The sequence below is a fragment of the Thalassophryne amazonica genome, chromosome 10 (assembly GCF_902500255.1).
Source record: "Thalassophryne amazonica chromosome 10, fThaAma1.1, whole genome shotgun sequence".
Classification (NCBI taxonomy): Eukaryota; Metazoa; Chordata; class Actinopteri; order Batrachoidiformes; family Batrachoididae; genus Thalassophryne; species Thalassophryne amazonica.
The window spans coordinates 2,537,400-2,681,578 of NC_047112.1; the positions used below are offsets into that span (position 1 = coordinate 2,537,400).

The 144,179-nt window shown below is 44.3% G+C and overlaps 2 protein-coding genes across 3 annotated transcripts in view; both read right to left on the minus strand.

The window, feature by feature from the left end:
- Positions 1-12,751: 12,751 nt before the first annotated feature.
- wdr18 (WD repeat domain 18) lies at positions 12,752-83,713 on the minus strand. Of its 2 annotated transcripts, XM_034179300.1 has the most exons (11): positions 83,449-83,713; positions 81,091-81,201; positions 80,588-80,721; positions 66,888-67,029; positions 56,252-56,395; positions 51,699-51,763; positions 51,502-51,626; positions 26,682-26,845; positions 17,430-17,498; positions 14,708-14,838; positions 12,752-13,017 (listed from the first exon to the last, which is right to left on the minus strand). In XM_034179300.1, exons 1-10 carry the CDS (start codon positions 83,656-83,658, stop codon positions 14,710-14,712), a joined length of 1,293 nt encoding a protein of 430 aa, XP_034035191.1. In that variant the 5' UTR covers positions 83,659-83,713; the 3' UTR covers positions 12,752-13,017; positions 14,708-14,709. The 2 variants fall into 2 exon arrangements, with proteins under 2 accessions (XP_034035191.1, XP_034035190.1); XM_034179299.1 differs by lacking the exon at positions 12,752-13,017 and having other exon boundaries at positions 13,590-14,838; positions 83,449-83,711.
- Positions 83,714-108,371: 24,658 nt separating this feature from the next.
- stx6 (syntaxin 6) overlaps positions 108,372-144,179 on the minus strand; it is a 60,169-nt gene continuing 24,361 nt past the window's right edge. Inside the window, exons 4-8 of the mRNA XM_034179301.1 lie at positions 134,881-134,940; positions 133,867-133,995; positions 129,847-129,953; positions 122,376-122,470; positions 108,372-109,399 (exon numbers count right to left, since the gene is read on the minus strand). Coding sequence (XP_034035192.1) covers positions 109,323-109,399; positions 122,376-122,470; positions 129,847-129,953; positions 133,867-133,995; positions 134,881-134,940 — 468 coding nt within the window. The 3' untranslated portion in view covers positions 108,372-109,322. The remainder of the gene's footprint in view (positions 109,400-122,375; positions 122,471-129,846; positions 129,954-133,866; positions 133,996-134,880; positions 134,941-144,179) is intronic.

A 144,179-nucleotide genomic window follows, 5' to 3' on the forward strand; every position in this document is an offset into this window, starting at 1 on the left:
ACATCTGGTACCAATCATGAAAACAGATCCGGTCCAGACAGTTTTTGCACCCTGGCCCAAATCCGGCACGGCTCCGCTTTACAGTTCTGGAACAGATCCGGACCAGATCTGAACTGGATCCGCAAAACACCAACCGTTTACAGACCATATCTGGCACGGATCTGGGACAGATGTGGTCCGCTTCACAATCACTGTGGCAGGAACATGGGGCATAACGATAAGCAATTTTATCTGCACTCGGCAGAAACTATCCATTAGCGGATATAAACTCTGTACTCTGTAATCGTGATCGTCACTGAGGCTGTTTTAAATGCTTATTGCAAAGCAGTTTGTTTCTTTACGACAATTAAGTTTTATAAGTCCAGGGACACTGATCTGTGTGTTATAGATACAAATCAGTTTCCTCGGATCCACGGAACTTACCCCTGTAAAACTTGTTCCTGCCACGGTGCTGTGATGCGGTCCACATCTGCCCCAGATCTGTGCCAGATATGGTCTGTACACAATTGGTCTTTTGCGGATCCAGTTCACAACTGTATATACTGTATATAGTGTGTGTGTGTGTATTTGCAGTACATTACCAGAAATTGAATATTAAGGAAACCTTGGAGTATGGAATTATGACGGGGATTTATTTGGTTGGAATCTCAGAGAAATGTTCTTGGAATATTAAGTTTCACTGCAGTGGTTTTGGGTGAAAACCCAGCTCACTTTTTTCGACGTCATCCATCCTCCGCCTCATCACAGCAGAAAGCTGGGTCGAGTTACATAACACACTCACAGCACAGAAAGATGGAAATATTCCCAAAGAAGACACAAATCCTCGAGAAGAGGTGGAAGAGCTTCAATTAAAAAACTCTGAAATGATCCAAAAGGGGGGCAAGGGAACACTGATCACATCAAACAGCAGAGACGGTTTTTGGAAATGCGCAGTTTGATGGACATTGTCACGATATCACAAACTGAAACCGCTTCCTCACCTTTCTGTACAGAACAATGTTTCCTCCAGGTCTGGACCAGGTCTGGACCAGGTCTACCTGCTGCTCAGGTCGACAGGATAAATGCAGATTGTCTTTTTCTGTCTAAATCTGTGCAGGATCAGCCTGATGTTTTCACCAGAGACATAAAAGACACAACTTAACCCTGCCTCCTTGTGCATCACATTGATTTATTCATTATTAAAATGACATTATATGACAAACTATCATCAGTCCATGTAAAGCCACTTACCCCACACCACAATAAAAGTCTGCTGGATTTACATGATTTGTTCATCATGAAATATAAGAAAAATATTTGGACATATTCTGATAATGTACAACCAATGTACACAATGAAGTCATTGTCTCTTTTTCCGTACAGTTGCAGGTCACAGGAGGTTGGGCACTGGGGTGGGGGGGGGGTGGGGGGGGGGGGTGATGATACCGGAGCTTGCTTATCCCAGCAGTTGAATTGAATAAGATTGCATTACAAAAATTGGGCTACTGTTGAGCAAAGAAGAAGAAGAAGAAGAGGAGAACATGTCCAGAGACAGTGGGAGAAGAAGAAACTCAGAAGGATGGAAGTGAGAGTCGGAACTTTGAATGTTGGCAGTCTGACTGGTAAAGGGAGAGAGCTGGCTGATATGATGGAGAGGAGAAAGGTAGATATATTGTGTGTTCAAGAGACCAAGTGGAAGGGAAGTAAGGTGGACTACATTCTGTGTAGGAGATGCAAGCTAAAAGAAATCAGAGACTGTAAGGTGGTGGCAGGAGAGAGTGTAGCTAGACAGCATAGGACGGTCATTTGTGGGATGTCTTTAGAGGTAAAGAAGAGGAAAAGAGAGTGAGAGCTCAACAAAGGATCAGATGGTGGAAGCTGAAGGAGGAAGACTGTTGTGTGAGATTCAGTGAGCAGGTGAGAGAAGCACTGGATGGAGGGGAAGAGATTTTGGACAACTGGAAAAGTACTGCAGATGTGGTGAGGGAGACAGACAGGAAGGTACTGGGTATGACATCTGGACAGTGGAAGGAAGACAAGGAGACTTGGTGGTGCAACGAAGATGTCCAGGAAAGCATAAGGAGAAGGAGGGTGGTGAAAAAGAATTGGGATAGTCGGAGAGATGAAGAAAGTAGACAGGAGTACAAGGAGATGTGGCGTAAGGCGAGAAGAGAAGAAGTGGCAAAAGGGAAGGAAAAGGCATAAAGTGAACTGTACATGACATTATAGAGGAAAGGATATGTACCAAATGGTTAGACAAAGGGACAGAGCTGGAAAGGATGTGGGTTAAAGAGGTCAGAACTTACCCATGTGAAGCACTTTGGGGCAACTTATGTTGTGATTTGAGAGTATATAAATAAACTGAACTGATGTGTAGCAGTTTCGGGTGATAAATGATGTAAACAAATGTGCCAACAAGTGAAGAGTGTGTTGAGAAGGTGGAGGGAATATATTTGGAGGAGCTGATGAATGAGGAAAATGTGTGTGTGAGAAAGAGAGAGAGAGAGAGGCTGCATGATGTGGAGAAAGTAAATCAGGAAGTACAAGAGATTAGGAAGGATGAAGTGAGGGCAGCTATGAAATGTGGAAAGGCAGTTGGTCCAGATGACATTCCAGTGGAGGCATGGACATGTCTAGGAGAGATGGCAGTGGAGTTTGTAACCAGATTGTTTAATAAAATCTTGGAAAGTGAGAGGATGCCTGAGGAGTGGAGACAAAGTGTGCTGGTTCCTATTTTTTTTTTCCCTGTCTGCATATATAGTAATGGTAAGTGCCACACTGGCAGAACCATTTATGAACGTTAATATGCATATATGCAATTTATTCTTGCAAGACAGAAGGTACAGTAGTGTTCAGAATAATAGTAGTGCTATGTGACTAAAAAGATTAATCCTGGTTTTGAGTATATTTCTTATTGTTACATGGGAAACAAGGTACCAGTAGATTCAGTAGATTCTCACAAATCCAACAAGACCAAGCATTCATGATATGCACACTCTTAAGGCTATGAAATTGGGCTATTAGTAAAAAAAAAGTAGAAAAGGGGGTGTTCACAATAATAGTAGTGTGGCATTCAGTCAGTGAGGTCGTCAATTTTGTGGAACAAACAGGTGTGAATCAGGTGTCCCCTATTTAAGGATGAAGCCAGCACCTGTTGAACATGCTTTTCTCTTTGAAAGCCTGAGGAAAATGGGACATTCAACACATTGTTCAGAAGAACAGCGTAGTTTGATTAAAAAGTTGATTAAAGAGGGGAGAACTTATACGCAGGTGCAAAAAATTATAGGCTGTTCATCTACAATGATCTCCAATGCTTTAAAATGGACAAAAAAAAAAAAAAAAAAAAAAAACACGCGTGGAAGAAAACGGAAAACAACCATCAAAATGGATAGAAGAATAACCAGAATGGCAAAGGCTCACCCATTGATCAGCTCCAGGATGATCAAAGACAGTCTGGAGTTACCTGTAAGTGCTGTGACAGTTAGAAGACGCCTGTGTGAAGCTAATTTATTTGCAAGAATCCCCTGCAAAGTCCCTCTGTTAAATAAAAGACGTGCAGAAGAGGTTACAATTTGCCAAAGAACACATCAACTGGCCTAAAGAGAAATGGAGGAATATTTTGTGGACTGATGAGAGTAAAATTGTTCTTTTTGGGTCCAAGGGCTGCAGACAGTTTGTGAGACGACCCCCAAACTCTGAATTCAAGCCACAGTTCACAGTGAAGACAGTGAAGCATGGTGGTGCAAGCATCATGATATGGGCATGTTTCTCCTACTATGGTGTTGAGCCTATATATCACATACCAGGTATCATGGATCAGTTTGGATATGTCAAAATACTTGAAGAGGTCACGTTGCCTTATGCTGAAGAGGACATGCCCTTGAAATGGGTGTTTCAACAAGACAATGACCCCAAGCACACTAGTAAACCAGCAAAATCTTGGTTCCAAACCAACAAAATCAATGCCTCACAGATGTGAAGAAATCATGAAAAACTGTGGTTATACAACTAAATACTAGTTTAGTGATTCAAAGGATTGCTAAAAAAGGAGTTTGAACATAATCGTTTTGAGTTTGTAGCATCAACAGCAGATGCTACTATTATTGTGAACACCCCCTTTTCTACTTTTTTTTACTAATAGCCAAATTTCATAGCCTTAAGAGTGTGCATATCATGAATGCTTGGTCTTGATGGATTTGTGAGAATCTACTGAATCTACTGGTACCTTGTTTCCCATGTAACAATAAGAAATATACTCAAAACCTGGATTAATCTTTTTAGTCACATAGCACTACTATTATTCTGAACACTACTGTATGTAGTGCAAGAGTGAATGTGGTGTGTGTGTGACCCCCGTCCGCCCTTCCCGATCAGCCTTCAACATCCTACTCAAAGCCAACCGACAGCTTCTATCAGGAAGGGCCAACCACCAAAACAACACAAAGACAGACAAGAACGAGAGACAAGTGGTGAAGACATTAGCTGTGGCATGAGACACCGAGGAGACGGGGCCCCAACCATACGACATACCATGACAAACAACCACACATGAACAAACAGTGACAGCAACAGTCTGTTGTCTAACTAGTGAGCATCCATACCCTAATCCAGAACACCGTAGTGTTAATCCTCTTAAGAGCACCCAAAAACCGAATTGTGGTGACGGCTACAAACACGCGACCACCCACACACAGAGACCCAGATCACAGCTAAACATCCGATCACTACTGTGGCTGGTGTGTTGGGCCAAGACAAGAGTACAGAACCTTGACATGGACCACTCCGGCACGTTAGAAGCCACGTGGCCAGCCATAAGGAAGAAGTGAGGGCTGCTATGAAGAGGATGGAGAGTGGAAAGGCAGTTGGTCCAGATGACATTCCAATGGAGGCATGGAAATGTCTAGGAGAGAAGGCAGTAGAGTTTCTAACCAGATTGTTTAATAAAATCTTGGAAAGTGAAAGGATGCCTGAGGAGTGGAGACAAAGTGTGCTGGTTCCTATTTTTAAGAACAAGGCTGATGTGCAGAGCTGCAGTAACTACAGAGAAATAACGCTGATCAGCCACAGCATGAAGTTACGGGAAAGAGTAGGAGAACCCAGGCCTACAAAACAGGTGAAGATCTGTGAGCAGCAATATGGTTTCATGCTGAGAAAGAGCACTACAGATGCAATGTTTGCTCTAAGAATACTGATGGAAAAGTATAGAGAAGGTCAGAAGGAGTTAGATTATGTTTGTGGATTTAGAGAAATCTTACGACAGGGTGCCAAGAGAAGAGTTACGGTATTGCAAGAGGAAGTCTGGAGTGGCAGAGAAGTATGTGAGGATGGTGCAGAACTTGTACAAGGACAGTGTGACAGTGGTGAGATGCACAGTAGGAATGACAGACTCATTCAAGGTGGAGGTGGGATTACACCGAGGATCAGCTCTGAGTCCTTTTTTGTTCATAATGGTGATGGCCAGGTTGAAGGATGAGATCAGACAGGAGTCTCCATGGACTATGATGTTTGCAGATGACATTGTGATCTGTGAGAGTAGAGAGCAGGTTGAGTCTAGCCTGGAGAGGTGGAGATATGCTCTGGGGCCTCCTCCTGATGGGACGTGCTCGGAACACCTCTCCAGCGAGGCATCCAGGGGGCATCTGAAAAAGATGCCCAAGCCACCTCAGCTGGCTCCTTTCGACGTGGAGGAGCAGCGGGTCTACTCCGAGCTCCTCCCGAGTGACCAAGCTCCTCACCCTATCTCTAAGGGAGCGCCCAGCCACCCTGCGGAGGAAACTCATCTTGGCCGCTTGTACTCGCAATCTTGTTCTTTCGGCCATCAGCCAAATCTCATGACCATAGGTGAGGGTCGGAACGTAGATCGATCGGTAAATCGACAGCTTTGTCCCCCTGCTCAGCTCTCTCTTCACCATGACGGTCCAATACAGCGACCGCATCACTGCAGATGCTGCACTGATCCGTCTGTCCATCTCACGCTCTATCCATCCCTCTCTTGTGAGCAAGACCCCGAGATACTTAAACTCCTCCACTTGAGGCAAGGACACTCCACCGACCTGAAGAGGGCAACGCACCTTTTTCCATTGGAGAACCATGGCCTTGGATTTGGAGGTGCTGATCTTCATCCCGGATGCTTCATGCTCAGCTGCAAACCACTCCAGTGCACACTGAAGGCCCTGATTTGATGAAGCCAACAGAACCACATCGTCCACAAACAGCAGAGACAAGATTCTGTGGTTCCCAAACCGGACCCCCTCTACATCCTGACTGCACCTGTCCATAAAGGTAATAAACAAAACTGGTGACAAAGGGCAGCCTTGGTGGAGGCCAACGTGCACTGGAAACAGGCTTGACTTACTACCGGCAATGCGGACAAAGCTCCTGCTGCGGTCGTACAGGGACCGGATAGCCCTTAGCAAAGGACCCCGGGCCCCATACTCCCAGAGCCCCCCCCACACGGCGCCTTGAGGGACATGGTCGAACGCCTTCCTCAGATCCATAAAACAGATGTGGACTGGTTGGGCGAACTCCCATGAACCCTCGAGCACCCGATGAACGGTGTACAGCTGGTTCAGTGTGCCGTGGCCAGGACAAAAACCACACTGCTCCTCCTGAATCCAAGGTTCGACTATCAGTCAAATTCTCCTCTCCAGTACTCTGGAATAGAGCTTACCGGGGAGGCTGAGGAGTGTGATCCCCCTGTAGTTGGAACACACCCTCCAGTTCCCCTTCTTAAACAGAGGGACCACCACCCCGGTCTGCCAATCTAGAGACACTGTCCCAGACCGCCACGCGATGTTGCATATACATGTCAACCAAGACAGTCCCACGACATCCAGAGACTTAAGATACTCCAAACGGATTTCATCCACTCCAGGAGCCTTGCCACCGAGGAGCTTTCTGACCACCTCGGTGACTTTGGCCTGAGTAATGAATAAGTCCGCCTCTGAGCCCCCCTCTCTGCTTCCTCTTCGGAAGACCTAATGATGGGATTGAGGAGATCCTCGAAGTATTTCTTCCACCACCTGACAACATCCCCAGTCAGGGTCAACAGCTCCCCACCCGCACCGTAGACAGTTAGTGAGGAGCTGCTTCAGCCTCCGGAGGCGTCGGACGGTTTGCCAGAATTTCTTTTGAGGCCAATCGATAGTCCTCCTCCATGGCCTCCCAGAATTCCTCCCAGACCCAGGTTTTTGCCTCTGGGACCGCACAGGCTGTAGCACGCTTGGCCTGCCAGTACCTGTCAGCTGCCTCTGGAGTCCCACCTGCCAACAAGGACAAGTAGGACTCCTTCTTCAGCTTGACGACATCCTTTACTTCCTTGCGTCCACCACGAGGTTCGGGGATTGCCTCTGCGACAGGCACAAAAGACCCTGTGAAGACAGCTACAAGCGGCCACATCGACAGTGGAGGTGGAGAACATGGTCCACTCGGACTCCATGTCTCCAACCTCCCCCGGGATCTGGGAGCTCTTCCGGAGGTGGGAGTAGAAGACCTCACTGACAGAGGGTTCCGCCAGTCGTTCCCAGCAGACCCTCACGATACGTTTGGGCCTGGTTAAAGTCAATGAGTTTAAATACTTGGGATCAACTGTCCAAAGTAATGGAGAGTGTGGTAGAGAGGTGAAGAAGAGAGTGCAGGCAGGGTGGAGTGGGTGGAGAAAGGTGGCAGGAGTGATTTATGACTGAAGAATATCAGCAAGAGTGAAAGAGAAAGTCTACAAGACAGTAGTGAGACCAGCTATGTTGGACGGCTTAGAGACGGTGGCACTAACAAAAACACAGGAGGCGGAGCTGAAGAGATGTTGAGATTCACTTTGGGAGTTACAAGAAAGGACTGGATTAGGAATGAACATAACAGAGGGACAATTCAGGTGGGTCGGTTTGGAGACAAAGTCAGAGAGGAGAGACTGAGATGGTTTGGTGCAGAGGAGGGACCCAGGGTATATAGAGAGAAGGATGCTGAGGATGGAGCCACCAGGCAGGAGAAGAGGGAGACCAAAGAGGAGGTTTATGGATGTGCTGAGGGAGGACATGCAGGTGGTTGAAGAGACAGAGGAAGACACAGAGGAAAGAGTGAGATGGAAATGACTGATCTGCTGTGGCGCCCCCTAATGGGAGCAGCTGAAATGGTAAAGACTTAATTCCATTGTGGTTCAAAAACATTTTTTGTTGTGGGTCGTCGGTCTGTTGGCGTAGTGTGTAAACATCTCTGAAACTGTTGGATCAGTGAAGCTGAAACTTGGTGTGCATATTCCTGCCCATGAGGACGCTAATTTGTTCAAAGCGTACCAATCAGATTTCAAATATGGCTGTCATGGCGGCCATATTTGAAATGCCACCGAGAGCCATTGGTCAGCAGTTTTTAAAAGATATTGAGCTGAAAGTTGGTATGAGGGCAGCTAGTCGGCAGCTCCAAAACACATCCGACGGGGTTTTTAAGTTTTTTACATTTTGACCTTTGGCCATGCCCTTTTCTAACTTAAAGTGTGAAGTCTACGGTGTTTGTGGCACCATTTCTTCATTATTGAAACACATGCAGAGATCAGAAATGGAGTGATTTTCTAGTGTTTTCCTCAGACTTCACATTTCACACACACGAGGAATGTCAGTGTTAAATCAGTCGCCAAAAGCATTCTGATTCTGGTTGAGAGACTTTGGACTTCATTCCGTCTCTCTGCAGTTAACCAGGTGGAACGAAGCTTTTCTCCCCAACCAGCTGCTGAAATTAAAAAAACTAATTAACACAAGAGGAGGTCGTCTGAGGAGCTCATGGAGACGAGGAGGGAGGGAAGAGGAGGTGAGAGAGGACACAGATCATCTCTGATGAGCTGGTTTTTAAATGTATTTCTGATTGTCATTAATAAACACCGGCAAGATAGAATAGAATGCTTTTTATTGTCATTATACACAAGGTACAATGAAATTAAGACAACTCCTGTAGTGCAAAGGTGTAAAAGTAAATATATAAAAAAAATATGAGGTCAATAAAGTATAGGTCCTTTTTATTTTTTTCAAAAACTATATGGATTCATGTTTTTACGTCAGACATGCTTGAACCCTCGTGCGCATGCGTTAGCTTTTCCACGCCTGTCGGTGACGTCATTCGCCTGTGAGCACTCCTTGTGGGAGGAGTCGTCCAGCCCCTCGTCTGAGAAGTTGCTGAGAGACTGGCGCTTTGTTTGATCAAAATTTTTTCTAAACCTGTGAGACACATCAAAGTGGACACGGTTCAAAAAATTAAGCTGGTTTTCGGTGAAAATTTTAACGGCTGATGAGAGATTCTGAGGTGATACTGTCGCTTTAAGGACTTCCCACGGTGCGAGACGTCGCGCAGCGCTCTCAGGCGCCGTCGTCAGCCTGTTTCAAGCTGAAAACCTCCACATTTCAGGCTCTATTGATCCAGGACGTCGTGAGAGAACAGAGAAGTTTCAGAAGAAGTCGGTTTCAGCATTTTATCCGGATATTCCACTGTTAAAGGAGATTTTTTTTAATGAAAGACATGCGGGCGGATTGCAGCGTCGGCTCGCAGCCACTGCAATGCTCCGCCACAGGAAAAACACCTCTGTTGAAAGCCTTAAGGACAAGTTGGAACATGTCCAGCTGTTAAACAATTTCTCATATACTCACTCCACTGAAAGCCATCAAAAGCCGCCTGGATTTTACAAATGGTTATCAACACGGAGGTGTTTTTCCTGTGCCGCCGCACCGCGTCGGCTGCGTCCCGACACGCGGACCCGTCCGCACGTCTTTCATTAAAAAAATCTCCTTTAACAGTGGAATATCCGGATAAAATGCTGAAACCGACTTCTTCCAACTACAAATCACACTGGTCAACACGGTTTTTCTTGCATGGAGTTTTTCAGTGGATGTTGGGTAATTTGGGGGTGAATCTGAAGTTTGTTTTTGCCAATCACATCACATTTTTGAGAAATAAAAACATATTTCTCATATCACTGAAGTAAAAGCTGCTGTGTCAGACACCTCTTTAGCTCCATAAACGTATGACAGCCCTTTGTTCACAATTCATGAACTATTTTTTTGAAGCTGCTTGTGCGATTAGTGGCGTCAAACACGTGAGTGAATGAACAACTTTTGCGTAATCCATCAATACAGAACATGAAGACTGCAAAAAACTGATGTGATCAAGTAAATCTGAGCTCAGATTCAGAACCACAAAATGACCCAAAATCAGCTCTCAAAGTCCATGCAAGAAACTTTTTTTTTTTTTTTTAACCAGTGTAACAGGACCAAGAGGTGTGAAACAAAGAGAACAAGCGGAATTAGAACATAACCGAGGTACCCCATACTTCACTTCAGAGGCTGAGTTGATAGAAAGATGTCAGGGGTGGGTAAGAATAGAACCCAAGCACAGGCACTGCAGAATAACAAAAGTTTTTATTCACTCGAGTGCAGAGTAAAAGTTAGAGTCCCAGCTGATGGTTCTACAGTCTGACAGGAGTCTGGACTCAAACACGAAAAGGGATGAACTCATGCACAGTGCACTGAATCTCAATTCTGAGACTGTTGTGTAAATATTCAACTCAGAACATGAATATTCTGAGTTCATAAAAACTTGTTCTGTAAATAGTTCTGTTACTTTTGTGATCAAAATCAGATTTGAATCTCAATTTTGAGGTTCTGTAAATAGTTTTCAAATAGACAATAAATATAGCAACTTCTGATCAATCCATATCAATTTCAGGCTTTAAATAATGTACCAATTTAAGCCCCACCTGTTTAAGGCCAAACCACACCCACTTCCGGTTTAGGCCCTGCCCACTCCGAGTACGATACAAATAATTTAGATGGTTGAACAGATACAGATAGTGGTATACTCGCTCATCCCTATCCACATGGTCCGTCTGTGAGTTCGCATATCATCTTTAAGCCAGCTCATCTGTGACGGCACCTTCAGAGCCCAACGGACCTGAGAGCACCGAAACGGCAGAGTCCTCGTGGTCACCCGAACCTGAACCTGTCCACTGGTACTCTGTTCAGGCTGCAGTTTAGTTATTAGGTTTAAGTAACCGGGTTCTTGTGTCCGTCTGTTTGACCGACAGAACACAAACATCCTGCATTTCAGTTTCTCTTTATTTTCCAGACGTGTGGACAGACAGGCTGGAAAACCAGATTCTTTCCTCTGGATCAAAATCTAGCTTTCTGCTCCCATCCATCTTTGGTTTGTGTTGTCCAAAATATTTAAATCCCACTCTGACCTTTGATCTCTACAATGAATGAAAATACACTATAAAGTCTGAAAAAACAAACCTCTTAAACCCGATGAACTAAAAATGATCTTTACGTGAACCTTAAACGGATCCTAAAGGTAAAATCATGTTGCTCTTTAAAAAGACAAAAGTTTTTGGATGTTTAAGTACAACTTTATTCTCAAAATACTGCAAAGTCTTCAAGAATTTTTCTTTTAATTTTACGAAATGAACCAGAAATGTTCAAAATGTGTAACAGCAAAAGCAGAGCCTGTTTATGACATCACATTCGCCACAAGCACCTTCAACCAATCAGAGCGCAGCTCGAACCTCGGTGACTTTATTCATGTGACTTAAAAGACCAAAGTCCAGGTTCAGGACTCATTAGTCTGAACTTTGAACTACTGATTAGGACTTTGAACTACTGAAGTAGGACCATAGAATTCGTGGTCCGACCCACGGGTACCAGCGGGCGTTACTACCTTTGAGTACCAATGGGCATCTCGTGGTACTGCCTACCAGTACCAGCGGGCATCATGCAGTACTACCTGTGAGGACTAATGGCCGTTATGCAGTATATCCTTGTGTTTGTTGTAAAACCAGAGTCACAGGTTCAGTGAGTCCTGCTGAAGTAGTCATGAGCCGGTGAAGACTGAATGATCCTGGATCAGATGGTCTGCAGTCACTCGTGATGGGTAGACCTGGTCCTGGAATTCAATCAGTCAACAAATGAAAACATTTGTCCAAACAAAACTGTGTCCATGTTCCGGGTTTGCGCATCCGTGTTCTGGGATTGTGTGTCTGTGTTTGTGCGTCTGTATTCTGGGTTTGTGTGTCTGTGTTCTGAGTTTATGTTGTGTGTGTTTGCACGTCCGTGTTCTGGGTTTGTGTGTCTGTATTCTGAGTTTGCGCGTCCGTGTTCTGGGTTTGTGTGTTGTGTTTGCGCGTCCGTGTTCTGGGCTTGTGTGTGTTTGCGCGTCCGTGTTCTGGGCTTGTGTGTGTTTGCGCGTCCGTGTTCTGGGCTTGTGTGTTGTGTGTGTTTGCGTGTCCGTGTTCTGTGTTGTGTGTGTCTGTGTTCTGTGTTTGCGTGTCTGTATTCTGAGTTTGTGTATCTGTTCTGTGTTGTGTGTGTTTGCGCGTCCGTGTTCTGGGCTTGTGTGTTGTGTGTGTTTGCGCGTCCCTGTTCTGTGTTGTGTGTTTGTGTGTCTGTATTCTGAGTTTGTGTATCTGTTCTGTGTTGTGTGTGTTTGCGCGTCCGTGTTCTGGGCTTGTGTGTTGTGTGTGTTTGCGTGTCCGTGTTCTGTGTTTGTGTGTCTGTATTCTGAGTTTGTGTATCTGTTCTGTGTTGTGTGTGTTTGCGCGTCCGTGTTCTGGGCTTGTGTGTCTGTATTCTGAGTTTGTGTATCTGTTCTGTGTTGTGTGTGTTTGCGTGTCCGTGTTCTGGGTTTATGTATCTGTTCTGTGTTGTGTGTGTTTGCGTGTCCGTGTTCTGGGTTTGTGTGTTGTGTGTATTTGCGCGTCCGTGTTCTGGGTTTGTGTTGTGTGTGTTTGCGTGTCTGTGTTCTGGGTTTATGTGTTGTGTGTGTTTGCGTGTCTGTGTTCTGGGTTTGTGTGTCTGTGTTGTGTGTTTGTGCGCCTGTATTCTGAGTTTGTGTATCTGTTCTGGGTTTGCGTGTCCGTGTTCAGGGTTTGCGTGTCCGTGTTCAGGGTTTGTGTTTTGTGTGTTTGTGCGTCTGTGTTCTGGGTTTGCGTGGCCATGTGCAGGGTTTGTGTTTTGTGTGTTTGTGCGTCCGTGATCTGGGTTTGTACGTCCATGATCTGTGTTTGTACGTCTGTGTTCTGGGTGTGACTGGGTTTGTGTTTTCAGGGTTTGCGCGTACTGGGTGTGACTGGGTTTGCGCGTCCGTGTTCTGGGTTTGCACGTCCGTGTTCTGGGTGTGACTGGGTTTGCGCGTCCGCGTTCAGGGTGTGACTGGGTTTGCGTGTCCGTGTTAAGGATTTGCCCGTCTGTGTGTGTGTGTGTGTTTGCGCGTCCATGTTCTGGGTTTGTGTGTTTGTGCATCTGTGTTCCGGGTTTGTGTGTTTGTGCATCTGTGTTCCGGGTTTGCGTGTCCGTGTTCAGGCTTTGTGTGTCTGTATTCTGGGTTTGTACGTCTGTGTTCTGGGTTTGTGTCTTCTGGGTTTGTGCATCCCTGTTGTGGGTTTGCGCGTCTGTTCAGGGTGTGACTGGGTTTGTGCATCCGTGTTCTAGGTTTGCGTGTCCATGTTCTTGGTTTGTATTCCTGTGTTCAGGGTGTGACTGGGTTTGCGCGTCCGTGTTCTGGGTTTGTATGTCTGTGTTCAGGGTGTAGCTGGGTTTGCGCATCTGTGTTCTAGGTTTGCGCGTCCATGTTCTGGGTGTGACTGGGTTTGCGCGTATGTGTTCTGGGTTTGTGCGTTTGTGTTCTGGGTGTGACTGGGTTTGCGTGTCTGTGTTCAGGGTTTGTGCATCTGTGTTCTGGGTTTGTGTTTTCTGCGTTTGCGCGTCCGTGTTCTGGGTGTGACTGGGTTTGCGCATCTGTGTTCTGGGTTTGCGCATCCGTGTTTTTGAGTGTGACTGGGTTTGCGCGTCCGTGTTCAGGGTTTACTTGTCTGTGTGCTGGGTGTGACTGGGTTTGCACGTCCGTGTTCTGGGTTTGCGCATCCGTGTTCTGGGTGTGACTGTGTTTGCACGCCAGTGTTCAGGGTTTACTTGTCTGTGTGCTGGGTGTGACTGGGTTTGCACGTCCGTGTTCAGGGTTTGCGCATCTGTGTTCTGGGTTTGTGCGTTTGTGTTCTGGGTGTGACTGGGTTTGCGCGTCCGTGTTCAGGGTTTGTGCGTCTGTGTTCTGGGTTTGTGTTTTCTGCGTTTGCGCGTCCGTGTTCTGGGTGTGACTGGGTTTGCGCATCCATGTTCTGGATTTGCATGTCCGTGATCTAGGTGTGACTGGGTTTGCGCATCTGTGCTCTAGGTTTGCGTGTCCGTGTTCTGGGTTTGCGCGTCTGACCGGGTTTGCACGTCCGTGTTCTGGGTGTGACTGGGTTTGCGTGCCAGTGTTCAGGGTTTGCTTGTCTGTGTGCTGGGTTTGGGCGTCCGTGTTCTGAGTGTGACTAGGTTTGCGCATCTGTGTTCTGGCTTTGCGCGTCCGTGTTCTGGGTGTGACTGAGTCTGCGCGTCCGTGTTCTGGCTTTGCGCGTCCGTGTTCTGGGTGTGACCGAGTCTGCGCGTCCGTGTTCTGGCTTTGCTCGTCCGTGTTCTGGGTGTGACTGGGTCTGCGCGTCCGTGTTCTGGGTTTGCGCGTCCGTGTTCTGGGTGTGACCGGGTTTGCGTGTCCGTGTTCTGGGTTTGTATGTCTGTGTTCAGGGTGTGACCGGGTTTGCGCGTCCGTGTTCTGGGTATGACTGGGTTTGCGCGTTTGTGTTCGTGTTCTGGGTTTGCGCGTCCGTGTTGTGGGTTTGCGCGCCCATGTTCTGGGTTTGTATGTCCGTGTTGTGGGTTTGCGCGTCTATGTGGGTTTGAGGAGCAGCTGGCTTGAGAAGTCGTATAGGTCTTTGTTGATCTTCTTCAAGGTTTGAACCTCTTCTTCAAGTTCCGCGACTCGAACCTTGGTGTTTTCTCCATCACCGAACACAGACTGAGGATGACAGACACACAGAATTAATTTAAATCAGTAAAACTCTGTCTGTTGTTCAACTGACTTCAGGAGCCAGCAGACAATTTGGATCTATTCAATACCACTCAACGGGCCAAAACAGACTTACAATCCAGACTCGGTGGACCATAACCTACACAAAATATATGGTGGCCATCCAGGATGGCAGCTGTAGTCAGGTGGGGGTCAAGATTAAAAAATGGTCCAATCATATGAAAACTCCACCACATTACGTGTCTAATTCCAAGAAAGTATAGTTTGGATCATCTGTGACTAAAACCTCTGGAGTTATGGGTTAATATGATTGGAGCATTTTTTTAATGTTGACCCCCACCTGACTGTAGGTGCCACCCTGGATGGCCACCATACTTTTTTATGTAGGTCACGGTCCACTGAGTCTGGATTGTAAGTCTGGTTTAGTCCCGTTAAGTGGAACTAAAACCCTGCTCGGCCTGTGGATGAGAAGTTTTCAGTTGAGGTTAAAAATAAAGAAAAGCAGCACAAAGACAAAAAGAAGAAAAAGTTTATTAGGCTTCAAATACAGTCAGTGAAATTAAGAATAATTATTATTTATTATTTAAGAATTATTCTTATTACATTGTTTATTAATTTGGTGTCAAAACAAGAAAACAGATACAAAACAACAAACAAGATGATCAAAACAAATTCTAATTTAAAAAACTAGACAGCATCATAAAGATCTGTGAGCAGACATACAGGATGACAGACAGACAGACAGAGAGACAGACAGACAGACGGGGTGATAGAGAGACAGGATGACAGACAAACAGAGAGACAGACAGACGGGGTGACAGAGAGACAGGATGACAGACACAGGATGACAGACAGACAGACAGACAAACAGACAGATGGGGTGACAGAGAGACAGGATGACAGACAGACAAACAGAGAGACAGACAGGGTGACAGAAAGACAGGATGACAGACAAACAAGAGAGACAGACATGGTGACAGACAAACAGACAGAGACAGGGTGACAGAGAGACAGGGTGGCAGAGAGACAGGATGACAGACAAACAAACAGACACAGACAGAGAGACAGACAGGGTGACAGAAAGACAGGATGACAGACAAACAGAGAGACAGACGGGGTGACAGAGAGACAGGGTGGCAGACAAACAGAGAGACAGACGGGGTGACAGAGAGACAGGGTGGCAGAGAGACAGGATGACAGACAAACAAATAGAGAGACAGACAGGATGACAGACAGACAGAGAGACAGACAGGGTGACAGACAGACAAACAAATAGAGAGACAGGATGACAACCAAACAACCAAACAGAGAGACAGACAGGATGACAGACAAACAGACAAACGGGGTGACAGACTGTCTGTCACCCTGTCTGTCTCGCTTTCTGTCTGTCTGTCTGTCTCACTGTTTGTGTCTGTCTCTGTCTGTTTGCCTGTCTGTCTCTCTGTCTGTCACCCTGTCTGTCTCTTTCTGTTTGTTTGTCTGTCATCCTGTCTGTCTGTCACCCTGCCTGTCTCTCTGTCTGTCTCACTGTGTCTGTCACCCTGCCTGTCACCCTGCCTGTCTGTCACCCTGTCTGTCACCCTGCCTGTTTGCCTGTCTGTCTCACTGTCTGTCACCCTGCCTGTTTGCCTGTCTGTCTGTCACAAACCCTCTGATTCCAGAATCAGAGGGTTTGTGGAGTGAAGCTGCATCCTGCAGGACGAAGGTTTCACTCGTTCTGCAGATAATCAGACAAACAGACGTTTAATATTTAAAATGTCATCAATAAGACCTTCAGAGCTTCTCCAGCAGTCACAGGAAGCTGACAGAGGTCATGTGATCCAATCTAACATCATGCACACGTTCATCCATCATTTAATAAAATCTATTTGCTCTTGATGCAGGTCGTCTTTGTCTGAAGACGGCTGTGCTCACATGTTCACATACAGCCTCCGTGGACGGCACGCTGACTTTGGGCTGTGTCCAGGTCACAAAACAAATCATTTGACTGTTTTGTTTTTTGTTTTTTCATTTTGCTTTTCATCAGTGACAAACTTTAATTGTCACGCTAACGATGTGGCTGCAGGCAGACGTCTGTAACGCAAAGCGACACCGAGTGGCACCAGACGGCGGTAATATTTTTCAGGTGATAAATTAATTGCACGTCTGATTTTAAAAATGCTTTTATAAAAACAGTGAATGTTGATCATAATTTGTGGAAAAAAGCAACACTGATGATGAAACTGAAGGACCATCTGCAGGTTTTACAGGCAACACAAAGGAGCTCTGTCCAGGGGAAAGGTCATAAAACTGTCCTTTCCTGAAGAGAGCAGATAAACGGTGTTTTATCGTAGCATCATTACACATGATCAGCACGAAGGACGCGCCATCAACACCCAACATTTAGTTAACAGAGGGACGTTTGTGAACATGACGGGATTTGACTGATGACCTCCTCATAACGTGAGCGCTGTCAACACGTCTGAGTTGGGAATCTGCCAATTCTCCAAACATCACAGCTGGCAAACATCACAGGAAACTCATTTGGGAAAACATTTGTAAAAGCAGGCGTCAAACAGTTCCAAAGCTGCTGTCGTTACCTTATCAGTCACCGCGTTCATCAGGGAGTTCAGCCTGTCAACTTTCTGCAAGTACGTCTCCTCCTTCTCCTGCAAACAAACAGCAGGACAATGTCCAAAGAGACAGAAGACACAAGAACAAAGACAGCAATGAAGACAGAAGAAATTTAGAAGACAGAAGGAAAAGGACACGTGAGAGGAGACTAAAGTCAGGCAGCACACGGCTGTCACCCCATGTCCATCACACTATAAAACCACCCTGGTGCTGGATGGCAACCACCCAGGCAGACAACCAGTCCAAAGCCACCTCTCCAAAGTAACTACCTGTTGCAGCCAGGTGACACATGGGTGTGTCCGCAACCTTCTACAGTCCTCAACACTGAGACACACCCTCACAGTGTCAGTGATCTTCCTCATCTGAGTCTCACTAAGTAATCATTCACTGGACACAAAGTCATTCCAGCGGGACTCAAGGATCTTCCACAGAGACCTGGGACCAAAGACACCAAGGACCTGATTTACTAAAGGTTTGCGTGTGTAAAAACATGCACACACTCGAACACACACAAATTAATCTCTTCCCGCCCATTAACTAATGGCGCACACTGAGTAATGCATCGTTCAAATAGTGAGAATCGATTCAAACAACTTTATTGATCCCTAAAAGGGCAATTTATCTTCACACCCAATTACCTCAAACAAAAATACAGCAATTAATCCACAATTATTACTAGTTGAACGTAATAATGGCCCACATTAGAATTAAAACAACCGCACATATACATTTGATTTGTTTATGTACGCCAAGCTTTGAAACAGTACGTTATCTAGATTGAGGCCATAAATGTGTTGGAGCTGCAGCAGCATTTCTGGGAAGAGTGCCAGAGCAGAGGCTGGGGTGGGCGAGCATTCGTCATGTATGCAGATGAGTTCTTATTAGTCTCTGTCCGTGTCTGCATAGAGTCTGGAGTGGCCTTGATGACCGCAGACTGTAGGGGAGGGCAAATGAAAAGGAGCCAGATGCTTCACCAAGCCCATTGAAATTCTTCTGGAGGAAAACAAACAGGGCATTTTAACCTTCGGTAGCTGATAAGGTTGCCATGTTTGGGTTAGGCAGAGAAGCACAGAGTTCCAATACAGCCTCTCTTCAACTGTCCAGATGAAATTGTGAATATTCACTGGTCTCCAGCATCAATTCCTTTGCAAGGCAGACATTTGCTACGTGATGACTTCCAATTTGTGTTTAAGTTCAAGAGTTAATGCAGTCTGAGATTGTACCGCCTTGACCACCTCATTAATCATGACAGATAAGTGTGGGGTTGTGGTTTTGGTAGCAGCCATCTTGCCAATTCTTCAGTAGGTCAGGGCAGCACCTAAGCAGCAAAAGCCCTCCGACCATAAAAGCAAATAATAAATCCTCAACATCTTCCACGGAGTGATGCCAAGCACGCGACCCGCCACTTCTCCCAGGCATAGAGAACATAGCCCACAGGATAGGTTCCATCTGGCACGCAAGGTCCCCCAGCTCTGATTTCCTTGTTGAAAGGAGAGACCAGCTGATCAATTCCATGGTTATTCCAAATATATACTCAACAAAAATATAAACGCAACACTTTTGGTTTTGCTCCCATTTTGTATGAGATGAACTCAAAGATCTAAAACTTTTCCACATACACAATATCACCATTTCCCTCAAATATTGTTCACAAACCAGTCGAAATCTGTGATAGTGAGCACTTCTCCTTTGCTGAGATAATCCATCCCACCTCACAGGTGTGCCATATCAAGATGCTGATTAGACACCATGATTAGTGCACAGGTGTGCCTTAGACTGCCCACAATAAAAGGCCACTCTGAAAGGTGCAGTTTTGTTTTATTGGGGGGGGATACCAGTCAGTATCTGGTGTGACCACCATTTGCCTCATGCAGTGCAACACATCTCCTTCGCATCATCCGTGAAGAGAACACCTCTCCAACGTGCCAAACGCCAGCGAATGTGAGCATTTGCCCACTCAAGTCAGTTACGACGACGAACTGGAGTCAGGTCGAGACCCCGATGAGGACGACGAGCATGCAGATGAGCTTCCCTGAGACGGTTTCTGACAGTTTGTGCAGAAATTCTTTGGTTATGCAAACCGATTGTTCCAGCAGCTGTCCGAGTGGCTGGTCTCAGACGATCTTGGAGGTGAACATGCTGGATGTGGAGGTCCTGGGCTGGTGTGGTTACACGTGGTCTGCGGTTGTGAGGCTGGTTGGATGTACTGCCAAATTCTCTGAAACGCCTTTGGAGACGGCTTATGGTAGAGAAATGAACATTCAATACACGAGCAACAGCTCTGGTTGACATTCCTGCTGTCAGCATGCCAATTGCACGTTCCCTCAAATCTTGCGACATCTGTGGCATTGTGCTGTGTGATAAAACTGCACCTTTCAGAGTGGCCTTTTATTGTGGGCAGTCTAAGGCACACCTGTGCACTAATCATGGTGTCTAATCAGCATCTTGATATGGCACACCTGTGAGGTGGGATGGATTATCTCAGCAAAGGAGAAGTGCTCACTATCACAGATTTAGACTGGTTTGTGAACAATATTTGAGGGAAATGGTGATATTGTGTATGTGGAAAAAGTTTTAGATCTTTGAGTTCATCTCATATAAAATGGGAGAAAAAACCAAAAGTGTTGCGTTTATATTTTTGTTGAGTGTAGTTTGAAGAATTCAGTCTGGTGTAGTTGGGACTTTTGAAGGTTGGGGCAGAGATAGGAAAACACAGAGGAGAGGAGAGAGGAGTAAATGCGACCACTCTCACTGGAGTCCAGACCGAGAGAATTGTCCATTTAACACACTTGCCTTCATCAATCAATCAATCAATCAATCAATTTTTTTATTATATAGTGCCAAATCACAACAAACAGTTGCCCCAAGGCGCTTTATATTGTAAGGCAAGGCCATACAATAATTATGTAAAACCCCAACGGTCAAAACGACCCCCTGTGAGCAAGCACTTGGCTACAGTGGGAAGGAAAAACTCCCTTTAACAGGACGAAACCTCCAGCAGAACCAGGCTCAGGGAGGGGCAGTCTTCTGCTGGGACTGGTTGGGGCTGAGGGAGAGAACCAGGAAGACATGCTGTGGAGGGGAGCAGAGATCGATCACTAATGATTAAATGCAGAGTGGTGCATACAGAGCAAAAAGAGAAAGAAACAGTGCATCATGGGAACCCCCCAGCAGTCTACGTCTATAGCAGCATAACTAAGGGATGGTTCAGGGTCACCTGATCCAGCCCTAACTATAAGCTTTAGCAAAAAGGAAAGTTTTAAGCCTAATCTTAAAAGTAGAGAGGGTGTCTGTCTCCCTGATCTGAATTGGGAGCTGGTTCCACAGGAGAGGAGCCTGAAAGCTGAAGGCTCTGCCTCCCATTCTACTCTTACAAACCCTAGGAACTACAAGTAAGCCTGCAGTCTGAGAGCGAAACGCTCTATTGGGGTGATATGGTACTATGAGGTCCCTAAGATAAGAAGGGACCTGACTATTCAAAACCTTATAAGTAAGAAGAAGAATTTGAAATTCTATTCTAGAATTAACAGGAAGCCAATGAAGAGAGGCCAATATGGGTGAGATATGCTCTCTCCTTCTAGTCCCCGTCAGTACTCTAGCTGCAGCATTTTGAATTAACTGAAGGCTTTTTAGGGAACTTTTAGGACAACCTGATAATAATGAATTACAATAGTCCAGCCTAGAGGAAATAAATGCATGAATTAGTTTTTCAGCATCACTCTGAGACAAGACCTGTCTGATTTTAGAGATATTGCGTAAATGCAAAAAAGCAGTCCTACATATTTGTTTAATATGCGCTTTGAATGACATATCCTGATCAAAAATGACTCCAAGATTTCTCACAGTATTACTAGAGGTCAGGGTAATGCCATCCAGAGTAAGGATCTGGTTAGACACCATGTTTCTAAGATTTGTGGGGCCAAGTACAATAACTTCAGTTTTATCTGAGTTTAAAAGCAGGAAATTAGAGGTCATCCATGCCTTTATGTCTGTAAGACAATCCTGCAGTTTAGCTAATTGGTGTGTGTCCTCTGGCTTCATGGACAGATAAAGCTGGGTATCATCTGCGTAACAATGAAAATTTAAGCAATACCGTCTAATAATACTACCTAAGGGAAGCATGTATAAAGTGAATAAAATTGGTCCTAGCACAGAACCTTGTGGAACTCCATAATTAACTTTAGTCTGTGAAGAAGATTCCCCATTTACATGAACAAATTGTAATCTATTAGACAAATATGATTCAAACCACCGCAGCGCAGTGCCTTTAATACCTATGGCATGCTCTAATCTCTGTAATAAAATTTTATGGTCAACAGTATCAAAAGCAGCACTGAGGTCTAACAGAACAAGCACAGAGATGAGTCCACTGTCTGAGGCCATAAGAAGATCATTTGTAACCTTCACTAATGCTGTTTCTGTACTATGATGAATTCTAAAACCTGACTGAAACTCTTCAAATAGACCATTCCTCTGCAGATGATCAGTTAGCTGTTTTACAACTACCCTTTCAAGAATTTTTGAGAGAAAAGGAAGGTTGGAGATTGGCCTATAATTAGCTAAGATAGCTGGGTCAAGTGATGGCTTTTTAAGTAATGGTTTAATTACTGCCACCTTAAAAGCCTGTGGTACATAGCCAACTAATAAAGATAGATTGATCATATGTAAGATCGAAGCATTAAATAATGGTAGGGCTTCCTTGAGCAGCCTGGTAGGAATGGGGTCTAATAAACATGTTGATGGTTTGGATGAAGTAACTAATGAAAATAACTCAGACAGAACAATCGGAGAGAAAGAGTCTAACCAAATACCGGCATCACTGAAAGCAGCCAAAGATAACGATACGTCTTTGGGATGGTTATGAGTAATTTTTTCTCTAATAGTTAAAATTTTGTTAGCAAAGAAAGTCATGAAGTCATTACTAGTTAAAGTTAATGGAATACTCAGCTCAATAGAGCTCTGACTCTGTCAGCCTGGCTACAGTGCTGAAAAGAAACCTGGGGTTGTTCTTATTTTCTTCAATTAGTGATGAGTAGAAAGATGTCCTAGCTTTACGGAGGGCTTTTTTATAGAGCAACAGACTCTTTTTCCAGGCTAAGTGAAGATCTTCTAAATTAGTGAGACGCCATTTCCTCTCCAACTTACGGGTTATCTGCTTTAAGCTACGAGTTTGTGAGTTATACCACGGAGTCAGGCACTTCTGATTTAAAGCTCTCTTTTTTAGAGGAGCTACAGCATCCAAAGTTGTCTTCAATGAGGATGTAAAACTATTGACGAGATACTCTATCTCACTTACAGAGTTTAGGTAGCTACTCTGCACTGTGTTGTTATATGGCATTAGAGAACATAAAGAAGGAATCATATCCTTAAACCTAGTTACAGCGCTTTCTGAAAGACTTCTAGTGTAATGAAACTTATTCCCCACTGCTGGGTAGTCCATCAGAGTAAATGTAAATGTTATTAAGAAATGATCAGACAGAAGGGAGTTTTCAGGGAATACTGTTAAGTCTTCTATTTCCATACCATAAGTCAGAACAAGATCTAAGATATGATTAAAGTGGTGGGTGGACTCATTTACTTTTTGAGCAAAGCCAATAGAGTCTAATAATAGATTAAATGCAGTGTTGAGGCTGTCATTCTCAGCATCTGTGTGGATGTTAAAATCGCCCACTATAATTATCTTATCTGAGCTAAGCACTAAGTCAGACAAAAGGTCTGAAAATTCACAGAGAAACTCACAGTAACGACCAGGTGGACGATAGATAATAACAAATAAAACTGGTTTTTGGGACTTCCAATTTGGATGGACAAGACTAAGAGTCAAGCTTTCAAATGAATTAAAGCTCTGTCTGGGTTTTTGATTAATTAATAAGCTGGAATGGAAGATTGCTGCTAATCCTCCGCCCCGGCCCGTGCTACGAGCATTCTGACAGTTAGTGTGACTCGGGGGTGTTGACTCATTTAAACTAACATATTCATCCTGCTGTAACCAGGTTTCTGTAAGGCAGAATAAATCAATATGTTGATCAATTATTATATCATTTACTAACAGGGACTTAGAAGAGAGAGACCTAATGTTTAATAGACCACATTTAACTGTTTTAGTCTGTGGTGCAGTTGAAGGTGCTATATTATTTTTTCTTTTTGAATTTTTATGCTTAAATAGATTTTTGCTGGTTATTGGTGGTCTGGGAGCAGGCACCGTCTCTACGGGGATGGGGTAATGAGGGGATGGCAGGGGGAGAGAAGCTGCAGAGAGGTGTGTAAGACTACAACTCTGCTTCCTGGTCCCAACCCTGGATAGTCACGGTTTGGAGGATTTAAGAAAATTGGCCAGATTTCTAGAAATGAGAGCTGCTCCATCCAAAGTGGGATGGATGCCGTCTCTCCTAACAAGACCAGGTTTTCCCCAGAAGCTTTGCCAATTATCTATGAAGCCCACCGCATTTTTTGGACACCACTCAGACAGCCAGCAATTCAGGGAGAACATGCGGCTAAACATGTCACTCCCGGTCTTCATGAATATGAAATTTAGAATGTGTCCACCAGAGTGTGCAAAACATGCTAATGGGTGAGGGTTGCACACAACAACATTTATTGTGGATAAAAACAATTCCTGTTGTGCTGCCTTTGTCTGTTTGTATGTGGATTTTCCTGCCTCCCGTTTGCTCCAGTGGTCTCTCCCTCCTCCAGTGCCTGGCTTCATGGCTTGTATCATTTACTCTAATCTAGCTGTCACAATAAAGTGTTCTATTTTTGTACTTCAGTCTGCTGACTGCTATTTGGGTGCTAATTCTCTGTCTCTTGGGTTTAACCGTAACACTTCCAGAGCTGAGAACACATCTACAACCCCTGGCAAAAATTATGGAATCACTGGCCTCGGATGATGTTCATTCAGTTGTTTAATTTTGTAGAAAAAAAGCCGATCACAGACATGACACAAAACTAAAGTCATTTCAAATGGCAACTTTCTGGCTTTAAGAAACACTATAAGAAATCAAGAAAAAAAGATTGTGACAGTCAGTAACGGTTACTTTTTTAGACCAAGCAGAGGAAAAAAATATGGAATCACTCAATTCTGAGGAAAAAATTATAGAATCACCCTGTAAATTTTCATCCCCCAAATTAACACCTGCATCAAATCAGATCTGCTCGTTGACATTGACCATATGCCATGACATTGACCCTATGTGTCTTTTTGCAAGGAATGTTTTCACAGTTTTTGCTCTATGGCAAGATGCATTATCATCTTGAAAAATTATTTAATCATCCCCAAACATCCTTTCAATTGTCCAAAATATCAAAGTAAACTTGTGCATTTATTGATGATGTAATGACAGCCATCTCCCCAGTGCCTTTACCTGACATGCAGCCCCATATCATCAATGACTGTGGAAATTTACATGTTCTCGTCAGGCAGTCATCTTTATAAATCTCATTGGAACGGCACCAAACAAAAGTTCCAGCATCATCACCTTGCCCAATGCAGATTCGAGATTCATCACTGAATATGACTTTCATCCAGTCATCCACAGTCCACGATGGCTTTTCCTTAGCCCATTGTAACCTTGTTTTTTTTCTGTTTAGGTGTTAATGATGGCTTTTGTTTAGCTTTTCTGTATGTAAATCCCATTTCCTTTAGGCGGTTTCTTACAGTTCGTTCCTCATTTGTTGTGCATTTTTCAATTTTTGAGACATATTGCTTTAAGTTTTCTGTCTTGACGCTTTGATGTCTTCCTTGGTCTACCAGTATGTTTGCCTTTAACAACCTTCCCATGTTGTTTGTATTTGGTCCAGAGTTTAGACACAGCTGACTGAACAACCAACATCTTTTGCAACATTGCGTGATGATTTACCCTCTTAAGAGTTTGATAATCCTCTCCTTTGTTTCAATTGACATCTCTCATGTTGGAGCCATGATTCATGTCAGTCCACTTGGTGCAACAGCTCTCCAAGGTGTGATCACTCCTTTTTAGATGCAGACTAACGAGCAGATCTGATATGATGCAGGTGTTAGTTTTGGGGATGAAAATTTACAGGGTGATTCCATAATTTATTCCTCAGAATTGAGTGATTCCATATTTTTTTCCTCTGCTTGGTCTAAAAAAGTAACCGTTACTGACTGCCACAATCTTTTTTTCTTGATTTCTTATAGTGTTTCTTAAAGCCAGAAAGTTGCCATTTGAAATGACTTTAGTCTTGTGTCATGTCTGTGATCTTCTTTTTTTTCTACAAAATTAAACAACTGAATGAACATCCTCCGAGGCCGGTGATTCCATAATTTTTGCCAGGGGTTGTATAACTGAACATGTTTGAAACTGAACCAGTGATGCACAATCAAAGCAGACACAAAAAAATTTGAATCAAAGTCATGGTCTCTGAGCTGTTTGGGTTTGCATTTCTCTATTTTCACTCAGTAATCATCTTTAGCACAGAAAACACCATGATTAAACATTAAGTTATAATGGCCACACACGGAAGCTGTCAGCAGGTGTCAGCACCATGGACAGCACCAGCTACAAATACAGAAAAATGCTCATTTTTCATCACGTTCTCTCCAGTTACGTGATCATGAGGAGAATACGGCACATTAAGTGACCCGAGTCACATAATGCTGATGTGGCACGCTGAAGAACTGGTCACAGATTTACATAGCCCCACCCGATGACCGCTGTAAGACTCAAGATAAAAAGAACTGACGCCTTGGACTCAGTTCTGAGATGGACTTTTGCAATCTGCTAACCAACTTTGTCTTTAATTTTTTTGTAAATCTTGTTAAAAACTTTGTAAAAACCTTGTAACTGTTAGAATGGCCTAAGCAGTGGGTCACCCCTCTAAGTCTGGTCTGCTTGAAGTTTCTTCCTTAAAAACACCAGAGGGAGTTTTTTGTACCACTGTCACCGTGTGCTTGCTCAGGGGGGTTGGTGAGGCCAGATCTTACCTGTGTGAAGCTCCTTGAGGCAGCTTTATTGTGATTTGGTGCTATATAACTCAACTGAATTGAACTAAAGGGCCAAAATGAAAGTAGGGTCATGGGACTGGGCCTAAAAGTGAACCAAAGTTGATGGGTCTCAGTGGATGAATCCCAGTTAGTTTAATCAGCCTGATTGTTCATTTAGCGGCACAAGTAGGCCATAACGATTATCATGGCAGTTCATCTGAAACAGATTAATCTGCACCAGGACTTTACAGATGTTGAGAGAAACCGGGCGACTGACCTGCGTGAAGAGTCCAATGCGGACGCTCACATCTCCAGACTCACCACCTTCGCCCTCGGAACTGTGGAGGTGGCGGCTGAAGCGCGGCATGAGGAGGGCTGGTCGGCTGTCAGGCAGGAACATGTTGGCCGGAGCTGACATAATGACCGCGTTGGTTACTGGACCTAAGACCAGAAAGAGGAGGTGGTCACACATGATCTGCCACCCAGCTACAGTCTGAGGATGGTCCACGTCCACGTGGTTTGGAACAAGCTTCTGCGTGACGGTTGAGCAGTGGACCGTCAGCTGACCTGTGACATCAGCACTGTACCAGTCAGTGGATCAGTTTTTTTCCAAACATGCTGAGAATCCTTCCAGGACTCGTATCCTGCCTGTGCAGGATTATGACTGAATCAGGATTCACATCATCCATCTTCTGCTAATGACTCTTCTCCGTGACCGCTCCGTTACACACACAGACCACGTTATTAACAACCTACCTGTGAGCCGCCGTACCCAGACACAACACAAAGGCGCGTTTATTCTGCAGTCTGACAGGTCACATGACCGTCTTCCTTCACATGTGCAACGTGCCATGGATGACGATGAGTCACCGTAACGACTGTGTCCTCTGTGATGGTCACTGAGTCTCCTCACAACATTATTACAAACAGGCAAACCAGGAGGCTGCAAAACGTCTCATACACACACACACACACACACGCACGCACGCAGTTGGCTGTGATGTCATCACGCATGCACTCTCACATACACACACACACACACACATACACACACTGAAGTATTTTCCTGCTCTTTCTGCTCCGTGCTGATGGGTTTTTGTTGTTGAACACAACCACGTGTAGAAATTCTGCTCGAAGCAAAATTTAACCATGAAGCTTGTTTTGGACACTGAAGTTCACAGGTGGACGTCTGGTTTCTGCCGGAGCTCCAAGAGTTCCTCCGTGCAGAGAGAAGGTACTGAGAGCTCCAGGAACTAAAGGCAGGCCGCTGCTTCAGCAGCTGAGCAGAGTTTTATTTTTAGGAGGATTCTGCGTCTGTGGGCCATTTTCTTCCTCACACAAACATTAATATCTGTTTGAAGCAGCAGTTAGCCTCCCAGCAAGAAGGTGAAGGGTTCAAAGCCCAGCCACACACCAATCTCCTCCTGCACCTGGAGTCAAATCAGGAACAACATCCAGCGTAAATGTGCTGCAGGAACCCCGAGCAAAAACAGCAGCAGCCACAATAATAAAGATAAAAATGAACCCTCAGTCAGAAAAACAGCAGCGTGTTTCCATCCTGATGAAGTGACTGAATGAATCAAAGTCCTGCATTAAAATTAATGTGCATTTTTCAGTCATTCACATCGGCGCTGGTGGACCGCTTTCTTGGCCTGCTTCAGTTTGTGTTTCTGGACTTCAGAAGCTTTAATTCCTGGTGTTTCTATGTCCAGAAGACTTGAATAATCCAGTTTCTGTGAAGGCGTCATTCAGTCGCCACAAACAAATCTCTCGTCAGCTTATCGCCGTCAACCCACAAAGACCGGAGCAGCGGGTCGCCGGGGCCTCGGCAACAACAGACAGGAAACGCAATTTATCCAGTGCCGCCCGGCCCGGCGGGCAGAACAGACCTATCTGCTCTGATAAGACACCTGAGCACTCAGAGTGCTTTTCTTTGTTGGCTTTAGGTTCCATCAGCTTTTCCTGCCTGAAGAACTAAACCTGTCTGCTGATTTTCAAATCTATTTCCTCGACATCACCTCGCGGATCAAATTAACGGCTGAGTCGGGGTCCTGGAGGAACACATTCACATCCATCAGACTTTTCTCCCACAGTAACTACAAGGAACGTGCATGTTTGCATCTTAGTGCACGTGCACACCGTGCACCCTTTCAATATGAAATTCGTCATTTGCACATTCATTCATTGTCTGTGTCTGTGTGTGTGTGTGTGGGGGGGGGGGGGGGGTGCAGAAGGTGTGCCGTTAATATTTCGCGGTACAGATGAAAAGTTCTGGTGTCGTTCACATTTCCGTGTTTGGATCTGGTCTCACTCTCTGGCTCTGTGGTCCATTTTGTGCTGTAGCTGGTCACACGGTGAACATCGTGTTTCTTGCCGACGCTCACATGAAGTCGCTCCGTCTACCAGATATAAAACTGACTAAACAGGGGTTTTTATTTTTTTACATTTTTTAATTAAGGTGGTGTAAGAAAGTGAACCACCGTCAAACTCAGTCATCCTCATTCTGTTTTTTGTTTTGAGCTTGGTGAGTTAAAGGATGTGTGTTTGCGAGTGGTTGTTGCTGGCGGGATTGAACCCTCTCACCTGCGTGTTTGCTGTTGGAGCTCTACACTGACCCTGCTCCAGGAAATGGACAGAAACCTTTGGTCTCCTGCTTGACATGACAATAGACACGTCAGAACAAACGGAATACAGAGCTGCTTGGATCAGACTCCACGGGTCTGGCAGCCATGCTAATGCCTTGCTCGCAGGCTGTGGAAGAAAAGTAATAAGTCAGGCCCTGAGGTTCGGTGGTGTCAGATTCTGAAAATGTGAAGCAGGTGTGAGACTACAACTCCCCTCAGGGGGTGCCTGTCTATCACGGGTCTATAGGTTGGTAATCCAACTCCTGGAACAGAGCTGCCTGCTGTGCTCAGGGGCGCCAGAGTTAATCCTTCATATCAGAGTTCCAGCAGCAAACTGATCAGTGATGAAACCTCTTTGTCAGGAGCTGCAGCAGCAGTGTTGGTGGCAGCAATATTAGTGCCTTGCTCAGAGGCTCTGGTTGTTGTGTTGCCGTCTGGCAGCAGTTTAAAGCCTCTTTAAAAACACACTGCAGCCTTGAACGCGTCTCGACGTCTGCCAGAGCTGCGAGTAAAAGGCAAATGTTCAACCTTCAGTCAGCCTGCGAGTGAGAAAGCGGCCCCAGGGGGATCCTCGGAGAGTCCTGAGACGGGAAATCCTGTATTTCCGATAATCTGTACTTCCTTCCCCGGGGACCGGCTGTCTAAGAGTGTCAGTATCAGTTTACAGTAATCTCATTTCCACGTGTGGAGGATCTTTATTCTCATTCACAGACCAAGTCCAGCTTCTAACGCCAACTGAATTAAACATCAAGCTGCAAAGACTCCTGGGAAAATAAACCAGCACGAAGAACACTGACCTCAAACTGACCTTTCAGGTGGATCATATTTAAACGCACACTTCAACACTGTTCATACATTTGATGTGATTCTGGTTCATAAATTCACCACGAAGGAGATATTTCAGCACGCATGCACACACGCACGCACACACACTTTCAGAGACCAGAAATAAATGGTCAAAGAAAACATAACGGTTTCAGTCATTAATACAAAATGTGTGATATTGTACAATAAATCTGTCTGGGTGAGGCAGGGAGCCACCAAGACACCTCTGAAGAAGTCCTAGGCTTCTGTGGCTGTGACTGGAAAAACAGTGTTACAGCTTCATGACAGAACAGAGAAGAATTTTCTTAAAAAGAAGTCATATTTCATCTACATTTTGCCAAAAGGCACATGGGAAACTCCTCAAGCCTAGATTTGCTCAGTGTTTTTGTTTTAGTCTGTTTCTGTTCCAGTCAACCATGAAGCTGTGACACAACAGACAAACCTTTTCTCCAATCACAGCCACAGAAGGCTCTAGCTCCTTCAGAGTTGTATAGATTTAAGACAGATGCACAATATGTAGTTATATCAGTCCATGAATAAAGATTTTGATTAAAAGGTCTCCAGGGTTGTTTTCACTTAAATGCTCAATATTGAAGTGAATATTCCTGAGTGGTTCTGTGAGGGGACACTCAAGAAGTACACGTTCCTCTGTCTGGATCGCTCAGTCACACTGGCACAGTCGGTTTTCACGTGGGATACGTGACCATCGTCCCGTCTCTATTCAGAGATAGTGAGCTCCGACTCGGAGCCAAGTGGTGGTGATACGGTTGTGCTCCCGAACCTCAGGATAGGTCTTGGGTTTGACGTTACGGTCGGGTTCACTGTTTGGTATGTAATCCGTCTACTGCTGCTTGAAGTGGACACAGTTTGACAAAGGTTCTCAGTAAAAGCGGTAATAAAATTGTGAATATATATTTGGATATATTGGGAATATATCATCTGGATAATCTGGCGCAGCATATTTTTTTCCCGTATGGTTTTTGGTACATGGGGCTAGTTCAAGGACTCCGGTAACATGCGGTTGCTTTTGTTTTGAAAAGTTCTCTGTTGATCAATGATCATACGTTTGTTGTCCCTCACTCCTGCCTCAAGCTAAACAATATCATTACATGCAGTTCTGCAGACTCCAAATATCTGCTTTAGGGTACTGTCACATGAAGTGTTCACAGCACGCAGATCACTAGCAAGCCATGTCTCACATCCACACAGTAATGCACCATTCAGCGCACTCTGCTACACTTTCTTCTTAGTGCTGTGAGGACATTCATTGTTTTTATCTAAAAAGGAGCTGAATTTCCGCTGGTGGGCGGCTTTGGCTTCTAAGTGTTCTTGAATCTGCTGTATGATATGTCCACTGGTTATTGTTGCGCCCAGGTTCACGTAACTCTGGGTGGACTTTATGACGACTGTATCATCCATGAAGAGGAAGCAGTGGACATCTGGGAGCCATGCACCCTGATCGGTGTTACTCATGGCCTGGACAGTTTGATCGATGTAGGCCGTAAATAAAGTGCAACATGTACTCCCTCCTTGTTTGACTCCTGATGTTGTAGAGAATTCTGACGATCCAATAACTCCAATTGTTGTCTTGGAGGATGCCAAAGCCCTCAAGAAAACATGAGCACAAACTAAAGTAACTGAATGTAAAAAAGGTTCAGAATCTGGATCCATCAGGGTTTTAACATTTCCACTGTTTTTATTTTATATAACTTGTGAATAAATAAAATGAGAAAACTTAAGATGTGAATTCGCTGTCAACCACATTATATTTAGATTCCATCTGAAGACTTTGGAACAGCAGGCAGCCAGAGTCCTGGTCCAAGAGACTGAAGGTTTTACAGATGCAGCCTTGTTCAAGGTCCAGAGGAAGAACCCAATGTTCATGTTTCTTTCCCCTTCAGGATCAGAAGAACCGATTCTATTGGGGATGCAGAGGAACCAGAGCTGGGGTTGTACCAGATGAGGTCCAGGCTGCAGATGGAGGTCTGTTTGTCCAACCCGAACCTCAGTGCGCCCCCCCTCCCCCATGAAGTAGGATCCAAAGATCCATGCTGTACATTCACAAATCTCTAATCATGCCCAAGATGCTGTAAATTAGTAAGACTGATGAAGTGTAATGAGGAGACTGAGGAAGCATGAAATGTAGTAAAGTCAGGAGTCCAACAGGGTACAGAATCGGGTACAGTGACAAATTAAAATGAGAGAAATGATGCCCAAAATACTGAAAATTAAACTCCTGTGAAAGTGTAAAAAGACTAAATTGACCGTGTCTGGGATAAGAAGATGACTGAAACCAAAGAGGCTAATGTGCCTTAAGTGCTCCATGGTGCTGCTAATGAGCTGATTAGGAAGCTACAATAAAAAGTCCTCAGAGTCCAAAATAAATGTTAAAGTGACGAGCAAGTTAATAAGTGCAATGTGATCCAAGATCCAATCAGTTCACAGGACTAACGAGGCCAGAGTCTGGATGCTAACAAGGACTATGACAGCCCAGGATGCCGTAGATCAGGAGACTTCCGAGGTTTGTGGTACAACACACACACACTTGAGGAGGAGGTCGACTGTGGTCCGTATGATTCCTGGATGACAAGGTCAGGCTCCTGGGTAACTTAGCGGTTTGAAAGTACAGGGAATTCTGGGGTCACTTAGCCAGGATACAATCTAAGATGTTTTTGATAAGACCCAAGAAGATCTCTGAAGAAGCAACAGACATGTTTGCTGTGAAACTAATACCATAAGACCAGCAGTGTGTTGCTGGTCGATATGTCGAGGCCGGAACCTCCTCAATGACGCTTCCAGGCGTGCTGGGTTTTCCGATAAGCTGCTGTTCACACTGTCTGTATCACAAAGTAGGATGCAAATGGTATTTCTCTGCTTTGAAGAGAATCCAAAGCCATCTGTGAAGGACAATGACACAAGAACATCTGGAGGTGTTCATGATGATGTCTGTGGAAACAGGGATCCTGGCCAAACCTGAGACTAAAGATCTGGTGCAGATGCCAGAAGCAGCACAGACTCTCTGAGAAATGACATGTGCTTCTGATTCTGAAAATACATCTCGTTTTTACTGGATACTTTTTTTTTTAAGCATTTTGTCACCAAGCAAACCATGAATGAATCATCAGCCATGATGCTGGGGCTGGTTTTTAGACCCAGTTCAGGACTGTGACTTATGATTTGGTTCTGCAAACACACACCTCACTGACTGAACTGTCACCATGAAGCTGTAAGAACAACTGTAAAAACAACAGTCGCTGAGCGTAATGAGAGTCAACAGGAAGAAGAACTAAGTCCTCCATAGGCCCTGAGGCCTGGTGCACATCTCTGGAATCTGTAGCGTCAAGCAGATGAGTCTCCGACTCCCCCTGAACGGGACGTCAGAAGGACGCAGGTTACAAATCAAATCAAATTTATTAATTTATATAGCGGCAATTCACGATGAGATCATCTCAAGGCACTTCACACAACAAAAACAGAAAAAACTGAATAAAAAATTTAAAAAGACAACCATAAAAGAATACAAAAATAAAAACATCTTAACACTAATGATAAAACAAGGAAGACAAATGAGTCTTTAAACGTGATTTAAAAGTGTCCACAGTATCCGACTGCTGTACGTGTGCCAGGAGATCGTTCCACAGAGCTGGGGCACGGTAGGAGAAAGCTGTGACCGCCAGACTTTTTATTCACCCTGGGAACACATAGACATCGGTTGGGGTTACATCCCCAACCGAAGTCGGTACCCAGCTGGGTGGACTGAGACCATGCAGATTAAGTGTCACAGACAGCTCGAACCCAGGGCAAAGAGGAACACTAGACAGAAACTTGAACAAGATCCTGCTGGTTAATAAGGTGGACATCGGAGACAGTTCAAGTTAACGGGACTCAGCAGGTCTCACTGAGGCCTGAGATGGTCAGGAACCTAACGAGGGTCAGCGTCCTGTAAGCTGATGAGATGAACAAAGACCAAGATATGTAGCAGAGATTCTTCTGTAGGCTGAGTTGGTCCCGATGGCTCCAGGAGAGCACCTCTCCCCCGGCGAGAGCGTCTCTTATTCATTGTGGTGAGTTTCTGCAGACAGCAGGAAACACAAATTCCACCTTCAGCTCTGCAGCTCTCGGCGTCACACCGGTCCACGGAACAGATCCCTGAACTCTGACTGAACTCTGGATTTAAGTTTGAGATTTCTGCATCATACTGTGGAGAGAACTCAACAGTTCAGTTGCCGTGCCAAACAAGTTTTACTCAAACAACTTATTGACAGCAGCTGCTGATCAATCATCCTCAATGTCAATCACACAGATTGTTTTCTGATCAGACAGTTTACCCGTTGATCAGCCAAACGTGATTCCTCTGCCCGACAAACAGTCCGAGAGCTAAAAGAAGATTATTTTGGGGAGGTGACGGACTAACGTTTAGAGAGACAGACCTGTGCCAAGAGGATCGACGGTCTGATTCCTCACCAGTCAGGAAGGTCCTTCATCCCTTTTTGCTGTTTTATCTTTGATAATTGGTTATTGCTGACATATGGATCCAAGATGGCAGCAAAAGTCAACCTGTGTGTTGTTTGTTCATGAGTGGTGAGTTGTTTTTTTTTGTTGTTGTCCTTTTTGTGTGAGTTCTTATGGCAGAATGATTTACTCTCAACACAAACAACTCACCTGCTGGATGGAATCAGTGGGCATATATTTTTGACAAACGTTTTTGGTTTATTAGAACTTTAACTTACCTACAACCTATCTGTTGGGAGTGGCATTAGCAGCTAGCTAACTTGACAGCTTTGGCTATTAGACTGGTAGGCCTACTAGCTATTAAGCTGCCTGCTAACATTTAATCACTGGGTGGCCTGCTGGCCATCAACTCGTCTGCAAGTCTTAAATCGGCACATAGCCTGCTAGCCATCAACCTGTTTGCTAGCCCTTAACTATCAGTCGGCCTGCTAGCCGCTAACCTGTCTGCTAGCCTTCACTCATCAGGTGATTTGCTAGCCCCCAACTTGCCTGCTAGCACTCTCTGGGTAGCCGGCTAGCCACCAATCAGGCTGCTGGCTTGTGACAATCAGTTAACTTGCTGGCCGTCGGCTTGTCTGCGAGTTCTCAAACAGCACAAGGCCTGCTAGCCATCAACAGGTTTGCCAGCTCTTAACCATTGGTCAACCTGGTAGCCGCTAACCTGCCTGCAAGCCCTCATTCATCAGCTACTCTACATGGTCTGAGGCCTACCATCTTGCTGAGGCTAATCTGAAGCCCAGGAACTTGCTGCGGTGTGGTTCGTCATCAGCCTGGATCGACCTGGATTGGCTGGCCTACTAGCCCTCAGCCAATGGTGTGTCTGCTAGTTTTTGACTGGTCTGCTAGCCCTGGATCATCTGTGTACCTGCTAGCTTTCAACTGGACTGCATTTCAATCTCCCTGCTAGCCTGTAACTATTTGCCTGCCTGTTAGCTTCTCACTATCTGACAATATTGAACAGTCTGCTAACCTAGCCTTAATTTACTGGCTAGCAATCTGCCTGCTAGCTCTCTCAAACTGTCCACTAGCCTTCACCCTGTTGCATAGCCTTAATTTGTTATTTTCAGAATTGGTAAAACAATATTTCAACATTATGTCACAAATTCTAATATTATGTTTCACGCTTTTGTGTGTTTTCAATGGTACTCCAGATGGGCCTGGTAATCTCTCCTCAAAAGATATGCTATCTCAAGTTGATCAGTTTGACAACTATGCTAATTTAACACTTATCCATGATAGCTTTAAAATAACTGTAACCTCATCTGAACCAAGGACTTGTGTGACTTTGGATCAGACTAAATGGCTGCATAAATCTGTAGAGTCTATCCATTCTTACTGTCTCCTTGTTCTGAGAGATCATTTTACTATTACTACAGCCTCCACGTTTGCAAGCATCCCTTATTTTAAACAGAAAATGAATTTAAAAGACTGTAAAATGAAACATAAATTTGTAGTAGTATTATTATTATTGCTATCAGGAAATGTTGAGACTAATCCGGGCCCTGAAACACCTACACAATGTTTTACTCCCACAGATTTCAAAGCTAGATTGGGTCTTGGTATTATTCATGTCAACGTTCGTAGTTTACTTCCTAAGATGGACATGATTAAGATCTGGATCAATTCAACAAATGCTGATATTGTAGTATTATCTGAAACTTGGCTTAAGCAAGCTGTGCTTGACAAAGATATTTTATGATGTCTACCGTACTGCCCGATTAAGAAAAGGTGGTGGAGTAGCAAGCAATATAAAAACAAGATATTGAAAAAATGCATTAAGAGTAAGAACAGACCAAATAAATAAATATAAAAACGGTGCCACTGTGCAGCAATGCAGAAACCAGTTCAATACTATTAATTGATGGCTATAATCCACGGAAGGAGGGACATAGGGGGAAGAGGGCAATTTCCAAATAAATAAATAATAACAATATGCAGCAATGCAAAACCAGTTCAGTGCTACTACTGGCCTCTACTGGTGGTTGGCTCTCACTGCGGTATTGTATCACTTCCTGTTCCTGAGCACAGCTGTGTTTTTCTGTATCTGTTAGCTGTTTAATCTGCGCAGTTAGATTGATCTAGTTATCTAGATTACGATTTGTTTCCCAGTGTAATCTTTACATGCCTTAACTAAAGCACTCCTTCTGCTGAATCACCTCTAAATTATTTACACATTATTCACTTTGCGTGTTTTTAGGAATCCGCTAGCTTAGCGTAGCTACTAGCTCTTAGCCGATTTAGCATGGCGGCTTCTCCTGTCTCTCCCGCACTTTTCTGCTCTGGGTGTGAAATGTTTAGTTATTCCTCGGCCTCCTTTAGCAGTAATGGTACTTGTAATAAGTGTAGCTTATTCGTAGCTTTGGAGGCCAGGCTGGGCGAATTGGAGACTCGGCTCCGCACCATGGAAAATTCTACAGCTAGCCAGGCCCCTGTAGTCGGTGCGGACCAAGGTAGCTTAGCCGCCGTTAGTTACCCCCTGGCAGATCCCGAGCAGCCGGGAAAGCAGGCTGACTGGGTGACTGTGAGGAGGAAGCGTAGCCCTAAACAGAAGCCCCGTGTACACCGCCAACCCGTTCACATCTCTAACCGTTTTTCCCCACTCGACGACACACCCGCCGAGGATCAAACTCTGGTTATTGGCGACTCTGTTTTGAGAAATGTGAAGTTAGCGACACCAGCAACCATAGTCAATTGTCTTCCGGGAGCCAGAGCAGGCGACATTGAAGGAAATTTGAAACTGCTGGTTAAGGCTAAGCGTAAATTTGGTAAGATTGTAATTCACGTCGGCAGTAATGACACCCGGTTACGCCAATTGGAGGTCACTAAAATTAACATTAAATCGGTGTGTAACTTTGCAAAAACAATGTCGGACTCTGTAGTTTTCTCTGGGCCCCTCCCCAATCAGACCGGGAGTGACATGTTTAGCCGCATGTTCTCCTTCAATTGCTGGCTGTCTGAGTGGTGTCCAAAAAATGAGGTGGGCTTCATAGATAATTGGCAAAGCTTCTGGGGAAAACCTGGTCTTGTTAGGAGAGACGGCATCCATCCCACTTTGGATGGAGCAGCTCTCATTTCTAGAAATCTGGCTAATTTTCTTAAATCCTCCAAACCGTGACTATCCAGGGTTGGGACCAGGAAGCAGAGTTGTAGTCTTACACACCTCTCTGCAGCTTCTCTCCCCCTGCCATCCCCTCATTACCCCATCCCCGTAGAGACGGTGCCTGCTCCCAGACTACCAATAACCAGCAAAAATCTATTTAAGCATAAAAATTCAAAAAGAAAAAATAATATTGCACCTTCAACTGCACCACAGACTAAAACAGTTAAATGTGGTCTATTAAACATTAGGTCTCTCTCTTCTAAGTCCCTGTTGGTAAATGATATAATAATTGATCAACATATTGATTTATTCTGCCTAACAGAAACCTGGTTACAGCAGGATGAATATGTTAGTTTAAATGAGTCAACACCCCCGAGTCACACTAACTGTCAGAATGCTCGTAGCACGGGCCGGGGCGGTGGATTAGCAGCAATCTTCCATTCCAGCTTATTAATTAATCAAAAACCCAGACAGAGCTTTAATTCATTTGAAAGCTTGTCTCTTAGTCTTGTCCATCCAAATTGGAAGTCCCAAAAACCAGTTTTATTTGTTATTATCTATCGTCCACCTGGTCGTTACTGTGAGTTTCTCTGTGAATTTTCAGACCTTTTGTCTGACTTAGTGCTTAGCTCAGATAAGATAATTATAGTGGGCGATTTTAACATCCACACAGATGCTGAGAATGACAGCCTCAACACTGCATTTAATCTATTATTAGACTCCATTGGCTTTGCTCAAAAAGTAAATGAGTCCACCCACCACTTTAATCATATCTTAGATCTTGTTCTGACTTATGGTATGGAAATAGAAGACTTAACAGTATTCCCTGAAAACTCCCTTCTGTCTGATCATTTTTTAATAACATTTACATTTACTCTGATGGACTACCCAGCAGTAGGGAATAAGTTTCATTACACTAGAAGTCTTTCAGAAAGCGCTGTAACTACGTTTAAGGATATGATTCCTTCTTTATGTTCTCTAATGCCATATAACAACACAGTGCAGAGTAGCTACCTAAACTCTGTAAGGGAGATAGAGTATCTCGTCAATAGTTTTACATCCTCATTGAAGACAGCTTTGGATGCTGTAGCTCCTCTGAAAAAGAGAGCTTTAAATCAGAAGTGTCTGACTCCATGGTATAACTCTCAAACTCGTAGCTTAAAGCAGATAACCCGTAAGTTGGAGAGGAAATGGCGTCTCACTAATTTAGAAGATCTTCACTTAGCCTGGAAAAAGAGTCTGTTGCTCTATAAAAAAGCCCTCCGTAAAGCTAGGACATCTTTCTACTCATCACTAATTGAAGAAAATAAGAACAACCCCAGGTTTCTTTTCAGCACTGTAGCCAGGCTGACAAAGAGTCAGAGCTCTATTGAGCTGAGTATTCCATTAACTTTAACTAGTAATGAGTTCATGACTTTCTTTGCTAACAAAATTTTAACTATTAGAGGAAAAAATTACTCATAACCATCCCAAAGACGTATCGTTATCTTTGGCTGCTTTCAGTGATGCCGGTATTTGGTTAGACTCTTTCTCTCCGATTGTTCTGTCTGAGTTATTTTCATTAGTTACTTCATCCAAACCATCAACATGTTTATTAGACCCCATTCCTACCAGGCTGCTCAAGGAAGCCCTACCATTATTTAATGCTTCGATCTTAAATATGATCAATCTATCTTTGTTAGTTGGCTATGTACCACAGGCTTTTAAGGTGGCAGTAATTAAACCATTACTTAAAAAGCCATCACTTGACCCAGCTATCTTAGCTAATTATAGGCCAATCTCCAACCTTCCTTTTCTCTCAAAAATTCTTGAAAGGGTAGTTGTAAAACAGCTAACTGATCATCTGCAGAGGAATGGTCTATTTGAAGAGTTTCAGTCAGGTTTTAGAATTCATCATAGTACAGAAACAGCATTAGTGAAGGTTACAAATGATCTTCTTATGGCCTCGGACAGTGGACTCATCTCTGTGCTTGTTCTGTTAGACCTCAGTGCTGCTTTTGATACTGTTGACCATAAAATTTTATTACAGAGATTAGAGCATGCCATAGGTATTAAAGGCACTGCGCTGCGGTGGTTTGAATCATATTTGTCTAATAGATTACAATTTGTTCATGTAAATGGGGAATCTTCTTCACAGACTAAAGTTAATTATGGAGTTCCACAAGGTTCTGTGCTAGGACCAATTTTATTCACTTTATATATGCTTCCCTTAGGCAGTATTATTAGACGGTATTGCTTAAATTTTCATTGTTACGCAGATGATACCCAGCTTTATCTATCCATGAAGCCAGACGACACACACCAATTAGCTAAACTGCAGGATTGTCTTACAGACATAAAGACATGGATGACCTCTAATTTCCTGCTTTTAAACTCAGATAAAACTGAAGTTATTGTACTTGGCCCCACAAATCTTAGAAACATGGTGTCTAACCAGATCCTTACTCTGGATGGCATTACCCTGACCTCTAGTAATACTGTGAGAAATCTTGGAGTCATTTTTGATCAGGATATGTCATTCAAAGCGCATATTAAACAAATATGTAGGACTGCTTTTTTGCATTTACGCAATATCTCTAAAATCAGAAAGGTCTTGTCTCAGAGTGATGCTGAAAAACTAATTCATGCATTTATTTCCTCTAGGCTGGACTATTGTAATTCATTATTATCAGGTTGTCCTAAAAGTTCCCTAAAAAGCCTTCAGTTAATTCAAAATGCTGCAGCTAGAGTACTGACGGGGACTAGAAGGAGAGAGCATATCTCACCCATATTGGCCTCTCTTCATTGGCTTCCTGTTAATTCTAGAATAGAATTTAAAATTATTCTTCTTACTTATAAGGTTTTGAATAATCAGGTCCCATCTTATCTTAGGGACCTCGTAGTACCATATCACCCCAATAGAGCGCTTCGCTCTCAGACTGCAGGCTTACTTGTAGTTCCTAGGGTTTGTAAGAGTAGAATGGGAGGCAGAGCCTTCAGCTTTCAGGCTCCTCTCCTGTGGAACCAGCTCCCAATTCAGATCAGGGAGACAGACACCCTCTCTACTTTTAAGATTAGGCTTAAACTTTCCTTTTTGCTAAAGCTTATAGTTAGGGCTGGATCAGGTGACCCTGAACCATCCCTTAGTTATGCTGCTATAGACGTAGACTGCTGGGGGGTTCCCATGATGCACTGTTTCTTTCTCTTTTTGCTCTGTATGCACCACTCTGCATTTAATCATTAGTGATCGATCTCTGCTCCCCTCCACAGCATGTCTTTTTCCTGGTTCTCTCCCTCAGCCCCAACCAGTCCCAGCAGAAGACTGCCCCTCCCTGAGCCTGGTTCTGCTGGAGGTTTCTTCCTGTTAAAAGGGAGTTTTTTCCCTTCCCACTGTACATAATTATTGTATGGCCTTGCCTTACAATATAAAGCGCCTTGGGGCAACTGTTTGTTGTGATTTGGCGCTATATAAAAAATTGATTGATTGATTGATTGATAATCTGTTTTGCTTTCTGTCTTGATGGTTCCTCATGGTTTGCGTAGTTCCCTACTGTCAGTGTTCCGTTTGATTATCATCCAACTTTGTCCAACCTCCCAAGTCCGACGTCTTGCACGAACATTGATGATATCTGAATGGATCAATAACTAAAGATCCCACGAGCTGAAGGTGACTCGTCCACGTGTGGGACGAAAAGCAATGTTTTCATACAGAAACAATAGCGGCAAGAACGTTTGATCAACTATTCGCATGTCGTCTGTGGCTGGAGAGGCTGTGTGCACGTGCGAACATGCGTGTGCGCACATGTTGTTTTTGTGAAGGCTGTTGTCAAGACAAGCTCCCGCCCGCAGGTGTTGTGGCACGCACACGTTGGCTGCAGAAATGATCACAGGCTGGCACTCGGTCTGATACCCGCTGTCAGGTCACATCATGAATGTTTTGTTTTGATTTTGTTTAAAGCGTCAATTTCACCATTCGCTTTATTTTTCTTTGGTTAGTTTTAGTTTTGTTTCCTTCTTTTATGTGCTGTGGACTCACAGGCTTTTTGGTGATGGGAGAAGTGCCGGATCATTCGTCCACTTTTTCTCGACGATTTGTGAGTTTGTGACTTTTTTCTTCGTTCAGCAATCGCCGTGTGACCAGGCCCTAAAGTGAAACGAACAATGCGAGGTGATGGATGGGTCCTGGGCCTGCACCCCAGGATGCCGAACTGGTCTCATGACCCCCTGCCATTGACTGCATGCTCACCTCAATAATGGACTCTGATTTTGATGCTATTCTGGTTTTTCTGTTTCTTCAGCTTGGTCAAAACTTTGTAAAAACCTTGTGAGTGTTAGAATGGCCTAAGCAGAGGATCACCCCTCTGAGTCTGGTCTGCTTGAAGTTTCTTCCTCAGCAACATCAGAGGGAGGTTTTTTTTGTTGTTTTTTGTTTTGCCTGTGCGCTTGTTCAGGGGGGTTGGTGAGGTTAGACCTTAATTGTGTTTTTCCTTCTTTCTAATGATCCTGGTATCAGCTGTTGGTATTTTTATGAAACAATATTTTCAGGACTTTGCAGATTGCTGTCGTGGTTGTGCCCAGTGTTTGTGTAGTGCCTCTGATTGGTTTTTCTCTCTTTTCGCACCTGAAACTGGTTTCTTTTTCTCCCTGAGACAAATTGGTTTATCAGTTTCACGAAAGCCGCTGTCTTCTCATGTGAAACCCTAAAATCCAAAGTAGACATCCATTTAAACAGTCGACACCTGTGTCATATCTCACGCACACGCTCAAAGGGCTTTGCACACATTCATCCATTCATACCAGGAGCAGCGTGGGGATTTATTATTCGCCTTTATTTAAGCAGGTTAGTCTCATTGAGATTTAAAATCTCACTTGTAATACATCTGAAGATAGACCCTCTACTTGAACAGCCTGGGTTCTGCTTGTGAGATAGTTTGCAAACCATCCAACTGCCTGTTGAGAAAAACCAATGGCTGAGAGGCGTCTGATGAGAATAGCATGATCAACACAGTCAAAGGCTTTTGAAAAATCAAAAAACAGACATACAGCATTGTTTCTTGTCAAGAGCATCTGTTATATCATTTATAACCTTCATCGTAGCAGTTACAGTACTATGATTTTTTCGGAACCCTGATTGAAATTGTGACAAAATTGAGTTGCTGTCCAGAAATTCTTTCACCTGGTCACTAATTAGTGATTCAAGTATCCTTGATAAAACACAAAGTTTAGATATCGGCCTATAGTTGTTTAAAATACTAGGGTCCCCCCTTTTAGAAGAGGGATAACAAGGGCCGATTTCCAATCCAGCGGTATTTCATTTGAAGTCAATGTAAGGTTAAAAATGTGACACAGTGGTCTTGCTATAATTTCTGCTGCCAGCTTTAGAAAAAATAGTTCTAAGTCCATTTGCAGTCCATTTAAGTGATCTGGGCCAGCTGGTTTTTTAATATTAAGTCCTTTTAGAGCTCTCAGAACCTCTGTTGTAGTAAAGGCTGTGAAGTTAAAAAACTGATTATTGCTTACAGTTTCTTCAAGAGCTGCTACCATGCCATCAACATTTTCAGAGTTATACATAAAACCAGAAGAAATAAAGTGATGAAATAATTTAACATTTCACACCTATTACTCTGGAACCATCAACAAATAAATTAGGTGGAAGGTTAACTGAATTACAGCGGGGAGATAACGATTTGATGGTTTTCCAGAACTTTTGGGGTTTTTTAAGGTTTTCTGTTCAATCAATTCAATCAATTTTATTTATATAGCGCCAAATCACAACAAACAGTTGCCCCAAGGCGCTTTATATTGTAAGGCAAAGCCATACAATATATCTGTTGTGGATAAATAAAATTCGGACTTTGACTTTCGTATAAGAGAAGTTAATTTATTTCTCAACTGTCTAAAATTCAGCCAATCGGATTCTAATCCTGAATTGCGTGCTGTAATTTGCCGATGACATCACAGTGCTCGCACTTGTCACTAATGACAATGAGACATACTACAGGTCTGAGGTGCAACATTTGGTGTCTTGGTGCCAGGACAACAATTTAGCGCTAAACACCAAAAAGACTAAAGAAATTGTTGTGGATTTTCATAAGAAGGGGCATAATGACCATCAACCTCTCTTCATTGGCACTGATGCGGTGGAGAGGGTTAGCAGTTTTAAGTTCTTGGGTGTGACAGTGACGGAGGACCTGTCCTGGGGCATTCACATTGCCTCAGTTGTGGGAAAGGCCCAACAATGCCTCTATTATCTGAGGAAGCTGAGGAGTGCACGTATCCCTAGATGCCTGATGGTGAACTTTTATAACTGTGCCATCAGTAGTGTGCTGACATATGGGTTGTTAGTGTGGTTCTCCAGCTGCACTAAGGCTGATCAGCAGGCACTTCAGCAGGTGGTGAAAATAGCAGGGAGAATCACTGGGACGACTCTCCCAGAGATTAACACTATCTATCCCACTCGCTGTCTTAATAGAGTGCGTAATATCCTGCGAGATCAGCACCATCCTGCTTATCACTTTTTCCATCTGTTGCCTTCAGGGAGAAGGTATAGGGCCGTAAAGGCCAGAACAATGGCCAATAGCCTGTATCCTCAAGATGTCAGATTAGTGAACACTGCCCCCCCCCCCCCCCCCCCCCCCGCCTCCCTCCCACGGAATATAACTATATCAACTGCATTGAGTTCTTAATCAATCAATTCAATCAATCAATTTTTTTTTTATATAGCGCCAAATCACAACAAACAGTTGCCCCAAGGCGCTTTATATTGTAAGGCAAGGCCATACAATAATGATGTAAAACCCCAACGGTCAAAACGACCCCCTGTGAGCAAGCACTTGGCTACAGTGGGAAGGAAAAACTCCCTTTTAACAGGAAGAAACCTCCAGCAGAACCAGGCTCAGGGAGGGGCAGTCTTCTGCTGGGACTGGTTGGGGCTGAGGGAGAGAACCAGGAAAATGACATGCTGTGGAGGGGAGCAGAGATCGATCACTAATGATTAAATGCAGAGTGGTGCATATAGAGCAAAAAGAGAAAGAAACAGTGCATCATGGGAACCCCCCAGCAGTCTACGTCTATAGCAGCATAACTAAGGGATGGTTCAGGGTCACCTGATCCAGCCCTAACTATAAGCTTTAGCAAAAAGGAAAGTTTTAAGCCTAATCTTAAAAGTAGAGAGGGTGTCTGTCTCCCTGATCTGAATTGGGAGCTGGTTCCACAGGAGAGGAGCCTGAAAGCTGAAGGCTCTGCCTCCCATTCTACTCTTACAAACCCTAGGAACTACAAGTAAGCCTGCAGTCTGAGAGCGAAGCGCTCTATTGGGGTGATATGGTACTACGAGGTCCCTAAGATAAGATGGGACCTGATTATTCAAAACCTTATAAGTAAGAAGAAGAATTTTAAATTCTATTCTAGAATTAACAGGAAGCCAATGAAGAGAGGCCAATATGGGTGAGATATGCTCTCTCCTTCTAGTCCCCGTCAGTACTCTAGCTGCAGCATTTTGAATTAACTGAAGGCTTTTTAGGGAACTTTTAGGACAACCTGATAATAATGAATTACAATAGTCCAGCCTAGAGGAAATAAATGCATGAATTAGTTTTTCAGCATCACTCTGAGACAAGACCTTTCTGATTTTAGAGATATTGCGTAAATGCAAAAAAGCAGTCCTACATATTTGTTTAATATGCGCTTTGAATGACATATCCTGATCAAAAATGACTCCAAGATTTCTCACAGTATTACTAGAGGTCAGGGTAATGCCATCCAGAGTAAGGATCTGGTTAGACACCATGTTTCTAAGATTTGTGGGGCCAAGTACAATAACTTCAGTTTTATCTGAGTTTAAAAGCAGGAAATCAGAGGTCATCCATGTCTTTATGTCTGTAAGACAATCCTGCAGTTTAGCTAATTGGTGTGTGTCCTCTGGCTTCATGGATAGATAAAGCTGGGTATCATCTGCGTAACAATGAAAATTTAAGCAATACCGTCTAATAATACTGCCTAAGGGAAGCATGTATAAAGTGAATAAAATTGGTCCTAGCACAGAACCTTGTGGAACTCCATAATTAACTTTAGTCTGTGAAGAAGATTCCCCATTTACATGAACAAATTGTAATCTATTAGACAAATATGATTCAAACCACCGCAGCGCAGTGCCTTTAATACCTATGGCATGCTCTAATCTCTGTAATAAAATTTTATGGTCAACAGTATCAAAAGCAGCACTGAGGTCTAACAGAACAAGCACAGAGATGAGTCCACTGTCCGAGGCCATAAGAAAATAATTTGTAACCTTCACTGGCCTTGGACAGTGGACTCATCTCTGTGCTTGTTCTGTTGGACCTCAGTGCTGCTTTTGATACTGTTGACCATAAAATTTTATTACAGAGATTAGAGCATGCCATAGGTATTAAAGGCACTGCGCTGCGGTGGTTTGAATCATATTTGTCTAATAGATTACAATTTGTTCATGTAAATGGGGAATCTTCTTCACAGACTAAAGTTAATTATGGAGTTCCACAAGGTTCTGTGCTAGGACCAATTTTATTCACTTTATATATGCTTCCCTTAGGCAGTATTATTAGACGGTATTGCTTAAATTTTCATTGTTACGCAGATGATACCCAGCTTTATCTATCCATGAAGCCAGAGGACACACACCAATTAGCTAAACTGCAGGATTGTCTTACAGACATAAAGACATGGATGACCTCTAATTTCCTGCTTTTAAACTCAGATAAAACTGAAGTTATTGTACTTGGCCCCACAAATCTTAGAAACATGGTGTCTAACCAGATCCTTACTCTGGATGGCATTACCCTGACCTCTAGTAATACTGTGAGAAATCTTGGAGTCATTTTTGATCAGGATATGTCATTCAAAGCGCATATTAAACAAATATGTAGGACTGCTTTTTTGCATTTACGCAATATCTCTAAAATCAGAAAGGTCTTGTCTCAGAGTGATGCTGAAAAACTAATTCATGCATTTATTTCCTCTAGGCTGGACTATTGTAATTCATTATTATCAGGTTGTCCTAAAAGTTCCCTAAAAAGCCTTCAGTTAATTCAAAATGCTGCAGCTAGAGTACTGACGGGGACTAGAAGGAGAGAGCATATCTCACCTATATTGACCTTCATTGGCTTCCTGTTAATTCTAGAATAGAATTTAAAATTCTTCTTCTTACTTATAAGGTTTTGAATAATCAGGTCCCATCTTATCTTAGGGACCTCGTAGTACCATATCACCCCAATAGAGCGCTTCGCTCTCAGACTGCAGGCTTACTTGTAGTTCCTAGGGTTTGTAAGAGTAGAATGGGAGGCAGAGCCTTCAGCTTTCAGGCTCCTCTCCTGTGGAACCAGCTCCCAATTCAGATCAGGGAGACAGACACCCTCTCTACTTTTAAGATTAGGCTTAAAACTTTCCTTTTTGCTAAAGCTTATAGTTAGGGCTGGATCAGGTGACCCTGAACCATCCCTTATTTATGCTGCTATAGACGTAGACTGCTGGGGGGTTCCCATGATGCACTGTTTCTTTCTCTTTTTGCTCTGTATGCACCACTCTGCATTTAATCATTAGTGATCGATCTCTGCTCCCCTCCACAGCATGTCTTTTTCCTGGTTCTCTCCCTCAGCCCCAACCAGTCCCAGCAGAAGACTGCCCCTCCCTGAGCCTGGTTCTGCTGGAGGTTTCTTCCTGTTAAAAGGGAGTTTTTCCTTCCCACTGTAGCCAAGTGCTTGCTCACAGGGGGTCGTTTTGACCGTTGGGGTTTTACATAATTATTGTATGGCCTTGCCTTACAATATAAAGCGCCTTGGGGCAACTGTTTGTTGTGATTTGGCGCTATATAAAAAAAATTGATTGATTGATTGAATGCTGTTTCTGTACTATGAAAATTCTAAAACCTGACTGAAACTCTTCAAATAGAACTTCAAACTCTTCAAAAAGAATTATGAACGAATTGAAGTTGTCGTCGGGATTCGTTCACATTTTTCAACATTATGAAAATGCTAATGAATCGCCATCTACAGGAATGAAGCTGGACGACGGTTAAACGAGGTCTCCAAAAGTCAACGTAAATCCAGACGTTTCGTTTTAGCTTTGGTGTCCTTCGTTAGTGCCGTGTGACCGGGGCTTAAGTAAAAGCTGTCTTCATAGAAGACTGCATTCCAAAAGCAGACTGCAGTGGCTCAGAGAGGTCACCCTTAGTAAAGTGGTCCACAGGCCACTGTGTCAGCTTCAGCTGGGGCTTCTCGTGTTCAGTCCAGCGCCCTTGATGTCACATTAGTGCCTCAGGCAGAGAGAAAAATAAATAAAGACAGAGCAGCGATCTTGAGGCCATCACACAAAAACCAAGATCCAAACCACTCAACGGGAAGAACTGGAGCTTCAACAAGTACAGCAATGAACCACAACAGTTCTGGAACAAAGTTCTATGGACTGATGAGACCCAGATGAACCACCAACAAAGTGATGGAGGAAGAAAGGATCCAAAACCTACAAACAAATGTCCGACACATGACAGACGTGGTGTCACGGCTGTTTCTGGAACAGGACCACTAATCGTGATTGATGATGGATCTCAGGATAGAAGCAACAGAATGAATTCAGATATCTACATTCTACAGATCCAAATTCATCAGGAGGAAATTCACCATGATCCAAAACACCTCACCACCTCAGCAAAGGACTTCATCACAAGAAAAATGGAAGGTTCTAGACCAGATAAGTCCAGCAAACAACCTTCATCTAAGTGAGGAGAATTACCCCTCTTGAAGAGGAGACCAAAGGACAAACCACCCGAAACAGACAACAGCAGTCTCAAAAGCTGGAAACACGGAACAGTCGCAAGCAGGAGCTCTAGAACCAAATATGAAGTCTCATTTAGAGAGGGGGTATGTGTGTATTTGGACAGTGGACACTGTCTCTGTCCATCACCACAATGGATTCAAAATGAAACAATCAAAATGTTATTTAGTGTAGATGAACAGCTTTAATTCAAGAGGTTTTATAATAAAGTCAAACTAACCGTTGAAGAATTACAGACATTTTATATACTGTCTCTCCATTTCCAGAGACTGTAAGTAATTGGACAACTTCTTGTGTGGTCTGTTTTCTCGTTATAGCAAATTAGTCAGATAAAAGGTCTGGAGTTGATTCCAAGTGTTGACTTGGCATTTAATAGCTGTTCATTCAGACTCTCAATATGAGGTCCAAAGACGTGTCGCTGCCAGTGATGGAGGCCAGAATTACTCTTGGGGGGGGTGTCAGAGATACACATGGAGGCATCGTGGACATATGTGTCTTCCAGGGGAACTCTGTTGCTGATGCAATGTGGCTGTTGATGGAAGCAGCATCATAATATCTGAAGTTCAGCAGGCTAAACTATCTGCTCAGATTCAGCCAAATGCTGCCAAACGGACTGGACACAGATGAACAATGACCCAAAACATCCTGCCAAAGAAACACGAGAGTTCCTGAAGCCAAAGAAAGAGAAAATCCTTGAATGTCCCAGTTGTTCCTCTGAAGTCAACCCAGCAGAGCTGCTTTTTACTGCCTGAAGACAAAACTGAGGACAGGAAGGCCCATGAGCAGGCAGTGACTGAAGGAGGTGGCGGTCTATCCACCACTGTCCAAATACTTGTGGACCTGGCTACACTTTAATAAGAAACGCACCAACATTTTTTAAAACAAAAGCCAAATGGTTTGATAAAGAGTAAAATGTTGTTTATCACGTGAAGACATAAATACGTGGAAATTAAAGCCAATGAATTTGTCTTTAAATGTCTTCATCTTGAAGTTTCTGGTCATGTGACTTTGGCAGCTAACTGCAAACATGCAGAGAAAACAATCAGCAGACAGGAATAATGTTTTTGGTTCCTCCAGGCTTCTGTAATTTCCCACCAAATAAAATAAAATCCTTTCAGTTGATGGCTCCGAGACATCGTGTGACACGGTCGAGACTTAAAAAAAAAAAAAAAAACTCAGCCTCACTCGTTGGCCGGGAGCAGGAACAAAGAGCGGGAACACGCAGGCGGCGAGGGACAGTCGGATCAGAGCATCCTGACAGCCTATATGAAGTGTGAATGCCTTCTGAGGATCCATTAATTACAAAGTGCCACTCATGGCCGACACGGGCCGGTTCTGCTTCGTCTTCCTGCCAGCTGCCGCAGAAATATTTATTATGAACAAGACCGAAAAGTAAAAGCTCTTCAGGAAAGACGGAACAGTAACAAAACCGCTGACAGCCAACAAGTCAGTCAACCCCATCACAGTCAGGGATCAGAGACCTCAGGGATCCCGTTTTAACAGCAGAAATAAGTTTTACAAAATAAACGATACAAATCAACAACAGCAACAAAACAAGACCAAAAATGAAAGGAACAGCAAGGGATGCTGGGAGAATAACGCCAACCACGCTTCTTAAGGCTGAACTATAGCTCTAAAGACCAGGCCAAACAAGGACAACAGGACACGTCTCCACATTCCAGCATAGATCACAGTCCAGAAAGACAGATTACTGAGACAACTGATGGATAAAAGATGAAACAGTCGACTTCCATGACGGCGTGAAGTGACTGAACACCCTTTCACCTCCCAAGTGGGACAAGTCCTTTCTTCCTGTCTGTAGAGATGACACCCGAGTCCCCCGGTCAAAGAAAGACTCTTTGCGGTGCTGAGAAAACATCATCTCCAGACACCTGGAGGAGCTCAGCTTTAACACCGTGGACCTCTGGAGCCCTCTGCCATCTTACCGACACTTCATGGTTGACTGGAGGATCATCCACCAGGACCCTGGAACTGGATGTTTCCAACATCCTGGCAGGACAATCAGCCAAACACAACTACTAAAAGTGGCCGGTCCAATAAGACAGTACAGCAGAGGCATCGCCTGGACCGGCTCGTCCGCCATGACCGCAGCGTGGAGCAGATAAAGGAAAAAAAAAAGTGCATTTTGTGGTACAATCACCAAATGTGGCACAGTGATAATCATGATATTACTCAGCATATCTGGTTGATTGACCACTTGAAAATTCAAGATGGCTGCATTTTCCAAGATGGCCACTAAAATTGGACATCTCTCTTTGCAGAGAAACACTCCTACGTGCTCCATTAAAAGGGCAATGATGTCCAGTTGTTATATTTGATTTGCTATTTATTGTATTTATGTTTTATTTTGCTGATGTGACAAATTAGAGTGACGCTTATTACATTTAGTATTAATGGTTTCCATCCATCGTAATTGCAAAGTGTTCCTCTTGAGAAACGTCTGCGTATCGGTCGATCAAAGTGTTTAGTGTTGAATATATGGTGTTGGTTTTAGTATCTGCAGTCAACTTAATTTAAGACACTAAGAGCGTCATGTTGTTGTTGGAACATGAAAAAATGAATCAGACATGCCTGAAAACCTACAATTTGACACCAAGATCACACAAATCAAATAAGTAACGATATGTTTGTGAGTAAAAATGATTTGGGGTTTGACTTGGCAGTCGGCCTGGAATTCACTCACGCTGTAAACAGTCATTCTCTGTAGAAGCAACAGTGCTGGTATTAGAATACCACACCCAGGGGCGCCACTCTGGACGCCAAAATCAGGATCCAGTAACTTGTATTCCTGAGACTTTTTTCAACATCGAATCACTGAGTGAATGTGTGAAAAAGAACCACGATCTGGCCCCTCCCATTTTAGCCAGCCTGTCTGAACTCCACATCTTTGACTTTAAAACCTGACGGATCACTTCAGGACCTGACAGTTCCCTTTTGTCTGTATCGAGCAGACTGTAACAACTATTGGCATTTTTCAATTAAAAAAAAAAAAAAAACTTAGTGAGTGCAATTAATGAAACAAAAGGTTAAAGTGTTCATGTCACACAAACCCTGACCAACATCTGACAGTTGGGACTTTCAGGAACCAGACTCTTCACAGCACACACTTGGATTTCATCCAGTACTACATCTCAGGAACGTGAACCAGAGTAACAATAACTAAATAGAGTAATAATGATTCAGAAGATTCCAGATGTTTCCTGAAGAGGTGAGGAGAGGTCAGATTTTACCTTTGTGGGTCAGGCAGCGGATGCTCTGTTTGCTCTTAATGTCCCACAACCGCACAGTCTCATCGTGGGACCCTGAGAGGAGGACAGTCCCGTCCATCGACACAGACAGACACGTCACGTGGTTCCTGGGAGGAAGACACACTTCAGAACTCTGGAGGAGCAAATGGAAGCCTCATGTTGCTGCAGTCTGAGCTCACCTGTGTCCTTTGAAGATCTGGTTTCCTTCGTTATCAGACTGGAAGGATTTATCTCGACTCAAAGTCTGCAGAGGACACAGACACAGTTTGTGTTTAGTGCAGCAGCAGAGAGAAAAACCAAACTTCAGCCTCGACCTCAGGTCTCTCCCTCTATCTCTCTTCTCCCCCCCGATTTCTTAAATTGCATCAATGACAGAATGAGCTGCTTTGAAGGACCATCCTGCCTGCCTGGAGACAACCAACAAGCACCATTGCAGCTGCTCCAGTCTGTGGACAACAGGCAAACAGGAAGAGAACAGCCGCATTCTGCCTGCCAATCAGAACGCAGAGTCTGAGGACAGCCGACCTGTTAAATCAGACACACGTGTGTGAAGACTCATGAGAGCAGCGTTTAATCGTTTTAATCGGCTCGACACCTGAATAAAGTCCATTACAGACACTTAAATTAAACGGGTTCAAAACTGTGAAGCCGGTGAACAGCTGCTTCCGCCTGCGATTGCAAGTCACAGACCACGCCAACGACGCTGTGAGTGAAGTACGGTAACCTGTGACAGGTCAAAAAGCTGTGATCCCCTCTGAAAGAATGGGAACGGTGAGGCTGATTCCCACGTTGCGTCAGGTTTGAGATCAAGAAGCCTGACTGATGAACATTCACACCTTCTTCACACACTGCCGCCTAACGAACTATAATCAGACCTTTTATGTTTTGCATGTTCCACAATTCTTTGTATTTTGTTTAATTTGATCTTTATTACTGTTAGTTAGGACTAAGCAGATGGTCACCCCTCCGAGTCTGGTTTATATATTTTATATATACTTGAGGTTTATTCCCCCAAAAAAACCTCAGAGGGAGTTTTTCCCTCTTACCGTCTCCGATGTGCTTCCTCAGGGAGGCTGGTGAGATTAGACCTTAACATCATGAAGGACTTTACGGCGACTTAAGCTGTAATTTGTGTGATATAAACTGAATTGAAACAATTCATATGCTGACTCAGTCACAGAACAAGTAACTAAGCAGGTTAGAGAGACACACGTTAGTAACAGGTGCAATAAGGGGTATAATATAATAATAACAGAATAATAACAGTAGTAACAGAGTCAGCATAACAATGAGGTAATAAGCATGACAACAGCCTAATAACAGGGTAATAAGATGACTAATGGAGCAATAATAGCATTCTCTTCGCTCATCTTCAACAGCTTATCCGAGATTGGGTGGCAGGGCAGCAGCTCCAGCAGGGGACCCCAGACTTCCCTTTCCTGGGCCACACTGACCACCTCTAACTGGGGGATCCAGAGGTGCTCCCAGACGTGTGTGGAGGTATAATCTCTCCACCTAGTCCTGGGTCTTCCCCGGGGTCTCCTCCCAGATGGACGTGGCTGGAACACCTCCCTTGGGAGGCGCCCAGGAGGCATCCTTACCAGATGCCTGAACCACCTCAGCTGGCTCCTTTCAATGTGAAGGAGCAGCAGCTCTGCTCCGAGCTCCTCACGGATGGCCGAGTTTCTCATCCTATCTCTAAGGGAGACACCAGCCACCCTCCTAAGGAAGCCCATTTCAGCCGCTTGTACCTACGATCTCGTTCTTTCAGTCATGACCCAACCCACTTTTGATCACAACAGTACGGTAGAGCGAATGCAACACCGTCCCTGCTGCACTGATTCTCCAGCCAATCTCACGCTCCATCGTCCCTTCACTCGTGAACAAGACCTTGTGGTACTTGAACTCCTTCACTTGGGGGAAGACCTCATTCCCTACCTGGAGTAGGCAATCCATCGGTTTCCTGCTGAAAACCATTGCCTCAGATTTAGAGGTGCTGATCCTCATCCCAGCCGCTTCATACTTGGCTGTGAACCGATCCAGTGAGTTTTGGAGGTCACAGGCCAATAAATCAGAATCAGAATCAGAAAGGTTTTATTGCCATATGAGTGAAAAAGTTCACAACATTAGGAAATTGCTGCGGTACATGGTGCCAACATAAAAAAAAAAAAAAAAAAATCAAAAAATAGAGCAGTAAAACAAGTAATATATAATAAAACTTTACACTATAACAATGTTACAAAATGTACAGAATGTAGGAGCTAAGATAAATAAATGGTGGTGATAAATGGTGGTAATAGCAACAATCTAGAGTTCTAAAAGTTCTTGGTGATGAGGCTAACAGCAGAGGGGAAAAAACTGTTCTTATGGCAGGAGGTTCTGGTCCGAAGGGGCCGTAGCCTCCTGCCTGAGGGGAGGAGGTCAAACAGGCTATATCCAGGGTGAGAAGGATCGGATCTGATCTGGCCTGAACACCCCAGTGTCCTGGAGATGTACAGGTCCTGAAGAGATAGAAGGTTGCAGCCAATCACTTTCTCAGCAGAGCGTACAATGCACTGCAGTCTCTGTATGTCGCTGGTGGTGGCTCCAGCGTACCATACAGTGATGGAGGTGGTGAGGATGGACTCGATGATGGCAGTGTAAAATAGCACCATGATCCTTGCTGGCGGGTTGAATTTCTTCAACTGCCACAGGAAGTACATCCTCTGCTGGGCCTTCTTGTTTCCCAGGAAACAGAAGGTATCCACTATGGTGATGGGGGTGTCTGCCAGGGTAATGAAGGGGAGAGGGGCTTTGTTCTTCCTAAAGTCCACAATAATCTCCACCGTCTTCTCAGTGTTAAGCACCAAGTTGTTATAGCTGCACCAGGACACCAGTCGTTGGACCTCCAGCCTATAGGCAGACTCATCCCCATCTGAGATGAGTCCGATAAGGGTGGTGTCATCTGCAAACTTGATAAGCTTGACAGACTGGTGATCAGAGGTGCAGCAGTTGGTGTACATGGAGAAAAGCAGAGGAGACAGGACACAGCCCTGAGGTGTACCGATACTGGTGGTCCGGGAGTCCGAGACCTTCTTCCCCAGCCTCACGTGCTGCTTCCTATCCTTCAGGAAGTTGGCAATCCACCTGCAGGTAGAATCAGGCACGTTCATCTGGGAAAGCTTATCTTGGAGAAGATCTGGGAGGATGGTATTGAAGGCAGAGCTGAAGTCCATAAACAGGATCCTAGCGTAGGTTCCCGGGGAGTCCAGATGCTGCAGAACGAAGTGCAAAGCCAGACTGATGGCGTCATCCACAGACCTATTGGCTCTGTAAGCAAACTGCAAGGGGTCCAAGAGGGAGGCCGTGAGAGATGTGAGGTGGAACAGAACCAGACGCTCAAATGACTTCATGACTACAGGAGTCAGTGCCACCGGTCTGTAGTCATTGAGTTCAGTGATCCTCGGTTTCTTGGAAACTTGAACAATGATGGAGGTTTTGAAACAATCAGCAATCAGGCACGTGGCAAGCCTCCAGTGAGGAGTTGAATATGTCTGTAAACACTGGGGCAAGCTCATTAGCACAGTGTCTCAGAGTGGCAGGTGAGACACCGTCTGGCCCAGGAGCTTTGCGAGCTTTTACGTTCCTAAACTGCTTTCGCACCTCATCTTCATGAAGCCAACAGGACCACATCATCTGCAAAAAGCAGTGATGAGACCCTGAGCCCACCAAACCGGAACCGGAGCTGATGGTGGACTTCAGAAGACGAAAAACCCATCCAAACCCAGTTACCATTAATGGAAATGAGGTGGACATTGTGGACTACTACAAGTAACTGGGTGTCCACATAGTCAACAAACTGGACTGGACTGTGAACACTGATGCTGTGTACAAGAACGGTCAGAAGTGAATGTACTTCCTCAGGAGGCTCAGATCTTTCAATGTCTGCAGAAATATGTTGCAGATGTTTTATCACTCAGTGGTCTCCAGCGTCATCTTCTACGCTGTAGTGTGCTGGAGCAGCAGGCTGAAGGCAGCTGACATGAACAGACTCAACAAGCTCATCAGGAGGGCTGGCTCTGTCCTGGGGGTGAAGCTGGAGTCTGTGGTGGAGGTGGCATAGAGGAGGATGCTGAGGAAGCTGCTCAGCATCCGGGACAAAACCTCCCACCCCCTGCACGCCACACTGACGTCCTGTCAGAGGACCTTCAGCCACACACTGAGAACACCGAGGTGCAACACAGAACACCACAGGAGGTCCTTCCTACCTGTGGCAATCAGACTGTATAACTCCTCCCCCTCTGCAGGATGAATACATAATGAACAGTTATTCACTTTCTCAGAGTTATGTTCAATACTGTCGAACATCTTGTATAAATGTCTTCCAGTCATTTTGCATAAATTTGTTGTACTTATTGTAAAAAAAATAAAAACATTGTTCACCATTTACTGTTTTGGTAATCCGTCAAAATAATTTATTTTGGGATAAATGAAGTTGATCTTATCTTAACAGAGCAATAATGGGATAATAACAGCATAATAACAGGAGTAACAAAAGAGCAATAATAGCAGGACAGAGTAATAACCAAAGAAAGTACTGGTGAAAACAAACAAAATATAAAAGACAGAGACATCAGCTGATCCCTTAAGGATAAATGAATCAATCGATCAATCAATGTTTATGAACCTGAACTCATAAAACATGTTTTGCATGAGAGGAAAAAAATTTAAACTGACAAGACTGAATCCTCACCTGGCTGCAGAGAGACACCTGGAAAATGTTGCCATCGCTGCCACCACAGAACAAGAAGTATTCACAGGGGTCAAGGGTCACAGACATGATCTCAACATCAAAGAGGACAGACAGCAGCATCTCACCAGAGGACAACTCCCAGAGCTGGATCAGAGAGACAGAGACAGAGTCACATATGTCTCGGAGAGCGCCCCCTGCTGAGGGTCTGAAGCAGAAGCGTTACTCAGGTTTGTTGAGGACAACAGCAGCTTGAACTCTGACCCCGTTCAGCTGTGCAGTCACACAACACTGCAATGAATGCTGCAGCTCAGTGCCAGCTGACCTTTGAACTCTGTTATTTTTGGTCAAATAAAGCTCAGCAGAAGTCAGCCGGTCTGAGTTCCAGCCTGCACGGACAGACCAGATGTGGCACCCGAGCTGGTGTCCTGCGTTTTTTTTTTTGTTTTTTTTTAGTTCTGCTTCTGGACAGCAGCAACTGCAGACTTCAGTCTGAACAGGTCTGAGTCATGAAATAAAGATGAGGCTGCTCTCAGCCTGAATCAGCGGCCGGCTGCTGGGACGAGCATAACGCCTGCTCAGACTGACATTAATCTTAAAAGCCCTTTTCACTCAAACCGCTTCGGGCCCCTGGAGCCGAACGCCGGGACCGAGTGGCCGGTCTGGAAAAAGGATCTTGTATTTGAGGGTGAAGTCTCTCAGGTGACTGTCTGCTGCAGAGGCTTTCTCTTCTGTCCACAGCATTTCCTGCTGTTTGATCGTATTTGTGTACAGTGGTCCCTTGTTATAACGCGGTTCACCTTTCACGGCCTCGCAGTTTCGCAGATTTTTTTAGTCCAATTTTACGTTTTTTTTTTTTTTTTTTTACAGTGCATTGTGTTCTGCGTGTCTGTTTATGCGTGTCTGTGGCCTACTGGTGGTTGGCTCTCACTGCGGTATTGTATCACTTCCTGTTCCGGAGCACAGCGGTGTTTTTCTGTATCTGTTAGCTGTTTAATCTGCGCAGTTAGATTGATCTAGTTACCTAGATAAAGATTTGTTTCACAGTGTAATCTTCACGTGCCTTAACTAAAGCACTCCCTCTGCTGAATCACCTCTAAATTATTTACACATTATTCACTTTGTGTGTTTTTAGGAATCCGCTAGCTTAGCACAGCTACTAGCTCTTAGCCGATTTAGCATGGCGGCTTCTCCTGTCTCTCCTGCACTTTTCTGCTCTGGGTGTGAAATGTTTAGTTATTCCTCGGCCTCCTTTAGCAGTAATGGTACTTGTAATAAGTGTAGCTTATTCGTAGCTTTGGAGGCCAGGCTGGGCGAATTGGAGACTCGGCTCCGCACCGTGGAAAATTCTACAGCTAGCCAGGCCCCTGTAGTCGGTGCGGACCAAGGTAGCTTAGCCGCCGTTAGTTTCCCGACTGGGTGACTGTGAGGAGGAAGCATAGTCCTAAACAGAAGCCCCGTGTACACCGCCAACCCGTTCACATTTCTAACCGTTTTTCCCCACTCGATGACACACCCGCCGAGGAGCAAACTCTGGTTATTGGCGACTCTGTTTTGAGAAATGTGAAGTTAGCGACACCAGCAACCATAGTCAATTGTCTTCCGGGGGCCAGAGCAGGCGACATTGAAGGAAATTTGAAACTGGTGGCTAAGGCTAAGCGTAAATTTGGTAAGATTGTAATTCACGTCGGCAGTAATGACACCCGGTTACGCCAATCGGAGGTCACTAAAATTAACATTGAATCGGTGTGTAACTTTGCAAAAACAATGTCGGACTCTGTAGTTTTCTCTGGGCCCCTCCCCAATCAGACCGGGAGTGACATGTTTAGCCGCATGTTCTCCTTGAATTGCTGGCTGTCTGAGTGGTGTCCAAAAAATGAGGTGGGCTTCATAGATAATTGGCAAAGCTTCTGGGGAAAACCTGGTCTTGTTAGGAGAGACGGCATCCATCCCACTTTGGATGGAGCAGCTCTCATTTCTAGAAATCTGGCCAATTTTCTTAAATCCTCCAAACCGTGACTATCCAGGGTTGGGACCAGGAAGCAGAGTTGTAGTCTTACACACCTCTCTGCAGCTTCTCTCCCCCTGCCATCCCCTCATTACCCCATCCCCGTAGAGACGGTGCCTGCTCCCAGAACACCAATAACCAGCAAAAATCTATTTAAGCATAAAAATTCAAAATGAAAAAATAATATAGCACCTTCAACTGCACCACAGACTAAAACAGTTAAATGTGGTCTATTAAACATTAGGTCTCTCTCTTCTAAGTCCCTGTTAGTAAATGATATAATAATTGATCAACATATTGATTTATTCTGCCTTACAGAAACCTGGTTACAGCAGGATGAACATGTTAGTTTAAATGAGTCAACACCCCCGAGTCACACTAACTGCCAGAATGCTCGTAGCACGGGCCGAGGGGGAGGATTAGCAGCAATCTTCTATTCCAGCTTATTAATTAATCAAAAACCCAGACAGAGCTTTAATTCATTTGAAAGCTTGACTCTTAGTCTTGTCCATCCAAATTGGAAGTCCCAAAAACCAGTTTTATTTGTTATTATCTATCGTCCACCTGGTCGTTACTGTGAGCTTCTCTGTGAATTTTCAGACCTTTTGTCTGACTTAGTGCTTAGCTCAGATAAGATAATTATAGTGGGCGATTTTAACATCCACACAGATGCTGAGAATGATAGCCTCAACACTGCATTTAATCTATTATTAGACTCAACTGGCTTTGCTCAAAATGTAAATGAGTCCACCCACCACTTTAATCATATCTTAGATCTTCTTCTGACTTATGGTATGGAAATTGAAGACTTAACATTATTCCCTGAAAACTCCCTTCTGTCTGATCATTTCTTAATAACATTTACATTTACTCTGATGGACTACCCAGCAGTGGGGAATAAGTTTCATTACACTAGAAGTCTTTCAGAAAGCGCTGTAACTAGGTTTAAAGATATGATTCCTTCTTTATGTTCTCTAATGCCATATACCAACACAGTGCAGAGTAGCTACCTAAACTCTGTAAGTGAGATAGAGTATCTCATCAATAGTTTTATATCCTCATTGAAGACAACTTTGGATGCTGTAGCTCCACTGAAAAAGAGAGCTTTAAATCAGAAGTGCCTGACTCTGTGGTATAACTCACAAACTCGCAGCTTAAAGCAGATAACCCGTAAGTTGGAGAGGAAATGGCATCTCACTAATTTAGAAGATCTTCACTTAGCCTGGAAAAAGAGTCTGTTGCTTTATAAAAAAGCCCTCCGTAAAGCTAGGACATCTTACTACTCATCACTAATTGAAGAAAATAAGAACAAACCCAGGTTTCTTTTCAGCACTGTAGCCAGGCTGACAAAGAGTCAGAGCTCTATTGAGCCGAGTATTCCTTTAACTTTAACTAGTAATGACTTCATGACTTTCTTTGCTAATAAAATTTTAACTATTAGAGAAAAAATTACTCATAACCATCCCAAAGACATATCATTATCTTTGGCTGCTTTCAGTGATGCCGGTATTTGGTTAGACTCTTTCTCTCCAATTGTTCTGAGTTATTTTCATTAGTTACTTCATCCAAACCGTCAACATGTCTATTAGACCCCATTCCTACCAGGCTGCTCAAGGAAGCCCTACCATTATTTAATGCTTCGATCTTAAATATGATCAATCTATCTTTATTAGTTGGCTATGTACCACAGGCTTTTAAGGTGGCAGTAATTAAACCATTACTTAAAAAGCTATCACTTCACCCAGCTATCTTAGCTAATTATAGGCCAATCTCCAACCTTCCTTTTCTCTCAAAAATTCTTGAAAGGGTAGTTGTAAAACAGCTAACTGATCATCTGCAGAGGAATGGTCTATTTGAAGAGTTTCAGTCAGGTTTTAGAATTCATCATAGTACAGAAACAGCATTAGTGAAGGTTACAAATGATCTTCTTATGGCCTCAGACAGTGGACTCATCTCTGTGCTTGTTCTGTTAGACCTCAGTGCTGCTTTTGATACTGTTGACCATAAAATTTTATTACAGAGATTAGAGCATGCCATAGGTATTAAAGGCACTGCGCTGCGGTGGCTTGAATCATATTTATCTAATAGATTACAATTTGTTCATGTAAATGGGGAATCTTCTTCACAGACTAAGGTTAATTGTGGAGTTCCACAAGGTTCTGTGCTAGGACCAATTTTATTCACTTTATACATGCTTCCCTTAGGCAGTATTATTAGACGGCATTGCTTAAATTGTTACGCAGATGATACCCAGCTTTATCTATCCATGAAGCCAGAGGACACACACCAATTAGCTAAACTGCAGGATTGTCTTACAGACATAAAGACATGGATGACCTCTAATTTCCTGCTTTTAAACTCAGATAAAACTGAAGTTATTGTACTTGGCCCACAAATCTTAGAAACATGGTGTCTAACCAGATCCTTACTGTGGATGGCATTACCCTGACCTCTAGTAATACTGTGAGAAATCTTGGAGTCATTTTTGATCAGGATATGTCATTCAAAGCGCATATTAAACAAATATGTAGGACTGCTTTTTTGCATTTACGCAATATGCCTTCAGTTAATTCAAAATGCTGCAGCTAGAGTACTAACGGGGACTAGAAGGAGAGAGCATATCTCACCCATATTGGCCTCTCTTCATTGGCTTCCTGTTAATTCTAGAATAGAATTTAAAATTCTTCTTCTTACTTATAAGGTTTTGAATAATCAGGTCCCATCTTATCTTAGGGACCTCATAGTACCATATCACCCCAATAGAGCGCTTCGCTCTCAGACTGCAGACTTACTTGTAGTTCCTAGGGTTTGTAAGAGTAGAATGGGAGGCAGAGCCTTCAGCTTTCAGGCTCCTCTCCTGTGGAACCAGCTCCCAATTCAGATCAGGGAGACAGACACCCTCTCTACTTTTAAGATTAGGCTTAAAACTTTCCTTTTTGCTAAAGCTTATAGTTAGGGCTGGATCAGGTGACCCTGAACCATCCCTTAGTTATGCTGCTATAGACGTAGACTGCTGGGGGGTTCCCATGATGCACTGAGTGTTTCTTTCTCTTTTTGCTCTGTATGCATCACTCTGCATTTAATCATTAGTGATTGATCTCTGCTCCCCTCCACAGCATGTCTTTTTCCTGGTTCTCTCCCTCAGCCCCATCCAGTCCCAGCAGAAGACTGCCCCTCCCTGAGCCTGGTTCTGCTGGAGGCTTCTTCCTGTTAAAAGGGAGTTTTTCCTTCCCACTGTTGCCAAGTGCTTGCTCACAGGGGGTCGTTTTGACCGTTGGGGTTTTTACGTAATTATTGTATGGCCTTGCCTTACAATATAAAGCGCCTTGGGGCAACTGTTTGTTGTGATTTGGCGCTATATAAATAAAATTGATTGATTGATTGATTGTTTATAAGAATCTTCTCGCCCAGAAGAAAAAAAGAGCGCCAACAACTACCCATAACTGTGTTCTTCACTCGGAAAAAGACACCTGCAGCGAAGTGTGACTCAATGGAAAAAGACGTGACAACGGAGCGGCGCCACGACAAAGAGGCGCAATCAGAGGAACAGAGAAATACTGGTCACTCACTATTAATAATTTCTTATGTGTCCCTAACCCTCGTAGGTTGATCGTTAAAATTAAATTTGTTAGTTCTAAAAGCCATCATAATTATTTATAGGAAAATGTTCTATTTTTATTTCTCAAACAAATGTTTGGGCCTGAAAACAGGTTGGTCTTATTTTTCTACTAAGGTTTGAACTTTGAGAGTGTTTACACATGAGAGAAAAGTGAGAAAACGTTAATGCCTGTTTGAGAAAAGTGTATAAAGTGTGTAGTGAGCGGTTTTACAGCCTTAAAACATCTATAATAATTGTAAAAAATAACGCTGTTTACTTCGTGGATTTCGCTTATTGCAGGCTATTTTTAGAATGTAACTCCTGCGATAAACTGTACTGTTGTTTGTTTATTTCCATGTTACAAAACAAAACACTGAATTCAAATGTCTAAAAAAAAAAAAAAATGCATCCTGGGATTTTGTGACTTTTCAGCTTCATTCAATAAAACATAATTTGACTGTTAGGGGCCTTTCACACCGGGGCTGCTTCGGGTTGCTTCCTGCAGCGTTGTGATGACGCAGAAATGTCTGTGTCAGGTGCGCGCACAGGGGGGCAGAGAGGACGTGAGGACGCAGAGGAGAACCTGCAGGCAGTTTGGATGCAGTCAGACTATGAACTCTGATTTCTCTTCTAGTTTATATTTGTTCTTGTGCTGAGCTGCACTCTGCACTCTGACTTCTGTTATAGTATTATATGTTTATAGTGTTATATTTTTTGTCCTTTGACCAAACAGTCTGTGAGCAAATGTGGAGACGTCTGGAGTTGTACAACCCCAATTCCAATGAAGATGGAACGTTGTGTAAAATGTAAATTAAAAACAGAATACAATGACTGGAAAATCCTCTTCAACCTATATTTAATTGAATACACCACAAAGACAAGATATTAACCCCCAAACTCAATTCTCTTTTGTACCCCTTCCCCTTGGCCCTACGCCTATCCCTTTAAAACAGGGGGTAAGGTGAAGGGGTATGTCTCTAGCCCTATGAATTGAGACACCCCCCGCCTTAGAAGAAAAAACAAAAAAAAACAAAAAAAAAAACTGCCGTCTTCACTGTTTGTTAACATGGCAACTGAAATGCAACTTGTTGCAGTAGTCTATTTGCTCTTTTTATTTTTCGCCTTTCTTCGTAAAAAAGCAACGAAATAGAAGTCACAGATTTCTTCGACGCATCGCAATCATGTCGTTAATTAATTTAATTAATTTGTAATTTAGAAAATAAATAGTATTAATAATTTAATTAGCAATTAATTAATGTTAACAATACTAACAATTAATCAATAATAGTAATAATTCCTATTGTTTGATTAATCATTAATTGATTGATTAGTAATTAATTAATTAATTAGTAATTAAAATAAACCCTTGAAATATATCAGTCTGTGTGGAATGAATGTATACATTATACAAGTTTGACTTTTTGAATGAAATGACTGAAATAAATCCACTTTTTCATGATATTCTAATTATATGACTAGCACCTGTATGTATGTTTTGGGCTGCTTCTAGTTCTGTTAAACTTATATTTCTTTTTCAAATTCTCCCATTTTTTTGCATCCAGCCCTATTTCCTTTAGAAATGTCCTTGACAAAAATAATAATATCAGTCTGTTAGGACGTCAGGTTATGTATTACACATGTACATGTGCGTGTAGATATTTTCCAACATTGATGAAAGTTCTCATTTTCTTATTAGGAGTCGAGTGTGTTCAGGGCTCCCTGTTTGTTTACTAAATACACACACGTGTTACAGACCTTGAAATACAACAGCAGGGGGCGCTATTATCCAAAGATTTATGAACATACAAATTAACCTGCTTATCTTTTATCATGATTTTCTCCGTTGTGAGACATCTAAGTAAAAAGGAAAAACATCACACAGACCTGAAGTGTGCAGATTTTTTTCCTTTTTATTTAGAAGTCTCTACTAAATCCTGCACCTTTTCAACAAATGAGCGGTGACCCTTCACTACTTTATCCATTGTGAGACATAAAAGTGTCTTATTGTAGCGTTCCTGTGTATGTGCATTATAACGCCTCAGCGCACGAGCGAAGTTACGATATTCCTCAGAACGATGATATACACAACATGCATCCAGCAGCAGACACGTTGCTGTCATAGACAACTGCCTGTAAAGTTTTAAGGCAAGTTAAAACTTTCTAAACAGTGTAATTTGTAATGAAAGCCGCTTACATTTGTGCAGCTCTTTCGGCGCCATGTTTGTTTCTATGGAGACAGCAGTAAGCTCCTCCTACCCCTCCAAACGGAGTGTGCATCCAGATTCACTCCGTTTGGAGGGGTTTGTAGCCCCCGCCTACCCCTCCGGCTCGCTCCAAAAAGAGAATTGAGACACCCCTCTGTCTCTCGTGCCCACACAAAACGGAGGGGAAGGGGTAAGGGGAGGGGCCGAGGGGTAGAATTGAGATTCAGCCTTAATGTTCAATCTGATAAACCTTACTGTTTTTGTGCAAATATTTGCTTATTTTGAAATGGATCCCTGCAACACGTTTCAAAAAAGCTGGGACAGTGGCCACAAAAGACTGGGAAAGCTGATGAATGCTCAAAGAACACCTGTTTGGAAACAGGTGAGTGTCATGATTGAGTATAAAAGGAGCATCCCCAAAAGGCTCAGCCATTCACAAGCAAAGATGGGGTGAGGATCACCACTTTGTGAACAACTGCATGAAAAAAATAGTCCAACAGGTTAAAAACAATGTTTCTCAATGTTCATTTGCAAGGAATTTAGGGATTCCATCATCTACAGTCCATAATATAATCAGAAGATTCAGAGAATCTGGAGAACTTTCTACATGTAAGCATCAAGGCAGAAAACCAAAAGTGAATGCACGTGACCTTCGATCCCTCAGGTGGCACTGCATTAAAAACTGACATCTGTTGTGTGGGCCGCTGAAGAGGAGGTACTGCTGGCCCACCACCACCAGAGGGCGCCCTGTCTGGAGTGCGGGCTCCAGGCACCAGAGGGCGCTGCCGCCTCACAGGAGCAGCCGGGGTGACAGCCGTCACTTATCGCCTACGACAGCTGTCACCAATCATCTGATCAGCAGTGGTATATCAGCAAGACGACATCTCCACCTCTTTGCCGAGATATCGCTCTACCTAGGAGGTACAGTACTCAGCCGACTGTGTTGTCTTTTTGACATTAACACTTTGTTACTTTTGTGCGTTAAATAGCAGACATTCTTCCGACGAGAGGTGGAGGTGGTTTTCCCGCCATACGGGTTGCTGGGTGCAAACGCACCCACATTTAACTGTTTTTGTTCCTCGCCAGCAGTACCAGATCCGACACGCGGAGGCAGTGGCCACCTGGGAGTTCGGGACTTGGCGGCTCCAGTATTCCCGGGGTTCGGTGGCGGAGGAAATCGTGTGGTTCCGGTTCTGCTTTGGACAGACGTCTCTTATCTTCGAGCCTGCCCACGTGACACATTTTGTGAATTGACTTCTTTGTCTATTGTTGTAATCTGTTGTGTTTGTTGTGCTTATTCACAACAGTAAAGTGTTATTATTTGACTTCCTCCATTGTCCGTTCATTTGCGCCCCGTTGTGGGTCCGTGTTCCTACACTTTCCCAACAACATCAGTGTGTAAAGGATCTTACCATGTGGGCTCAGGAACACTTCAGAAAACCATTGTCAGTTAACATAGTTTGTGGCTACATCTACAAGTGCAAGTTAAAACTCGACCACGCAAAGTGAAAGCCAAACATCAACAACATCCAGAAACACTGCCGCCTTCTCTGGGCCCAAGCACATTTGAAATGGACAGACACAAAGTGGAAAAGTGTGCTGTGGTCTGATGAGTCCACATTTCAACAATGGACAAAAGAGGAATAAGACCATCCAGATTGATACCAGTGCACAGTTCAAAAGCCAGCATCTGTGATGGTATGGGGGTGTGTTAGTGCCCATGACATGGGCAACTTACACATCTGTGATGGCACCATCAATGCTGAAAGGTACATCCAGGTTTTGGAGCAACACATGCTGCCATCCAAGCAACGTCTTTTTCAGCGACGTCCCTGCTTATTTCAGCAAGACAATGCCAAGACACATTCTGCACGTGTTACAACATCTGGCTTCGTAGTAAAAGAGTGCGGGTACTAGACTGGCCTGCCTGCAGTCCAGACCTGTCGCCCAGTGAAAATGTGTGGCGCATTATGAAGCGTAAAATACGACAATGGAGACCCCGGACTGTTGAACAACTGAAGTCGTACATCAAGCAAGAATGGGAAAGAATTCCACCTACAAAGCTTCAACAATTAGTGTCCCCAGTTCCAAAACGCTTATTGAGTGTTGTTAGAAGGAAAGGTGATGTAACACAGTGGTAAACATACCACTGTCCCAGCTTTTTTGAAGCCTGTTGCAGGCATCCATTTCAAAGTGAGCAAATATGTGCACAAAAACATGTCCACTGGATGTGGACATGTGCTGTCTCTGGCAATCAGTCTGTGAGCAGGACTTATATGGACTTTATTTAAACATAGTTGTGAGAGAATTTAAGAGTGAGGAGCTGCAGCTCTTTGAGTGTGTAGTTTTACTGCATTGTGTACACGGTATTAAAACAATCCTGCATGATATATACTTCGGGAACAATAGAACACAGCAGGAATCATAAATTGGCTTCCAGTCATGTTGAGTACCATAGCTTTGCCCTGACTTGTGTTGAAACTACTTCCTTTCTGCGTCCTGTGTTCGACACAGAAAAAATTAAACAAGTTTAATTTGTGGTGTCCGATTTGCTTCGTCCTTTGCGTCCATCATGGTGTTCTGGTGTTGAGCTACATCGTCTCGGCACTACATTGCATGCACGTGGCGTCGTCATGGCACCGCATGATGCAACTTGAAGCAGGCCTGGTGTGAGAGGGGCTTTAGAGATCATTTTTATCACAAGCAAAAAATAAATAAATATGTGTGTGTGCAGAAACGTACCCCCCCCCACACACACACACACACACACACAGACACTACGATCTTCACAGTGAGGTGTTGTGCTGTGTTATCTGGATGCTTTCGTACCTTGACGGTTTGGTCCAAGGACGCAGTGGCGATTCTGGCCTGTGCTCCCATCAGGCCACAGTGCAGGTCTGTGATTGGCAGAGAGTGGCGTGAAAGAATGTGACAAGGCTCAGGGTTGTGGTTTAAATCCAGCTGGATCACACTGAAAGAGTCAGAAGGAGACTGTGTTTCCATCAGGTCTGGTTTTGTGGCATTTTCTTTCAAATGGAAACCCACCAACAACACAAAGCCATTTCTGGTTGACTGTATTTCCTCCTGTGACAGACTGGTGTCCTGTCCAGGGGAAGTCGTGGACACATCTGCTTCACCCTACAGTATGCGGGGATAGACACTGGCACCGATGAGCCTCAGGACCTGGACAGGACTTAGTACATTTTGATGAGGATATTTGGAACAGAAAACCAGGTCTAGAAAAGAGAAGCAGCACAGAGCGGCTCCATCCAGGCTGCATGAGGTCCACAGACTTCCTGAAGACTGACGGCCACATGAATGACTCATGAGCAGAATCTGATCTAATCTTCATGAACAGCTGAGGAAACATCTATCCACCGAATCCATCTTATTACCAAAATACAACATGAATCTAATTGTGATTCCGTTTGAGATGGTGTCATCGCGCCACGGTTCCCTACATCACATCGGTGCCTTCAGCTTTATGCTCCTGCTGTGTTCAACATGCTGAAGTTTCTTAGACCTTGTTAAAATTATGTCCATAGGTACGTTGGATGTCTAAACTACGAAACAACATGACACCATTAAGTGATTAGTTGGGTTCATTATGCTCTTCAAAGTGCTTTAATTTTGTGCTGTTGGTGTGGTGAAATGTCTCCTGCTTGCTCACAATAAGTTGACAGTTTAGCAATTAAAACTTTTTTTTCTGGAGTGATACGCAAGTTTAAAGTTTGAAATGCACAAGACAGATTATTCCAGGTGTTTGTCATAAAATAGGACCATGCGTTGGTTCTCTTAATGGTTTACTCTGTTGTGGACATTAAAAGTCGTGAACAGCATTTTTTTTCTCAGTATTCATACGTTAAGTGGAGCTAACGGGTGAAGCTATTGACAGCTGCTAAAAGTGCTAACGGTGTTAGCGTACATTAAATCCGGCGAGAGTTTGACTCCATGTGTTCACTGCAGCACAGCCGTCTGATCGTGAGGACGTCTGCCCTCTACGATTATTTTCATGACTTGTTAACTTATTGTTAATGGGACTCTCTATTATCGCTACAGTGTCGCACAATGACTCATTTGTGCTGATGTTATTTCACAGCCTGTAATTCTCAGATGGATGTCGGCTTTATGACTTTATTACTCTGCTCAAATGTTGAACATTACTGCAGAAACATGACTTGCTAGAATTCTTTTAATTGCCAAGTCAAGCTTTGTATCATAACTTGTCAAACTCTGTGTTTTTATAGAACTGCAACTGAATAATGGAAAATCTGAAGTATTTTTATTGAGGTTTATATGCTACCCCAACCCATTATAATTAGTCATATATCATTAAACATAAAAAAACCAGCTAGTGAACCAAGTGGTAAATGGCCCATTGAAAGTGCCAAAGGCCCATTGAGGTTTTTTACTGGCTGAATCACTGAGGGGGACATTCCAGAAGGCGTGGTTGACCTCACCGACATAAACCGTGAACAGGGGGTTGAGTGAATCAGTCAAACACACAGCGGGCCACAGAGAGTTTTGGGTTGGCACACTGATGGCTGACAGTCTGTGTTGTCTTTAACGTTTTTAAATCTTAAAAGGTTTTTTTTTATTTTTTTGCGTAATTGTTAAATATATTTTGTTTATCATTTCCGTTTTTAATCTTTGAGCTCTTTGCTTCCTATTTTGTCTTTTTATTGTGTTTTAATTGTCCAAGTAGGTTTGAATGTAAAATGTTGCCAAATCTGAAAACTATTTCATTCGAGAAGTAAAACCTGAAAGCACAGAATGACTGACAGCTCGGACTGGTAAATGGTGTTGATTGATAACCTGAGTGGGGCATTGATCGCCGGCTGCAGGTGAAAACTTCGTGCACACATTCACACTGATGACTGTTCAATATTCAGCTCAGGTTTCCCATCATGCTTTGCTCTGTGCTGATGTCACAGTGAAGCAGAACAGTGGAGTTCAAGTGGTTCAAGTCTGGATCAAGTCTAAATCTGGATTTTGTCCACGTTTGGATCAGGTTGCTGTTGCTCTGACTAGGAAACATCTGGAACATTTTTGTGTCACAGCAATGAACAAACCAGGTGCTCAATTCTCGGTTACCCATCATGCACTGCAGCAGTCCATCAGGGTTGTTGTGGTGTAAAATGGTTAGAGTGGTCAAGTGACACTATCTGTATTGTTTAAAATGTTCTACACTCAATTATGTCATAATGTAATGTAGATACAGTTGTATGTATAACTTTGGGCCCCCCAGATGATTTTCATGATTTTCATTTATAAATCATTGGTTGTTTGGAACAGAAATTTCAGTTAAATATATCATAGCAGACACACACAGTGATATTTGAGAAGTGAAATGAAGTTTATAGGATTTACAGAAAGTGTGCAATAATTCTTTAAACAAAATTAGGCAGGTGCATAAATTTGGGCACCCCAACAGAAAAAATAGATCAATATTTAGTAGATCCTCCTTTTGCAGAAGTAACATCCTCTAAATGCTTCCTATAGCTTCCAATGAGAGTCTAGATTCTGGTTGAAGGCATTTTGGACCATTCTTCTTTACAAAACATCTCAGGTTTGTTGGTTTCTGACCATGGACAGCCCGCTTAAAATCACACCACAGATTTTCAATAATATTCAGGTCTGGGGACTGAGATGGCCATTCCAGAACATTGTACTTGTTCCTCTGCATGAATGCCTTAGTAGATTTTGAGCAGTGTTTAGGGTTGTTGTCTTGTTGAAAGATCCAGCCCCGGCACAACTTCAATTTTGTCACTGATTCATGAACAATGTTCTCAAGAATCTGCTGATATTGACTGGAATCCATGTGACCCTCAACTTTAACAAGATTCCCAGTACCTGCACTGGCCACAAAGCCCCACAGCATGATGGAGCCACGTGCAAATTTTACTGTAGGTAGCAAGTGTTTTTCTTGGAATGCTGTGTTCTTTTTCAGCCATGCATACCGCCCCTTGTTATGTCCAAATAACTCAATTTTAGCTTCATACGTCCACAGCACCTTATTCCAAAATGAAGCTGGCTTATCCAAATGTGCTTTAGCATACCTCAAGTGACTCTGTCTGTGGCGTGTACGCAGAACTTCCTCTGCATTACAGCATCATACAGCAAGATCATATTGTAGGTCTTTGGAGCAGGTCTGTGGGTTGTCTATGACTGTTCTCACCATCCTTCGCTTCAGCTTATTTGAGATTTTTCTTGGCCTGCCACTTCGGGCTTAACTCGTACTGTGCCTGTGATCTTCCATTTCCTCACTATGTTCCTCACAGTGGAACCTGACAGCTGAAATCTCTGAGATAGCTTTTTGTATCCTTCCCCTAAACCATGATGTTGAACAATCTTTGTGTTCAGGTCATTTGAGAGTTGTTTAGAGGCTCCCATGTTGCCACTCATTAGAAGAGATGCAAAGAGGGGAAACATTTGCAAATGGCCACCTTAAATACCCTTTCTCATGATTGGATTCACCTGTGTAAGGAGGTCAAGGGTCAATGAGCTTACCAAACCAATTTTGTGTACCAATAATTAGTGCTAAATGTATTCAAATCAATAAAACGACAAGGGTGTCCAAATTTATGCACCTGTCTAATTTTGTTTAAAAGATTATTGTACACTTTCTGTAAATACTACACCCCAATTCCAGTGAAGTTGGGATGTTGTGTAAAATGTAAATTAAAAACAGAATACAATGACTTGCAAATCCTCTTCAACCAATATTCAATTGCTGGGACAGTGGTATGTTTACCACTGTGTTACATCACTTTTCCTTCTAACAACACTCAATAAGCGTTTGGGAACTGAGGACCCTAATTGTTGAAGCTTTGTAGGTGGAATTCTTTCCCATTCTTGCTTGATGTACGACTTCAGTTGTTCAACAGTCCGGGGTCTCCGTTGTCGTATTTTGCACTTCATAATGCGCCACACATTTTCAATGGGCGACAGGTCTGGACTGCAGGCAGGCCAGTCTAGTACCCGCACTCTTTTACTACGAAGCCACGCTGTTTTAACACGTACAGAATGTGGCTTGGCATTGTCTTGCTGAAATAAGCAAGAACGTCCCTGAAAAAGACATTGCTTGGATGGCAGCATGTGTTGCTCCAAAACCTGTAACAATCTGGATGGTCTTTTTCCTCTTTTGTCCAGAGGACACGAGGTCCATGATTTCCAAAAACAATTTGAAATGTGGACTCATCAGACCACAGCACACTTTTCCACTTTGTGTCTGTCCATTTCAAATGAGCTCGGGCCCAGAGAAGGCGGCGGTGTTTCTGGATGTTGTTGATGTTTGGCTTTCGCTTTGCATGGTAGAGTTTTAACTTGCACTTGTAGATGTAGCGACGAACTGTGTTAACTGACAATGGTTTACTGAAGTGTTCCTGAGCCCACACGGTAAGATCCTTTACATAATGATGTTGGTTTTTAATGCAGTGCCGCCTGAGGGATCGAAGGTCACAGGCATTCAATTTTGGTTTTCGGCCTTGCTGCTTACATGAAGAAAGTTCTCCAGATTCTCTGAATCTTCTGATTATATTATGCACTGTAGATGATGGAATCCCTAAATTCCTTGCAACTGAACGTTGAGAAACATTGTTCTTAAACTGTTGGACTATTTTTTTTCATGCTGTTTTTCCACAAAGTGGTGATCCTCGCCCCATCTTTGCTTGTGAACGGCTGAGCCTTTTGGGCATGTTCCTTTTATACCCAATCATGAGTGTCCTCAGTTCCCAAACACTGAATTAGTGTTGTTAGAAGGAAAGGTGATGTAACACAGTGGTAAACATACCACTGTCCCAGCTTTTTTGAAACGTGTTGCAGGCATCCATTTCAAAATGAACAAATATTTGCACAAAAACAATAAAGTTTATCAGTTTGAACATTAAATATCTTGTCTTTATAGTGTATTCAGTTGAATATAGGCAAATCATTGGATTCTGTTTTTATTTACATTTTACACAACGTCCCAACTTGGAATTGAGGTTGTCACTGTTTGTCTGCTATATGATATATTTAACTGAAATTTCTGATCCAGATTTCTAAAGGAAAATCATGAAAATTATCAGGGGTGCACAAACTTTTACATACAACTGTAAACTCAGCTTGGGACTCCGACAAGGGTGGTCGCATCTCCTCCACTCTCCCTTATCAAAGACAATAAACTGTTTCACAGGACTGAAGCATGCTCCACTCACCCCACCCCACCCCCCTCCGGCTTCTGCTCACGTCATCCCTTCCCTTCTGTGGCGGCGGTGCGGTTTTAGCTGCAGCAGGTCCCTGTTTCCCCCCCAGGCTGACGGTGGCGCGACTCAGGGTTCCTGCATGACCTTCACCCACTTGCCTCAATTCAGATAATGGACTTCTTCAAATTTAGTGCACATAAATAATGTCAAATGTGTATGTGGCGTCTTTAATTCTGATGTGTGCCATTATTACGGTACATAAGTAATAACTGTGGACTAATTGCTGTCTAAGGTAACTGGAGTGTAAACATAATTTTTCCACTGTGAGATCAATAAAATATATCTCATATATATCAAATGCTGTTCACTGTGTTATACTGCCCCCCAATGGACAGAGCAGTAAAGCAACATTTGTTTCCTGATGGCATTAAAACATAATAAATAACAATAAGCACAGTAACAACCCTGAAGATCTCAACACAAAATAAAGGAGTTGTGGTGTTTTGCACAATAATCGATTTTTCATCATGAGGGCACATCTGCGGGTCTCGATCCTCTGTCATCGCATGACTGTCATCGCTGCTGGCACCAAAGGATTTTGGTAAAGCAGACAAAGGCCCCTATCAGGTGCTTCACCAGCCCTACTGTCAACATGCCTAAACCCCGCCCACTGCTACACATCAACAACCCAAACCAACTCCCTCAAACACTCAGAATATTTTAATGGATTCTTACACGCGTGTTTGTTCAGAACACGACCACTGTTTTCTGATCGTCTTGACTGGAACGCTTGAAAATAAAGCTTTTCATCTTAAAATGAATAAAGATAAATGGTTGTCCAGGACTCATTTTTAATAGACTTGGTCAGGGATTTTCAAAGTGTGTGAGAGTGACAACCCCCCCCCCCCCCCCCCCCCCCGCAGAGAACAAATGAATAGCTGCCCCCCCCCCATCGACACACACACACACACATTTTCAACATCTTTGTGTGTTTCTTTTTATTCTTTTATATCTTAAACACATTTTAAAAGTATTTGTGTTGTGTGTTGGGGGGTTTGGCTGGATGTTTTTGTGTTTTCTTTTCTTTGCTCTCCAGGTGGTATGCAAACTGGTTTTTGTCTGTGGAGAAGGTGCTGGCAGAAGAGTCTTTCACCCTCATCAGCATTATTAGCTGCACCTGTGGAGGATGTTCACATGCAGGCCTACTGACTCGCAGCACCTGTGGATGATGCTCATGTGTAAACTTAAAGACTTTCAGCTGAAGCAGATAATGAGATGGCGTTCTGCATTTAAGCCATGAGTGGTTCAAGCAGAATTGCCGGGAGCTCAACCTTGTGACGTTCGTTTGTGAGACGCTGAGGACCGCGCCTGGGTTTGACACATCGTGCCTGTGAAGGAGGACGGGTGAGGGACACATGCTGTCAGCACACATCAGAGGTGATTATTGTCTGAATGATCGTTAATAGTAATTTGGCATTTTGTTATGCAGTATATTTGAACATTGATGAGAATTGTGCAGTTTGCTTCTCACTGCCGTGGCGTACGGACTGATGATCCTCCACCTGTTGTGAGAAGCTGCTCATTTACATAAAGCTTAAATTCAGACCTGAATGTGTTGCTGATAGTGTGTGCCTCTGAAGGATATTCGCTGTAGCTCTGTTGACTTACCTCACCTTTTCCATCCTTCACAGAGTCAGTTTGTCGTGTCCACCTGGGGGGTGTTCGGCGGTGAGTCTGAGTCCAGAAGCGCCGAGGCTTCGATCCTTTTGGGCGCTGGAGAGCGCGCCGTCCTTCACTCCGCCAGACAAACCAAATATTTATGTTGTACACTAATTATTGCACTGGAGGGGAAATAAAATCGTTTTGTTTGTGGAACCGCTTTCTGGTTATTTAGCGCTGGGTTCGGTCAGACGTTGGTCCGCTCCTCAACCTGCATCTGCACATAACAATTTGTGTGTTTTTAAGGAACATTTTACAGCCTTTGTAAACATTTTAAACATGTTCTTAAAGAACTTTCTATTCTTCTATTTTTACCTTTTGTCATATTTTAAACATCTTTTTTTTAAACATTTAAACTTCTGTGTGTTTTTAAATGTCTTTGGCATAACTAAACTTATTTCTTTGAGATTCTTTATTTTGTTTTTTTAGACAACAGAAAATATTTAAATTGCTTTTTAGATCAAAATCTATTCAGTTTCCTCTGTAGTCCTCAGACTTAAATATTAAACACAGAATACAACACGGGAGAGATAGTGAGTGTAAAAGTTAAAAAAAAGGGCCCACTGGCCTATCAAAAAGACATTTGAAGAGAGACAGAAATTTAAAGCAAATAAATAATAATAATAATAATTCAAGTTAAAAAAAACAAAGACAAGACGGCATCATACGGTTCTTGAACTGTCACCTCCACAAAGTCTGCTCGTAGAGGTTTCACGTATTTAACCCACTTGCTCCAATATTCAATAAAAGCATCTTTCTGCAAATGTGAACAAAAAGTCATTCTTTCCATAACATAAAGATCATTCACAATCTTAATCCACTCCTGTGTGTGTGTGTGTGTGTGTGCGTGCGTGTGTGTGTGTGTGGGGGGGGGTTTCAGGAAGCATCCTCTTTTTGAGAGCTTTTACTTTTTTACAGGCTGAGCTCAGTATACCTAACACATATTTATCACTTCTTGCCTGAAAACCAACAATTCCCAGAAATAATGAAGTAAACTGGATCTCCTCCTGAACCGGGTCAGTGGCTGGTTTCACCACATTAACTGCAAACCCGCGTGAGGCCATGCCACCCATTTTCAAACAGCCGGGTGCCGTCTTCACAAAACATTTGCATCTGTGCAGGATAAGGAGTCTGGAACTTTGTTTTATTTGCTTTCAGAACTTTTTGGGCTTCAGCATATTCACTGCAGTTCTTTATTGTCCCCAAAGGGAAATTTGTACAAGACAAATTTCCCTTTGGGGACAATAAAGTATATCGTATCACCTCAGGAGGGAAATCATGGTTCACATAAAAGTGATCACCATCACAGAGCACTTCTTTTTTCTGTCATATGCACCAGACATATGGTCCAGTAACTTCTGAACTGGAGCACGATGGATTGAGGTTTGGTATTCGGGTCCTTCGGCTTCGGTGCCGGGGCTCGGTGAGCCCGTTCGATCCCAAGATCTTTCTCACGGGCAAAATTGAGTGTGTTTTTGAAAAGACTGTCTAGGAAACCAACCACATCAGCCCCCCTCTTTTCCTTTAGGTATGCCGTGGATCCTCATGTTGGCTCTCCTCACTCCCCCTGGTCAATCAGTTTTTCCTCCAGATTAGCTTGGCGCTGCCGTTGACGTTACCTGAAGCACATTTTCAGTTTCATTAATTCTCTCCCCCGCCTCGTCCAGTCTGTCATTAGCTCTTTTAAGCTTGTGTTTTATGTCGGAGAGTTGCTCCCTGATATTGTTTCTGAACTCTCGAAGCTTGTGGAGGATATTATTTAAGCTAGCTTCTGGAGTTTCCTCACCATGTACAGGGAAGCTTGGTGATCCCACTCGGCTGTTTCGGCTCAATTCAGGGTATTCTTCCAACCCAACTGTGGTCGTCCTACTTCGAGTCGTAACCCCGTTCTCCATTATTAAAAAAAAAAAAAATACATATTTTAAGATGACCTAAAGTTTATGGGGTTATTTTACAAATCCGTCAGGGAGCTCACAAATTAAGTTGCCATCTTCCTGGAGGCAGAACCGAAAAACCAACTAACAATTTAATATAAATAATATTAATTCAACTTCAGGGATGGGTATTGATAAGATTTTATTGATATCGATGGCATTTACTTCATCCAAACCATCAACATGTCTATTAGACCCCATTCCTACCAGGCTGCTCAAGGAAGCCCTACCATTAATTAATGCTTCGATCTTAAACATGATCAATCTATCTTTATTAGTTGGCTATGTACCACAGGCCTTTAAGGTGGCAGTAATTAAACCATTACTTAAAAAGCCATCACTTGACCCAGCTATCTTAGCTAATTATAGGCCAATCTCCAACCTTCCTTTTCTCTCAAAAATTCTTGAAAGGGTAGTTGTAAAACAGCTAACTGATCATCTGCAGAGGAATGGTCTATTTGAAGAGTTTCAGTCAGGTTTTAGAATTCATCATAGTACAGAAACAGCATTAGTGAAGGTTACAAATGATCTTCTTATGGCCTCGGACAGTGGACTCATCTCTGTGCTTGTTTTGTTAGACCTCAGTGCTGCTTTTGATACTGTTGACCATAAAATTTTATTACAGAGATTAGAGCATGCCATAGGTATTAAAGGCACTGCGCTGCGGTGGTTTGAATCATATTTATCTAATAGATTACAATTTGTTCATGTAAATGGGGAATCGTCTTCACAGACTAAGGTTAATTATGGAGTTCCACAAGGTTCTGTGCTAGGACCAATTTTATTCACTTTATACATGCTTCCCTTAGGCAGTATTATTAGACGGCATTGCTTAAATTTTCATTGTTACGCAGATGATACCCAGCTTTATCTATCCATGAAGCCAGAGGACACACACCAATTAGCTAAACTGCAGGATTGTTTTACAGACATAAGGACATGGATGACCTCTAATTTCCTGCTTTTAAACTCAGATAAAACTGAAGTTATTGTACTTGGCCCCACAAATCTTAGAAACATGGTGTCTAACCAGATCCTTACTCTGGATGGCATTACCCTGACCTCTAGTAATACTGTGAGAAATCTTGGAGTCATTTTTGATCAGGATATGTCATTCAAAGCGCATATTAAACAAATATGTAAGACTGCTTTTTTGCATTTACGCAATATCTCTAAAATTAGAAAGGTCTTGTCTCAGAGTGATGCTGAAAAACTAATTCATGCATTTATTTCCTCTAGGCTGGACTATTGTAATTCATTATTATCAGGTTGTCCTAAAAGTTCCCTGAAAAGCCTTCAGTTAATTCAAAATGCTGCAGCTAGAGTACTGATGGGGACTAGAAGGAGAGAGCATATCTCACCCATATTGGCCTCTCTTCATTGGCTTCCTGTTAATTCTAGAATAGAATTTAAAATTCTTCTTCTTACTTATAAGGTTTTGAATAGTCAGGTCCCTTCTTATCTTAGGGACCTCATAGTACCATATCACCCCAATAGAGCGTTTCGCTCTCAGACTGCAGGCTTACTTGTAGTTCCTAGGGTTTGTAAGAGTAGAATGGGAGGCAGAGCTTTCAGGCTCCTCTCCTGTGGAACCAGCTCCCAATTCAGATCAGGGAGACAGACACCCTCTCTACTTTTAAGATTAGGCTTAAAACTTTCCTTTTTGCTAATAGTCAGGGCTGGATCAGGTGACCCTGAACCATCCCTTAGTTATGCTGCTATAGACTTAGACTGCTGGGGGGTTCCTATAATGCATTGAGTGTTTCTTTCTCTTTTTGCTCTGTATGCACCACTCTGCATTTAATCATTAGTGATCGATCTCTGCTCCCCTCCACAGCATGTCTTTTTCCTGGTTCTCTCCCTCAGCCCCATCCAGTCCCAGCAGAAGACTGCCCCTCCCTGAGCCTGGTTCTGCTGGAGGTTTCTTCCTGTTAAAAGGGAGTTTTTCCTTCCCACTGTTGCCAAGTGCTTGCTCACAGGGGGTCGTTTTAACCGTTGGGGTTTTTCCGTAATTATTGTATGGCTTTGCCTTACAATATAAAGCGCCTTGGGGCAACTGTTTGTTGTGATTTGGCGCTATATAAATAAAATTGATTTGATTATCGACTCCACTTATTGATCCCTCCTGTGAATTTTCTGTGTACTAAAAGTAGACTTTACAGGTTTTCTATGTCAACAACATTTTATTGAGTCTTAAAGTAAATAAATATGAAATTGGTCACTGGATCCTTGATCTCTGGACATAAATAAAAATAAACAAAATCTGTAGTTTTTGTCAAAAGCATTTCCTTTCAGACATTAATGGCACAAATTTATCTTCGTACCTCTGAGCTGAGCTCAGCCGACTGCACGTCAACATCAATGTAATTCATAAAGAACAGAGGACGTCTGATTTTGGGAGGAAAAAAAAAAACATTTTAGTCTGTTGTAGTTTGTTGTCTGCATTAAAACATTTGGAACGAGGTGTCATTTGATTTAAACGATGATTCACTTTGAAGTTATTCATTCCAGCCGAACTCTAACGTGACTCAGCAAAGAGCGGCGCAGCGTTTGGAGCTGTGCCAACGGAACAGAGCACAATTCTTGTTTCTTTCTCGCAACAAGATAGAAGTCCCAGTTAGTGACTTTAATCTGCACAAAAGTGACTCACGATTGACATATTTAAATGGTTTGCGAGGGGTTAAGAAGTCGGCTTTCCGCTTCTGAAAAGCAGCGAAGCAATGAACCAACAAAAATGCTGTTGATGTCAGTGGATCAAATCATTTCTTAACAATTCTCAACACCCACCCCTTGTGTGCCCCTCCGAAGAACTCTGGCGTGCCTCACAGTTTGAAAAGGAGAAGATAACTCAACTCGACTAATATGACATCAATGAACAACTTGGGATATGTGCCAAAATCTCTATCCGGGAACCAACAGCCGAAAATGGCCACGCCCTTTTAAAATGACCACACCCTTTTTTGTCCCAAGTGTTACTTCAAATACAGCTGTATTTTGGGGTAGCTGGGATCCGTCGCAACAAGTACTGCAAATGCTGGGGAGGTGATTGTTGCGGAAACCCCGACACTGAATGAGCATAATCTTCATATCTGGATTTTGTTGTGTTTACGTGTGTGAATAAGAAACAGTCATGTCGTGTTATAATTTGTATTACTGTATGGCTATGACACTGTACGAGTTGTGATTGGCTGATTTCTGGACTGATATTTTCCTATATAAAATATCAGACCGTTACCATGACAATCGGTCCAGATCGTGTATCAGATTTGTTACAAACAAGAAAGCTAAAACACGATTAGAAAAACCAACCTGGACATGAAGATACCCCATAAATATCTAAACAGCATCGGAAAAAACACACAGATTGAAAGTTTACCAGCTAACGACCAGATTATCTGTTAGCAAGTTCTTCATGGAGGTGAAGCGAACAAGTCTGACTTGAGCCCAAAACAGTCAGCAGCTTTCATATTTGGGCGATACCGTAAGTTCACAAGTTTACACACACACACATATAATAGCCATATAATAAATGAAGTATTAACCTCTCTTACTCAGTCTGTACAGGATTATCAGACCTCTGTGTTTTCACACTGTCACCACCTCAGTCTGATATTTTCCCGTACAAACCTCGCGTCACTCAATAAGCCTTTATTATTGGACGTTGGGAAATTTCCCTGATAATCTTTCAAACATTTAAGATCTCCACATACTGCTGACTGCTAAAGAAACATGTTTTGTATTTTTCACTTTAAATCAATATTCCACTGATAACATTATGACTGAAAACAAAATTTCATTATATCTGCCAAATTTTTTTCAATGTACAGTAATAAGATGACCCACTTATTTTACCTGGAGCCCCTGCAATTCGCCCACAGAGCCAACAGGTCGCTGTCAACACGGCCTCCACTTCATCCTCCAGCATCTGGACTCCACAGGAACCTACGCCAGGATTCTTTTGAGGACTTCAGCTCTGCTTTCAATACGATCACCCCGGCCCTGCTGTAGGACGAGCTCTCTCAGCTTGGCGTGCCCGACCTGCATGTGGATCACTGACTGCCTGTCCAACAGGAGGCAGCACTTGAAGCTGGGGGGGGGGGGGGGGGGGGGGGGGGGGGGGGGGGGGGGGGGTTGCACGTCTCCAACACACAGTCCATCAGTACTGGATCCTCCCAAGGCTGCATTCTTTCCCCTCTACATCAACAGCTGCACCTCCATTATTTTTGTGATTTTCTCTTATAATATAAAAATAGAAATTTTACACTTTTCTATAACCCTCCCCAACATGTACTGGTCATTCTGAACATTTTGGGTACTTTTAGAAAATGCAGTTGTATCTGAAGTAACACTGGATAAAAAAAGGCGTGTTCATCTTTAAAAAGGGCGTGGTCATTTTTCGGGCTGTTTGGCCCGGATAGAGATTTTGTCACATATTCCATGTTGTTTACTGGAGTCATATTAATCTAGAACAGGTCAGTTGTCCGCTACTAAATAGCTCAGCTGGGTGCTGGACTATAAGATGTTTTGGTTTGAATCATCCCATCACTGTGTTAAATCCTTCAAATGCTGCAGCCAGCAACAATCAGGGTTCTTTATCTCACAAAACAACACTTTAGAGAGTCAGTGTGAGCAGTCTGATGCCGGCCAGAACCGAACCAACCCGACGAAGGATGGACTATGACTCTCTTACCTGCTCAGGCTCCAGACCAGGGCCAGGTTGTCTTTTCCTGCAGAAACAAAATGATTGCTGTCGTCTGTGAACTTCAGACAGGTGACGTCCTGATAGTGACGAGTGAGGACGGCCAGCAGCTTCCCCGTGGACACCTGACCAATCAGAGCACACAGTCCCCACCATCGTCACCGCAAGCACGTCACATGACGGGAAAACCACAAATATGTCACAACACAAGCAAAATCCTCAAGTTGGTTCCAGTGAGTGTGTGTGTGTGTGTGTGTGTGTGTGTGTGTGTGTGTGTGTGTGTGTGTGTGTGTGTGTGTGTGTGTGTGTGTGTGTGTGTGTGTGCGCGCAATGTAAAACACTCTGAACTTCTGCATCAGATGAAGTGCTGCAACAATTAAGTCCATTTAGCATTTATATAAAAACACACTCACGGAGTTTCACATTTCAGTAGACAACAAATATACAAATTAATGATTTCATAGATGTACAAAGCAGACAGGTGGCGCTCTCACCTCCCATAAGTAAATGGCCTCTGCGATGCCAGCCAGGAGGAAGAGGCCGTTGGGTGCGGCGGTCAGACACGTCACCACACCTGGACACACGACTTTCTGCTGCAACTGATCCTGAATCAAAGTTCAGTTTAGTTCGAATCAATATCCAAAGTACAAACATTCATGATCAACACCATCAAAATCTATAAAACAGGAGGAACGGCTGCAACAGTTGTATGACATTGAATACCCCAATTATGTTTTGATTATTTTACTGATATTTTATTCAGAGATATTTTAAAACGTTAGAAAAAACGTTTCTTTACCATTCATTTTTATCATTGAAGATCAAAAGTCTGGGTGTGGGACAAGCACAAAACGGCAATATTTGCATATAATGATGCTGAAAAAAGGTGAAAAAGTCATCATAGACTACTAGAACAAATTTCTCAACACACTTTCATTGTAAAGATAACTATAAAAGTGTGAAATTTCCCCGGTTCTGAAAGCCTTTATTGTAGACTATATGTAGATTTGTGTTATCATTCCTCAAACTATATTTGGATAAAATGTGACGGGAAAAGTGAGGAAGACGTGTGCTTCTGCAACTGGTGCTCAAGTTGCTGTAATTAGTAGAATAGAGGGGATAGGAGACGGTGATTGTGCAACTTTCAACTATTTTTATTCAAAAAAAGAATAATGTCAACAGTGCTGGACTTTAATCGGCTCCTCTTCTGCCTCACCATCTCTCCAGCTTTGGAGAAGACCCGCTCACAAGGCACTGATGTTGCTGCATCGACAAATATTTTTTGCCATTCTCTGTAAATTGGGATAGACTGCGACTCGTGTCGCACAGTATTTGAGCAGGTCTTCTCCTCTGGAGGTGGCCATATGTTGGGTCAAACCGTTGTAGTAAAGCCCTGAAGTCTTCGCTCTCCACTATTTTAAACAGTTGTGCATCTTCCACAACATAGTCCACCAGAGCCTCATCCAGATCAGCTCGTCTGCCTTTAATGGAAACACAGTCTGACATGCTGAGCTGTTTTTGAGTATGTTTTAATCTTAGATAAAGAATAAAATACAGCTTACATGGCCTGATTCGTGCTCCAGGAGCAGCAGCCATTGATGTCTCGGGATGTTTGGACCTCAGGTGTCATTGAAGACGTTTTGTTACTGTACCTCAACTCTTGAGCACAAATCAAGCACTTGACCTTTTGGGGGCTTATTAGATCAAAGTGCTCCCAAGCGACTGATCGAGCTCTTTTTGGAACTGGCTACTCCATGTCCCTTCCTCACCACGACTCACTCTCACACACACACTCACCTTTCTCACACCTTTCACTTCAACAAAATCACAGCTCTTCAGTCACTCAGCTCAGTCTCTGATCTACCTATAATAATATAACCTATGTTGATGTACTGTGTGAATAAATGTTGTATATGTAGTGTGTGGTGTGTGTCTGTCTATGTTAGATCCTATGTGTATGTAAGTAACTAGACTAAATGAACTCTAAACTAGACCTAAATATAAACTAATGCTTTCCTTGGCTCCGATTCACGTGCTAATTGGTAATAACAGTAACCCTCACAATCTTCTCCTCTCAAAAACCCACGGTTTGAGCTGCGATTCAGATCTCATTTAAATACTTGGTGGGTTGTATTGAAACGCATAGATTATTCGAATTTTCCGTGAAGCTCGACACTTGGTGTGACGTAACGAGGCCTCACTTGCAATGGTCACGTGATGGGGGCGTGCTCGAAACGCTGCTCACTGACACTTCTGGTTCAAAAAGCTCGATGCTGTGTCGAGCAGACTGACTCCAGCTTCACATCACTAGCTGTACGTCCCTCCTCCCAAAAATTTTCTCAGCGGGTTTTATGCCGATCTCAGAAATGCCCCAAAAATACAGAAAATGTCGGAAATCCACAGAAAATTCTCATCCCTGTGCTTTAAGGACTACCTTATAATATACAATGAGAAAACGTCGTCACCCTCAGTAGGAACTGAGCATCTGTCCAATCTGCTGTCACAGATGAGTTTTTATAGCTATTCTGATAGATTTGAGTGCACGCGGAGCAGACATGCACAAAAAAAGCAGGCCACTAAAAAACAGATGCTGCTTTTTCTAGAAGTGGCCGCAGACATTAGGTTCTCATTTAGAGCAATTAAAAATAATATATTAAAGACAAAATAAAAATGCTGCAGTATATGAACACAGGACCTAATCATGTTCGTTTTTTCATATATTATGAATTTTTTTTTACTGAAGATTCATATCCTGATAGGCAAGGGCTGATTCAATTTTCAAGGTCATAGGTCAAAGGTCAAAGGTCAAAGTCAGGACAAAGCTTCCCTCCCCTGACTCGGTTCTGACCCACCTTCCTCTGGATCTCCCAGACGTTGATGAAGTTTTTTCCGAGCTGCGCCGACAGAAGGTACTCTCCGCTCAAAACCGTCAGGGTTCGTGCCGAACTGTTACCGCCCCGGTAGGACAACAGGCTGGAACCGGACTGCAGGTCGAACACCGTCACGTTCCACAACTGAGAAGCGGAGTCCGAACTCAGAACCACCTCCATCGGCGCAGACATGTTGGCTTCTTCTCAAACACACAAAAGCGCGCGACGGCGACGCCGTGGTTACGTCATCGCCAGGGCGAGGCGCATTGTGGGAAATGTAGTACAACAGCTGAAGTAGCCTTTTAGTTCCAGTACCACGTTCTGAACAACCGATGTCTTGGATTTATGTGAATGAAAAGTTCTTTAGCTGCCAACCTTTAAAGAGACACTAAAGACAGACTTCGTCTGCTTTTCACCTTTACTTTGGAGACCAAACATTCAACAGTCTATGACATCTTAACCAATAATTTCCATCACTTTTTACAAAAACTGGACCAACTTTAACATTGAACTTTGTCACCATTTTTGATGCTTTTCCCCATAACTCCAGAACATCCCGTTGTTATTTCTTCCCCCAGTTCTTTCTGTAATACTAACCCTTACAAAGTACAAACTCGAACTATTCCGCACTTTTAAATTTAATCAAAGTCACAGCAAAAATAATCAGGCCTGGGCCCTGCAAGAACTTCTCTTACAGACAAGATCCACTTTTACAGAACCCAGAACAATGGATACAAGCAGTTTTTATACAGGATTACATATGCGTGACAGAGGTGGACCTTATTTCGCAAAATCCTTCTCTTATTTGTTCAGCCTAACCCTAACCCTCTCTTAAGACCTTCTATGTCTCTGTTGTAGCCTCTGCTCTCCTCTATGCTGTCGTCTGTTGGGCCCCGGGCAGCACAGAGCGGGAGAGAAAGAGACTGAACAAGCTGGTCAGGAAGTCCAGCTCTGTCCTGGGCTGTCCTCTGGACTCTCTGGAGGAGGTGGCTGAGAGGAGGGTGTTAGCCAAGTTCAAATCCATCATGAACAACTCCTCTCACCCTCTGCACCGGACTGTAGTGGAGCTGAGCAGCTCCTTCAGTGACAGATTGAGGCACCTTCAGTGTAAGAAGGAACGATACCGCAGATCGTTCCTCCCTGCTGCTGTCAGACTGTACAATAACACTGTGAAATAACCACATGCAATAATATGTCCACAAATCACGTATATATATATATATATACTCAACAAAAATATAAACGCAACACTTTTGGTTTTGCTCTCATTTTGTATGAGATGAACTCAAAGATCTAAAACTTTTTCCACATACACAATATCACCATTTCCCTCAAATATTGTTCACAAACCAGTCTAAATCTGTGATAGTGAGCACTTCTCCTTGTGCTGCAGATAATCCATCCCACCTCACAGGTGTGCCATATCAAGATGCTGATTAGACACCATGATTAGTGCACAGTTGTGCCTTAGACTGCCCACAATAAAAGGCCACTCTGAAAGGTGCAGTTTTGTTTTATTGGGGGGGGATACCAGTCAGTATCTGGTGTGACCACATTTGCCTCATGCAGTGCAACACATCTCCTTCGCATCATCCGTGAAAGAGAAACCTCTCCAACATGCCAAACGCCAGCGAATATGAGCATTTGCCCACTCAAGTCGGTTACGAGGACGAACAGGAGTCAGGTCGAGACCCCAATGAGGGACGACGAGGCATGCAGATGAGCTTCCCTGAGACGGTATTTCTGACAGTTTGTGCAGAAATTCTTGGTTATGCAAACCGATTGTTTCAGCAGCTGTCCGAGTGGCTGGGTCTCAGACGATCTTGGAGGTGAACATGCTGGATGTGGAGGGTCCTGGGCTGGTGTGTGTTACATGTGGTCTGCGGTTGTGAGGCTGGTTGGATGTACTGCCAAATTCTCTGAAACGCCTTTGGAGACGGGCTTATGGTAGAGAAATGAACATTCAATACACGAGCAACAGCTCTGGTTGACATTCCTGCTGTCAGCATGCCAATTGCACGCTCCTCAAATCTTGCGACACTGTGGCATTGTGCTGTGTGATAAAACTGCACCTTTCAGAGTGGCCTTTTTATTGTGGACAGTCTAAGGCACACCTGTGCACTAATCATGGTGTCTAATCAGCATCTTGATATGGCACACCTGTGAGGTGGGATGGATTATCTCAGCAAAGGAGAAGTGCTCACTATCAAGATTTAGGACTGGTTTGTGAACAATATTTGAGGGAAATGGTGATATTGTGTATGTGGAAAAAGTTTTAGATCTTTGAGTTCATCTCATACAAAATGGGAGCAAAACCAAAAGTGTTGCGTTTATATTTTTGTTGAGTGTATAATTTCTAGGCGCAGCCAGGGTGTAGAGGGGGTCTGGTTTGGGAACCACAGAATCTCGTCTCTGCTGTTTGCGGACAATGTGGTTCTGTTGGCTTCGTCAAATCAGGACCTTCAGCGTGCACTGGGGCGGTTTGCAGCCGAGTGTGAGGCGTCCGGGATGAAAATCAACACCTCAAAATCCGAGGCCATGGTTCTCGACCGGAAAAAGGTGCTTTGCCCTCTTCAGGTCGGTGGAGTGTCCTTGACTCAAGTGGAGGAGTTTAAGTATCTCGGGGTCTTGTTCACGAGTGAGGGACGGATGGAGCGTGAGATCGATAGACGGATTGGTGCAGCGTCTGCAGTGATGCGGTCGATGTATCAGACCGTCGTGGTGAACAGAGAGCTGAGTAGGGGGGCAAAGCTCTCGATTTACCGATCGATCTACGTTCCGATCCTCACCTATGTTCATGAGATTTGGCTCATGACTGAAAGAACGAGATTTGCGGGTACAAGCGGCCGAGATGAGTTTCCTCCGCAGGGTGGCTTGGGCGCTCCCTTAGAGATAGGGTGAGGAGCTTGGTCACTTGGGAGAAGCTCGGAGTCAAGCCGCTGCTCCTCCACGTCGAAAGGAGTCAGATTGAGGTGGCTCAGGCATCTTTCTGGATGCCCCCTGGACGCCTCGCTGGAGAGGTGTTCCGGCACGTCCCATTGGGAGGAGGCCCCGGGAAGACCCAGGACACGCTGGAGGGACTACATCTCTCGGCTGGCTTGGGAACGCCTTGGAGTTCCCCCGGAGGAGCTGGGGGAGGTGTGTGTGGATCGGGAGGTCTGGGCGGCTTTGCTTGAGCTGCTGCCCCCGCGACCCGACTCCAGATAAAGCGGAAGAAAATGGATGGATGGATGGATGGATGATATACATATACATATATATATATATATATATCCATTCGGCATCCGTCCGTCTCAAGAGACGATGGTGGTGTAGACCCTAGTTGGTTCCTCTGCACTTTCTGGAGTGGCTGTGAAGTCCGATCCTTGAATGGCAGTCTCTGCCGCACCTGGCGCAGGTGAAGTGAGTGGGTTTCTGGGGCTCGTGTTGGCGCTCTTTCCGCTTTGCTCTCTTGTTGATGGCGACTGATTTCCGTGTTACCTCATACATATATATATATATATATATATATATATATATATATATATATATATATATATATATTCTATTTCTACCTCATTTTCTTATTTTATTGTATTGTTACAAGTATTATTATTATTGCTTAACCTTGCACATGCTGTTTGATCTTGTGTGTTTTTTAAGAGCTGGTGTAACATGTGAATTTCTCCTCTTCAAGGTCCATCCCCGTTTTGTTCAGACCATGAGAGTAAAAGTATACATTTTACTGAGGAAATGTATTACAGTGAAAGTCATCAGAAATGTAAATAATGAAGTACAGATATGTCAAAAATTCTACTTAGAGTACAGTAAAGAAGTATTTTTACTTTGTTTCATTACAGCACACTTGTATAAACAGAAGACTGCAGTGACACAAATATCAGTATATACAATAGTGTACAAATAGAAATATACAGGAATGTAGATGATTGTATTACAGGATCATCAATCATCAATTTGTGTTTATATAGCACCAAATCACAACAGTTGCCCCAAGGCGCTTTATATGTAAGGCAAAGCCATACAATAATTATGTAAAACCCAAACGGTCAAAACGACCCCCTGTGAGCAAGCACTTGGCTACAGTGGGAAGGAAAAAAACTCCCTTTTAACAGGAAGAAACCTCCAGCAGAACCAGGCTCAGGGAGGGGCAGTCTTCTGCTGGGACTGGTGGGGCTGAGGGAGGAGAACCAGGAAAAAGACATGCTGTGGAGGGGAGCAGAGATCGACACTAATGATTAAATGCAGAGTGGTGCATACAGAGCAAAAAGAGAAAGAAACAGTGCATCATGGGAACCCCCCAGCAGTCTAAGTCTATAGCAGCATAACTAAGGGATGGTTCAGGGTCACCTGATCCAGCCCTAACTATAAGCTTTAGCAAAAAGGAAAGTTTTAAGCCTAATCTAGAAAGTAGAGAGGGTGTCTGTCTCCCTGATCTGAATTGGGAGCTGGTTCCACAGCAGAGGAGCCTGAAAGCTGAAGGCTCTGCCTCCCATTCTACTCTTACAAACCCTAGGAACTACAAGTAAGCCTGCAGTCTGAGAGTGAAGCGCTCTATTGGGGTGATATGGTACTACGAGGTCCCTAAGATAAGATGGGACCTGATTATTCAAAACCTTATAAGTAAGAAGAAGAATTTTAAATTCTATTCTAGAATTAACAGGAAGCCAATGAAGAGAGGCCAATATGGGTGAGATATGCCTCTCCTTCTAGTCCCCGTCAGTACTCTAGCTGCAGCATTTTGAATTAACTGAAGGCTTTTTAGGGAACTTTTAGGACAACCTGATAATAATGAATTACAATAGTCCAGCCTAGAGGAATAAATGCATGAATTAGTTTTTCAGCATCACTCTGAGACAAGACCTGTCTGATTTTAGAGATATTGCGTAAATGCAAAAAAGCAGTCCTACATATTTGTTTAATATGTGCTTTGAATGACATATCCTGATCAAAAATGACTCCAAGATTTCTCACAGTATTACTAGAGGTCAAGGTAATGCCATCCAGAGTAAGGATCTGGTTAGACACCATGTTTCTAAGATTTGTGGGGCCAAGTACAATAACTTCAGTTTTATCTGAGTTTTAAAAGCAGGAAATTAGAGGTCATCCATGTTCTTTATGTCTGTAAGACAATCCTGCAGTTTAGCTAATTGGTGTGTGTCCTCTGGCTTCATGGATAGATAAAGCTGGGTATCATCTGCGTAACAATGAAAATTTAAGCAATACCGTCTAATAATACTGCCTAAGGGAAGCATGTATAAAGTTGAATAAAATTGGTCCTAGCACAGAACTTGTGGAACTCCATAATTAACTTTAGTCTGTGAAGAAGATTCCCCATTTACATGAACAAATTGTAATCTATTAGATAAATATGATTCAAACCACCGCAGCGCAGTGCCTTTTAATACCTATGGCAATGCTCTAATCTCTGTAATAAAATTTTTATGGTCAACAGTATCAAAGCAGCACTGAGGTCTAACAGAACAAGCACAGAGATGAGTCCACTGTCCGAGGCCATAGAAGATAATTTGTAACCTTCACTAATGCTGTTTCTGTACTATGATGAATTCTAAAACCTGACTGAAACTCTTCAAATAGACCATTCCTCTGCAGATGATCCGTTAGCTGTTTTACAACTACCCTTTCAAGATTTTTGAGAGGAAAATGGAAGGTTGGAGATTGGCCTATAATTAGCTAAGATAGCTGGGTCAAGTGATGGCTTTTTAAGTATGGTTTAATTACTGCCACCTTAAAAAGCCTGTGATACATAGTCACTAACAAAGATAGATTGACAATATTTAAGATCGAAGCATTAAATAATGGTAGGGCTTCCTTGAGCAGCCTGGTAGAAGGGGGTCTAATAAACATGATGGTTTGGATGAAGTAAATAATGAAAATAACTCAGACAGAACAATCGGAGAGAAAGAGTCTAACCAAATACCGGCATCACTGAAAGCAGCCAAGATAAGATACGTCTTTGGGAGGGTTATGAGTAATTTTTTCTCTAATAGTTAAAATTTTGTTAGCAAAGAAAGTCATGAAGTCATTACTAGTTAAAGTTAATGGGAATACTCAGCTCATAGAGCTCTGACTCTGTCAGCCTGGCTACAGTGCTGAAAAGAAACCTGGGTTGTTCTTATTTTCTTCAATTAGTGGATGAGTAGAAAGATGTCCTAGCTTTACGGAGGGCTTTTTTATAGAGCAACAGACTCTTTTTTCCAGGCTAAGTGAAGATCTTCTAAATTAGTGAGACGCCATTTCCTCTCCAACTTACGGGTTATCTGCTTTAAGCTACGAGTTTGTGAGTTATACCACGAGTCAGGCACTTCTGAGTTTAAAGCTCTCTTTTTAGAGGAGCTACAGCATCCAAAGTTGTCTTCAATGAGGATGTAAAACTAGTGACGAGATACTCTATCTCACTTACAAGTTTAGGTAGCTACTCTGCACTGTGGTGTTATATGGCATTAGAGAACATAAAGAAGGAATCAGATCCTTAAACCTAGTTACAGCGCCTTTCTGAAAGACGTTCTAGTGTAATGAAACTTATTCCCCACTGCTGGGTAGTCCATCAGAGTAAATGTAAATGTTATTAAAAATGAGCAGACCAGAAGTGGAGTTTTCAGGGATACTGTTAAGTCTTCTATTTCCATACCATAAGTCAGAACAAGATCTAAGATATGATTAAAGTGTGGGTGGACCTCATTTACTTTTTGAGCAAAGCCAATAGACTCTAATATAGATTAATGCAGTGTTGGAGGCTGTCATTCCTCAGCATCCGTGTGGGATTTTAAAATCGCCCCACTATAATGATCTTATCTGAGCATAGCACTAAGTCAGACAAAAGGTCTGAAAATTCACAGAGAAACTCACAGTAACGACCAGGTGGACGATAGATAACAAATAAAACGGTTTGGGACTTCCAATTTGGATGGACAAGACTAAGAGTCAAGCTTTCAAATGAATTAAAGCTCTGTCTGGGTTTTTGATTAATTAATAAGCTGGAATGGAAGATTGCTGCTAATCCGCCGCCCCGGCCCATGCTACGAGCATTCTGACAGTTAGTGTGACTCGGGTGTGTGACTCATTTAACTAACATATTCATCCTGCTGTAACCAGGTTTCTGTAAGGCAGAATAAATCAATATGTTGATCATTATTATATCATTACCAACAGGGACTTAGAAGAGAGAGACCTAAGTTTAATAGAACACATTAACGTTTTAGTCTGTGGTGCAGTTGAAGGTGCTATATTATTTTTTCTTTTGAATTTTTATGCTTAAATAGATTTTTGCTGGTTATTGGTAGTCGGGAGCAGGCACCGTCTCTACGGGGATGGGGTAATGAGGGGATGGCAGGGGGAGAGAAGCTGCAGAGAGGTGTTGTAAGCCTACAACTCTGCTTCTGGTCCCAACCCTGGATAGTCACGGTTTGGAGGATTTAAGAAGAATTGGCCAGATTTCTAGAAATGAGAGCTGCTCCATCCAAAGTGGATGGGATGCCGTCTCTCCTAACAAGACCAGGTTTTCCCCAGAAAGCTTGCCATTATCTATGAGCCCACATCGTGGTGGGCTTCAACCAGTTTACACATGATTTGTGGTAAACTGGTGAAGTGTGTAAACGGCAGAACAGATGCTGTGACAGTGCAGTGAAAGTGTGTAAGCAGTGCACGGTAAAGTGCACATGGTGGACAGGAGGTGGAGTTCTGTTCCGTAGTGTGACCGGCCCTGTGAAGAAGCTGTTCCTGAGCCTGTTTGTGCCGGTGCTCAGGTACCTGTATCTCCTGTCAGACGGGAGGAGGGTGAAGAGACCTGGTTGGGGTGGTGACATCCTGAACAACGGATCGTGGTTTTGTTCAGACCATGTTTATGGTCGAACAAACAGGCTCAGGAACCGCTTCTGTCACTCTTAGTAGGAGAGTTATTTAGACATGGCACGAGTGATCGCACAGGCAGGAAAAGCATCAGCATATTGCTGCTGCATCCCATCTGGAACTCACACAATGTAGGAGTGGAGACCACCACAGGGCAGCCAAGACCTCGTCACCGGCCAAGTCATTTCTGAGAATCATGGACACACCCTCCACGGGAATGGAGGAGCACACAGCTACAGGAACATTTCCAGAAACTAATGCAGTGTGCAGGTTCACAGTATGTAAAGGCAAAGACCCCAAAATGCTGCACAATTACTGACTGAAAAGCTCCACTATCCCTCCAGATTTTTATCGGGTGCTTAGTGTTAGAATCTGAAATTAAGGACACAAAACCATCCACTGAAAATAAAGAGGAACAGGCCACTTCACTCCTCGATTCAGACACAACCTCTTGACTCAGACTCAGACCTTGTTCAGTCTTTAGAAAAGACAAAGGTTTAGATTTCTTTTTGCTTGGGCTGGGACAGTCAGCAGTCAGGTGGCCAGGTTTCTTACAATAGAAACAAAGATTCTCATTTAAACCATTGCCACTGGTAGAAGTCTTTTTAAAGCCGGGACCACGAGATGAAGAGTTCGGCCTAAAAGATTTCAGTTTAGACTCATTCTGCTCAACGTTAAAACTTGATTTATGAGTCAACACAAACTCATCACTCAGCACTACAGCTTTGGAAAGTGTGTTAACTTTCTGCTCAGTGATGTATGTGCAAACCACTCCAGGCAAACAGTTTTTAAAGTCCTCCCAGAGAATCAACTGTTTCAACTCATCTACTGATTCAACTTTTTGAAATGAACACCATCAATTGAAGAGTGTTTCTTTCTATGTTGCAAATTCAACATATATGTCTGGCTTTCAAGTTTAACTAGACCTCTAAATCACAGACGACATACTTCAGGAACCAGCTCATAGGCTTGAAGAATAGCATTTTTGACAATGTCATAATTTTCACTTTGTCACCGTTAAAGATGACTATGTTATGTGGGCCGCTGAAGAGGAGGTACTGCTGGCCCACCACCACCAGAGGGCGCCCTGCTTGGAGTGCGGGCTCCAAGCACGAGAGGGCGCCGGACCCTGAAGAAGTGACAGCTGTCATTCATCCCCTGCACCAGCTGTCACTCGTTCATCATCATCATCACCATCTTAAAAGCCGGATCGTGACTCCACCTCCTCGCCGAGAAATCGACTACCGTGAGGTACTTTCTCTGCTGATTAACACATTGTGTAGGATTCTGAACTTCTGTTGCAGCCGGTATCCTGTGGTGTTCACCCTTATCTGGGAAGTGGCGTGGAGCGTGACGACGACAACCGCGCTACAGATAAGTGGTCACACTAGGAGCTGCACGAGTGTGTGATTCGGAGGTGGAGGTTCTCCTCCTAACTGTGCACAGACTGTAGACCACTGAGTGTAAGGATTTACACTCATTCATCTTTTTTTCTGCTTTCTGCCAGCAGTACCAGGGTCGACAGCCGAAGACAGAGGTCACCTGGGGATTCGGGACTTGGCGGCTCCGGTGTTCTTCAGACCGTTGGTGGTGGAGGCCGTGCGGGACGCGGTCTCTCTCTCGTCGGGGTCTTCTATCTTCGAGCCTGCCCACACGTCACCTGGTGTCATTGACTTTGCAATTTCTGTACATTTAGTTGTGTATTGTCACAACAGTAAATTGTTACCTTTTGGCTTACTCATTGTCCGTTCATTTGCGCCCCCTGTTGTGGGTCCGTGCTACGACACCTTCCCAACAGGATTTCTCGGCCAATCGTCATGGATTCCGAGGGGCGTCAGCTCGAGCGTGAACGGCCAATGGCAGAGCCAGGAGCGCAGGCATCAGCAGGAGGCGTGTTGGGTGAGCTGCAGCAGATCTTAACCGCCTTCACGGCTTGGTTGGATTTAGTGACCGAGCAGAATGTCCTCCTTAATCGGAGAGTGGAGGCTCTCGCCGCCAGGGTGGAAGCGCACGATCAGGGCGCTGCTGCAGCTCCTCCTCTGGCTGGTCCTGGGCCTGAATCAGACGTACCACTGGTCGTTCAACAAACCCCCCCACCATCCCCTGAAGCTTACATAAGCCCTCCGGAGCCGTACGGGGGCTGTGTCGAGACGTGCGCGGACTTCCTCATGCAGTGTTCGCTCGTCTTTTCACAGCGCCCTGTCATGTACGCCTCAGATGCTAGCCGGGTAGCTTATGTTATCAATCTGCTTCGAGGAGAGGCACGCGCATGGGCTACGGCGCTTTGGGAGCAGAACTCACGGCTCCTAACGTCTTATGCTGGGTTTGTACGGGAGTTCAAACAAGTGTTTGATCATCCTAACAGAGGCGAGACTGCTTCAAACGTGCTGCTGTCGATAAGACAGGGGCGCCGTAGCGCAGCCGAGTATGCAGTCGACTTCCGCATCGCGGCAGCGAGGTCCGGCTGGAATAACGTTGCGCTCCGCGCCGCCTTCGTAAATGGACTGTCACCGGTCCTCAAGGAGCACCTACTGGCGAAGGAGGAACCGCGGGATTTTGACGGGCTTGTCGATTTGGTTATACGCTTAGACAACCGTTTGACTGAGCATCGTCGGGAGCAGGCCGGGGGGCGTGACCGGGTACGAGCCGTCCCTCCCCCTTCCGGTTCCGATAAGACGTTGTCCCCACGCTTCACTGCCAGAGGGCCCCGTGGGGCTACAGCTCCCCTGCTGAGGAGGCTATGGACACGAGCAGGGCCAAAGTAAAATTAAGTGACAGACAAAGGAGACTGGCCCGCGGGGAGTGTTTTGTCTGCGGCTCTTGTGAGCACATGCAGAGGGACTGCCCTGAACGGTCAAACTACAACGCCCGTCCTTAGAATCTGGGCTAAGGGTGTGCCATAACACACACGCGGAAAGACCCCGCAGATCGGCACGAATCCCAGTAACAATCCTTTGTGAGGAGTTAACCCTTCACGCCCCAGCACTGATAGACACGGGGTCAGAGGGGAATCTGCTGGACAGCAGATGGGCAAGGGAAGTAGGGCTCCCTCTGGTGGCTCTGCCGGCACCATTGCAGGTGCGAGCACTAGATGGCACCCTGCTTCCATTGATCACACATCAGACACAACCAGTGACATTGGTTGTATCTGGGAATCACAGGGAGGAGATAGTGTTCCATGTAACACCATCTACCTCCCGAGTGATTTTGGGCTTTCCATGGATGGTGAAGCACAATCCCCGGGTTGATTGGCCGTCCGGGGTTGTGACGCAGTGGAGCGAAGCCTGCCACCGGGAGTGTTTAGGATCCTCGGTTCCCCCCGGCACTACAGCTAATGAGGAGGTCAAAGTCCCCCCCAATCTATCGGCGGTGCCAGAGGAGTACCACGATCTTGCTGACGTTTTCAGCAAAGATCTGGCGCTCACTCTTCCTCCGCACCGGCCGTACGATTGTGCCATCGATTTAGTCCCGGGCGTTGAGTACCCGTCCAGTAGGTTGTACAACCTCTCACGTCCGGAACGCGAATCAATGGAGACCTACATCCGGGACTCCTTAGCTGCCGGGCTGATCCGGAACTCCACCTCCCCGATGGGTGCTGGTTTCTTTTTTGTGGGCAAGAAAGACGGCGGACCTCCGTCCATGCATTGATTACAGAGGGCTGAACGAGATCACGGTTCGCAACCGATACCCGTTACCTCTGTTGGATTCAGTGTTCACGCCCCTGCATGGAGCCCAAATCTTTACGAAATTGGATCTTAGAAATGCGTACCACCTGGTTCGGATCCGGAAGGGAGACGAATGGAAGACGGCATTCAACACCCCGTTAGGTCACTTCGAGTACCTGGTCATGCCGTTCGGCCTCACTAACGCCCCCGCGACGTTCCAAGCTTTGGTAAACGACGTCTTGCGGGACTTCCTGCATTGGTTCGTCTTCGTATATCTGGACGATATACTCATCTTTTCTCCGGACCCTGAGACCCATGTCCAGCATGTACGTCAGGTCCTACAGCGGTTGTTGGAGAACCGGCTGTTTGTGAAGGGCGAGAAGTGCGAGTTCCACCGCACTTCTTTGTCCTTCCTGGGGTTCATCATCTCCTCCAACTCCGTCGCCCCTGATCCGGCTAAGGTTGCGGCGGTGAGAGATTGGCCCCAACCAACAAGCCGCAGGAAACTACAGCAGTTCCTCGGTTTTGCAAATTTTTATAGGAGGTTCATCAAAGGTTACAGTCAGGTAGTTAGCCCCCTGACTGCCCTGACCTCCACCAAGGTCCCCTTTGCCTGGTCGGATCGGTGCGAAGCCGTGTTCCAGGAGTTGAAACGCCGGTTCTCGACTGCACCAGTTCTGGTGCAGCCTGATCCTGATCGCCAGTACGTAGTAGAAGTGGACGCCTCTGACTCAGGGATAGGAGCCGTGCTGTCCCAGAGCGGGGAGGCTGATAAGGTTCTCCATCCTTGTGCCTTTTATTCCCGCAGGTTGACCCCAGCTGACGGAACTATGACGTTGGCAATCGGGAACTTCTTGCGGTGAAGGAGGCTCTTGAAGAGTGGAGACACCTGCTGGAGGGGGCTTCGTTGCCCTTCACGGTTTTCACTGACCATCTGAACCTGGAGTACATCCGGACCGCCAAGCGGCTGAACCCCAGGCAAGCCCGCTGGTCTCTGTTCTTCGGGCGCTTTGACTTCCGGATTACATACCGCCCCGGGACCAAGAACCAAAAATCAGACGCCTTGTCCCGGGTGCACGAAGAAGAAGCCAAAGCGGGGCTGTCGAACCCCACCGAGACCATCATCCCCGAGTCCACTGTCGTGGCCGCCCTTACCTGGGACGTGGAGAAGACCGTCCGGGAGGCCCTGACCAGGAGCCCGGACCCGGGGACTGGCCCCAAGGACAGACTGTACGTCCCACCAGAGGCAAGAGCTGCCGTATTGGACTTCTGTCACGGGTCCAAGCTCTCCTGTCATCCCGGGGTGCGTAGGACCGTGGCAGTAGTCCAGCAGCACTTCTGGTGGGCGTCCCTGGAAACCGACGTCCGGGACTACATCCAGGCCTGTACCATCTGCGCCAGGGGCAAGGCAGACCATCGGAGGACGACGGGCCTCCTCCAACCCCTGCCGGTGCCTCATCGCCCCTGGTCTCACATCGGCCTGGATTTCATCACGGGCCTCCCGCCGTCCCAGGGCAACAACGTAATCCTCACGATAGTGGACCGGTTCTCCAAGGCGGCCCACTTCGTGGCCCTCCCGAAGCTCCCGACGGCCCAGGAGACGGCAGACCTCCTGGTCCACCACGTCATGCGGCTGCATGGGATACCGTCGGACATCATCTCGGATCGTGGTCCCCAGTTCTCTTCACAGGTGTGGAAGAGTTTCTGCAAGGAGCTGGGGGCCACCGTGAGTCTCTCGTCCGGGTACCACCCCCAGACCAACGGCCAGGCAGAGCGTGGCCAACCAGGAGTTGGAGCAGGCCCTTCGGTGTGTCACCTCCGCACATCCGGCGGCCTGGAGTCACCATCTGGCCTGGATCGAGTATGCCCACAACAGCCAAGTTTTCGTCTGCTACCGGCCTCTCCCCTTTTGAGGTGTGTTTGGGTACCAGCCCCCATTATTCCCGCTGGTGGAGGGAGAGGTCGGTGTGCCCTCGGTCCAGGCCCACCTTCGAGATGTTCGCCGGGTGTGGCGGACCGCCCGCTCTGCCCTGTTAAAGGCCCGGACGAGGGCCAAGTCCCATGCAGACCGCCGACGGTCCCCGGCCCCCACGTTCCAGCCCGGGCAGGAGGTGTGGCTCTCGACCAAGGACATTCCCCTCTGTGTGGACTCCCCCAAACGGAAAGACAGATACATCGGACCCTTCCCAATCCTCAAGATCATCAACCCGGCCGCAGTGAAGCTCCAACTCCCAGCTTCACTGCGGATCCACCCGGTATTCCACGTGTCCCATATAAAGCCTCACCACACCTCGCCCCTCTGTGCACCTGGACCTACGCCGCCTCCTGCCCGGCTCATCGACGGGGAACCTGCTTGGACGGTCCGCAGGCTCCTGGACGTCCGTCGTAAGGGCCGGGGGTTCCAATATCTGGTGGACTGGGAGGGGTATGGACCTGAGGAACGCTCCTGGGTGAAGAGGAGCTTCATCCTGGACCCGGCCCTCCTGGCCGAGTTCTACAGCCGACACCCGGACAAGCCCGGTCGGGCGCCAGGAGGCGCCCGTTGAGGGGGGGGTCCTGTTATGTGGGCCGCTGAAGAGGAGGTACTGCTGGCCCACCACCACCAGAGGGCGCCCTGCTTGGAGTGCGGGCTCCAAGCACGAGAGGGCGCTGGACCCTGAAGAAGTGACAGCTGTCATTCATCCCCTGCACCAGCTGTCACTCGTTCATCATCATCATCACCATCTTAAAAGCCGGATCGTGACTCCACCTCCTCGCCGAGAAATCGACTACCGTGAGGTACTTTCTCTGCTGATTAACACGTTGTGTAGGATTCTGAACTTCTGTTGCAGCCGGTATCCTGTGGTGTTCACCCTTATCTGGGAAGTGGCGTGGAGCGTGACGACGACAACCGCGCTACAGATAAGTGGTCACACTAGGAGCTGCACGAGTGTGTGATTCGGAGGTGGAGGTTCTCCTCCTAACTGTGCACAGACTGTAGAACCACTGAGTGTAAGGATTTACACTCATTCATCTTTTTTTCTGCTTTCTGCCAGGCAGTACCAGGGTCGACAGCCGAAGACAGAGGTCACCTGGGGATTCGGGACTTGGCGGCTTCCGGTGTTCTTCAGACCGTTGGTGGTGGAGGCCGTGTGGTACGCGGTCTCTCTCTCGTCGGGGTCTTCTATCTTCGAGCCTGCCCACACGTCACCTGGTGTTCATTGACTTTGCAATTTTCTGTACATTTAGTTGTGTATTGTCACAACAGTAAATTGTTTACCTTTTGGCTTACTCATTGTCCGTTCATTTGCGCCCCCTGTTGTGGGTCTGTGCTACGACACCTTCCCAACAGACTAAGCTTCTTGAGCTTTCCCAACTAGAACACACTGCAAGAGTAAGGTCCAAAAATGCTTAGGCCATCTGGAAATGGTGGCAACATGTTCAAAAAGTGGAAAATATTTCTCAGCATCTTTTTCTACAAAAGGAGGAACCAATCTTGTGTTTCTAACCACATCAAACTCAGTTTGTTCAGGCATAACATTCAAAGAAACTCTTAAAATCTAATTATTTTAAAAAACGTTCATGATCTAAATAAATCTGTTTCTCTTTTAGCTGCAGCTCTTGTTCTTTAAGACTTAGTTCTTTTAAGTCTCACCTCTATTGAGGGATCAGAAGAGTCCAGTGATGAAACTGCAGACAACATTAAGGTCACGCTTTCCACAGAAGGATGGGCCAGCAAGTCTGATGATGGTTCAAACAGGCCTTTCTCAATAAGTGAAGCACAGAGTTTATCCCTAACATTATCTTTGAGACGTTTGTTCCAACCAGACGTATCAATGTTATATAAAGTACAGCTAAACTTAACTGCTCCTTTGTAAACTGCTCAACTAACTCTCTGGATGGTGACAAAATAAAGTCCTCCAGAGAAGCCATGGTAACTCAATTACCTAAAGCTAAAAATTACAGAAAGAGCACACCGAACTCCACATAAACAAAACAAAGTGTCTACACAAAAGCAGCAAACTACAAGCGCTCTCAACACACAAGTAGGCCAACACCACAACTACAAAAGCAGCAACCAATCAGTCTACTCAGAAAAACTGCTAGACTACAAATTAAGCCCACACTCGGTCAAGCTACATACCAAAACACAAAAGCTGCTAACAGTTAGGATCACAGACACCAAAAGCTCACAATACTCACCTGATTAAACAAATTCTCCCCAAAACACTGAGTGTACAACATACGAATGGTCCCCTGGTACCTACATAACCAGCTATCTTCTGAGGAGTGCCGGGTAGAGGTGGGCAATACCGGGAATTTTGGTATTGATCCAATACCAAGTAAATACAGGCCCAGTATTGCCAATATCGATACAGATACTGATCCGTCCATCCATTTTCTTCCGCTTTATCCGGAGTTGGGGTCGCGGGGGCAGCAGCTCAAGCAAAGCCGCCCAGACCTCCCGATCCACACACGCTTCATACATCCAAAGCATCCAAAAGACCTAGGACTAACCCTAACCCTATTTCGCCAAACATTGTACGTGACAACAAAGTATTTTATTATCACAATCAACATTTTTGTTTAAAAAATATCACTCAACACAACTTAAAACAAAATCTCCTGAAGTAGAGGGCTGACCAACCATAATACAAGGGTGCGCTGCTCCGTGTTGTGTGACGCAGCGCAGCGCTGCTCTTACAGACAGAGAGCAGACTTTGATGAATCTGCGTGTGCAGCAGTTAGTGCATGTGGGAGAGAAAAAAAGCTTGAGTATCGATCTTTTTGCACAAGAATTGTTCAATATCAATACCAGCAATGGTATCAATATTACGATAGATCCGCCACCTCTAGTGCCGAGCAAGAGGTGGCTTTAAAAGCAAACATCAGTGACCGCAAGACCCCGACTTGCTTACCCCTGGCAGGGACGGATTCCCCACCCAGGATTTCCTCAAAAATAAAGAAGGCAGAGCAACAAATGAGTGGCCAAAGGAAAGATGACAAAGTCATTCTAGCTGGCACACTCCCTGGTCTAACCAAAGGGACCAAACCAAAGGGAGACTTACCTGACAGCTAACAAAAGACAACAGCACCTCAACCAAATTACCCCCAAACAAACAACCTTACCATAGGAAAACTGAAAACCCTAACCCAAGTACAACAAATCCCAAACGAGTCCCCAATATGTTACACCCTGGCTCTTGGAGTGCAACATAATGGAAGACAAAACTAACCAAAAGGTTAAACAAATTTATTGTCACAAAACTCTAGGGGAATTAACAACAAACATAATGAGGGTAAAAAGAAGAAAAGCACGACGACGACGACAGCTGCTGCTGCTGTCTTGCTGCCAGGTGGAGTGTGAGTGACCAAGGGCAGGTTCAAGGCAGGCTTTTATATGCTCCAGGACTCTGCAGGCTGGAAAACCTGGAAACTGAAGCAAATAAATACTCTCCCACATAACACTTGGCACATTCCTGACATTCTTAATGTGACTTAACACATCTGAATAGGTTTCTTAATAGTGCGTGTTGGTGCGTGATATTCGTGATTTATGTGGAGCATGTTTTTGGCTGTCAAAAAATCTTCCACGAATGTCACACACCACCCTCATTTCGCCTCATGTCGTGGGGGTCGCAACTGAGCGTGTTGATCTGTCTTGATTAGTGGTGATCCTTAATAGAGTGTGACAGCGTTCTTCTCTGACATGCGCACAGTTAAACCCTGCTGCACTACATTCAGTTTCATTGCTGCAGTATGCTGATGGAGGACAGTGGTGCCAAGTTGGCTAAAAGTCTTGTTGCAGTCCTCCTCAGCACGCTCCTGCAGGTGTTCCACATGCTGCATGTGCCTGATGTTTGGGAAAACAAGCGAGACAAGAGCCGCGTGGAGCCAAGCATCTGGCTCTCAGTCTCCTCCTCCCCAACTAAGCATGCAGTCACAAAGTTCTTCTGCTGTGGAGCAAACTGGAGCAATCTGAATTGTTCAGCAGCTGATGGATGAATATGGGTGTCTGCAGAGACAATTCGCCTCATTCACAATGTGACAGAACTTAACAATGCGCTGTATGATAGTGCACAACAACGCGGAAACGTATTCTTGACTGTACCTAATGGTTCCTGATAATTCTCCAGCAACAAGTCCCATTAATCGTAACATGTGGTAACAGGTTGCAGCAGTTCCTGAGGACACCTGACACCTCTGCCCCATTGGCCACTGATCGCCAAGAATGTGTACTTCATGGCAGTCGTGACTTGTCGTCATTATGTGTAAACGCACCTTAAGATGCTTGTACTTTCACTCAAGTATCACTTTGAGGTACTTTATACAGGACTGTGTTTATACATTACTGTAATACCCATCTGTATATTATCCAGCTCCTGTTTGTCTTCCTCACTCCTAACTGTCCATATTACTCAACTGAACTTGGTATTTAATGCTTCTTCTGGTCAGATGTCTGCTGCATTCCTTTGGCCCTGTACCTTCACAATGGCAATAAAATTGAAAAAATAATAATAAAAAAAATCAAAGTTTCCTCAGTAATTCAAACAGTTCACTAATGAAAATAAAATACTGCAACAGCTAACCCAATCCTGAACACTGACGACAAAGACGACACCTCAGCAGAACCTTGACAAACCCCTTGCCGCCTCCTCCAGACTTCGCTGCAAGTGTAAAGAAATTGTTTTATAATTTTTTTTGTGGAACAACAGACGACCCAGGCTCCGTTTGTCATTACTATTCCTACCCTACGACGGGGGAGGGCTACAGTGCCCTAACATGGTGTGGTATTACTGGGCAACTCAATTAAGAACATTGTTGTTTTATTTCGCCATCAATGAAGCTCCAATATAGAGGGATACTGAGTCATTCCCTCTAAAACTTCCACTTTGTTTTATTCTGATAAACCCAAAAACCTCAAAAAGATAACATCTAATCCCATAGTTAACAAAATGATTGGAATATGGTATGAAGTAAAAAAAACATCTGAAAGTTTGGGTTTATTACCCCAAACTTTAGCCCAGTTTGGGGTAATAAACCCTTTGTGCTAGGTAAAGCAGATGCTGGGTTTAAGATCTGGGTGGATAAAGGGGTAAGTCAGATAAAACATATTTTTTGCAAATAATGGGAACCTATTATCATTTGAGGAGCTAATTTTTAGACACAATATTTCCCCCAAACACTTTTTAAAATATTTACAGGGACTAACCAGGGGCAATCTGCAAGAGCTCCTTCACTGACTCAATTAGAGAAAATTTTAACCAAAAATCCTCAGAAAAGGTATAATTTCCAATTTTTATAATTTATTGATACAATCTGCTCCAGAATCCTCTACTTCTAAACTTAATGCATGGAAAGTCGATTTAAGAGAGGAAATAACAATGGAACAATGGAGTAGCGCATGTAAAGCAGCCAAACCCGGACGGGAAATACGCGACGCAGACTTCTACAATACAACTGGCTAATGAGAGTATACATCACATCAGAAAAACTGAGCAAATTTAACAGTAAAATCCCAGATTTGAGCTAGAAACAAAGCTTTTTTGGTTGATTTACGAGGTCTATTAGAAAAGTATCCGACCTTATTATTTTTTTCAAAAACCATATGGATTTGAATCACGTGTGATTACATCAGACATGCTTGAACCCTCGTGGGCATGCGAGAGTTTTTTCACGCCTGTCGGTTACGTCATTTGCCTGTGGGCAGTCTTTGAGTGAGGAGTCGCCCACCCTCTCGTCGTTTTTTCATTTAGGAATGGCTCAGAGACTGCTGCTTTGTTTGATCAAATTTTTTTCAAAACTGTAAGGCACAACTGAGTGGACACCATTCGATAAATTCAGCTGGTTTTCGGTAAAAATTTTAACGGCTGATGAGAGATTTTGGTCTGGTAGTGTCGCGCCTGACGGCGATCTGCGCTTCGAGGCGGCAGCGTCTCGCCGTTTCAAGTTGAAAACTTCCACATTTCAGGCTCTGTTGACCCAGGACATTGTCAGAGAACAGAGAACTTTCAGAAGTCGGCATGAGGAGTTTATTCGGACATTCCATTGTTAACAGACATTTTGTAATGAAAGAACGTGCGGGCAGTCGCATGTCGGGCCGGACCCGACCGCGGGGGGTCGCGACAGGAAAAACACCTCCATTGGAAACCAAAACGGGCAAGTTGGAACATGCCCAAGCTGTTAAACAATTTCTGTTACCCACTTGTTGAAAGCCATCAAAAGCCGCCTGAATTTTACAAATGGTTTTCAACATGAAGGTGTTTTTCCTGTCGCGGCGCACACAGATTTGCGGGCACGTCTTTCATTAAAAATTGTCCTTAAACAGTGGAATGTCCGCATAAAGTCCTCATGCCGGCCTCTTCTGAATCTTCTCTGTTCTCTCACGACGTCCTGGGTGAATTAAGCCTTAAATTAGGATGTTTTCAGGTTGAAACAGGCCGACGACGGCGCCCGGAAGCACTGCGCGACGTCCCGCTGCGTGGGAAGTCCTTACACCGACAGAAACACCCCATAATCTCTCATCAGCCGTTAAGCTTTTCACCGAAAACCAGCTTAATTTCTCGAATAGTGTCCACTCGGATATTCCTCACAGTTCCAGAAAAATTTTTGATAAAGCAACGCGCGCCGTCTTGAGCAGCGTGTGAAACAAAGGAATTCAGCCGAGAGGGCGGGACCACCTCACTCAAGGCCTGCCCACAGGGAAATGACGTCACCGACGCGTGAAAAAACTCACGCATGCGCACGAGGGTTCAAGCATGATTGGTGTAATCGCACGTCATTCAAATCCATATAGTTAAAAAAATAATAAAAGGGTCGGTTTATTATCTAATAGACCTTGTATACTGTACATGACATAATATAAATCACCACAAACAAATCTTTATAAACATCTGTTTAGTACAAGCTAAGAGAGTGATTTTCTTAACGTGGAAAGGATGGGTAAACCAAGTATCACACAATGGTTTAAGAAGTGTCTTTATGTTTGCCTTTGGAAAGAACGACATACACTCAAAGGTAAACAAGAGCTATTTAGAAAAGTGTTGGGAAACTATATAGAATATATGAAGAACAATGATTTGTCTCATCTACTGAAGGAACATTGAGGTGGGCAGTTCCACCCTCTGTCTAATGGTAGTCACCTAACCCATGACTTTGTAAGATGGCTGTATATCACGTGGATGGACACATGAGATTTTACTCAGGATGACCTTTTAACCACCATGTTTTTGCCTCAGTTTGTTTCTGCTGTATTTATGTTACATGTGTTATACTTGTGTTGCAACTTATTTCTGTGTAAAAGTTGAAAATAAATATACTGGTAAAAGAACTTCAACAAAGACAGAAAGCCAACAGAACCTCGATGACGAAGGCAGCACATCAGCAGAACTGTAGTGAAGAAGCCTCTTGCTCAAAATGCACCCGTCTAACCTGACCTGAATCCTTGAATACGGAGCATCAGCTGATACAAAATATCTGAATGAATCCTGTTTAAATTGAGCAAAGCTGAATAGCACTTGTAAAGTTTCTGTGAAGGCTCTCAGTTGTCCAGGTGGTTTCCATAGTAGAGAAGCTTGAATCTTCGACTGGACTGGGTTGTTTGACACGAGGACGTTTCGCTTCAAATCGCAGAAGCTTCCTCAGCTAAAATTCTTGCTCTGGTGGTCTGACTTCTGTCTTGACTCTTGTAGAGAAGAATAATCATGAAGTCACAAAAGCTGGAGTTTTAAACCTAACCAGACCCCTCCTACCGAGAGGCAGACTGCTATAGGCTAGTGACTAAACAATAGCTCTAATTATCACCTATTGTGCTCTAGTTAGCACCCTCCTAATGACAGGGCAGCTGTCCCTCTCCTGATGGCTCCCTTGACGACTCTGCTGATGACGTGAATGACTCATTACCATGAACAAAAGACTGAAACTGCTTTGACCTGAGTACCCCATTGTAAACAGGGGACAAAGCGTGTCTCAGACCCCCTCCCCGGTTAAGGCTGGGTTTCAAACGTTTCACAAAGAATGGCTCCTTGACCCCTCTCTCAAACCATTTCTTCTCTCTGGCCAATATTTTAACTTCCTTGTCCTCAAACGTGTGGTTAGTGTCTTTAAGGTGGAGATGAACTGCAGACTGAGGTCCACTGGCGTCCTCTCTGCGGTGCTGGTATAGCCTTTTGTGTAAAGGTTGCTTAGTCTCACCTATGTAGTGTTCGTTACAGTTTTCCTGACATCTGATAGAATACACTACATTGCTCTGTTTGTAACTAGGGATCATGTCCTTAGGGTGAACTAATTTCTGTCTCAAGGTGTTAACCGGTTTAAAGTAAACTGGGATTTTGTGCTGTCTGAAGATCCTCTGTAGTTTTTCCCCTACTCCTGCTAAATAAGGGAGAGACACTCCTCTTCTTCTTGTCTCCGTCTCCTCTCTATCTGGTCTCTTTGTTCTCTGGGACTTCTGCACTTTGTCCAGGGACCATCGTGGGTACCCACATACTGTGAGGGCTTTCCGGACAAGTTGTTGTTCTTTAGCCCTTCCCTCTGCAGTTGTGGGCACCTGTAGGGCTCTGTGTTGAAGTGTCCTAATCATCCCGAGCTTGTGTTCAAGGGGGTGGTTTGAGCCAAAGAGTAGATATTGGTCAGTGTGAGTTGGTTTTCTGTAAACCCCTGTCTGGAGCTGCCTGTTCTCTCCAATCATAACATCACAGTCCAAGAAGGCTAAATGGTTGTTTCTGGCATCCTCACGTGTGAACTTGATATTGGCGTCCACCGAGTTGATGTGTTCTGTAAAGTCCTCAACTTCCTGTTGCTTGATTTTAACCCATGTGTCATCAACATATCTGAACCAGTGACTGGGAGAGATGCCCGTGAAAGACGTCAAGGCTGTCTTCTCCACTCGCTCCATGTACAGATTGGCCACAGTGGGGGATACTGGAGACCCCATTGCACAACCATGAATCTGCCTGTAGTAATTCCCCCTAAACTGAAAATACGTGGTGTTGAGACAGATCTCCAAGAGTTGGCAGATGTGGTTTGGTGTTGGGAAAGTGTAGTGACACGGACCCACAACAGGGGGCGCAAATGAACGGACAATAGAGGGAGTTAAATTTGAACACTTTACTGTTGTGAATGTCACAACCACACACAGCAGATTATAGAATAAATACAAGTCAATGGATAAAGGTGTCGTGTGGGCAGGCTCGACGATAGGAGACGTCCGTCTGGAGATGAACCGGAACCACACGATTTCCACCGCCACCGAACCCGATGAATACTGGAGCCGCCAGGTCCCGAATTCCCCAGGTGGCCACCGTCTCAGCGTGTCGGATCTGGTACTGCTGGCGAAGAGCAAAGACAGTCAAGTGTGGGTGTGTGTACACCCCGTAACAACAACGGTGGGAATTCCACCTCCACCTCTAACACACACCCGTGCAGCGTCTGAGTACCACTTATCTGGTGGGACGTAGAATGAAACAGTCGCGGCCCACGCCGGTCCTCTGGGTAGACAGCTGCAACAAAGTAGCTCTTGAAATCAATTAGTACAATACGCAGGCAGAGAAAGTTACCTCCAAGAAGTACGATATCTCGGCGACGTGGTGGAGGTGTCATCCTGCTTTTATCCGGGGTGAAGTGCAGATGATCAGTGACAGCTGTCATAGTTGATGAGTGACAGCTGTCACCTCGGCTGTTCCTGTAAGGCGGCAGCGCCCCCTCGTGCCTGAAGCCCGCACTTCAGGCAGGGCGCCCTCTGGTGGTGGGCCAGCAGTACCTCCTCTTCTGGCGGCCCACACAACAGTTTGGTGTGAGTTTGGTCCTTTCAAGTAGAGACACATCCTCCAGCAGTCTCTGCCTCACAGCTGAGACGGCCTCAGTGGTGGGGATGCAGGTGAACAACGAAGTCACATCAAAAGACACGATTGTTTCATCTGCCTCCAGCTGCAGGTCCTTGATCTTGTTCACAAAATTCTTGTTTTGTAGTCAGATGTGTTCAGGACCACCGTGCATCTGCCTTTATCCGCTGGCAGGATAAGGATGCTTTTGTCCTTTTGCAGTGCTGACAAACCTGCTGCGGCACGCCTACAGGTGCCCACAACTACAGAGGGAAGGGCTAAAGAACAAGCCCTCACAGTATGTGGGTACCCACGATGGTCCCTGGACAAAGTGCAGAAGTCCCAGAGAACAAAGAGACCAGATAGAGAGGAGACGGAGACAAGGAGAAGAGGAGTGTCTCTCCCTTATTTAGCAGGAGTAGGGGAAAAACTACAGAGGATCTTCAGACAGCACAAAATCCCCGTTTACTTTAAACCGGTTAACACCTTGAGACAGAAATTAGTTCACCCTAAGGACATGATCCCTAGTTACAAACAGAGCAATGTAGTGTATTCTATCAGATGTCAGGAAAACTGTAACGAACACTACATAGGTGAGACTAAACAACCTTTACACAAAAGGCTATACCAGCACCGCAGAGAGGGCGCCAGTGGACCTCAGTCTGCAGTTCATCTCCACCTTAAAGACACTAACCACACGTTTGAGGACAAGGAAGTTAAAATATTAGCCAGAGAGAAGAAATGGTTCGAGAGAGGGGTCAAGGAGGCATTTTATGTGAAACAGTTGAAACCCAGCCTTAACCGGGGAGGGGATCTGAGACACGCTTTATCCCCTGTTTACAATGGGGTACTCAGGTCAAAGCAGTTTCAGTCTTTTGTTCATGGTAATGAGTCATTCACGTCATCAGCAGAGTTGTCAAGGGAGCCATCAGGAGAGGGACAGCTGCCCTGTCATTAGGAGGGTGCTAACTAGAGCACAATAGGTGATAATTAGAGCTATTGTTTAGTCACTAGCCTATAGCAGTCTGCCTCTTGGTAGGAGGGGTCTGGTTAGGTTTAAAACTCCAGCTTTTGTGACTTCTTGATTATTCTTCTCTACAAGAGTCAAGACAGAAGTCAGACTACCAGAGCAAGAATTTTAGCTGAGGAAGCTTCTGAGATTTGAAGCGAAACATCCTCGCGTCAAGCAACCCCGTCCAGTCGAAGATTCAAGCTTCTCTACTTGTAAAGTTCTTTGTGATTCTTCAGGGTTTTCGTAGGGTGGTGACAGGATGAATTAATTAAACGCTGTCCTGATGAGCACGACGCATCCTCGCGCCATAAACTGCACGGATCAGTCCGGCCCAACAACCGAACTAAACATCGACATTTACATAAAGCAAGAAAACGCAGAGACACGATGGACCAAAATCAACATAAAACATCACAATGATGCCAAAATCAGCTGACAGCTGCCGTACATGAACCCTGTCCAAAACGACAACACCTGGACCAGGACCAAGAACTCTAGAGTTCCAGTGTAAGGTTTTTATTTTGATGCACCGGGAAAAGGATAAAAACAATCAAACAAACACATGATGTTAATGATTTATTGAAACTCATATTAAACTAAATAAACTGTTTGGAGTTTTAGTGTCATTCCATCGTTTAGTGTTTGAAAAAACCAAAAACAAAACATCAAAATATAAATGAAGACGGACGATCAGCGACAGGTTCAGGTCGGATAAAAAGGGAATTCAAAGAAAAGGCGGGGTGACAGTGATGATGGACAGCAGCATCCACCTATCAGACTCAACACAGATGAAACGCAAACACGCAAAGAAAGAGTCCGATCCACCCAGGAAGACTTAAAATGGAACTAATAAACACCACCGTGGGTGACGTTTGACATCTATCAAACAAACAAACAAAACACTACAAAGAAAGTGCCTTTTTAGATTTACAAATACTTAACAGGTTCAGCCGAGTCCAGCAGGATCCATTGAAGTCCCAGAGTCCAGCAGTATCCAGTCAAGTCCCAGAGTCCAGCAGGTTCCAGTCAAGTCCCAGAGTCCAGCAGAATCCAGTCAAGTCCCAGAGTCCAGCAGAATCCAGTCAAGTCCCAGAGTCCAGCAGGATCCATTGAAGTCCCAGAGTCCAGCAGAGTCCAGTCAAGTCCCAGAGTCCAGCAGAGTCCAGTCAAGTCCCAGAGTCCAGCAGAGTCCAGTCAAGTCCCAGAGTCCAGCAACATCCAGTCAAGTCCCACAAAGTCAAGTAGGATCCAGTCAAGCCTGAGTCTTGCAGAGTCTGGTAGGATCCGTTCGAGTCATTCAGAGACCAGTTTGATCCAGTAGAGCCCTACAGGATCCAGAAGGATCAGGGTTAATGATAGCTGCCTTTCTGATGACAGCAGCTGGACGATGCTGGAAGTGTAGTGTTACGACGATACAGAAAACAGGACTCATTGAAGTCCGGCAGAACCCCAGATTACGATGAGCTCTGTGCAGTCAGGAGGAGAATGCTGTCAATCAAATGACGCCTCCAATCAGAGGATGAAGAAGAGGAGGACAACAACGAAGAGGATGACCAGCAAGACGCTGATGGCACACCACTGCCGCCGATCTGCAGAGAAAGACAAGTTGTTACCGTGGTAACACTGAGCAAAGCGTCACTATAAATTACTATAAATTAGCGTCACCTCTAATTTCCTGCTTTTAAACTCAGATAAAACTGAAGTTATTGTACTTGGCCCCACAAATCTTAGAAACATGGTGTCTAACCAGATCCTTACTCTGGATGGCATTACCCTGACCTCTAGTAATACTGTGAGAAATCTTGGAGTCATTTTTGATCAGGATATGTCATTCAAAGCGCATATTAAACAAATATGTAGGACTGCTTTTTTGCATTTACGCAATATCTCTAAAATCAGAAAGGTCTTGTCTCAGAGTGATGCTGAAAAACTAATTCATGCATTTATTTCCTCTAGGCTGGACTATTGTAATTCATTATTATCAGGTTGTCCTAAAAGTTCCCTAAAAAGCCTTCAGTTAATTCAAAATGCTGCAGCTAGAGTACTGACGGGGACTAGAAGGAGAGAGCATATCTCACCCATATTGGCCTCTCTTCATTGGCTTCCTGTTAATTCTAGAATAGAATTTAAAATTCTTCTTCTTACTTATAAGGTTTTGAATAATCAGGTCCCATCTTATCTTAGGGACCTCATAGTACCATATCACCCCAATAGAGTGCTTCGCTCTCAGACTGCAGGCTTACTTGTAGTTCCTAGGGTTTGTAAGAGTAGAATGGGAGGCAGAGCCTTCAGCTTTCAGGCTCCTCTCCTGTGGAACCAGCTCCCAATTCAGATCAGGGAGACAGACACCCTCTCTACTTTTAAGATTAGGCTTAAAACTTTCCTTTTTGCTAAAGCTTATAATTAGGGCTGGATCAGGTGACCCTGAACCATCCCTTAGTTATGCTGCTATAGACGTAGACTGCTGGGGGGTTCCCATGATGCACTGAGTGTTTCTTTCTCTTTTTGCTCTGTATGCACCACTCTGCATTTAATCATTAGTGATTGATCTCTGCTCCCCTCCACAGCATGTCTTTTTCCTGGTTCTCTCCCTCAGCCCCAACCAGTCCCAGCAGAAGACTGCCCCTCCCTGAGCCTGGTTCTGCTGGAGGTTTCTTCCTGTTAAAAGGGAGTTTTTCCTTCCCACTGTAGCCAAGTGCTTGCTCACAGGGGGTCGTTTTGACCGTTGGGGTTTTACATAATTATTGTATGGCCTTGCCTTACAATATAAAGCGCCTTGGGGCAACTGTTTGTTGTGATTTGGCGCTATATAAAAAAATTGATTGATTGATTGATAAATACGCTCACGCTGTAACAGCGGTAACGCTGAGCGAAGCGTCACTATAAATACGCTCACGCTGTAACAGCGGTAACGCTGAGCGAAGCCTCACTATAGATACGCTCACACTGTAACAGCAGTAACGCTGAGCGAAGCCTCACTATAGATACGCTCACGCTGTAACAGCGGTAACGCTGAGCGAAGCCTCACTATAGATACGCTCACGCTGTAACAGCGGTAACGCTGAGCGAAGCCTCACTATAGATACGCTCACGCTGTAACAGCGGTAACGCTGAGCGAAGCGTCACTATAAATACGCTCACGCTGTGACTGCAGTAACGTTGAGCGAAGCGTCACTATAAATACGCTCACGCTGTAACAGCGGTAACGCTGAGCGAAGCGTCACTATAAATACGCTCACGCTGTGACTGCAGTAACGTTGAGCGAAGCGTCACTATAAATACGCTCACGCTGTGACTGCAGTAACACTGAGCGAAGCATCACTATAAATATGCTCACGCTGTGACTGCAGTAACACTGAGCGAAGCGTCACTATAAATACCCTCACGCTGTGACTGCAGTAACACTGAGCGAAGCGTCACTATAAATACGCTCACGCTGTGACTGCAGTAACACTGAGCGAAGCATCACTATAAATACCCTCACGCTGTGACTGCAGTAACACTGAGCGAAGCGTCACTATAAATACGCTCACGCTGTGACTGCAGTAACACTGAGCGAAGCGTCACTATAAATACCCTCACGCTGTAACAGCGGTAACGCTGAGCGAAGCGTCACTATAAATACGCTCACACTGTGACTGCAGTAACACTGAGCGAAGCTTCACTATAAATACGCTCACGCTGTAACAGCGGTAACGCTGAGCGAAGCGTCACTATAAATACGCTCACGCTGTAACAGCGGTAACGCTGACCGAAGCGTCACTATAAATACGCTCACACTGACTGCAGTAACACTGAGCGAAGCGTCACTATAAATACGCTCACGCTGTAACAGCGGTAACGCTGACCGAAGCGTCACTATAAATACGCTCACACTGTGACTGCAGTAACACTGAGCGAAGCGTCACTATAAATACGCTCACGCTGTAACAGCGGTAACGCTGAGCGAAGCGTCACTATAAATACGCTCACGCTGTAACAGCGGTAACGCTGAGCGAAGCGTCACTATAAATACCCTCACGCTGTAACAGCGGTAACGCTGACCGAAGCGTCACTATAAATACGCTCACACTGTGACTGCAGTAACACTGAGCGAAGCGTCACTATAAATACGCTCACGCTGTAACAGCGGTAACGTTGAGCGAAGCGTCACTATAAATACGCTCACGCTGTAACAGCGGTAACGCTGAGCGAAGCCTCACTATAAATACGCTCACGCTGTAACAGTGGTAATGCTAAGCAAAGCCTCACTATAAATACGCTCACGCTGTAACAGTGGTAATGCTAAGCAAAGCCTCACTATAAATACGCTCACGCTGTGACTGCAGTAACACTGAGCGAAGCGTCACTATAAATACGCTCACGCTGTGACTGCAGTAACGTTGAGCGAAGCGTCACTATAAATACGCTCACGCTGTAACAGCGGTAACGCTGAGCGAAGCGTCACTATAAATACGCTCACGCTGTGACTGCAGTAACACTGAGCGAAGCGTCACTATAAATACCCTCACGCTGTAACAGCGGTAACGCTGACCGAAGCGTCACTATAAATACGCTCACACTGTGACTGCAGTAACACTGAGCGAAGCGTCACTATAAATACGCTCACGCTGTAACAGCGGTAACGCTGAGCGAAGCGTCACTATAAATACGCTCACGCTGTAACAGCGGTAACGCTGAGCGAAGCGTCACTATAAATACGCTCACGCTGTAACAGCGGTAACGCTGAGCGAAGCCTCACTATAAATACGCTCACGCTGTAACAGCGGTAACGCTGAGCGAAGCCTCACTATAAATACGCTCACGCTGTAACAGTGGTAATGCTAAGCAAAGCCTCACTATAAATACGCTCACGCTGTAACAGTGGTAATGCTAAGCAAAGCCTCACTATAAATACGCTCACGCTGTGACTGCAGTAACACTGAGCAAAGCGTCACTATAAAGACGCTCACGCTGTGACCGCGGTAACACGTCACACCAATTAAATGTCAGCTGTCATTATGGATGCACGGGTGTGAATTCTGGGACTGAACTTGCTGCTAACAAGGTTCTTATTGAGCTTCAGTGTAAATCAAACAGTTTAATCCGACTGTTCTGGTGACGTCCACAGAGTCTGTCCTCAGATCAGACTGTCAATAGAACTCATTCTGAAACTTTGCGCGTCTGAATCTAAATTTTATCTCGGGTGCGACAAAGCAGAATAAACTGAATGTCACATTTCCAGATGAGCCAGGCGGTCTGTGAAGCCCTAAGCTTATTAAAAACAAAACAAAAACCTGACAACAGCTGTGACTGATGAAGCAAAAGGACAAAACATCTCCAGTCAACTGAAGCCTGGAAGTCCCTCAGCAATCCTCACAGTGTCTCTGGTTTTCATTCACTCAATGAGGACCATCATGAACTGATCTGTAAACCGTCCCCCGACTCGTCAAGAGACAGGTGAGGACACACTACATCCACCACACCACAGAACAGCTCTGGGTCACCTTTGGTCACTGGTTAGAGTCTAACACTAACAACCAGACAGTAAGACAGGAAGCACCAGGACCAGCGGTGTCACAATACATGTATTTGTACTGAACTGTACGGGACACACGCGGCGGCTCGGTTCACAGAACTCTCCACAGAATACAACTCTGAACTGTATGATCACACGTGCTTTTTTGTTTCCGTAAGTCACTGACATTTCATCTCATTTCCACAGACCATGTGTCACTCTAGTTCCATGCTCAGTGTAGGAGGCGTGGCCAGACCCTCAGTGCAGGAGGCGTGGCCAGACCTTCAGTGTAGGAGGCGTGGCCAGACCCTCCATAGACATTATATACGTAGATGCCTCACGGACTAGATCTGACGTATCAGTGCGGCCACCATCTTGGATGGGTCCCTATTGTGCCCCCAATGTTATGTGTCGACGCGGGTTGAGCAGCGGACCTGCGTCAGACGGAACCCAGCGCTACAAATAACCAGAAAAGCGGTTCCAAAAACAATATATTTATTTCACCCGCTGGTGCATAAAAAGTGTAAAAACAGAAATAGCGTCCCTCTGGTGGAGTGAAGGCTGGCACGCTCTCCAGCGCCCAAAAGGATCGAAGCCTGGCGCTCCTGGACCCACTACCACCGCCAAACACCCCCCAGGTGGACACAACAAACCGACTCTCTGCAAAGCATAGAAGAGGTGAGGTAAGTTAGCAGTTACAACTAATATCCTTCAAAAGACACACACTATCAGCAACACATGCAGGTCTGTATTTTAAGCTTTATGCAAATGAGCAGCTTCTCACAACAGGTGGAGGACCACTTGTCCGCATGCCACAGCAGTGAGAAGCGAGCTGCACAATCCTCATCACAATTCAAGTATACTGCGTAACAAAATACCAAATTACTATCAACAATTAGTCAAACACTTAATCACCTCTGATGTGTGCTGACAGCATGTGTCCCTCACCCTTCCTTGCTTCACGGGCTCGATGTGTCAAACCCAGGCGCGGTCCTCAGCGTCTCACAAACGAACATCACAAGGTCGAGGTCCAGGCAGTTCTGCTTGAATCACACATGACTTAAATGCAGAACGCCATCCAATTATCTGCTTCAGCTGAAAGTCTTTAAGGTTGCATGTGAGCACCATTCACAGGTGCTGCACATGATGTTGATGAGGGTGAAGGATTCTTCAGCCAGCACCTTCTCCACAGACAAATCAGTTCTCATGCCACCTGGAGAGCAAAGAAAAGAAAAGAACACCAAAATATCCAGCCACACCCCCCAACACACAACAGTACCCCCCCCCCCCCCCCTTTAACGGGAAGCCTCCCGGCGACCGAACAGACCAGGCCCGAGAACAGCACCTCCCTCCGGGGTCCTCGTCAGGAAGCAGACAGCACCACGCTCCCAAGGTCCACCACAGACAGCAGGACAGGGCACCGCAGCTGGAAGGCCGGCTGGCATCAACAAAAGCCCCAAAACATTCCCCAGTACAATCCAACACACAGCAAAAAAACACAAAACCCACCCAAAACCTCCCCAGGGGACCGTCCCATCAAACCCCGGGAAGAAAAGAAAAACACCCAAACGCAAAAACCCAACACAGCCCCACAAACAATACAAACATAAATACATAAAAGAAAAATAACAAACAACCCCCGCAGAACGACCTGCAGAGCCCAACCCCCCCCCAGAAGGCCTTTACCGTACCGCCAGTTCCAGGAGGAACAGCCAGAACCAGAATCCCACACAGGTCCCCAGGTATACATGGAGCAAACGGCGCCCCCCAGAGGACCGTACCATCAACCCCAGGAGGTACCCTCCCCACAACCCCGGAAGCCCAGACTCGGCCACACTTGGCTAGTTGGCCCCAAGCCAATTCCCCCCCAGAGGACCGTCCCATCAACCCTGGAGGTGGAACCTGGAAGGAAACAGAACAAAATCAAAACTCAACCCCCGGAGGACTACAAAAACAACCCCGGGGGGATATAAAACGACCGTAAACCCTGTTACCCTCCCCGGCACTCCGAAAGACCCCAGGTCCCTCCCAGAGCCCCTCGACGGCTCAATTTTGGCGAACGGCTCAAAACATTAAGCCGGGGAAGGGAACAGGAAAAACTAACCCAGCCCCAACCCCAAGGCGCAGCGGAGAACCGGAAATACGGCCTGTGCCCCAACTCGACCATACCCCAGCCTCTCGGGAGGGGTGGAACTACCGAAATGGCGAACGGCAACAGATCGGCCCACCCCTCCGACTGAGGTATGTCTCCGCTGCACCACACCCTGGCAACACCAATGACGAACGGTACAAAGGCTCACCGAGGCTGGAGTGGAACCGGGCCCTAACCAAACCAAGAAAAACGCCCCTAACACCCCCCCCCCAGGTGCAGAGGTCTTCTGAGAACGCTCAGCGTGACCAACCTGCACCACCCCACAACCCACAAGACAAACGGTCTTGGGGCAAGTGAGGTTGGGGTTAGGGATGTAGGGAAATAAAAAACAACAAAATAAAACGACCCAACAACCCAAACAGAAAATACCTAAAAACACATAAAAAGTAACGATTAAGTGAGCCCAGACAGGCTTCTATCCGCCTAACATTCACTCCACCAGACACGCCTCTGACTCCCTGAACAAATTATAACCCCTATTTAAAGAAAACAAAACATTAACCCGTACTAGATTTTTTTTTTTTTTTTATGTGTGTTATTTTGCCTGTCCCAGAACACCTGGAGATACGTCACCATTATTTTTCTTGACGCTTATATGTCGGGGCAATACAGTGATCTCCGTTCATCCGAGCTGCACGGGCTCGTCAGCAAGAGGAGCCAGAGGTCCCGTCGGAAGAGCCTCAGTGGGGCGAAGAAGAGGCGGCCCAGATTTGTGTCGGGGAAAGCCCCGAGACGAAAAAACCTGCTCTGATGGCCGCCCTCTCTCGCGTCCACGCTCCTTCATCCGATCATCTAGACGAATCACCAACGATATTAGCTCATCTAAATCGTTTGGCTCGTCACGGACTGCCGGCTTGTCTTTTAATGACTCATTTAACCCATCTACAAACATTCCTCGTAAAGCTGCGGCGCTCCAACCTGACTGAGCAGAAACCAGAGAACATTGCATCACCGCACAAGGCTCCGGACGACAAACAATCGGTTCGGACGCCGAATCTCTGGGTGACGGAGTTATCTGCACTAGTATCGATGGTGCCGCAGCTGGAGCAGCAGGAAGCGGAACGGCTTGCGCTGCAAGCTCCGTAACACGGGCGTCTGTTTGTTTAATTTGGTTTGCGAGATGCTGTAATTGCTCCCATATTCTCTCCAAGTGTTCTTGAACTTTTTTGGCAAAAGGAACCGCCTCTGCCGCTGGGTCCATTATGAAATGGCCGGGAACTACTGTTATGTGTCGACGCGGGTTGAGGAGCGGACCTGCGTCAGATGGAACCCAGCGCTACAAATAACCAGAAAAGCAGTTCCAAAAACAATATATTTATTTCACCCGCTGGTGCATAAAAAGTGTAAAAACAGAAATAGCGTCCCTCTGGTGGAGTGAAGGCTGGCACGCTCTCCAGCGCCCAAAAGGATCGAAGCCCGGCGCTCCTGGACCCACTACCACCGCCAAACAGCCCCCAGGTGGACACGACAAACCGACTCTCTGCAAAGCATAGAAGAGGTGAGGTAAGTTAGCAGTTACAACTAATATCCTTCAAAAGACACACTATCAGCAACACATGCAGGTCTGTATTTTAAGCTTTATGCAAATGAGCAGCTTCTCACAACAGGTGGAGGACCACTTGTCCGCACGCCACAGCAGTGAGAAGCGAGCTGCACAATCCTCATCACAATTCAAGTATACTGCGTAACAAAATACCAAATTACTATCAACAATTAGTCAAACACTTAATCACCTCTGATGTGTGCTGACAGCATGTGTCCTCACCCTTCCTTGCTTCACGGGCTCGATGTGTCAAACCCAGGCGCGGTCCTCAGCGTCTCACAAACGAACATCACAAGGTCGAGTTCCCGGCAGTTCTGCTTGAATCACACATGACTTAAATGCAGAACGCCATCCAATTATCTGCTTCAGCTGAAAGTCTTTAAGGTTGCATGTGAGCACCAGTCACAGGTGCTGCACATGATGTTGATGAGGGTGAAGGATTCTTCAGCCAGCACCTTCTCCACAGACAAATCAGTTCTCATGCCACCTGGAGAGCAAAGAAAAGAACACCAAAATATCCAGCCACACCCCCCAACACACAACACCCAATGCATTTATTTGTACTGAGGAAGGTGTTTCCCCAACTACAATAATCCATAACCCTGAATTTTTACCTGATTTTCCCACAGTTTGGTTTGTTAGAAACAGCAGTGATTCAGTTATGATACAGGATGCTGTCACACATTAAAAATACATATACTCAACAAAAATATAAACGCAACACTTTTGGTTTTGCTCCCATTTTGTATGAGATGAACTCAAAGATCTAAAACTTTTGCCACATATACAATATCACCATTTCTCTCAAATATTGTTCACAAACCAGTCTAAATCTGTGATAGTGAGCACTTCTTCTTTGCTGAGATAATCCATCCCACCTCACAGGTGTGCCATATCAAGATGCTGATTAGACACCATGATTAGTGCACAGGTGTGCCTTAGACTGCCCACAATAAAAGGCCACTCTGAAAGGTGCAGTTTTATCACACAGCACAATGCCACAGATGTCGCAAGATTTGAGGGAGCGTGCAATTGGCATGCTGACAGCAGGAATGTCAACCAGAGCTGTTGCTCGTGTCTTGAATGTTCATTTCTCTACCATAAGCCGTCTCCAAAGGCGTTTCAGAGAATTTGGCAGTACATCCAACCAGCCTCACAACCGCAGACCACGTGTAACCACACCAGCCCAGGACCTCCACATCCAGCATGTTCATCTCCAAGATCGACTGAGACCAGCCACTCGGACAGCTGCTGAAACAATCGGTTTGCATAACCAAAGAATTTCTGCACAAACTGTCAGAAACCATCTCAGGGAAGCTCATCTGCATGCTCGTCGTCCTCATTGGGGTCTCGACCTGACTCCAGTTCGTCGTCGAAACCGACTTGAGTGGGCAAATGCTCACATTCACTGGCGTTTGGCACGTTGGAGAGGTGTTCTCTGCACGGATGATGCGAAGGAGATGTGTTGCACTGCATGAGGCAAATGGTGGTCACACCAGATACTGACTGGTATCCCCCCCCTCCCCCCCCAATAAAACAAAACTGCACCTTTCAGAGGGGCCTTTTATTGTGGGCAGTCTAAGGCACACCTGTGCACTAATCATGGTGTCTAACCAGCATCTTGATATGGCACACCTGTGCACTAATCATGGTGTCTAATCAGCATCTTGATATGGCACACCTGTGAGGTGAGATGGATTATCTCAGCAAAGGAGAAGTGCTCACTATCACAGATTTAGACTGGTTTGTGAACAATATTTGAGAGAAATGGTGATATTGTATATGTGGCAAAAGTTTTAGATCTTTGAGTTCATCTCATACAAAATGGGAGCAAAATCAAAAGTGTTGCGTTTATATTTTTGTTGAGTATACTTTCATCCTGAAAGACTTTGTCTTATGCTCTTTAACAAAGACAGACTTGTGTGAAGCGCCTTGAGGCAACTTTGTTGTGATTTGGTGCTATATCAATGAAAATAAATTGAACTGAAAAAAAAATTGGCATATACTATGGGATATAGATAAATGTATGAATTAATTTTATAATTTAGTAAAGAAACAAGCTTCTGTACTACTTTGGATTGTTCATTTGAATTTATTTCTCTCTCACACACACACACACACACACACACACACACACACACACACACACACACACACACACACACACACACACACACACACACAGACAGGGGGCATCACTTTAATTTTGTCTGCTTCTCTCACCAGATTTTGTTACAAAGATGAACATTTTTTTAAAGGCCAGGAAAATAAAGTTCCAGGTCATTCCAGGGACTTAAACTAACTTGTTAGTCTTTTGACTGGGGCTGGAGAGTTAAAAGCCTTGAAAATGCTTCTTGCATGTCCTGGCACTCTGTAGTTCATTTTGTGATGTGGTGCAGCTTTACTTTGTCAAATACAGACACCACAAATAACTGAAGCATGAAATGATGGTTCTCAATTCCAAAGAATTGTGAAACAAAAGCGCATAACAAGTGATGGAAATGCACACAAATGCACGCTTCCTTTTGTTACATTTACGAAAATTCATTAGTTGTGTTTCCATCCAACTAGTATCACAACTCTTAAGCGAATTTTCAGCACATGCAAGAAGCTGTGCAAGACAGTTCTTTTTCAAGGCTTTTAGCTCTCCAGCCCCAGTTGGAAGCCTAACAAGGTAGTTTATCTGTATGCCATAGCACAGTGGTTTTCAGACTGTGAGGAGTTCTTCGGCAGAGGTGTGAGGGTTGGGTATCATGAACTGGTTCTTTTGGAGAGTCCTTAAGAAATTATTTGATCCACCGACATCAATAGTCTTTTTGCTTAACGATTCCCTTATCGGTCCTTCAGAGCGGCTGTTGTTTTTGAGGGTGTTTTATCAGGAAAATGATCATTTCTTTACACTGATTACAGACTCTGCAGCGGGTCTGTAATCAACCACTTCTGTAACAGCTGCACTTTGAAGCATGAACCAATAAAGCAGTGCTCCGACCTGCTGCTCCGTTGGTTCTCTGCTTCGCTGCTTTTCAAGTCGGCTTCTTAACTCCTCTCAAAGCCATTTAAAGATGTCAATCATGAGTCACGTCTGTGTGGATTAAAGTCACTAACTGGGACTCTTGTTTTGTTGCAGTTAAGAAATGAGACTCGTCCTCCATTCCATTTCACACAGGTCCAAACACTGCGCAGCTCTCTGCCGAGTCCAGTTAGAGTCCTGCCGGAATTAATAACTTCAAAGTGAATCACTGTTTAAATCAAATGACACCTCTTACAAACGTTTTAATACAGACAACACAGCTCAGAGGTACGGAGTTAAATTTGTGCCATGAATGTGTGAAAGGAAATGCTTTTGAGAAAAACTACAATTTATTTATTTTTACTTATGTCCAGAGATCAAGGATCCAGTGACCTAGAAAACCTGTAAAGTCTACTTTTAGTACACAGAAAATTCACAGGAGGTATTAATAAGGGAATCAATAAGAAATTGGATCGATAAGTGGAATTATCAATACCCTTATCAATACCCATCCCTTATTATTTATGTTAAAATGTGTTAGTTATACCAGAGATGTTTAAAAAATGTTTAAAATATGACAAAAGATAAAAATAGAAGAATAGAAAGTTCTTTAAAAACATGTTTAAAATGTTTGAAAAGGCTGTAAAATGTGTAAATGCATAGACAGTTCCTTAAAAACACACAAATACTTTTAAAATGTGTTTAAGATGTAAAAGAATAAAAAGAAACACATGAAGATGTTGAAACTGTGTGTATGTCGGGGGCAGCTAGTCATTTGTTCTGAGGGGGGCTCACTATCCCACACTTTGAAAACCCCTGCCATAGTATATTGCATTTTAACCTGTGAAGCGCTTTGTGACTTATGTCTGTGAAAGGCGCTATATAAATAAAATTTACTTACTTACTTAGTATATGCCAAATTTTTTCCCAATTCAATTTATTTTCATTGATATAGCACCAAATCACAATAAAGTTGCCTCAAGGCGCTTCACATAAATATATGGTTTTGTTAAAGAGCATAAGACAAAGTCTTTCAGCATAAAAGTACGTATTTTTAATGTGTGTCAGCATCTTCTATCATAACTGAATCTCTGCTGTTTCTAACAGACCAAACTGTAGGAAAATCAGGTAAAAATTCAAGGAGTTATGGATTATTGTAGTTGGGGAAACACCTTCCTCAGTACAAATAAATGCATTGGGGGCGCAATAGGGACCCATCCAAGATGGTGGCTGCACTGATACGTCAGCTCCAATAAGCAGCAGCAGTACATAAGGCGTCTACAGACATAACGTCTATGAGACCCTCAGTGCAGGAGGCGTGGTCAGACCCTTCATTCTGCTGTTTGTGTGTGAGGCAAAAAGTGGAAACAGCGAACCAGGCAGTTAAAGTGAGTGACCTGATTATTTCAATCAGAAACTTTGGAACCACAAACTGAATGGGCTACTTTACCTTTTTCTTCTGAAACATGAACCTTTGAAAGTGAAAGGTGAAAGTGAACTGATATGCATTTGTGTTGAATCACATTTGAGTTTAGACAGAAAACGCCACCAATTCATAAATTGGTTTTCTATGTTTTATGAGATTTTTATGAGTCATTTGCTCAAAAATAAAACCTTAAAATAGACAAAATATTGAAGGGAGTCTGGCTCTACACGTGGAACAACAGAGAGAAAAAAACGCGGTGCTCTGTGCTGATCAGATTAAAGCTCCTATACCGAACACAAATATCAAGTGAACCGTGACACCCCTAACCAGGACCCTACAGACTTGGACCTTCGTTCTCCCGCAGATATATATCAGTGTTACCAAACACCTCTGACCTTTGACCTCATTAATCCATAAGCTCTTCCCAGGTGTCTCTGGATCTCAAAAGTCAAGGACCCAGAACCATGAACGTTCATGCTGAGATCAGCGAACATCTCTACAACTTCAACACTTTCACCACAAAGACACTTCTGATGGACGAGTCCAGGACGTCACTGAAAGCCCGGCTCTTAGTCTGGATCCAGGACCATCACAAACCCAGAGACTCTGAATCCTCACTCAGCTTCTCAAGTGCTGCAGTCACAGTGTCCACTGATTCCACAAACATCACAACCTTGTCCACAAAGTCAAGGTCAGTGAGCCTTTTCCTCCAACAAAGACACCCAAATCACCCAAACCAAACACCCAGTCTAACAGCCTTGTCCATGCAAGACTGACCTGCACTGGAGCCAGAACACATCCCTGAGGAACACCATGATGGTTCTGTGGTGTGGTGGATGTGATGAAACCTTTTTTTAATTACAGAAATAAATACAAATGTGTAAAAGGCTCCAGCTGTAAGTAAATAAAGCCCACCACAAACTGAATGCCACTTTACCGCTGGTCATGTGGGAAACTTTTGCGAGTTTCTTCATAACGTTATCCAGTCTGGACTGTGTGTTGTCCATTTCATGGCCGAAGTCATCCAGCATCCTGCAGAAAAATACAAAGACCAGAACTCCACCAGGATCTTGGGGCCAAAAACAAGTACAGATTTGTAGAGCCGACTGAATTTTTACGTTACCGTGAGGGAATGACAGCACTTTGTGTGTGGGCGGGGCTTCAGATGGCTCCTGAATGTTTGCACTTTTTGAGACAGCTGAGTAGCTTTTATTTATTTATGTTTTTTACAAGTGCTTGTGCACGTGAGACCCCCAAATTTACAGATTTCTTTTTCCTCTGTCACAATCTGACTTCGATTGATGACACAAAATAAAATGCATTAATGTTTGCTTTTTTCAAAGAGTGTCTCACCAAACCTTCCAAAGGTCCAAAGGACTGTTATAATGTGACCTGAAGGTTACAGATCCACAGGGAATGTGTCCTGTGGAACCTCTGAGTCTCTCTTTCAACCCTCAACGTCTTACACGGATAGTGACTGTCCACAACACAGTCCCACTCAAAGATTTTTCTCAAAGCCAGAGTGAGTTTAAACTCAGCTCAGAGTCAGTCACGGGACACTTTAACGGCCACACATCAACACCAGAGGTTTCCCAGATCAGCCAAAGCCCCTCCCAACAAGACAACAGGGCAAAAACTCAGAATTGCAGCATCCAGATGTACCGGATGAAAGGTCATAAACGTGACCATTACTCAGAGCTAGAGCGCCTTGATTAGAGAGAGTGGTGACACGACGAGACGAAAAAAAAAAGTCACATGACTCCTGGTGCCATCTTGGTTCCAAATTAGTGTTCACTGTTAATGTGTCTGCATGTAAATCCAGCTTTTTTAATTTATTTGCTAAAAATGCAGAGTTGTTGTGCATTTGGAGGCACAAATAGACACAACAAGGACTTCAACATGTACAGATTCCACTCAGATCCAAACAGAAGAAACATTTGGGAAAATAAGTCAGCCGTGTGGGATGGAAGTGACTTCATCATCAAAGCTTTGAGAGGTAAATTTATTGTTCAGTCTCATGTACAGTAAAACTCACCTAAACCGTCATCGTATAAACCAGATATTCAGTCACTGGACAAAAAAGTCCCAAAGTTTTTGTATTGTTTTCCATGTCATAAACATCGTATATAACGGATTTTGTACAGAGGATTTTTCGCTCACATCAGATAAAATGTCCCGTCCGATCACAATATATTTCCATTAAACCCCGAACATGTGGGACCGGATTAAAAGCCCGACCGTTTATTTTTTCACAAGGTGTTCAGACTTGGACCCGCAGTCACATTGCTTCTGCAGTGTGCACGCTGGTGACATTTTCAGACTCGGACTCAGACTCACTTTTACTGTCACTCGACCCTTACAGGCAGAACAAAATGCAGTTTCTCCAGGTCTTGGCCTAGTTAACTGATACAATTTTTTTTAACCTAACCTATTGTATAAACTTTTGCAATGTACAATATGCTCACCCCTGTTGTCATAAAATATATATACAAGGCACAGGGTCGGCAGCAGCAGCAGCGTTAGAGTATTAAGAAGGTGACAATGTGCATGTAGTCCAATGTTCACAGTTTGGTGGTGGATGTTGAACTCTTCAACAGACAGCATTCAGGTAGAAGCTGTTTTTCAGTCTGGATGTTCTTGCCCGGATGCTGCACAGCCTCCTTCCAGAGGGAAGGCGTGTGAACAGACTGTGTGCAGGGTGGGTGGAGTCTCAGAGGATGCAGGTGGCTTTGTCTCTACATCTGGAGATGTTGATGTCCCCAATGGGTGGTAAGCTGCATCCGATGGTCCTCTGTGCAGACTTCACCACCCGCTGCAGCGCTTTCTTCTCCGCCACCGTGCAGCCACCATACCACACAGGGAGGCAGCAGGACAGGACACTCTCCACTGCACAGCTGTAGAAGGCCCTGAGGACCTCGGTGTTCAGTCCGGCCCTTCCCAATTTCCTAAAAAAATAGAGGCATTGGAGGGCTTTCTTGATGACAGCTGTGGTGTTGGTGTGCCAGGTGAGAGTGTTGGACTCCAAGATACCTGATGGAGGAGACGATCTCCACCGCTGCTCTGCTGACATAGAGGGGGGAGGTGATGGTGGGGGCTGACCTGTAGTCGTCAAGAAAGGATGGTGCAGAGGTCTTTGGCACAGGGATTATCCTTGATGTCTTGAGGCATGGCGGATCTCTGGCTTGGGACAGAGAGGTGTTGAATATATCCACCAGAACCTCAGACAGCTGGTGTGCACAGTCTTTATGGACCCACCCTGGTATTCTGTCAGGGCCCGGGGCCTTTTGGGGGTTGATCCTCTGCAGCACATTCCTCACCTCAGCTGTAGTGATGTTGCTGACTGGGGGGTCTTTGGGGGAGGGAGGGACTCGGGAGGGGGTGGTGGTGTTGGACGCCTCAAAACGCGAATAAAAGGCGTTCAGATTGTCCGGGAGCACTTGGTCTGCAGAGCACTGTGCTACATTGTTTTTGTAGTCCGTGATGCATTTGATGCTCCTCCACATGCTCCGTGGGTCGTTGGATTGGAGGTGGCCTTGAAGCTTGAGGGCATAAGTGGACTTAGCTGTTTTTATTCTCGCCGACAGGCTCCTTCTGGCTGGTCTGAGTGCTGCTGCATCGCTGTCTTTGAATGCAGCATCATGAATTTTCAGCAGGGAGCGCACCTTCCAGGTCATCTAGGGTTTCTGGTTTGGCCTGATGGTGATGGTCTTGGAGGTGGTCACATTGTCTATGCAGCTCCGGATGTAGCAGTGCACAGTCAATGAGTATTCCTCCAGGTCCACATTGCTCCCTGTTGTTGCAGCCGCTCTGAACATTTGCCAGTCGGTGGTCTCAAATCAGTCTTGAAGCATGGACACAGCATCAGTTGGCCACACAGAGATGGTCTTTGTGATGGTGTCCCTGCTTTTTGACACTGGACTGTAAGCAGGAAGCATGAGGAGTGAGATGTGGTCTGAGGTGCCAAGATGGGGGCGGGGGGGCTGTTCTGTAAGCTCCTGTCATTTTGATAAGGGATCAAATACATTTGGCAGAAAAAATTTCACAGGAAGTTTTGACTCAGTCATTAAATGAGGTGCACGTCCCGATTCAGGATTCCTGTAGATGTTCGGCGTCTCCTAAGTGTAACTCATCTGTTACATACATATGGCTCACATCGGATAAATGTCCCGTCCAATCGCAGTATATTTTCATTAGAAATCTCAAGCAGTCTAGACGTGCACAGTAACAGAGGTACAAATTAATGTTCAGCTCTCACACTCGCTGAGTTGTGAAAAGTGGGACCAGAGTCAATTCTGTGATTAAAAGTCCGACCGTTTTTTTTTTTTCGGACCCGCAGCCTGACGTGCACCTGTTAAATCAGACACAAAAGGCTGTGATTTGACACTTTGCTGCTTTTAATCCTTCATCTCCCATCATATTATAATAGTTTTAATAGTGTGTGTATGCTGATTAAAAATGGATCAGAAAAGTCTGCACGTTTACAGCACAAAGTCTGAAAAAGAGGAAACTGTCCAGGTTACCTTTGATTTGGAGGTGATGATTGTAGAAAGAAAAGCTTGTTGAGGGTCAAATTAGTCCAGAATAACGCAAAATCCAGAGACAAAACTGTCACGCACGTCATTGTATGACACAGAGTTACAGAGCTGCAGAAGCATAAATCAGGCTTTAAATTAATTAAATAAATCATCATAAATTGAAAATTTGATAGCTTAACTATTTTTATATTTATTTTGATAGCAACCTGTACCTGGATGTGTTGCTGTATGTAGTTAAATGATTTAAAAAAATGTTGAAAACATTAAAGGTTCATTCAGGAGTTCAGCGCAGTTGGAACCAAAATGGCGCCGTGTGCCACTCTCTCTGATCAAGGCACTCTACTCAGAACTGACCCAGAGCTCCCCCTACTGGAAAGAACACAGACATGGTTCATCGTGCAAATATTTATCCAAATAGAAAAAGTTCTAATGTTTTTCTTGTTTGCATAAATAATCAGACATTGGTATGGAGCTAAATCAAGGCCAAAACTTTTGTAATCTGAAAATAAAAAAGATTGAAAAAATAAATTTTGAAACTGAAAATTCAATGTTTGTTCTTGAATTTTATAATCATTTAAAAAGTATTATCAAAATAAAAATAAGTGTAAGATATATATTTTTCAGTTGAAATAAATTTTTGATTCAGCTCTGTAATTTTTTTTTGATCAAATAATTTATTTTCATTCATATTTCTTTTTTTCACCTTCAGATCTTTTTTCACTTTCAGATCTTATTTTTTCAGTTTCAGACTTTTGGCCCCGTTCTGGCGTGGGAGGGCGTGGCTTTGATTGAGAGGGGCGTGGAATTGTGAGTGACAGGAGAGCAATCAGTCCTCACATGATGTTGCTTTCAGGAAATGTGGGTACTTTGATAGATAATGATGTAACACTTTCTCTCCACTGTGTTGTCTTGATACCTGTAAATAAAGTGATGCTAAAGATGTCTATTACAAGTCATTCTAGACCACTCTTGGTCATTTTTGATATTTAAAAACTGGAAAATATGCAAGACTGTAAAGTTTAACACCTATACCTAAAAAAAAAAAACGATGTGTCCCAAATGCACACAAGACCGTGAACGCAGCGCAGCATCGCAGCCTGTAAAATGAGGCAGGTCGCTCATTTTACAGGCTGCAGCGGAGTGTTACAAGCTTTCTAAGTGACACACACAGAGACATGGATCAGCAGATCTGAAGGAAGCTTTAATATGGACACAACCAAGCAGACCGCCCAGAAATCCAAAGCCACCCGAAGAGTGCTCCGGCGACCGGGGGTGTGAAGAAGCCTCACCGTTACAGGCCCAACACCGTGGCACTCCGCCGCTACCAGAAATCCACCGAGCTGCTGATCCACAAGCTGCCCTTCCAGCACCTGGTGAGAGAAATCGCTCAGGACTTCAAGACCAACCTCCGCTTTCAGAGCTCCGCTGTGATGCTCTGCAGGAGGCCAGCGAGGCTGACATGGTCGGCAGCTCGGTGGATTTCTGGTAGCGGTGGATCTCTCTCAGCGCCTCAGTGCCGGGCCTGTAACGGTGAGGCTTCTTCACACCAACGGTAGCCGGAGCGCTCTTTGGGCGGGTTTGGATTTACAGGCGGTCTGCTTGGTTCTGGTCATATTACGTTTATGCTCTGAAACTGCCGGACACTTTGTTACATCGTCATTAAATTCACTATCCGGTACAACATACAGATCCACTGAACCAACTGTTACACATCGATCACAATAAACAGCTTTATCTCGAGGGTTTAAAGCCTCGTAATAAACTTTCATTCTCTCTGTTTTCTTTCATGCGCCAGCCGTGTAGTAAATAAACGAGACGGGAGCAGAGTCATTATCTATCAAAGTACCCACGTTTCCTGAACGCAACATCATGTGAGGACTGATTGTTCTGCTGTCACTCACAGTTCCACGCCCCTCTCAATCGAAGCCACGCCCTCCCACGCCAGAACGGGGCCAAATATATATATATTACACTTACTTTTATTTTAATAATACTTTTTAAATGATTATAAAATTCAAAAGCAAACATTGAATTTTCAGTTTCAAAATTTATTTTTTCAATCTTTTTTTATTTTCAGATTACAAAACTTTTGGCCTTGATTTAGCTCCATACATTGGATGTTCCCAATCTAACCTGTTGATGTTTTCTTTCAGTTAAAGTTTTTTTTTTTTTTTAATGACTTCATGGATTTGCAGAAGGTTCCGGGTTCAAATCCCACCCCTGCCACATTTCTCCATGTAATGTGGAGTTGCATCAGGAAGGGCATCCGGTGTAAAAACTGTGCCAATTCAACATGCAGATCCACCTTGGATTTGCTGTGGCGACCATGAGTGCAAACAAGGGAGCAGCCGAAGGGACTTACTATGGATTTCAAATGTTATTCCATGAATTATTAGTGCTTTTTCATGGTGACATGTCTTTCCCTTAATCAACTGCTTGTTTTAGGAGGTATTTAGAAAATTCTAATCATATTGGTTGCAGATAAAAGAACAATGTACTTCAATATGTTGAAGTTTGTCTGTGGATATCACACACCAAGTGGGTGGAGCTTAGTGATGTTGAGCTCCCTTTAAGAGCCAGAACAACTCCGTTCTCGCTCTTGCAAGCAGCTTCTCTTTTACTCTTTTTCTCTGATTTCTTCGTGGCTGAACAGGCCCCACGTGGCCCAGCCTCATGTAGCTAAAAGCTACCACAACTTTTGATGGCAATGTGCCAGCGGTGATAACCTTTTAAGGCTTGTCAAGTTTTTTCCCAATTCAATTTATTTTCATTGATATAGCATCAAATCACAACAAAGTTGCAATCCACAATGTGATTTCCTGGATTTTTTTTTTCCTCATTTTGTCTCTCACAGTTGAAGTGTACCTATGATGAAAATTTCAGACCTCGCTCATCTTTCTAAGTAGGAGAACTTGCACAATCAGAGGCTGACTAAATACTTTTTTACCCCACTGTAGTTTTGGTCAGTTGTATCAGAGAAATCATGATCCTTAGGTAAGAGACTGATCAAGGCTGTTTAAATGAACGCTCTTGTGCATAAAAGAGGTGATGCCCCAATAAAATCAAGATAATATCACATTTAATTAAATATGGTTTAATATTAATAATAATACAAATTATTCACGACTCATCCTGGTCCCCAAAAGGCAGCCAGTTCAATGTTCAAGATGAATCATTTTAATCTCAAAGATTAAAACTTTTTAATATTATAAATTGTTACATTTATGGTGCTATCGTGTGTGGCCAAATAATTATTAAATATTTAAAATCATTCCATATTTGGTGCTGGTGAGGCCCATCTCAAAGACTAAACCTTAGAAATATTTAAACTGTTATGTATTCAAACACTGTTAGAAATATTTAAAATCACTACACCTGCTATGTTGACAAATGTGGAGTCTGATGTTGGAGTGAAACTGTGCAGGTCTCATCAGCTACTCTGTCGCCCCCAAGATGAGGACAGAGGAAGTAAGAGGAGGAGGCAGGAGACAGGGAGCCAGTTTCACCTGGTCATGTGTGTCTGTGTGGTTTGTGACCGGGGGGGGGCAGAGCAGCATCTCGGTGGCTTCACCCACTTGTCTCCTTCCTGCTGCCGTGCTCCCACTGAGTGTGTTTATATGAGTGTATGCGCAGCTGGTAAGGGGGCGGAGCTGACGGTCAGAATGACAGCACAACATGAAGGATCTTTTCTGAGAAGTGTAAAGAACTTTGGGCTCTTTAGGGAACTGTGCTGGTAGTTCAAAGGAGGCGCTACAGTTTCTTTGAACAAAATACACAGTGACAGACAGAGAGGTGCAGATATTGACGCTCTAACAGGACACCGATGGGTGAGTGGGTGAGGGAAGCTCAGTGGTGAGGATGAAGGTTGCTTACACTGCCTGTTCATCCAGCTCCATGCCGATCTGCTCTGACATGTTCTTCAGCACACCGATGGAGCCCGAAACCAGTTCCAGCTGCTCGTCCTGCTGCTCCGCCATCAGCTGACACACACACACACACACACACACACACACACACACACACACACACACACACACACACACACACACACACACACACACACACACACACACACACACACACACACACACACACACACATACACACAAAATACAACATTACATCACAAAAACACACACAACCCAGTTCTGTAAGAAACTAAAAACACTCTAAAACTCCTCAAACATGAGTTGATTTTACACCGGATGTCCTTCGAACCAGGAAACTCCAGTTCTGGAAGCAAGCACACGAATGGCGTGCTGCCCAGGAAGAGGAGCTTCTCCTGACCATGGCCGCTCAGGGGCTGGATCATACGATACGATATGATACGATACAATACACTTTATTGTCTCTTCCAGGAAATTTGTCTTGGACTCCAAGAGCTGCACAAATAAAACTGCCATGACATAATTACATAACTCACACATATTGAACATAACTTGATACACACACCAATATTGTACATAACACTTTTGCACAGTTGTCTCATACATATTGCACATATCTCTAAAACACATACCCCTATTGCACAGCCGTCTCACACATATGGTTAAAAGGAAAATGCTGACAATGAATAAATAACACCGAATAGCAATGCCACCATGTCATTAATGCACAGTCCTACTACCTATCCCAGGAACCATTATTTAAGACTCTAACTGACGTGGGCACAAATGAGTTTTTAAAGCGATTCAGTCTGCACTGAGGGACTCTGTATCACCTACCAGACAGTAGGAGTTCATCTCCTCAGTGTTCTTGACATTTATGGTAAGAAAGTTAGCATCACACCAGTGGACAAAAGACTGCACCTGGTTAAAGTACAGTGATGGACCTTTGCTTTCATACAGACTATACATGTGGCACAGAGCCACCCTGAGGGTCGGACCGGGCTACATGCCCATGAGGAGCTGCAGAGGATCTCTGATGGTTTCTCTGTTCATCAGGTGGGCTGGAACAGATCTTCTTCTGGTTTAGACCCAATGCCAACGACAGCTGTGATCAGGTGGGAGGAGCACCTGCAGTCATGGATTTAACAGTGTAACACAACATGGGAAATTCTGATCACAGACTCTGATTCGCTTCACATTACAGTGTCTGTGTATCAGGGATCAGGAGGATAGATTCACTTGGACCACTTCATCCACAAACAGCTGAAGTCCATCAAAAACACAGACACATTTCACATGAACAGCTCCCATGATGTGAGGAGATAAATTATCTGCTGTCCTCACTTCACAATGGTGTCTGTGTTCACATCAAACTTCAGTTTGTCATCAAAAATAGTCCCCAAATACATATATGATGTGACAAGTTCCACTTCTTCATTGTGTATGATGCTCTCCTGTTACGTCTGAAGTCAATGATCATTTCTTTAGTTTGGACACATTTAAATCCAAAAAGTTGTGATCAGACCAACAAATGAAATCTGATAAAACAGCTCCGTGGTCTGATTCTGAACCGTGGAGACGGGACAGAGGTACAGTGTTATCAGAGCATGAGACCAGGTAGCTGCCGTCCTGAGAATTCCTACAGCTGTCTGCATACATGATTAAAAAAAAGGGGCAAAAGAGCGCCCCCGTGTGGTGAGCCTGCGGACAACATGACAGAGTCCAAGAGGCAGCCATTCACAGAGACCCTCTGCTCTCAGTCAGATAAAAAATTAAAAATCCATAAAACAAGCTGGTGAGGCAGGTGGAAGTCATCACGCAGCCTTTGTACTAAAAGATACGGCTGCATCGTATTAAATGCCGACGAGAAGTCTGCAAACAAGAGTCTGTCATGTGCCTGTGGCTTCTCCAAATGTTTATACAGGGAGTTGAGAATAAAAAGCTTTGCATCCTCCACCCCCCTCCCTGCCTGGTCAGCAAACTGAAGTGTGTCCAGGACTCCATCCACCGTTTCCAGAATAAGATTCTTCACAATTCTCTCAAAGCTTTTCATTATTAATGACGTTAAAGCCACAGGTCTAAAATCGCCCAGTTGCTTCGGTTTGGTCGTCTTTGGGACTGGGATCACTGTAGATGATTTCCAGCTGACCGGGATTTGGTGAGAATCGAGAGACATTTGAAAAATATGCTGGAGTGCACCACTAAGCTGGTCCGCACAATATCGTAATGTGCACCCACAAACATTATCTGGACGAGGGGCCTTTCTAATGTTTACACCATATTCAGAATCTTTCTGACACATTCCTGGTCAATAAAAACATCAGACTCAGGACTAAGACACTCTCTAAACAGAGAGATGTTTCTGGAAAGGTCATGCTTTTCAAAGTGAGAATAAAAAACATTTAACATTATAGGGAGATCAGAATCCTTGATTTCCTTGATTTTAAGAAGTTTCCTTGTCAGTACAACTATCCCTCTGAGTGGCTGAGGACATGGATTTTATTCTCCCCCAAGCTGCCCATAGATCACCACTACTGTACTTCTGTTCCACTTTATCCTTATACTTTAGTTTAGCTTTCCTTATCTCATACCTTACCTCCCTTGTGATTTCTTTCTTTTCCTGGCTATTCTCTTCTTAAAAATTGTTTCTTTTTATTTAGAACACTTTTCAATTCCTTAATAATCCAAGATTTGTTGTTCGGGAATACAGTAATGACCTTCTGGGGAATATTAGAGTCCACGCAAAAGGATATATAAGATAAAACCGTAAATTCCATAGTATCCGTATGTTTAGTACAAAGGCTACGTGATGAGTTCCACCGGCCTCACCAGCTTGTTTTATGGATTTTAACTTTTTTATCTGACCAAGAGTAGAGGGTCTCTGTAAATGGCTGCCTCTCAGACTCTGTCGTGTTGTCCACAGGCTCACCACAGGGGGGCGCTCTTTTGCCCCTCCTCCAGTGAGAGCAAGTAAAAGGGGTGGAGTCAAATAGACAGCAGCTCCATGTCGGGGGTGCACATTCTTTCCTGAACTACAACCGTATTGTAAGAGTTTTTGTTGATGTAAAAACACACTCCACCTCCACGATTTGTTTGTAATGACAGATGAGCGATCCACACGAACAGGTTGCCCAAAGCTGCTGATGTAAAGATCCTCGTTGAGATCCGCGTCTCAGTAAAAGCCAACAGACACGTGTCTGTGAAGCCGCGTTTACATCTGGCGTGAGCCTCTAATTCATCCATTTTATTCTGAATAGACTGTACATTTGAGAGGAGGATGGATGGAAGCGGAGGGAGCCGGCGTCTGTCACTAAGCCCGGATTTCCTCATTCTACGCTGAACACCTCCTCTCCTCCCTCTCTTCCTTTGGTCCTTTTTTGACACTATACTGCCTGCAGCAGACTTTAAGTCACCTCATTGACTTTGCTAAAGAAAATGGGGAATATTCAAACCAAAGTCTCTTGCTGCTGGTGGCCGAAGGGCGAGAGGGAACTGGCAGCCATAGGAGACTGTCAGCAGCCTCCCCACCACCATCGTAAAGTCCCAGGAAAAACTATCATAAAAAAAGTCCAAAGTGCAACAAAAACTCCGAGGTTAACACCCCTCATGGTCAGAAGCACTTCCACATTAACTCCAAAAAAAGGTAAAGGAACACACACGCAAACAATGACAAAAAGACAAGTAAGCGAACAAACGGACTCTCAGGGTCACACAGGTAGAGTGAGCGTGAGAGGATTCAAGTCCCGAACTGCCTCAAGCCGGCTGCGCGCTGAACGACAACTTCTTAGAATAAAATCTTATTGTATCATCAGAACTCAGTGGATCCACACACATCTGCCACACAGAGGAAACGCAGTCTATGTGAGTCAAATCCCGACATCTCACCTGCATAGACTGTAGTCCCGAACACGGTGGACTTCCTGTCACCAACATACAGGTTCCTATCATGTGGTGTGTTTCTGTTCCAGCATTCCCGCCTGGTTTTAGCGTTCTGCTGCTTCCATACCTGCTGCTGATGCTGCTGCTCCTCTATGAACTGAGAGTTGGCCTTCTGCAGATGCTGATCCAGGTGTCTGTATTTATCAGGACCCGGGCGCCAAATGGGTGCCTGTGGACTGCGCTCACTAATACAAGCCTGGAAAAGAAAATACAACAATCACAGACATTGTAGAGAACCTTGAATCTTCGACTGGACTGGGTTGCTTGACACGAGGATGTTTCACTTCTAATCGCAGACGCTTCCTCAGCTAAAATTCTTGCTCTGTTAGTGTGACTTCTGACTTGACTCTTGTAGAGAATAATACCAGAAGCCAGCAAAAGCTGGAGTTTAAACCTAACTAGACCCCTCCTACCAAGAGGCAGACTGTTATTGGCTAGTGACTAAACAATTGCTCTAATTAGCACCTATTGTGCTCTTGTTAGCACCCTCCTAATGACATGGTAGCTGTCCCTACTAACGATGGGACTGACACCTCTCCTGATTGCTCCCTTGATGACTCTCCTGACGACATGAATGACTCATTACCATGAACAAAAGACTGAAACTGCTTTGACCTGAGTATCCCATTGTAAACAGGGGACAAAGCGTGTCTCAGACCCCCTCCCCGGTTAATGCTGGGTTTCAACTGTTTCACATACAATGCTTCCTTCACTGCTCTCTCAAACCATTTCTTTTCTCTGGCTAAGATTTTAACTTCCTTGTCCTCAAACGTGTGGTTAGTGTCTTTAAGGTGGAGATGAACTGCAGACTGAGGTCCACCGGCGCCCTCTCTGCGGTGCTGGTATAGCCTTTTGTGCAACGGCTGCTTAGTCTCACCTATGTAGTGTTCGCTACAGACTTCCTGACATCTGACAGAATACACTACATTGCTCTGTTTGTAACTAGGGATCCTGTCCTTAGGGTCCTTAGCAAGTACTTGCGACTCTCTGCCGAGTACTTGCAATTGTGTGCCTCTGCGCCACTGCACATTTGCATCACATCGGCTGCATTGCGTCGCTGTGCCACAGGGTGTCATGGTACCTCTTTGCTCTGTCTGTCCAATGAGGCCACAGCTGGACTGGACATCTGCTCCTTCATGTCCTGCAGAAACACAAAGGTTTTTTTTTAAGGATGTGATTTCTCACCGGAAAACAAAAACAAAATAAATAAAAATGGACTACTGCAGCTTCCTGTGTTTCAGGAGATGATGTAAACCTGGAGCAGTCACAGTCTCATCTGTCAGCCACAAAGGGAATCAACCCTGCAACCCTCCAGTCACAGAGTCCCATCCCTAAACTTTAGACTACTCCTGGCATGTCCTGTCACCCGTAACCTCTGGGAAGTGAATCTTTCACCCATAACAAAGTTGCGTGTGGTGCATATGTCTCCATTTTTAAAGGAATTGTCGCATGTTAATTAACGGCCCAGTTAGCAACACAACATCAATCAATCAACTTTTATTTGTTAAGCGCTTTACAACAACCTAAGTTGACCAAAGCGCTGTACATATAAAAATCGTATTTAAAATATAGTTAAAAAGAAGAACACAGATACATTTCATTCCCAAGTCTAAATAAGACTAAGTATCAAAAGCACATCTAAACAAATACATTTTGAGTTTTGTTTTAAAAAGGGGCAGATCCAAGATGGCACGCAAGTCAAGGGGCAGCGAGTTCCAAAGTTTAGGACCTACTACTGCGAAAGCACGATCACCCCACTGTTTGCTTCGAGACCTGGACTGCTCCAACAAGTAGAGCTGTGCAGATCATAGAAATCTGCTGGGCTGGTGAAGGGTCAGAATCTCACATAGATACGCAGGTGCAAGGCTGTGGATGGAGCAGAAAATGAACAGGAGAAGTTTGTACTGGATTCTGTATTTCACTGGCAACCAGTGGAGAGAGCGCAGAACAGGTGTGATATGGTGATGTTTACGAGAATTTGTGAGGACCCGGGCAGCAGCATTCTGTAACAGTTGTAATCTGTGTAAGGATGTTTGAGTCCAATATACAGAGCATTGCAGTAGTCCAAGCGTGAGCTGAGGAATGCGTGGATTGCTTTCTCCAGGTCACAACAACTGAGGAAGGGTTTCACTTCTGTAAGAATGCGGAGCTGAAAGAAGCTTGTCTTAACAACAGAGTCAATTTGTTTATGGAGATTTAGGTCAGTGTCCAAGTGAACTCCCAAGTTTCTGATTACGGTGTTATGGTGAGGAAGTGAGTGACCGTTTGAGACAACAGCGAGTAGGCTTGTGGTGCCAAAAAGACAGAATTCCGTTTTGGATTCATTTAGACTCAGGAAATTCTGTGTGAGCCAGTGCTTGATGTCATCCATACAGGTGTTGATGGTCTGAAATGCATCTGGAGAATCTGGTGAGACTGGTAAATAGATTTGAAGATCATAGGCATACATATGAAAAGACACATTATGGCTGGAGATGATTGAAACCAGAGGCAGCATGTAAAGAGAGAACAGAACTGGGCCCAAAATGGAGCCTTGCGGGACACCAGAAGACAGTCGGGCTGTAGAAGAGGAGTGGCCATTGATGAAAACAGAGAAGTGCCTGTCTGTTAAATAGGACCTGAACCACTGCAGCACAGGTCCCTGAAAGCCCACCTGCTGGGCTAGACGGTTCAGGAGGATGGAGTGGTCCACTGTATCGAATGCTGCAGTGAGATCGAGCATTACCAACAGTACAGGTCTCTTTGAGTCCAGGGACAACAAGATGTCATTTTGGACTCTTAACAGCGCAGACTCAGTACTGTGGCGTGTACGAAAACCTGACTGAAATTGATCAAAAACCTGATTCTGGTCCAGAAAAGACAGCAACTGATTAAAAACAAGCTTCTCTAGAATTTTGGAGAGAAAAGCCAAGTGGGACACTGAAGTTTGACAGTACTACTGGATCAAAGTTTGTTTTTTTAAGCAGCGGTCTGCAACAACATCAACGTATTCATGACTAAGTTTATCCGCGCAGACGGGATAATAATTAGTGGTCGTTGATGTATTTTATTGGTAATTTTTCCTCTCGCTCGGCCAATCAGCAGGTGCATTTCTGGAAAGCATCTTACTTGGCATTTCTCGGCATGTGACGTACATTTTAGGAAAAGCAGAAACATCAACCAGAAAATGGCAGCACGGTGGCTTGGTGGTTAGCACTGTTGCCTCACAGTGAGAAGGTCGTGGGTTCAATTCCCGTGGCCTTTCTGTGTGGAGTTTGCATGTTCTCCCCGTGTTTGCGTGGGTTTCGTCCGGGTGCTCCGGTTTCCTTCCACATCCAAAGACATGCGGGTTAGGTGGATTGGAATCTTTAAATTGTCCTTAGGTGTGTGTGTGGGTGTGTCTGTGTTTGTTTGTGGCCCTGCGACAGACTGGCGTCCTGTCCCGGGTGTACCCCGCCTCGCGCTCTATGGATGCTGGGATAGGCTCCAGCCCCCGCGACCCTTAAATGGACTAAGCAGTAGAAAGTGAATGAATGAATCAACCAGAAAACATTGTTTTCTGACAGAGTGAAACGAACACTGCTATGTCCAATAATGAAGCTTCTGAGCTTTCATTCAAAAGTGGTGGCATGGATTTACAGAGGCTGTACAGAGAGGAGACCACACACTTCACTCAAAAACTCTTAACTTTTTCAGAGACTGTCGGATTTTGGAACCTAACATGTGGTGACACTGCTGTTTGTGCCGCAGAATGCTTTTTTTTTTTTTTTACTGCTGCAAGCAACGTGCACATGGAACGTCTCCACAATGCTGTTTTTACAGGCTGCCTGAACACACAGATTTATTTCTTACAGTGGAAGAATTCAGAAGGTTGGACTTTTTATTTTGAAGAGATAATGGATTTTCTATCTAACGTGCTAGAATCGTGAGAGAACTTGAGGAGCTGACATCGGAGCTGCTGTGGAACATCGTTCTCCGGCTGGCGATCACACGGGATCCATGCGTGACGACTTATACAGCTGTATGTAAAAGTTTGGGCACCCCTGATGATTTCCATAATTTTCCTTTATAAATCATTGTTTGGATCACCAATTTAAGTTAAATATATCATATAGCAGACAAACAGTGATACTTTAGAAGATAAATTAAGTTTATAGGATTTACAGAAAGTGTGCAATAATTCTTTAAACAAAATTAGGCAGGTGCATAAATTTGGGCACCCCAACAGAAAAAATGCATCAATATTTAGTAGATCCTCCTTTTGCAGAAATAACAGCCTCTAAATGCTTCCTATAGCTTCCAATGACAGTCTGGATTCTGGCTGAAGGTATTTTGGACCATTCTTCTTTACAAAACATCTCAGGTTTGTTGGTTTCTGAGCATGGACAGCCCGCTTAAAATCACACCACAGATTTTCAATAATATTCAGGTCTGGGGACTGAGATGGCCATTCCAGAACATTGTACTTGTTCCTCTGCATGAAAGCCTTAGTAGATTTTGAGCAGTGTTTAGGGTCGTTGTCTTGTTGAAAGATCCAGCCCCGGCGCAACTTCAACTTTGTCACTGATTCATGAACATTGTTCTCAAGAATCTGATGATATTGACTGGAATCCATGTGACCCTCAACTTTAACAAGATTCCCAGTACCTGCACTGGCCACACAGCCCCACAGCATGATGGAACCACCTCCAAATTTTACTGTAGTAGCAAGTGTTTTTCTTAGAATGCTGTGTTCTTTTTCTGCCATGCATACCGCCCCTTGTTATGTCCAAATAACTCAATTATAGCATTATCAGTCCACAGCATCTTATACCAAAATGAAGCTGGCTTGTCCAAATGTGCTTTAGCATACCCCAAGAGACTCTGTTTGTTGCGTGTACGCAGAAAACGCTTCCTCTGCATTACAGTATCAGACAGCATCTCCTTGTGTAAAGTGTGCTGTATAGTTGAACATTATATGCAGCAAGATCATGTTGTAGGTCTTGTTGTGGGTTGACTATGAGTGTTCTCACCATCCTTTGCTTCAGCCTATCTTAGATTTTTCTTGGCCTGCCACTTCGGGCTTAACGCGTACTGTGCCTGTGGTCTTCCATTTCCTCACTATATTCCTCACAGTGGAAACTGACAGCTGAAATCTCTGAGATAGCTTTTTGTATCCTTCCCCTAAACCATAATGTTGAACAATCTTTGTTTTCAGGTCATTTGAGAGCTGTTTAGAGGCTCCCATGTTGCCACTCATTAGAAGAGATGCAAAGAGGGGAAACATTTGCAAATGCCACCTTAAATACCCTTTCTCATGATTGGATTCACCTGTGTAAGGAGGTCAAGGGTCAATGAGCTTACCAAACCAAGTTTGTGTTCCAATAATTAGTACTAAATGTATTCAAATCAATAAAATGACAAGGGTGCCCAAATTTATGCACCTGTCCAATTTTGTTGAAATAATTATTGCACACTTTAAGTAAACATTTGCATACAACTGTAGTTGACCTGGACATTGTTCTCTGGTTGGGGATTGCAGGTGATCCATGAATGACGACTTACGATGGACCTGAACACTGTTCTCTGGCTGGTGATCACGTGCACCATTCATGTTTTGGGACTCTTTCGTGGAGTGGACTTTACATATTTAATCTTGAAAATCACTCCACAAGTGGGTGAGTGCCCTGTTCAGTTTTTTTTTTTTTTTGTACTTTTGTATTTTTTTCTCCTCAGTGGAGCTGGTAGGCTTTATCACGTCCGCCAAGGATGCAATGAAATCATTGGCATCACTGTCTGCCTGTTTGCAGGATTACATCAAACCTAAAAATTCCAAATTTGAAATTTATTAATTTATATTGCGCCAATTCACGACAAAATTGTTTCAAGGCGCTTCACAACATAAAAAACAATTAAAAATTTAAAACACAATAAAAACAACCATAAAAGAAAAACAGCAGTAAAAGAATACAAGATTAAAAACACATCATAACACTAATGATAAAACAGGGAAAATAAATGAGTCTTTAAACGTGATTTAAAGGTCTCCACAGTGTCCGACTGCCGAATGTGTGCCGGCAGATCGTTCCACAGAGCTGGGGCATGATAGGAAAAAGCTCTGTGACCGGCAGACTTTTTATTCACCGTGGAAACACACAGAAGTCCTGCACCCTGAGAACGCAGGGCCCGAGCTGGTACACAGGGGCTTATCAAGTCAGCCAGATAGGGAGGTGCAAGTCCATGAACAATTTTATAAACTAAAATCAGTACTTTAAAATCAGATCTTGCAGAAACAGGAAGCCAGTGCAGGGACGCCAAGATTGGCGTAATGTGGTCAAACTTTCTGCTCCGTGTCAAAAGTCTTGCAGCAGCATTCTGAACCAATTGAAGACCCCTGATCCTGGACTGCGGTAAGCCAGAGAATAGAGCATTACAATAGTCCAATCTAGAAGAGACAAACGCATGAATCAAAGTCTCAGCATCAGCCATAGACAGAATAGGACGAATCCTCGCTATATTTCGCAAATGGAAGAAGGCAGTCCTTGTAATGTCTCTAATGTGGAGATCAAAGGACAACGCAGGATCAAAAATTACTCCAAGGTTCCTCACTTTATCTGTATGATGTATAACACACGGACCTAAGCTAAATGCTAGCTGATCAAATTGATGCCGATATCTCGCTGGACCAAAAACCATAACTTCAGTCTTATCAGAATTTAAAAGTAGGAAGTTACTAGACATTCAACTTCTTACTGACGCAAGACAATCTTCCAAGGATTTTATGTGAGTAAGATTACCAGCAGTTATTGGCATATACAATTGAGTGTCATCAGCATAGCAATGAAAGGGAATCCCAAAACGCCGCAATATATTCCCGAGGGGTGCTACATAAAGAGAAAAAAGCAAGGGGCCCAAAACGGATCCCTGAGGAACCCCAAACTTCATGCCTCTACGATCGGAGGAGGTTCCATTACACAATACACAGTAGGAACGACTGGACAGGTACGACGTCAACCATGCAAGAGCAGTTCCAGTAATCCCAAAGTGATTCTCCAGCCTATTGAGTAGAATATGGTAATCCACAGTATCAAATGCAGCACTAAGATCCAGCAGCACCAGGACCGTAGTGATATCCGAGTCCATTGCTCGCAAAAGGTCATTCACTACTTTAGTAAGTGCTGTCTCTGTGGAGTGAAATTTTCTAAAAGCAGACTGCAGTGGCTCAAAAACATTATTCTCAGTGAGGTAGTCCACGAGCTGTCGCAAGACCACTTTTTCCAGGATTTTAGAACAAAATGACAGATTTGATATCGGTCTATAATTCTTCAATACACTAGGGTCGAGATTAGATTTTTTAAACAATGGTTTGATCACTGCAGACTTAAAACACTTAGGAACAGATCCAGAAGTTAATGAGAGATTTATAATTTCCAGCAGAGTTGGTCCAAGAATGGGCCACAGGTCCTACTGCACGGATTTTGATGAAACTTTCACCACACATTGAGATTAGGCCATGAAAGAATCCATTAAATTTTGGAGGTGATCCAGATCCGGATTGTGGATCAAGATTCACTTTATATAGTCTTTGAAGGATTTAGTCAAAATTACTTCACAGATTCTCACCACATTTGCACCTCAGATAGATATTAGGGCATGGAAGACTCCACTGAATTCTGGAGGTGATCCGGATGTGGATCAAGATTTCACTACATACGGTGAGGAAAATAAGTATTTGAACACCCTGCGATTTTGCAAGTTCTCCCACTTAGAAATCACGGAGGGGTCTGAAATTTTCATCTTAGGTGCATGTCCACTGTGAGAGACATAATCTAAAAAAAAAAAAAAAAAATCCAGAAATCACAATGTATGATTTTTTTAATAATTTATTTGTATGTTACTGCTGCAAATAAGTATTTGAATGTCTACCAACCAGCAAGAATTCTGGCTCACACAGACCTGTTAATTTTTCTTTAAGAAGCCCTCTTATTCTGCACTCTTTCTGTATTAATTGCACCTGTTTGAACTTGTTACCTGTATAAAAGACACCTGTTCACACACTCAATCAATCACACTCCAACCTGTCCACCATAGCAAGACCAAAGAGCTGTCTAAGGACACCAGGGACAAAACTGTAGACCTCCACAAGGCTGGGATGGACTACAGGACAACAGGCAAGAAGCTTGGTAGAAGACAACAACTGTTATGATTATTTATTAGAAAGTGAAAGAAACACAAGATGACTGTCAATCTCCCTCGGTCTGGGATTCCATGTAAGAACTCACTTTGTGGGGTAAGGATGATTCTGAGAAAGCTCAGAACTACACAGGAGGACCTGGTCAATGACCTGAAGAGAGCTGGGACCACAGTCACAAAGATTACATTAGTAACACATGATGCTGTCATGGTTTAAAATCCTGAAGGGCAGCAAGGTCCCCCTGCTCAAGCCAGCACATGTCCAGGCCCGTTTGAAGTTCACCAGTGACCATCTGGATGATCCAGAGGAGGCATGGGAGAAGGTCATGTGGTCAGATGAGATGTTAAGAGGATGAGAACCCCAAGAAAACCATCCCAACCGTGAAGCATGGGGGTGGAAACTTCATACTCTGGGGGTGCTCTTCGACAGGACGACTGCACCGTATTGATGGGAGGATGGATGGGGTCATGTATTGCGAGATTTTGGCAAACAACCTCCTTCCCTCAGTAAGAGCATTGAAGATGGGTCATGGCTGGGTCTTCAGCATAACAATGACCCCAAACACACAGCCAGGGCAACTAAGGAGGGGCTCCGTAAGAAGCATTTCAAGGTCCTGGAGTGGCCTGGCCAGTCTCCAGACCTGAACTCAATAGAAAATCTTTGGAGGGAGCTGAAACTCCAAACCTGAAAGATCTGGAGAAGATCTGTATGGAGGAGTGGACCAAAATCCCTGCTGCAGTGTTGTGTGGGCTGCCAGAAGAGGAGGTACTGCTGGCCCACCACCAGAAGGCGCCCTGCCTGAAGTGCGGGCTTCAGGCACGAGAGGGCGCTGCCGCCTCAGGAACAAGCCGTGGTGACAGCTGTCACCCATCATCCGTGACAGTTGTCACTAATCAACACATCTGGTATAAAAGTAGGAAGACACCTCCACCAAACTGCCGAGATATCATCTTCATCTGGAGGTGAATGTTAAAGATTTTGTATATATGTTATCACTGTTAAACGTTTGTACATTTGTCTTCTTTCTCATGAGAACGGTGTTGTGCTGTTTTGCACTTCACCCTGAGAATGTATGTGTTATTCAACCTTGTTTAGCTTTGTCTTCTTTCTCATGAGAACGGTGTTGTGCTGTTTTGCACTTCACCCTGAGAACGTACGTGTTATTCAACCTTGTTTTAGCTTTGTCTCCTTTCTCATGAGAACGGAGATGTGCTGTTTTGCACCTGTCTTAATGCAATCCTGAGAATTCAATTTTGTTTTAGCACTCTGGGGTCAATCTGAGCTGGGAATGAAGGACTGGATGTACTTATTGTTATAACATAACTTTGTTTTCGCAGCCTCTAACGACTGGGAGCAAGAGAACGTTTTGACTATTGTGATGTGGTGTTTAGTGTGAAGGAGTGTGGAAGACAGGACACTTCAGGCAGATGCAGAACAGCTGATAACTGCAACAGACGAACGAGATGTGCTGACCTGAAGTGTTCTTCCTTACAGCTGCACTTGACGTATGCGTTTATGTTATGGGAAGAAACTTGTCTTGCGTCATTACCCCCACCCTTAGGACAAGTTTCTTGTTTATGTGATGAGGGCGTCTCTTAATAAAAAGAGCGGAAAAGCAGGCCAGACTTTAGTGTAGCCTTGGTGTACAGCCTGGCCGCACTCCGCGCGTAATATTTGACTTTCTGTCTCACTGGTGTTTCTTGACTCTGTTTGTCTTGTTAAAGGTTTAAAAATGTTTGGAGGAGAAAATACCCAACATTGACTGGGGGCTCGTCCGGGATCTCAACAACACCGGAGGTGTCCGGCGGAGGTCGTCAAGTCCAGACGTAAATCCTTGGCCAAGGTCTGATCGATCGATTGATCGTGTCTGCAATTGTCGACCACCGTTGGCATCGTCTGGTTGACGAGATTTTCCCGAAGAAGACAGACAGGAAGTCGAGTCAGTGAGTAAAATTTCTTTGTAAACAGTACTGAGTGAGTGGTGATCAGATCACATAAAACAGTTAAATTCCGCAAGCGATGATACAGAATCGCCTGTTAATGCAAAGCAGTTAAACTCTGTAAGGAGGGCGCGGACTCCTCTGTTTTAATACGCGTACCGGTAGGGGATAAAAGTGATCACATAAAACAGTTAAACTCCGTAAGCGATGATACAGAATCGTCTGTTAATGAAACACAGTTAAACTCTGTAAGGAGGACGGACTCCTCTACGGTTGCGAGGGACGCAA

Coding starts and splice junctions, on each gene's coding strand:
- wdr18 (XM_034179300.1), bottom strand. CDS start 83,658: ATGTCTGCGCCGATGGAGGTGGTTCTGAGTTCGGACTCCGCTTCTCAG. Junction 80,722..81,090: donor AGGCCATTTACTTATGGGAG/GTGAGAGCGCCA, acceptor CTGATTGGTCAG/GTGTCCACGGGGAAGCTGCT. Junction 56,396..66,887: donor CCTTGGACCAAACCGTCAAG/GTACGAAAGCAT, acceptor TCTCTGATCCAG/CTCTGGGAGTTGTCCTCTGG.